Source organism: Hyperolius riggenbachi, chromosome 4, assembly GCF_040937935.1.
Source record: "Hyperolius riggenbachi isolate aHypRig1 chromosome 4, aHypRig1.pri, whole genome shotgun sequence".
NCBI classification, from domain to species: Eukaryota; Metazoa; Chordata; class Amphibia; order Anura; family Hyperoliidae; genus Hyperolius; species Hyperolius riggenbachi.
In genome coordinates, this window is record NC_090649.1 from 281,199,706 (window position 1) to 281,336,564 (window position 136,859).

The following is a 136,859-nucleotide window of genomic DNA, read 5'->3' on the forward strand; positions in this document are numbered from 1 at the left end:
GGGGGGGGAGGGATGCGGACCGCTAGAGGAATGCCTCCCGCAATGGAAAAATGTTGTCCACCCCTAGGCCTAGACAGACTTGTCAGTTGACATTTTCGGTGTAAAAGGTAATAATAATAATAATAATATGGCAGTATATTAGACTATGACAGGATTAGATGGTGAGTTCCCCTGAGGGCAGTCAGTGACATGACTATGTACCCTGTGAAGTGCTGCAGAAGATCTTAGTGCTGTTAAATACATTGGCAGACGTTTACAGATAGTGAAGGTGATCAGAGCATGAGAAAGAGAATGGATAGGTAAAGCAATGTAAAGGGGATTGGCAGAGAAAATGAGACAGGACTAGTGGGCATAGAGATGGTGAGAGAGATGGTGGGAAAGCTAGAATAGAGATAGAAGAGACAGGGTCGGCAGTGCAATAGTACAACTATTATGTCAGCCATACATAGTTAAGTTTCAAGTATATTTTAACCATTAACGTCCATTTGCAGACATAATCCTTCTGCCTTTACAGCCCAACATCACACACAGTACAGAGAAACAATGGCTGCAACCCCCAGTGCCTCCACTGCTCTCCCCAAACATTACTTTGTTCCCCATGAGGAAGGCTCAGCGAGCAGATATACAAGCCGGGCACACAGGGAAGATCTATACTGCAGAGCAGCAGCCTGTCAGTGCACTCACACATGCCTGACATTCCTGACGCTGCCTGCAGAGTCCATGCTGCATAAACTGAAAATAGAGGGCTGCAGCACGATTTAATACATGTGCACAGTGTCCATGCTAATAAATGTAGAAGTTAATTACCAGCCCAGGTTTCCCACTTCTCATCGTACTTCCTCCAGCCACAACATAGATACCTCCCTGCTGTCTTCCCAGTTCTTAAACATCCCAGGTGCATGTCGTCACTCAGCCCCTCCCCTTGAAGTCAGAGTGGAGAGGAGTGGAGGGGAAGGAGGGGAGGGGAGGTGGCCTCTCCTTTCTGTCATGCATGCAGGAGAGATTGGGGAAAGCACAGCGTCAGCAGAAGACAGCTGAATCCCTGACAACAGCTGATCTGCTGCCACTGTGCGACTGCCACCCCAGTTGAGTTCTCCAGCCGTTCTTTTTATCATGCAGAAGGCATCAGCCTCTGCAACCTGTGCTGTGGGAATCTGGTCTTGGCGCAGGGGCCCCTGCAGATGTTGGGGGCCCTGGAGCAATTGCCCCCTTTGCCTGTATGGCAGCGCCGACCCTGCACATACTCTTTTATAGCTCCCAATATATCCAGTCCACACACTCTTCTACAGCTCCCAATAAGCCAACAAACTTTTCTACAGTTCCCAATATGTGCACACACTCTTCTAAAGCTCCCAATATGTCCACACACTCGTCTACAGCTTCCAATATGTCCACACACTCCTCTGCAGCTCCCAATATGTCCACACACTCTTCTATAGCTCCCAATATATCCACACACTCTTCCACAGCTCCCAATATGTCCACACACTCTTCTTCAGCCCCCAATATGTCCACACACTCTTCTATAGCTCTCAATATGTCCACACTCGTCTACAGCCCCCAATAGCTCCACACACTCTTCTATAGCTCCCAATATGTCTAAACACTCTTCTAAAGCTCCCAATGTGTCCACACACTTTTCTACAACTCCCAATGTCCACACACTCGTCTACAGCCCCCAATATGTCCACACACTCTTCTATAGCTCCCAATATGTCCACACACTCTTCTATAGCTCCCAATATATCCACACACTCTTCTATAGCACCCAATATGTCCACACACTCTTCTATTGTTCCCAATATGTCCACACACTCTTCTACAGCTTCCAATATGTCCAAACATTAACCTGGTCAATTTAAGCATACAGCTTGCCTGCTATCCACATGGTAGGACCAAAGTCGGTAAGAAGAAGGAGACATTTGAGGCTGCTGCACTCATGCTAGATTCTCGGCAGAGGAGGACATTATCGGCTGCATCGGCTGAGTTTAATCTAGCGTGTGTACAAGGCTTCAGTCTCTACAGTGTAGCAGAAGTCATCAAAGGATTGTTATCTGATTTTCCCAATATATTAATTATTCCTAATAATATGAACCTGGCTTGCCTTATTTCCACCAAAGGGAGCATAACCTAAATCACACTTTTTCTGATAAACATGGGCAAAATATTTGTTCTTCTGAAGTGAAAATAAACTTATGATATAACTAGCTGATGGCCCGGCGTGGCCCGGGTATGTATTTGGCTGGTGTTGGCTGCGCCCAATTTTTCTAACCCTAACACACAATTACTCAATGACCAAGTTTGTGAGCATTGCGGTCTTTGGCATTAATAATTTGCATTGAAATGAAAAACATCTGATTGGCTATTTGTGGCTCCACCCCCTTTTCTGAATTTGAACCCCAGTCACCCAGTGACCAACTGTACCAGGTTTGAGGCTTGTGCCAATAACAGTGCAAGAATGGCAGAAATTAAATATTCCCCTTGAAAATCAAAAGGTGAATTTTGATAGGCTTTTGTAGACTCCACCCACTTTTCCAAATAGTAATCCCAGTCACCCAGTGACCAACTGTGCAAAGTTTGAGAACCCTACCATTAACAGTGTAAGAATGACTGCAGTTCTCATTTTCCCAGTGAAATTTGTATTTGTCTCCGCCCACTTTTTGGTTATGGGGATAAAAAGTATCCTATATGTTATTCCAGGTAATGTACTATGTGTGCGCCAAATTTCATTCAAATCCGTTCAGCCATTGTTGCATGATTGAGTAACAAACATCCAAGCATCCACATTTATAATATTAGTGAGACTAATTGTATGTGTAGTACAGTTAAAGGACCACTTTTGCGAATGAGGAAAAAAATAAAAATTGGCTTATGCATAAACTATTAAACATTCTTCTAAAATAGCGTGCAAAGTTTTTTTAAAAAAATGAATGGTTTCATCAAAGCAACATGTAATCCTCAGCGTATGTAAACACTGACAGATGACGGATTGGGAGGCTAATCCATTTGTTAGGGGTGTTTTTTTTTTACTTTCATTTCACAAACATAACTCATGCCTACCTAGTTTTCAATTCTACTACCTATACTGGGGCACCTATACTACCTATGCTGGGGCAGCTCTACCCCCTATACTGGGGCAGCTTTACTTCCAATACTGGGGCAGCTCTACTACCTATACTGGGGCAGCTCTACTACCTATACTTGGGCAGCTCTACTACCTCTACTGGGGCTACTATACTCCCTATACTGAGGCAGCTACACTACCTACACTGGGGCACCTATACTATCTACACTGGGGCAGCTCTACTACCCATACTGGGGCAGCTACACTACCTACACTGGGGCACCTATACTACCCATACTGGGGCATCTCTACTAACCATACTGGGGCAGCTATACTACCTATACTGGGGCAGCTCTACTACCTCTACTGTGGCAACTATACTCCCTATACTGGGGCAGCTACACTACCTACACTGGGGCACCTATACTACCTACACTGGGGCAGCTCTACTACCCATACTGGGGCATCTATACTACCCATACTGGGGCAGCTATACTAGACCATACTGGGGCATCTATACTACTTATACTGGGCAGCTATACTACCTAAACTGGGGCAGTTATACTACCCATACTTTGGCATCTATACTACCCACACTGGGGCAACTATACTACCTACACTGGGGCAGCTATACTACTGTCACGATCTGTTCCTGCTGGTGACATTTGTGGACTTCCTCTGTTCACCAGCAGATGTCCCCTCTCATTTCAAGAACATTGCAAAATCTTCATGAAGTTCCCTCTGTCCACCAGCAGAGGTCTCTGCATTCAGGAACTGTCTCTGCAGCCTTGTAGGATGTCACATGACCGTCCTGCACAGTATATAAGTCCAGCTCCAACAGAACACCTTTGCTAATTCATTAGTGATGATAGCCCTAGAGCCTGTGTTCTGGTCCTTTTCCTGTTACCTGATACCTAGTACCTGATTCCTGTTACCTGATTCCTGCTAACTGTAACCTGTCAGCCTGTTACCTGATTGTTTGACTCCCTGGTGTATGATATTGGCTTTGTCTGACTATTCTTCTGCTCACCGATTGTATTGCTTGATGTCCTGGTATCTGATCTCGGCTTGTTGACTAACCTATTGCCTGCTGCATATGTCCTGTGCTTGAATGTATATTATCCTGTGTGTATATATATATATATATATATATATATATATATATATATATATATATATATATATATATATTAGTTAGTTAGCTTAGTTAGACAGGGTCCGGGGTTCACTGTGTGCACACTGTATATACTGTATATTTGGTTTATGTATGTCTGATCGTAAGACATTGCCTGCAATCGTATTGCCAGTTTGCAATCATATTGCTACTTGTACAGTTCACTTGTATTTATGTTCATGCACCAATTGCAGCAACACTTGTGTATATATCCTGCCCTTGTAAATAAACCTTACATTATTTCACTTTACCTGTGGTTTGGTCTTCAGTATTTCCATAATAAGTGACAATCTGCATTTAGTGCAAAGCTATGTCCACTGTTCTTAACAACTACCCATACTGGGGCATCTGTACTACCTATACTGGGGCAGCTGTACTACCCATACTGGGGCATTTATACTACCTATACTGGGGCAGCTATACTACCTATACTGGGGCAACTACACTACCTACACTGAGGCAGCTATACTGGACCATCTATACCACCCATACTGGGGCAACTACATTGCCTATACTGGGACAGCTATACTACCTATACTGGGGCAGCTATACTACCTATACTGGGGCAGCTATACTACCTATACTGGGGCAGCTATACTACCTATACTGGGGCAGCTATACTACTTATACTGAGGCAGCTATACTACTTATACTGAGGCAGCTATACTGGGGCATCTATACCACCCATGCTGGGGCAACTATACTACTTATACTGGGGAACTATACTACCTATACTGGGGCAACTATATTACCTATACACGCCCACTTTCCAGTACATATACATGCCCCTTTTGACCATGGCCCAGTTTTGGCCATCCGCCCTTTTTGCGGCAGCGCGTGAAACGTGATGCAAGTTCGCACCTTCCCCTTGAAAGCATCCAGCACCTGCATAGCGCCCCCTAAAAAAAATCCTGGAGCCGCTCCTGATGGAAGGTGAGGCAGTCTACACTTGAATTTGCTTGGGGACTTCTGTCCCTTGATCTACTTATTTTTGCATATCACTTAGGCCTAATTCCCACTACGCGCTGCCGTGTGTATTTTGGTAGTAAGTATAGTGAGTATATTGTGCGACACACAAGAACAGTAGAAGTGCATAGACAGCACTTCTATCATTCTCTCCAATGCGCTGCGCACCACTGCATGCATTTTTGGGGAATTGCAGAGCTGACCCATTCACTGCAGTGACCCATTCACTACTGACCCATCAGCAGCGCAGTGCATAGCGACACACACATCATCTGTGCTAAATAATCTGAATGAGGCCCTAAACAGTCTATCAAAACAATTTAACACTTTAGAACATGCAGGGGTGCCGCCAGCATACAGGCGAGCCACTTGGGGCCTCACACAAAGGAGGGCCTCGCTCTGCTGCTGGCGGCTGAACGGCAGGAGGGTGTGAGCAGCGGCAGGGGAGCTGATAGAGCAAAGTTTCAACTCACCTGCCTCGATCCTGCACTCAGCCTCTATCTTCATCCTTTCCCGGTGTGCGGCTGTGAGAAAACGCGGAAAAGCCGCCGCGTGTGCTCAGAACAAGGCGGCTGATTCCGCATCCAACGCGGCGGTTTGCAAGCGTGGGCCTACATCTGATAGTATGGCTAGACGCGGAGAAACCGCCACATGCTTTGATAGCGGTGCGGCTGGTTCCGCGTCCAGCGCGGCGGGTGGTTCACAACACATGTCTGGTGTGGCTGGGACTGATAGTCCACACAGGTTCAGAAGGACGCGCGCGCGCTGAGAGGCAGAACTTTTATGACAGCCAGAAGGGAGTCAGCTGACCAAGCCGGTCAGCTGACGTTGCAACCAGTTCCCATTGGTCCAGCACTTAGGGGAGGCGCTGGATAGCGCTGTACTATATATACTGGGTGCTGGTCATTCACTGGTTGTCTGCCGTTGCGATCACTACGTGGAAGCACTGAGACCTTTTGTCAGAATCTGTGTTGTTATTCTGTTATACTTTAGACTAGTTCCAGGGTGTTGATGATCACGGACCTCACACCCAAGCCTAGGGACTTGTATTACCATTCTGTTATACTTCAGACTAGTTCCAGGGTGTTGATGATCAAGGACCTCACATCCAAGTCTAGGAATCTGTATTACCATTCTGTTATACTTCAGACTAGTTCCAGGGTGTTGATGATCAAGGACCTCACACCCAAGACTAGGGACTTGTGTTACCATTGTGTTATATATCAAACTAGTTCCAGGGTGTTGATGATCACGGAGCTCACACCCAAGACTAGGCATTGTTTATTATCTGTTATGACTTTCTGCTTTCCTGACCACTCTTCTGATCACTGATTCGGTACCTCGCTATATCTGATACTCTGTTGCCAAACCCTGCGTGCCTTAGGATTACCGAATCAGTCTCCTGTCTTTGTACTTTGTCTGTCCGTGTGTTGCCGACCTGGCTTGCCCGACCTCGAGAACTATCTTCTCAGTAAAGAGATAGTTCACAGATCAGTCAGTGACATCCTGCCTTTGGTGTCACTCACGCTCTGGTCCTTCCTACCCCTAGCCTGACTCCTCCCTGCGGGAGAGTCCAAGGTTACTGGAAGGTACTTGTTCTCCAGGACAGTATTGCCTACTGCCCTGATACCTGTTCCCCAGGTATTCTCCTCAAAGTATTAATGTTGCACCAAACACTCATATTACTCAGGTATCCAGAGGTTAGTGATATATCTGATTATCGGTGATACTGCAGATCATCAATAATCAGGTATATATCTGCATTGTTGGTGATACTGCAGATCACCAATAATCAGATTCTCTCTGTGTTACCTGTGTTACACCGATCGTTACAGCGGCGTCTTGTCGTTATGGTAACAGCGCCCCCTGTGATAACGTAACCGCATGTCATCACAGGGGGAGCTCTTACTGATGCGCCAGACACCAGGACAGGAAGAAGATAGAGGTTGCATGCAGGATCGAGGCAGGTGAGTTGAAAGTTCGCTCTGCCCGCTCTCCCCGCCCCTATTGCTGGAGACACCTACCTATCTAACCTATACTGGGGGCATCTACCTATCTAACCTATATTGAGGGGTACCTACCTATCTAACTTATACTGCGTGCACCTACCTATCTAATCTATACTGGGGGCATCTACCTATCTAACCTGTACTGAGGTGTACCTACCTATCTAACCTATACTGAGGGGTACCTACCTATCTAACCTATACTGCGTGCACCCACCTATCTAACTTATACTGGGGGCATCTACCTATCTAACCTATACTGTGGGCACTTGCCTATCTAGCCTATACTGCAGGCACCTACCTATCTAACCTATACTGTGGGCACTTTCCTATCTAGCCAATACTGCGGGCACCTACCTATCTAACCTATATTGGGGGAAGATACCTATCTAGCCTATACCGCTGGCACCTGCCTATCTAACCTATACTGCAGGCACCCACCTATCTAACCTATACTGGGGACACCTATACCTGTCTCCACATAGGGGGTCCCATTTTACGCCCTTGGTGCAATTTAACCTAGAAACTGCTACTATTTGGCCCCGCCAATTTTCACCTTTTGTGGTGCGGCTACCCATTTTTTTCGCCGTGGCGCACTTTCTTTCATGGATGGGGGCCTCAAGTTATGGACTGCTTGGGGCCACCAAAACCTTCACTGCACCCCTGAGAACATGCCAATGGCTGAATCTGGCTATTACTTTACCTGCCCATCCCTAGGTTCTACTAATTAGTACAATAAAAAAAAAATATTGGAAACTACATATCATTGAACTCAATACAATGTAAATTTACAGTACAATTTTATGGAGCATAAAATGAGCACAATTGACACTTAACACATTCCACATATTGAGGTTTAGTAAAGCAATTTTTTTACTTATAATACATCATGATTTTGACAAAAGGTGCATTTTAATAGAATTATGCAGCAGGTAATTGATGTAACTGTTTATGTATAGAGCATTTCCAATACAGAGGAGAGTGAAGATGTTGAGAACGTGCCTGCACGTCTGACCACTCTGAATGCAAACAACTCATTTAACAGGCATTATTAATAATAATAGTAGTAATATATTATAGTAACATAAAAAAACAATGTTTTTTCTTGATTTATTTGGGAAACAAATAGAGTTCTTTGTTTGCTTAATTTTGTTTGAATAGTTATTAATTATTTATATGACCTCATTAATTTCCATCTGGCACGCTTTAAAATTAAGCAAACAATATATAAATACAACTTACATGATACAAATAAAGGTAATACCAGTAATACACAGGTATACAGTATACCCAGCAGCAATTAGTTACAGATGAGACAGAAATAACAAGATATACTAAGTGAGATAGAATTCTGTTTACACTACTATACAGTCTAGGAGAAAAAAATAAACAAAAAAAAAGTAAAGGGAGTACGGAGACAGTGTATGAATTGGTAGGGTGTGCCTTACTGGATTACACAAGTTCATTACCCATATAAGGCATCCTGGGCAAGGTTGTTTGTTTTTTTTCTGAAGAGGTGGTTTTGGAGGTCTTGTTGAAGATTTTAAAGAGATGATAAATGGCAAATAGACTGAAGGTAGGAATTGTAGAGTAGGGTACAGGTTCTGGGGTACAAGTCATGAAGGCAGTGGCGTAGCTAAAGAGCTTTGGACCCCAGTGCAACTTTTACATTTGGCCCCCTAGGCACTCTACACATAACAATTGATATAGCGCACCAAAACCTGCCACCACAGTATTAGAGGTGCAAGAAGGGAATGGGGAATAATTTGTTAATGATTATTTCTATTCAAAGCATCTATAGAAGTGATTATTACCAGCACAGGAGTAATAAAAAGCTAGTACTGCAGTTAAGGAAGGTCGCCCTGGTGCATTTGCAACCTCTGCAACTCCCATTGCTACACCACTGCCTATAGGTAGGTTTGTTTGCTCGCTCAATAGTGGTTATATGGAATGGTATCTGAAAATGGGTGCAGTGATGTACGGTGGAGCCAGACCAGATATTGTAGTTTAGGTTCAGAAGCTGTATCTTTGGTGTGGTTTTCAGTAGGGTGTGGTATAAATCACTTTGCATATTACATTTTATCTCCATCTTTCCATTTCTTGCACATACAGATAAACGTATGATGAGTCAGACTATCATTCCTTGCCCTCGGAAATCCATTATTAAAAAAGAACCTGAAGCGAGCTGTAAAAAAAAAAGTTAGATACCTATGTAAAGGGAAGGCTCTGGATCCCATAGAGCCTTCCCAGTCTTCTCTCCATGTCCTCATTCCCCCGATGTCCTCCCAGTGAAATTATGTGACCAAGGTTCAGAAGTACTTATGTCCCCCAAGTACTTTCAAAGATGAGTGGATCCATACTGCACACAGGTGAGTCTGGACTTGCGCATGCACAGTACAGATGTGCCCATCTTTGGAAACAATCCGGGACGTGAGTGCTTCCAAAACCTTTCCGAGGAGTCCCAAAGGCACATCATTTGAACGGGGGACAGCAGAGGAACCAGGAGATGGAGAGAGGAGCGGGAAGGCTCTATAGGATCCCGAGGCTTCCCTCTAAATAAATGAGAATCTAACTTTTTTTTTTTTTTACAGCTCGCTTCAAGTTTGCTGTAAAGCTTCTAAAGGCTTTTACAAATACAAAATCACAGCTTTGGATATTCATTATAATTATCATTATTTAGTACATCTATCTGCTTGGAGATCTAAGAATGCAGGCCCTAACTAAGAACATTACATTTTGGTGGCTTATTTGTCTCCATTGGAACGTGCAAGACTCAGTTATTAAATGCTTTCTTTGCTTCTGTCTTCACAAAGGAAACAGCACTGTTGCAAATTACAGAAGCAGAAGAGTCTCAATCTTCTAACTGTAATATTAAATACTTAACACAGGAAGAAGTGAAGGCAAGACTAAATAAATTAAAAATAGACAAGGCACCTGGCCCGAATGGCATGCATCCTCGGGTCCTAAGGGAATTAAGTTCAGTTATAGCTAAACCCCTTTATCTTATATTTTTGACTCTCTTGCAACTGGCAGAGTCCCAGTGGATTGGCGTACAGCCCACGTTTTCCCATTATTTAAGAAGGGCAAAAAATCAGATCCAGGAAATTATAAACCTGTAAGCTTAACATCAGTTGTATGCAAACTATTTGAGGGGTTACTAAGAGATACTATACATGACTTCATAGTAGAAAATAATCTTATTTCTCAGCATCAACATGGGTTTACTAAAGACAGGTCCTGTTTGACTAACATGCTCAGCTTTTATGAGGTAGTGAATGCTAATATGGATATTGGGAATGCTGTAGATGTGATATACTTGGACTTTGCAAAGGCCTTCGACACTGTTCCCCACAGAAGTCTGGTGCAAAAGTTGAGGATGCAAGGACTGGGGAAGAGTTTGTGTGCATGGATAGGGAACTGGCTAATGGACAGAAAACAAAGAGTTGTGGTCAATGGATCGTACTCAAAATGGGAGACTGTATGCAGTGGGATCCCACAGGGGTCTGTACTGGGTCCAGTGCTCTTCAATTTATTTATTAATGACCTAGTAGATGCAGTAGTGAGCAATGTTGCTATTTTTGCAGATGATACAAAATTGTGCAGAATCATCAACTCTCAGGAAGATAGTGTCATATTGCAACAGGATCTGGATAGGATGGCTATATGGGCACATACATGGCAAATGAAATTCCATGTTGACAAATGTAAAGTCAAGCATTTTGGTCGTACCAATGGTCTAGCACCATACAAAATAAATGGGATACAGTTGGGGACATCAAACTTGGAGAAGGACTTAGGAGTACTCATCGACAACAAGTTAAATAATCGTACTCAATGCCAAGCCGCTGCAGCTAAAGCTAACAAAATTTTGGGATCCATTAAAAGGGAAATAAAAACTCGAGATGCTAGCATAATATTGGCCCTGTTTAACTCTCTAGTAAGGCCACATCTGGGATATGGAATTCAGTTCTGGGCACCACATTACAAAAAAAGATATTGTAGTTTTAGAGCAGGTGCAGAGACGAGCAACAAAATTGATACGTGGGATGGAAGGTCTCGCTTACCAAGAAAGGTTAGATAAACTGTGTTTATTTAGTCTAGAGAAAAGACGCCTTAGAGGAGATCTAATTAACATGTATAAATACATCAGAGGGCAATATAATAGCTTGGCGGATGAGCTTTTTGTCCCTAGGCCTTCTCAAAGGACTAGAGGACATGATCTGCGAATGGAGGAAAAACGTTTTAGCCATTTATTTAGGAAAGGGTTCTTTACAGTAAGAGTGATTAAGATGTGGAATGCATTGCCACAGGAAGTCGTTATGGCAAACTCTATACCTGCATTTAAAGGGGGCTTAGATGCTTTCCTTGCGTTAAAAGACATCCATGGCTACAATTACTAGATTATGCCTAATGATGTTAATCCAGGGATTTTATCTGATTGCCATCTGGAGTCGGGAAGGAATTTTTCCCTTTTAGGGGCTAATTGGACCATGCCTTGTAAGGGTTTTTTCGCCTTTCTCTGGATCAACAGGGATATGTGAGGGAGCAGGCTGGAGTTGTACTTTGTACTGGTTGAACTCGATGGACGTATGTCTTTTTTCAACCAAAATAACTATGTAACTATGTAACAGGACAGATATGTAAAATCATATTCTCACTTTAGTGACAGAAGCTGGTAGAAGGAGCTACGGAAATGATTATTTAACTCATAAGTCTTATTTGGGCTTCAATATACAGCCCTTCTAGAGTCTTCACCTTGGCTGCTTGTTGCTATTTAGGTGGGTGAAATATGTTACAATTTTTAAATACAGGCGGCACTTTCATATTACAAAGGTGAGGTGGTAGTATACAAAGTTATATCAAAACTATTCCTACACAAGACATAACTTTGTATAATGCACTTAAATCTACAACTATTGCTCTACTTTATTATTATACATCTACTGCAGTGCTTTATAGAGTATATAGTCTTGTCACTAATTTTTGTTCCAGTTTACTGTGAATCTATCTCGGTAAATCTGCCTCCACAAATTATACAGACTACCCCTCCCCCCCTCTAGGTTGCAGCCTATTCTGGGTAATGCAAGGCAGTGGCGTAGCAATAGTGGGTGGAGAGGTTGCGACCACATCGGGGTCCTTGGACCAGAGGGGCCCCAAGGGGCACTCCCTCAACTACAGTATTTGCTCTTTATTGTTCCTGTGATTATAATATTCACTTCTTTAGATGCTTTGAATAATAGTAATAATTAACACACTGTTTCCAATCCCCTTACTGCACCTCTAACACTGTGGTTGTCCTTGATTGGTTTTGGTGGGCTGTATCAATTGTTATGTATATAGTGCTTGGGGGGCCCCAATGTAAAACTCACACCGGGGCCCATAGCTTCTTAGCTATGCCACTGATGCAAGGTTCGTACCTGGCCTGGAGTATGATTTCATGGATAGGTTGTTTTCTTTAGGATACTTAAAATTGCAGGATTGGTTGAAACCAAACACTAGTTTTGACTATGCTCAGTTTTGTGAATGTGAATGTGTTTCTCCCTTGCCAAAACCTCTACTGGTGTTTAATCAGATTACTCACTTTTTATGGCTCTTGGTTCCTAGAAATACAGATGTGACGTACTACTCTGAGGACCTATGTGCTGCTAAGGGTCATCAAAAAGGCCTGATTTCTCAAATATACATATCATTAAGCACAAAATCATATGCTCTAGCTCTCTCTTATGGCTTATGATGAAATGGGAGCAGGCCCTATCTCGACCGATTTCAATGGCTGACCGGGATTCTATTTGGAAAATTGCCAAAGATTCCTCCATGCAGGGGCATCGCTAGCCCTATTTTGGGGGGGCACAGGCCCCCAATCTATCCTGGGGTGCCACGAATCTCCGCCCGGCCGCCCCCTCTAGCAGCGGCTCCCTCCAGCCGCCGCCGCGTCACTCAGACCTCAGGATCAGGCGGCGAGCCAGCAACCAATCGTGTGGGCGCTAGGACCCAGCGCCCGCACTGATATGCGGAAGTGACATCACTTCCGCATATCGAGCGGGTGCGTCCAGCGCCCGCTCTTACTGGTCGGGTCGCCGATGATCCTGAGGTCTGCTACGAGGTAAGGGGGGTGGGGGGAGCGGCGGCGGCGGCGGGGGGGCCTCCCTGGCACTCACTCACTCCCTAAAGGGCCTCCCTGGCACTCACTCACTCCCTAAAGGGGCTCCCTGGCACTCACTCGCTCCCTAAAGGGGCTCCCTGTCACTCACTCACTCCCTAAAGGGGCTCCCTGTCACTCACTCACTCCCTAAAGGGGCTCCCTGGCACTCGCTCACTGCCTGAATGGGCTCCCTGGCACTCGCTCACTGCCTGAAGGGGCTCCCTGGCACTCACTCACTGCCTGAAGGGGCTCCCTGGCACTCACTCACTGCCTGAAGGGGCTCCCTGGCACTCACTCACTGCCTGAAGGGGCTCCCTGGCACTCACTCACTGCCTGAAGGGGCTCCCTGGCACTCACTCACTGCCTGATGGGGCTCCCTGGCACTCTCTCACTACCTAAAGGGGCTCCCTGTCACTCACTATCGGGGTCCCTGTCACTCACTAGCTAACCTGGGGGTCCCTGTCACTCACTACCTAACTTGGGGGGCTACCATATTAAGGGGGCATTCTGCCTATTTATGTGAAATGCTGTCTAATTATGTGCCTCATGACTGCTGAATTTGTCTTGTTGGGAGCCTTATGATTTGTTGGGGGCCTCAAGATTGCTGAATTTGTCTTGTTGGGGGCCTCATGATTTGTTGGGGGCCTCATGATTGCTGAATTTGTCTTGTTGGGGGCCTCATGATTTGTTGGGGGCCTCATGATTGCTGAATTTGTCTTGTTGGGGGCCTCATGATTTGTTGGGGGCCTCATGATTGCTGAATTTGTCTTGTTGGGGGCCTCATGATTGCTAAATGTGAGACTATGGGAAAAGCTGAAGCCTTATCATATGAGACAATAGCATTAAACCTACTTTTTTAGCTTTTTAAAACAGAAAATAAAACTGGGAGGTTCTAAAAAAAATGAATACATTTTTCAGGAGTAGGATGGATGAAATTGTTTATCTTCACAGTTTATTTTCAACTTGGATTTTCCATAATGTTCATGTATGAGTTAAAACGTTTGTACAGTATTTAGTTTAAATTGCTGTTGCCACTTTGCGATAGATAAGTGACTTTTGGATTGTAAATTATCCAAATAAAGGACAGGGGCTCCATCCAATATTTCGATGGGCAGGCCCGTTATCTGTAGCTTACACCGCTGCTAAGTTCATGTACATTTGGCCCCACCCATGGCCATGCTCACTCACCGCAAGGCCACGCCCATTTTTTGCCGCGGCGCGCTGCGCGCGCCACATATACCTCCTCGCCTGGTGCCCACAGGTGCCCCTGATCTCCAAGGACCCTAGAAACGCCCCTGCCTCCATGCGTGTGCAAATAAAGAATAGAATCTACAAGATATTGAATTGTCAATGTTTTTCTACTTTGTCTATAATAAAAACAGTGTTGCAAAAAAAAAACAAACCCCGAGTGAAATCCTTTACAATCAATGTATTATTATAAATATTATGCCAGTATTTGGAGTAAAATGGAAAAATATACAGCCATTTTGTAGATAATACCCCTTAAATGATAGCATATATGAGTTATTACGCATACTTAAATTATTGCAATAAGGATAACATCCATATTCTTCTTTGCTGTCCAATATTCACAATATTTGCACTAATTTATTGTATGCACAGATCTGAAACAGTACACCCAGATAGGTCATGGACAACCACCAAGTTTTACTGTGATAGGCCAAAATACATTAAAAAGCCCTCTACAGAAAGTACTAAAACACACTTTCATTCTTTATAATTGTTATAAACATATACAGTACCAGTGCTTCACAAGGCTTTTGTAATTTAGTCATATTAACAATGAACATTCTATTTCAGTTTGCAACTACCTAAGAATTTTTGGAACTCACAGTAAGCTGAAATTGCACTTTTTTTTGCAACCATGACAACAGTTTTGATTGGACAGATACTCTCATCTGGCTAATTTGTAACTAATGCCAGTTCCATTTGGGAACACTAGAATGGATATGCTTTATGTGCACATAAAAACAAGATTTTCGTAACAAAAGAGGGAGGCATAGACCAGAGGACACCTAATGGCTGCAGAGGAAGCTCCGTAGAGATCCAATGATGAAAGAAATAAGGCCCGATCGGCACTGCTGTCTACTGATATGTTAGTCTGAATGGACACAGCCAGGGGGGCATGGAAAGGGGGGACGGGTAGTGAAGGAAGAAGTCTGGGCGCCTTCTTCCTGCTAGGCATGGGGAGGGGTGTTGTTCTTAATGCCGGAAGGAGGGCCCCCTAAAGGTTTTAAGGGGGGGGGGGGCTTGAGACAAAGTTAGTTACACCCCTGTTCAGGAGATATGACTAAAAGGTATTAGAGGCAGAGGATCAGCAAGACAGCCAGGCAATTTGCTTTGTTTAAAAAGAAAATAACTATGCCACCTCCATATACCGCTCACTTCATGTGTTCTTTTATATGTAATCTGGCTTGGGGCTCCTAACATCTGCAGCTCTGTAGATTGCAATAAATTTGTAATTTGTAGGAAGCTAAATGACCATAGTTTCCCTTTCAACAGATTCAATTTAAGTTCACGTAAGTGACCTGCCAATACTCTTTTAGCTGTGAGTTAACATACATGCAAAATGAGTGTGGCTTCTTCTCATTCACTTCTTTGTAAACTGCACACCCTTTGGCTTGGAGTATTCCTGTTATATCAAAGTGCTTATTTGGTCCTTCACATCTTCCATTGAAATTCACAAAAATGTCATATGACAGTCCAAGAATGTGTTGAAATGATTCTCGTGAGTACTTCATTTCTTAAACAGTTTGTACATGCATGTCTTCCTAAATTAGTACATTAGCTATGCAAATTACCGACTTAGGTAGTCAGAGCTCTGTCTGGTCAATTAACAAAAGCATTTCCATCAAGGTAAGCTGAAGATTCAGTATCAAAGTAATCCTCAAGCCTCCACTGTAATGTTTCAAAGGTGGGGCGATTCTCAGGATTAGCATTCCAACAATCCAGCATGATGGTGTAAAGGTCCTGAGGACAGTTAAAAGGTTTGGGAATTCTGTATCCTTGCTCTAATTTTTCCAGCGTTTGTCTTCCATTCCACCCTATGTAGAAACATTTAAGAAAAAAAAAAAAAAAAGGAAAGAAAAAGAAAGTAAGGTTAAAAATAATCCATGTCACTTCTAAATTTACATAAGAGAATGGTTTCCATCAGCGTTCTCCATGGGATTCTTTTAACTGCAGGATGACCTTGTGTGCTAGGTTAAAGTAAAGAGACCTTGATCAGCAATTAAAAAACATGAAATTGCTCAGCTGGTAAAATAGCAGGTAAACCATATTTGTAATTGCTCTCTGCATGCTGGGTTTCTTATTAAAGAATTTCAAATGACACTGAAATTTACGGCAATGCACTAGGATGGCTTGGATTTTAATAATAAATGGATCATTTCAGCTGAATGAAAATGTGGCCTCGTTATCGTTTGCTTCTTTTATTTTGCTTAAGTCGTATTATAAGGTACCAGCTAATTTCATTCAACTGAATGTTGTTTGGGTACAAGCAGTCAGCTGTATGGTGTTTGTGACTCACTCCATTACTTTTACTCACTTAAAGAGGCACTGAAGTGACATATAGAAGCATGCAGAAAATTATTCAGGATACCCACTTTTACATGAATTGTCCTGCATCAGAAGCAGAAACACTTCCTATAGCTATGTATTGCTGTATATTAGTATGCAACCCCACCCTCCCAGAAATACTTAGCCTAAATACTTTAGCTATGTAAATTCTCTTGCAGAGCATTCTGGGATATCAATTATATTTTTTTGTACTGGCATTGGAACAGGCAGTAACCAAACATTCTGCAGAGATGCACCCGATAGGACTGAAGATGTTGCCAACTGTTATAAATGTCAAAATGTAAATCAGGGTGAGGAAAGATTTTACAATGGGCAAATGCTGACTTAAGAATTTAATTATTTGACCCTCTTATGCTAGAATTTTTAAACGACTCAAGTATAAGTCTATCCAGCATAGTTAACAGCTGCACTTAGGGACCAGGAGGCGTTATGGTTTGCACTACATAACGTACTGAAGCCATTAACAGCTCTTGGCCCCCAAATGCATCCAATAACTTTTCCAGGCCCCGATATGCAGCCATCTAATCTGTCCCCGTCCAGGGACGTGTGTGGTCCCCCTATAGTGTACAGCAGTGGTGGTCAATTGGCCTGAAGTAAACTGCTGCATCACTAAAGAGTCACACATTACATTCCACAAATCAGCTGGAGGTTGATTGACAATTCCTAAATCTGATTAACCATGAACCTTTATGGGCAAGATAATGCAAATATCTAGCTATTATATCTATCTTCATGTCAAAAGGAAAATTACATAGCTGGTAAACATGTAGCTTACATCTGGTGACCATCATTCTGGGCAATTACATATTTCCCATCTAAAATGGATGTAAATAAGAGTTGAAGTTATAATACACTAGCTGATGACCCAGCGTTGCCTGGGTATGTATTTGGTTGTTGACCAAGCTTTGTAGTCCTTAGCATGAATTATTTGAATGTTCCCATTGAAATGAAAAACATCTGATTGGCTGTTTGTGGCTCCACCCCCTTTTTGGAATTTAAGCCCCCAGTCACCCAATGACCAACTGTACCAGGTTTGAGGCCTCTTAACAGTGCAAGAGTGGCAGCAATTTAAATATTCCCCCTGAAAATCAATTGGTGAATTTTGATTGGCTTTTGTCCACCCACTTTTCTGAATATTAATCCCAGTCACCAAGTGATCAACTGTGCAAAGTTTAAGAACTCTGCCATTAACAGTGTAAGAATGGCGAGTTTCCATTCTCCCAGTAAAATTTGTTTTTGGTCACACCCAATTCTTGAAACCTTGACACACAGTCACTCAATGACCAAGTTTGTGAGCTTCTGGGTTCTGAATGACTGTTTGTGGCTCTGCCCCCTTTAGTGAATTTGAACTCCAGTCACCCAATTACTGACTGTAGCAGGTTTGAGGCCTCTTCCATTAACAGTATAAGAATGGCAGCAGTTTAAATATTGCCCTTGAAAATAAATAGGTTAATTTTGATTGGTTGATGTAGGCTTCACCCACTTTCCTAAATATTAATTCCAGTGCCCCAGTGACCAACTGTGCCAAGTTTGAAAACCCTGCGACTAACAGTGGAAGAATGACTGCAGTGCATATTTTCCCATTGAAAATGAAAGGCTGAAATTTGATTGGCTGTTTTATGCTCCGCCCACTTGCCCTGAATTTTTAACCTCAGTTACGAAGCGACAAACTGTGCCAAATTTGGGGACTCTGGCTTTACTGCTGTGAGAATGGCAGCCTTTTTATTTTTGTTCCAATTACTTGAATGGGTGAAATGCCTGTTTGAGTTCCGCCCAGGTGTGCAGGGGGACGCGAGACTCCCAGAACATATCATCCCAGGCAGTAAGGGGTCTGGATACAAAGTTTTGTTGAAATCGGTCAAAGCATTTTTTTGAATGATCACGGCACATACATACATACATACACAAATCCGATTTTATATAGATACTGTAGATTTACATTTACTGTATATCACTTTCTTTTTGCAACACTGTTCAATGAAAGTGTAGCATAGCAGCAAGTCGCATGCCCCCCTGCAAAACTGTCATGTAACTCACTCCCCTGGATCCAAACCCCCTCTAATGCGATGCATACCCAAAGCTGTGGTAGAACAATTTTTGCCTCACAGAAGCCCATCCATAATTCCTCTCCGGCTGCTGAGCGAAGTTTACTAGCAGCAGAAACAGCATACTATGACAGCAGCCGGGGGGGGGGGGGGGGGGGTTAATACCACTGAAACAATGCTAAACATATGTTGCTCTTGTATTATATACTGGATTGCTCTCAGAGTATGATACTACTGGAAAATCTCACAAGTTTAAGAAAAGGGAACTGAAGATAGGGTTACTGCAGCTTTTGAACATAAAATGTTGTACAAATTCACATATGTATGGTCCTCCTCCCACAAACTCTTTATTTCCCCTCAATGCAATGTACAGTCCTGGCCTAAAGTTTTGAGACCGTCAAAAAAAAAAAAAGTTGGTGCTTAAGTTTTTATAACAGCAATTTGCATATACTCCAGAATGTTATGAAAAGTGTTCAGATGAATTGCATTGTCCTTCTTTAGCATGAAAATTAACTGAATCCCAAAAAACCTTTCCACTGCATTTCATTGCTGTCATTAAAGGACCTGCTGAGATCATTTCAGTAATCGTCTTGTTAACTCTTGTTGAGAATGTTGACGAGCACAAGGCTGGAGATCATTATGTCAGGCTGATTGGGTTAGAATGGCAGACTTTACATGTTAAAAGGAGGATGATGCTTGAAATCATTGATTTTCCATTGTTAACCATGGTGACCAGCAAAGAAACGCATGCAGCCATCATTGCGTTGCATAAAAATGGCTTCACAGGCAAGGATATTGTGGCTACTAAGATTGCACCTAAGTCAACAATTTATAGGATCATCAAGAACTTCAAGGAAAGAGGTTCAATTCTTGTTAAGAAGGCTTCAGGGCGTCCAAGAAAGTCCAACAAGCGCCAGGATCACCTCCTAAAGAGGATTCAGCTGCGGGATTGGAGTGCAACCAGTGCAGAGGTTGCTCAGGCAGCAGGCAGGTGTGAGCGCATCTGCACGCACAGTGAGGCGATGACTTTTGGAAGATGGCCTGGTGTCAAGAAGGGCAGCAAAGAAGCCACTTCTCTCCCAAAAAACATCAGGGACAGATTGATCTTCTGCAGAAAGTATGGTGAACAGACTGCTGAGGACTGGGGCAAAGTCATATTCTCTGATGAAGCCCCTTTCTGATTGTTTGGGACATCTGGAAAACGTCTTGTCAGGAGAAGAAAGGTGAGCACTACCATCAGTCCTGTGTCATGCCAACAGTAAAGCATCATGAGACTATTCGTGTGTGGGGTTGCCTATCATCCAAGGGAGTGGGCTCACTCACAATTTTGCCAAAAAACACAGCCATGAATAAAGAATGGTGGTACCAAAACACCCTCCAACAGCAACGTCTTCCAACAATCCAATAACAGTTTGGTGAAGAACAATGCATTTTCCAGCACGATGGAGCACCGTGTCATAAGGTAAAAGTGATAACTAAGTGGCTCGGGGACCAAAACATTGAAATGTTGGGTCCATGGCCTGTAAACTCCCCAGATCTTAATCCCATTATGAACTTGTGATCATTCCTCAAGAGGCGGGTGGACAAACAAAAAACAACTAATTCTGAGAAACTCAAAGAAGTGATTATGAAAGAATGGGTTGCTATCAGTCAGGATTTGGCCCAGAAGTTGATTAAGAGCCAGTGATGCTCATCTGAGCTAGGATATCCGAGGTACTCGGATATCCTAGCTCTTTTTTCACTATTCAAGCTCAAATAGCGAGCTCGAATAGTATTAGCTATCCGGGCTGTGCTATCCGAGCGCACTCGGATAGCAAGCAGCTATCCGGAGATATCCTAGCTATCCGAGCTATCCCCACCTTGCAGGGAAACACTTTCACGAGCATGAGGAGTTTGTGATGTTGAAGGAAGCTGGCAGTGGCAGACCCGCCACCACTGCGAAGCCGTCGGCAGCAGGAGTGCGTCAGCAACGCACTGCTCCTCCTCCCTCTGCAACTGAAGCCTGTTCTGGCAGCCAGTCCTCAGTGGCCTCCTCTGTTCCCTCCACTGCTTCCCGTGCCAGCAAAAGACCTCGCCAGACCCTGCTCAGCGACACCTTCCAGGGGGTGGTCAGGGTTCTGCCTCCCAGCAGCCATCGCGTGCGTCAGCTGAACGGCTTGCTGGCACGGGCCATGTGCTCCCAACTCCTGCCTTATTCCCTTGTGCAGGAGGGGAGCGACATGTGTGCACTCCTGATGTGTGCAGCCCCCGATTGGCCAATCCCCAGCCGACATTATTTTGCACGCACGGCCATCCCTGCACTTCACCGCTCTGTGATGGCCAATGTCGGAAGAGGGCTGGAGCATGCGGTTGGTCAACGGGTCCACGTCACCATGGACTCGTGGAGCAGCTGGTTTGGGACAGTCCGCTATCTGTCCTTCACCGTGCATTGAGTCAGCTTGGTGGAAGGGGGTGAGGAGGGGGGAGCAGCATCGGGCACTGTCAGAGCAGCAGCAGCACCAACAACGCAGTGGGTGGTGCCACCATGCAGGGTCAGCGGAACAGCAGCAGGTTCCTCTGATCCGCTTCCATCCTCCACCACACCAGCCCAAACCCCCCGCCTCAGCAGCAGCGTGAAGCCCCGCCACTGCCAAGCGCTGCTGGAATTGGTCAGCCTGGGGAAGACCAAACTGACGGTGAACCACGTTCTGGCCAAACTCCGAGAGCAGGAGAGGAATTGGCTGACCCCCAGAGGCCTCAGAGTCGGAGAGGTGGTGTCCGACAATGGGGCAAACCTGGTTGCTGCCATCAGCAGGGGAGACCTGACCCACATCCCCTGCCTGGCGCACGTCCTGAACCTGGTAGTCCAAAAGTTCCTGCGGACCTACCAGGGGATGGACCGATTCCTTGAGGTGGCAAGGAAGGTTGTGCGTCACTTCCGGCACTCGCCTGCAGCCGTGGCGAGCCTGGAAGGAGCTGCACCTGCCACAGCACCGACTCATGCTCGATGTTCCAACTCGCTGGAACTCCACCCTGGCGATGTTGGAGCGTCTGGTTGAACAGAGGCAGGCTGTCAGCCAGTACGTTGCACGAGCAACAGTTGCCTCCCTCACTGCAACTGGGCGTGCCGCCACCAACCTCCCATCCATCATCTCCACGGAGGACTGGGGGCACATGCAGCAGGTGTGCTCAGTCCTGGCACCCTTCTTGCAGGCCACCAACATGGTGAGCAGGGACCATGCAATGGTGTGCGAGTGGGTCCCCTTGGTGTGTGTGCTGGACAGGGCCCTGTATGCACTGGTGGAAGAGGGAGCGGCAGCCTTGAACCAGCAGAAGCTGCAGGCAGCTTCACAGGCCACCTCTGAGGAGGAGGGCTCGGAGTTGGTGGAGGTCCCTGACCTTGCTGCTGATGAGGGGGAGCAACAGAGCACAGCTGGACTGGTGTGGGGGTGGAGAGAGGATGAGGTGGAGGAGGCAGAGGAGGACAGCAATGTCGGCTCTGGGGCTGCCGATGATGTGCCAACAGACGTGGCCAGACTGTTCCCAATGGCAGCGCACATGCTGAAGTGCCTGCGGAAGGACCCAAGGGTGATCCAGATGAAGCAGAGGGAGGACATCTGGATCTGCATGATGCTGGACCCACGTCTGAAGGGGAAGCTCAGCCAGTTCCTGCCTGCAGGAGGAGACCGCGCGCAACAAATGAGGGTCCTTCAGTGGGCTTGACAGCGTGGCCCCTGTTGATTCCATGGAGTATTAGGTCAAGCACCTGCCGATCTGGAGCGAGCTTGCGCAGTACGCCCTGGAAGTGCTCTCCTGCCCCCCTTCCAGTGTACTGTCAGAGCGTTGCTTCAGTGCAGCCGGTGGAGTCGTCACTGAGAAGCGATCTCGTCTGTCTCACAAGTCTGTGGACAGACTGACGTTTCTCAAAATGAACCAGGCTTGGGTGGAAGGCGAATTCATGGCCCCTGTTGTCGGCGAGAGGGGTACATGAAGTGACGACTGGCACACACACATACACCTGTTGCTGCTGCTGTTATATTTCATCCTGCTGTCTGTGTCTCCACTGCCAGGGAACACATTACAAGGTGCTGCTGCCCAAGTGCCACCAGCTATTACGCTCAACAATAGCTGCATTAATTTGAAAAAAATAAATAAAAAAATTGTAATTATTTTAGAGGTGTCCGGGTTGAAAACTGTGCTGTCCCAATTGTGTATTGGACACAATGTGGGCTTCACGACCGCTGTCTGGAACCTCATACTGTGTATTTACGGCCCTGGAACCACCGCTAGGACCCAGGGCCTACTATGTCTCGCTGCCTGCCCTCCTGCCTGCTGCCAAATGCCAGTCTGCCACACACTTATCCTCCTCACGCTGCCTGCTGTTATATTTCCTCCTGCTGTCTGTGTCTCCTCCGCACTGGCAGGGAACACATTACAAGGTGCTGCTGCCCAAGCGCCACTAGCTATTACGCTCAACAATAGCTGCATTAATTTGAAAAAAAAAATTGTAATTATTTTAGAGGTGTCCGGGTTGAAAACTGTGCTGTCCCAATTGTGTATTGGACACAATGTGGGCTTCATGACCGCTGTCTGGAACCACATGCTGTGTATTTACGGCCCTGGAACCACCGCTAGGACCCAGGGCCTACTATGTCTCGCTGCCTGCCCTCCTGCCTGCTGCCAAATGCCAGTCTGCCACACACTTATCCTCCTCACGCTGCCTGCTGTTATATTTCCTCCTGCTGTCTGTGTCTCCTCTCCACTGCCAGGAAACACATTACAAGGTGCTGCTGCCCATGCGCCACCAGCTATTACGCTCAACAATAGCTGCAATCATTTAAAAAAAAAAAAATTGTAATTATTTTAGAGGTGTCCGGGTTGAAAACTGTGCTGTCCCAATTGTGTATTGGACACAATGTGGGCTTCACGACCGCTGTCTGGAACCTCATGATGTTCATTTATGGCCCTGGTACCACCGCTAGGTACCAGGGCCTATTATGTCAGTCACATCACACTGCCTGACACACATTACTCCTCCTCCTGTAGCTGCATTGAGCTTCTGCTGTCTGTGGGCTGCTACCACTGCCAGGGAGAACAGAAGAAGAACTATTTTCTACTGCCACCTGCCCACCCACTCTCCTACCGAGTACCGACCGACTATTACCACACACTACAAATAGCTGCAAGCCTGCAACTACTTCCTCCTCCTGCTGATGTCTGTGTTTTACCACCGCCAGGGTACACAGAAAAAGGCGCTGTGGCTTGCAATGTGCCACTACCTACCTATTTTGCCATCAGCACAAATATAACTATGGTGTTATTAAAATAAAATATTTCCACAAATGAAGTAAAAAAAAATATTACAAAAGAAAGGAAAACCAAGACACATAATATAATGATAGAGAAGAAGAGGAAGAAGAAGAAGAAGATGATGGAGAAGAAGAAGATATAGAAGAAGAAGATATAGAAGAAGATGAAGAAGATGAAGAAGATATAGAAGAAGAAGATATAGAAGAAGAAGATCTGGAAGATGAAGAAGATGAAGAAGATATAGAAGAAGAAGATATAGAAGAAGAAGATGAAGAAGAAGAAGAAGAAAAAGATATAGAAGAAGATGAAGAAGATATAGAAGAAGAAGAAGAAGATATAGAAGAAGAAGAAGATATAGAAGAAGAAGATATAGAAGAAGAAGAAGATATAGAAGAAGAAGAAGAAGAAGATATAGAAGAAGAAGAAGAAGAAGAAGAAGAAGAAGAAGAAGAAGAAGAAGAAGAAGAAGAAGAAGAAGAAGAAGAAGAAGAAGAAGAAGAAGAAGAAGATATAGATAAGAAAATATAGAAAAAGAAGATATAGATAAGAAAATATAGAAAAAGAAGATATAGAAGAAGAAGAAGATATAGAAGAAGAAGAAGATATAGAAGAAGAAGAAGATATAGAAGAAGAAGAAGATATAGAAGAAGAAGATATAGAAGAAGATGAAGAAGAAGATATAGAAGAAGAAGAAGAAGATATAGAAGAAGAAGATATAGAAGAAGAAGATGAAGACGACGTAAATGAAGACTTCCAACAACCATTTTGGACACACCTTCTCATGCAAACACTTTTCATGAAGTTAATTTACTTTTTTGAGACCTTTTTTATAACTACTACATCACCACATAATCACTTGATGTTTTTCTTCATAAAAAAGGTTTCATGCATCATTGACCTCCAATACAAGTTTTACAAGCTATTTAAGGCCAGCTCGAATATTTTACTCGAATACAGACTCGGATAGTGACGTCGGATATCCGAGGTCGAATCGGATATTCGATTACATCGGATATTGAACTTCGAGTGAATTCGGATAGTTTACTATCCGAATTCAAACAAACTCGAATAGGATAATGAGGTATCCGAGCAACACTGTTGAAAGCATGCTCAGTCGAATTGCAGAGGTCCTGAAAAAGAAGGGCCAACACTGCAAATACTGACTCTTTGCATAAATCGCATGTAATTGTCAATAAAAGCCTTTGAAACATATGAAGTGCTAATAATTATATTTCAGTACATCACATAAACTACTGAAACAAAGATCTAAAAGCAGTTTAGCAGCAAAATTTGTGAAAACTCATATTTTTGACAGTCTCAAAACTTTTGGCCAGGACTGTAGAGCAGGTGGGAAGGGGACAATGCATCTCTAAGTGCGCCCTTTACCCCTTGCTTTGAGTCAGAAATTTAGGTATGACTCGTATATAAGATGACCTCTGTACTTTTATATTGCGAATCAGAGCTGAGTATATACGGTAAATAACTAAAATAAAATCAAAAATATTTGCTTAGTATTACCCTTGAAAATTATGTACATGCTAAATTGGCACTGGAAATAGACATTAGTAGAATACTGGTAAAATTACAGATATTCTACTATTGAGCAGTGGTCAGTTTGATAGTAAAATGTAAGTAAATTTAACAGATATTTTACTATCACTAAACCTAATCCTATTCTCACACAAGCCCATCCTCTACCTAACCCTTCCCCCCAACTGATGCCTAACCCTAACTGATCCATCCGCCAATGCCTAATCCTAACGTAAACCCCTCTCTGATACCTAACCGACCCTTCCACCAATACCTTAGCCTAACCCAACCCCCCCACCGATGTCTCACCCTAATCTACTTTCCCTCTGATGCCTAACCGTCCCCACCCCCATGGCAAACCAGCCAATAACCACGCTGCCTTCACAGTTGTACATGATAAATATTTTGTGCCGCAAACGTTTGGATGCTCCATAGAGATCCATGTTAATATCAGTAATTAAGGGAATTTGGGCGTCAGCGCCACACAATAATGTAGTGGGCACTGGGGCCACCCGCTATGCAAACTGCAGGTACAAATAGCTGGCACATTGCACATCACATATCCAAGCAATCAATACTTTCCAGGCAAGTTTCTGAGTTTAAACATGCTAGCTATGCAGGCTACATCCATTCCCTGACTTTATTGATGAAAAGCATGGAAGCACTGCTAACTGTCATTAAAGGTGCAAGTCTTGGCAAATGCATTGCGTGCCGACTAGACATTTCACTTACATCTCTGTCAGCAAGAAATGCATTTACTTTCTTTAAAAAAAATAAAAGAAAGAAAGAAAGAAAGACAATAAACTAGTTATGCCATGTGCTATAGTTATAATTCTGAGGATTCAGATCACAGAAAGCTAAATCACATTCTCATACTAGAAATACTGGCAATACAGCATATGTGCATACCTTGATATGGCATCTTTCCATACGACACTATTTCAAAAAGAAGGATACCAAATGACCAGACATCAGATTTCACCGTGAATTTGTTTAGGCGGATGGCTTCTGGTGCTGTCCATTTCAGTGGAAGCCTTACATCACTTCTGGGCTCATAAATCTCATCCTTAAATAAAAATATCATAATAAATGAGCTGCTCAGGTTCTCTGTCAAGCAGACTATTCCGTCCTATGGAGAATGGGAGAACCAGCAAGATATATTCTCTTGCGATTGCGCCGTATTGCAGAGGTGCAAGTTCAGCCCACGCTTGCATAGTAATCCTTTAAGCTCAACACACACCATACAATCTTGGTTGTTCAATCTTGCCACTTTCATGAAGTATAAGAGCTTATCCAATCAATCATTCAAGGTATTTTCAATCTGTTTACCCTTATACTACATAGATTTGGTAAATCTGTACAACCAAGATTGCATGGTGTGTGTTGACCCTTAGATTTTAAGCCCACAAGGGCAGGGCACCTTTGCACTTCTGTGTCTTGGAATTTGTTATACATTTTATTCATCTTCTTACATTTATCACTATAATTACCATGTCTACCAATTCTGTATTTTGTACCAGAGTCTAAATTTGGTGTATACCATTGTCTGTATTATTATGTACCCCATGTAGTTTCCTTACTCTGTACAGTGCCATGTAATATATTGGCACTTGATAAATCAATAATAATTATAGATTGCAGTGTAAAGTACAATAGCAGGATGGTTGAATCCAGCTTGCCAGAGAGAAGGCCACTGACATCAATGTATAGATGATAGATTGTCCCTCAAAAGGATCATGAAAGATTATTTTTATATTTTCAGGAAATGCAAATCTATTATGCATGTAATTTTATCTAAAAAGAAGTTCTAATACGCCAAAAAGTCTTTGACATAATAAGGACATTACTTATCTACATAGATATTGGAAGAACTGGGCCAAATGATCAGATGTCACTAAGATTACAGCGATGTATGCTGTATTGTGTTACACAACTATCAGACTTATTTTTAGGAAACATGAACTTAGTTGTACCTCAAAGACCCGAGCAAGACCAAAATCTGCTACTTTGTAAACACTGTTTTCTCCAACAAGTACATTTCTGGCAGCTAAATCTCTGTGGATGAAGTTCTGGGTTTCCAGATATGCCATCCCTGAAGCCACTTGAGCAGCTATGTCAATCTGTTGAGGCACTTTAATCGCTGTACCATTATCACCTGACAAAAAAAACACAATTCTGTACATTAGTATCTATGATTATGATGGATATACTGTACAAATATTAAAGATATTAAATTGTGAGTTACATTGACATTAAATAGTGACTTACTTACTTTGTGAGATAAATCATTTGATCCTCTCTGTAAAGTATAGTGGAAATCATTCATCAGCACTATGTGAATGCATAATAACAACCACAAGGTTGGGTGTTTTCTATTTCAAATACTTTTATTGAATTTTCAAGAAAAAAAACAAGGAACAGCAATCACCCGAGGGCAACAATATATGAAAACAGGGTAGAGAGATCCCAGTCACAATTGAAACAGTACATTATGGATTTGAGTCACAATAACAGGCAATACCACCACTAAACACACAGCAGCATTACCCGTAATGAACTATTCTCACAAAAAAGAGACAAAGGGAGAGAAATAACTACTCCCATAATACTAAGGGGCCACCAGACCCAGAATGGCTGGTGGGCCTCCGGCGAGGACCTTAAATCCTTCCCACCCCTCCAAAATGAGAGAAAAAATAGCAGGAAAAAAGAACAAGAAAAGGAAGAAAAAAGAAAAGAGAAGAAAATAAAAGAAACAGAAAAGAGGAGATAAAGATGAAAAGGCAGATCCAAAAACAAGGTGACCCACCATCCCAGACCCAAAACAGCCGGCTCAGAATATTATACATTAGCATTAGCAGTAACACTGGTGGCCAGGTAATATTTTCAAGGCTTCCAAATTTTATCAAAGGTTGGGTGTTTTGAGCCTACTGTAATCTCAGTTAAAGCAAACCTGTGGAAAAACAAAAAGTAAAGTTAGATACTTACCTCAGTAGAGGGAATCCTCTGGATGATCCAAAGGCTTCTCCGATCCTCCTTCACCCCACCGCTACTCGCTGAAACCCTCTTATTCCTTCCAGCCATGATCTCATCCGTATATGCGGGCTGCTGCCATGCACAGATACACTGACAGCCTGTCCTTGCAGAAGCATTGAGCAGCTCAAAAAATGGAGGAAAAAGCCATGCATGAGCGGCTCAGTGCTACTGTGCAAGTGTGGGCCATCTGTGCAAGTAAAGCCCGCAACTGTGTAGTAGCACTGAGCTGCTGGTGCACAGAGGAACAAGCTGTGCGTGAGCCACTTTGTAGGCACTAGTGCATTGTGCAAAGTTATGTATTCTCATGGTTCCCCCCTCTACAGGATCTTCTCAAAAAATTAGCATATTGTGATAAAGTTCATTATTTTCTGTAATGTACTGATAAACATTAGACTTTCATATATTTTAGATACAAATACACACAACTGAAGTAGTTCAAGCCTTTTATTGTTTTAATATTGATGATTTTGCCATACAGCTCATGAAAACCCAACTTTCCTATCTCAAAAAATTTGCATATTTCATCCGACCAATAAAAGAAAAGTGTTTTTAAAACAAAAAAAAGTCAACCTTCAAATAATTATGTTCAGTTATGCACTCAATACTTGGTCGGGAATTCTTTTGCAGAAATGACTGTTTCAATGCGGCGTGGCATGGAGGCAATCAGCCTGTGGCACTGCTCAGGTGTTATGGAGGCCCAGGATGCTTCAATAGCGGCCTTAAGCTCATCCAGAGTGTTGGATCTTGCGTCTCTCAACTTTCTCTTCACAATATCCCACAGATTCTCTATGGGGTTCAGGTCAGGAGAGTTGGCAGGCCAATTGAGCACAGTAATACCATGGTCAGTAAACCATTTACCAGTGGTTTTGGCACTGTGGGCAGGTGCCAGGTCATGCTGAAAAATGAAATCTTCATCTCCATCAAGCTTTTATGCTAATATGCTAATTTTTTGAGAAGATCTTGTATATGAGCAGGGCCATGAGAACGCATTAACCACTTCCCGACCGCCTAACGCACAGAGGCGGCCGGGAAGTGGACGCCGCAAGGACCGCCGTATAGACAAATGGCGGCGGTCCTTGTAGGGGCATGGGCGGAGCGATCACGTCATCCGTGACGCGATCCTCCGCCTCCGCCTGGCGCCGCTCACCCGCCGCAACATCCCGCCGGCCATACGGAAGCGCCGGCGGGATGTTAACCCGACGATCGCCGCATACAAAGTGTATAATACACTTTGTAATGTTTACAAAGTGTATTATACAGGCTGCCTCCTGCCCTGGTGGTCCCAGTGTCCGAGGGACCACCAGGGCAGGCTGCAGCCACCCTAGTCTGCACCAAGCACACTGATTTCCCCCCCCCTGCCCCAGATCGCCCACAGCACCCATCAGACCCCCCCCTGCCCACCCCCCAGACCCCTGTTTGCACCCAATCACCCCTCTAATCACCCATCAATCACTCCCTGTCACTATCTGTCAACGCAATTTTTTTTATCCCCCCCCCTGCTCCCTCCTGATCACCCCCCCACCCCTCAGATTATCCCCAGACCCCCCCTCAGACCCCCCCCATGTACTGTATGCATCTATCCCCCCTGATCACCTGTCAATCACCTGTCAATCACCTGTCAATCACCCGTCAATCACCCGCCAATCACCCCCTGTCACTGCCACCCATCAATCAGCCCCTAACCTGCCCCTTGCGGGCAATCTGATCACCCCCCCACACCAATAGATCGCCCGCAGATCCGACATCAGATCACCTCCCAAATCCATTGTTTACATCTATTCTCTCCTCTAAACACCCACTAATTACCCATCAATCACCCCCTATCACCACCTGTCACTGTTACCTATCAGATCAGACCCTAATCTGCCCCTTGCGGGCACCCAATCACCCGCCCACACGCTCAGATTGCCCTCTGACCCCCCCCTCACCTGCCAATCACCTATCACCCATCAATCACCCCCTGTCACTGCCACCCATCAATCAGCCCCTAACCTGCCCCTTGCGTGCAATCTGATCACCCACCCACACCATTAGATCGCCCGCAAACCCGCCGTCAGATTACCTCCCAAATGTATTGTTTACATCTGTTATCTTCTCTAAACACCCACTAATTACCCATCAATCACCCATCAATCACCCCCTATCACCACCTGTCACTGTTACCTATCAGATCAGACCCTAATCTGCCCCTTGCGGGCACCCAATCACCCGCCCACACGCTCAGATTGCCCTCAGACCCCCCCCCCTTATCAATTCGCCAGTGCATTAATTACATCTGTCCTTCCCTGTAATAACCCACTGATCACCTGTCAATCACCTGCCAATCACCTATCACCCATCAATCACCCCCTGTCACTGCCACCCAACAATCAGCCCCTAACCTGCCCCTTGCGGGCAATCTGATCACCCACCCACACCAATAGATCGCCCGCAGATCCGACATCAGATCACCACCCAAGCGCAGTGTTTACATCTATTCTCTCCTCTAAACACCCACTAATTACCCATCAATCACCCATCAATCACCCCCTATCACCACCTGTCACTGTTACCCATCAGATCAGACCCTAATCTGCCCCTTGCGGGCACCCAATCACCCGCCTACACGCTCAGATTGCCCTCAGACCCCCCCCCTTATCAATTCGCCAGGGCATTATTTACATCTGTCCTTCCCTGTAATAACCCACTGATCACCTGTCAATCACCTGTCAATCACCCATCAATCACCCCCTGTCACTGCCACCCATCAATCACCCCCTGTCACTGCCACCCATCAATCAGCCCCTAACCTGCCCCTTGCGGGCAAACTGATCACCCACCCACACCAATAGATCGCCCGCAGATCCGACATCAGATCACCACCCAAGCGCAGTGTTTCCATCTATTCTCTCCTCTAAACACCCACTAATTACCCATCAATCACCCATCAATCACCCCCTATCACCACCTGTCACTGTTACCCATCAGATCAGACCCTAATCTGCCCCTTGCGGGCACCCAATCACCCGCCTACACGCTCAGATTGCCCTCAGACCCCCCCTTATCAATTCGCCAGTGCAATATTTACATCTGTTCTCCCCTGTAATAACCCACTGATTACCTGTCAATCACCTATCAATCACCCATCAATCACCCCGTCACTGCCACCCATCAATCACCCCCTGTCACTGCCACCCATCAATCACCCGCTGTCACTGCCACCCATCAATCAGCCCCTAACCTGCCCCTTGCGGGCAATCTGATCACCCACCCACACCAATAGATCGCCCGCAGATCCGACGTCCGATCACCTCCCAAGTGCAGTGTTTACATCTGTTCTCTACCCTAAACACCCACTAATTACCCATCAATCACCCCCTTTCACTGCTACCTATCAGATTAGACCCCTATCTGCCCCTAGGGCACTCAATCACCCGTCCACACCCTCAGAATGCCCTCAGACCCCAGCCCTGATCACCTCGCCAGTGCATTTCTTGCATCTATTCCCCCCTCTAATCACACCTTGAGACACCCATCAATCACCTCCTGTCACCCCCTAGCACACCTACCCATCAGATCAGGCCCTAATTTGCCCAGTGTGGGCTCCTGATCACTCGGCCGAACCCTCAGATCCCCCTCAGACCCCCTTCCGATCACCTCCCCAGTGCATTGATTGCATCTATTTCCCCCTCTAACCACCCCCTGAGACACCCATCAATCACCTCCTGTCACCCCCCTAGCACTCCTATCCATCAGATCAGGCCCAATACAACCTGTCATCTAAAAGGCCACCCTGCTTATGACCGGTTCCACAAAATTCGCCCCCTCATAGACCACCTGTCATCAAAATTTGCAGATGCTTATACCCCTGAACAGTTATTTTGAGACATTTGGTTTCCAGACTACTCACGGTTTTGGGCCCGTAAAATGCCAGGGCGGTATAGGAACCCCACAAGTGACCCCATTTTAGAAAAAAAGACACCCCAAGGTATTCTGTTAGGTGTATGACGAGTTCATAGAAGATTTTATTTTTTGTCAAAAGTTAGCGGAAATTGATTTTTATTGGTTTTTTTTCACAAAGTGTCATTTTTCACTAACTTGTGACAAAAAATAAAATCTTCTATGAACTCGCCATACACCTAACGGAATACCTTGGGGTGTCTTCTTTCTAAAATGGGGTCACTTGTGGGGTTCCTATACTGCCCTGGCATTTTATGGGCCCTAAACCGCGAGGAGTAGTCTAGAAAACAAATGCCTCAAAATGACCTGTGAATAGGACGTTGGGCCCCTTAGCGCACCTAGGCTGCAAAAAAGTGTCACACATGTGGTACCGCCGTACTCAGGAAAAGTAGTATAATGTGTTTTGGGGTGTATTTTTACATATACCCATGCTGGGTGGGAGACATTTCTATGTAAATGGACAATTGTGTGTAAAAAAATCAAACAATTGTCATTTACAGAGATATTTCTCCCACTTAGCATGGGTATGTGTAAAAATACACCCCAAAACGCATTATACTACTTCTCCTGAGTACGGCGGTACCACATGTGTGGCACTTTTTTACACCCTAAGTACGCTAAGGGGCCCAAAGTCCAATGAGTACCTTTAGGATTTCACAGGTCATTTTGCGACATTTGGTTTCAAGACTACTCCTCACGGTTTAGGGCCCCTAAAATGCCAGGGCAGTATAGGAACCCCACAAATGACCCCATTCTAGAAAGAAGACACCCAAAGGTATTCCGTACGGAGTATGGTGAGTTCATAGAAGATTTTATTTTTTGTCACAAGTTAGCGGAAAATGACACTTTGTGAAAAAAACAATTAAAATCAATTTCCGCTAACTTGTGACAAAAAAATAAAAACTTCTATGAACTCACCATACTCCTAACGGAATACCTTGGGGTGTCTTCTTTCTAAAATGGGGTCATTAGTGGGGTTCCTATACTGCCCTGGCATTTTAGGGGCCCTAAACCGTGAGGAGTAGTCTTGAAACAAAAATGACCTGTGAAATCCTAAAGGTACTCATTGGACTTTGGGCCCCTATGTGTATTTTTACACATACCCATGCTGGGTGGGAGAAATACCTCTGTAAATGACAATCTTTTGATTTTTTTACACACAACTGTCCATTTACAGAGGTATTTCTCTCACCCAGCATGGGTATGTGTAAAAATACACCCCAAAACACATTGTACTACTTCTCCCGAGTACGGCGATACCACATGTGTGGCACTTTTTTGCACCCTAACTGCGCTAAAGGGTCCAAAGTCCAATGAGTATCTTTAGGATTTCACAGGTCATTTTGAGAAATTTCGTTTCAAGACTACTCCTCACGGTTTAGGGCCCCTAAAATGCCAGGACAGTATAGGAACCCCACAAATGACCCCATTTTAGAAAGAAGACACCCCAAGGTATTCCGTTAGTAGTATAGCGAGTTCATAGAAGATTTTATTTTTTGTCACAAGTTAGCGGAAATTGATTTTAATTGTGTTTTTTCACAAAGTGTCATTTTCCGCTAACTTGTGACAAAAAATAAAATCTTCTATGAACTCACCATACTCCTAACGGAATACCTTGGGGTGTCTTCTTTCTAAAATGGGGTCATTTGTGGGGTTCCTATACTGCCCTGGCATTTTAGGGGCCCTAAACCGTGAGGAGTAGTCTTGAAACGAAATTTCTCAAAATGACCTGTGAAATCCTAAAGGTACTCATTGGACTTTGGGCCCTTTAGTGCAGTTAGGGTGCAAAAAAGTGCCACACATGTGGTATCGCCGTACTCAGGAGAAGTAGTATAATGTGTTTTGGGGTGTATTTTTACACATACCCATGCTGAGTGGGAGAAAGATCTCTGTAAATGGACAATTGTGTGTAAAAAAATTAAAAAATTGTCATTTACAGAGATATTTCTCCCACCCAGCATGGGTATGTGTAAAAATACCCCCCAAAACACATTATACTACTTCTCCTGAGTATGGCAATACCACATGTGTGGCACTTTTTTGCAGCCTAACTGCGCTAAGGGGTCCAAAGTTCAATGAGCACCTTTAGGCTTTACAGGGGTGCTTACAATTTAGCACCCCCCAAAATGTCAGGACAGTAAGCACACCCCACAAATGACCCATTTTGGAAAGTAGACTCTTCAAGGTATTCAGAGAGGGGCATGGTGAGTCCGTGGCAGATTTCATTTTTTTTTGTCGCAAGTTAGAAGAAATGGAAACTTTTTTTTTTTTCTTTTTTTTGGTCACAAAGTGTCATTTTCCGCTTACTTGTGACAAAAAATAATATCTTCTATGAACTCATTATGCCTCTCAGTGAATACTTTGGGATGTCTTCTTTCCAAAATGGGGTCATTTGGGGGGTATTTATACTATCCTGGAATTCTAGCCCCTCATGAAACATGACAGGTGGTCAGAAAAGTCAGAGATGCTTGAAAATGGGAAAATTCACTTTTTGCACCATAGTTTGTAAACGCTATAACTTTTACCCAAACCAATAAATATACACTGAATGGTTTTTTTTTTATCCAAAACATGTTTGTCCACATTTTTCACGCTGCATGTATACAGAAATTTTACTTTATTTGAAAAATGTCAGCACAGAAAGTTAAAAAAATCATTTTTTTGCCAAAATTCATGTCTTTTTTGATGAATATAATAAAAAGTAAAAATCGCAGGAGCAATCAAATAGCACCAAAAGAAAGCTTTATTAGTGACAAGAAAAGGAGCCAAAATTCATTTAGGTGGTAGGTTGTATGAGCGAGCAATAAACCGTGAAAGCTGCAGTGGTCTGAATGGAAAAAAAGTGGCCGGTCCTTAAAGAGACACTAAAGCGAAAAAAAAATGATGATATTATGATTTGTATGTGTAGTACAGCTAAGAAAAAAAACATTAAGATCAGATACATCAGTCTAATTGTTTCCAGTGCAGGAAGAGTTGAGAAACTCCAGTTGTTATCTCTATGCAAAAAAGCTATAAAGCTCTCCGACCAACTTGGTAGTGGAGAGGGCTGTTATCTGACTTTTATTATCTGAACTGTAATTGAACTGTTTACTTTTCCTCTAGCAGAGAAGAGTTTATTACTTCACAGACTCCTCTGAAAGACTCATTTTGAATGCTGAGTGTTGTGTAATCTGGACATATTATAGAGTGATGCAATGTTAGAAAAAACACTATATACCTGAAAATAAAAATATGAGAATATTTTCTTTGCTGCTAATCTTCTAGTAATTATTCATAGTACACAACCAATTCATTATATCATATATTTTTTTTCGCTTCAGTGTCTCTTTAAGGGGTAGAAAGCCCTAGGTCCTCAAGTGGTTAAAAAAGCACTTGTTGAATATGTTCAGTGTTTCCCAGCACTGCATTGGCGGTGTTGAGAAAGATCTTCAATACACAAGTAATCTTTTATTTAATTTGAAATAATTAATTTATTCCTAATAAAAATATTTTAGAATTAAAGGACAACTGTAACAAGAGGTATGCGAAGGCTGCCATATTTATTTCCTTTTATGCAATACCAGTTGCCTGGCTAACCTATTGATCCTCTGCCACTAATGCTAGGTACACACCATCCAACTTTCGGGCAGATTTACCTGCCAGATCGATTATTTTCAAAATGTCCAATTTGAATTTCGATAGATTTTTCGATTTTCTGTTTCATGGGCTGAGTGGCTTGAAAAAGAGCTATAGCAGCTCGAAACAGCGGGCTGTCGCAGCTAAAAAGCCTATTTTTTGACAATGTTGTCATTTTGATGATGAACAAATAAAGAGCTAATCTTTTTATTTTTGCTACTTTTGTGTGGTGCCAGCCTTTTTTCACAATGATAAAAATGATTGGAAACTTTGAGAAAATTTTAGAGTGTGTATATTAATAAACTGACAATCTAACACACATCATACAATCTTTAGAAAAATTGAAAAAAAACTTCTAGCATTCCAGATCGACAAAAATCGAAAAAACGGGAAATCCGATCTGATTTTTCAGTGTAATGAAAAAAAAAATGTCGATTTTTTTATATTATATTAATCGAATTTCTGTAAAATCAGATCATTTTATTGTATCGTGTGTGGCCACCTTAACATTGTGTTCAGTCTCTTAGGCAGGCTGCGGTCAGGTGAATGGGTCAGAGACATATCATATCATCAGCTGTCAGGTACAGATTGCAATTGAATGTTCTGTTTAGCAAAGCCTGACAGAAGGGTAACTGAATTATGTACGTTCAGTGGTCCTTTTGGAGATTCTCAGAATAAAATAACAGGAGGGAATGATTCATAAATCTCAGAGTACTAAAGAAAGGAATTATTTAGAAATGTCAGCTGTAATTCTTTCTGTTCTACATTTAAAGCTGATTATGGGGAAGAAAAAGAGAAGGTTCATAAACCAGGCCTGGATATAATTAACAATTATGTGCCCACATTTTAACATTGTCTGACAAAGTTTTGTAAGATGCTTTAATAGTTTTAAGGAGTGTGGTCAAGCATATCATATGTAGAAACTATTGGGATAAAAAAAAATTATTTACAATATAATGTGAATTGAGCTGGCTACTAAGAAACATAATTCTGACCCATAATGAATAATTACTGAAAGCAACTGGCATTATTTTTAAGAGAATGAATATGGCAACTTTCATATTCCTCTCATTTCAGGTTCCCTTTAAATCTTTGCCATGTTTAAGGATGCTTCTAACTGACATGGTGTAACTCTACTGGCTTCATGTGCTCCTGCATGCATATGCATATCATCCATTCCCCACCAGCTTTTATTAGATGGCTGAGTAGTATATACCAACCAGGAGCCAGATTCATTGGCTTCTGACCCTGTGATCACAGTGAGCCAATCAAAGGGTGAAAAATCCTTAAGGGGCAGAGTAGTTTGGTACTAAACAAAATAGATGGGGAAGTTATGGTTAGACATAAGAAAAGCATGGTGAGAGTTAGGTATAAGGAAGAAAAAGAACAATGGATGGGATTCATCTTATGTTAGGCAGAAAGGGGAGATCAGGATAAAGCACACAGCAGGTGGGTTAACAACAGCTGAAGGAAGATGAGGTGACTCAATTAATTTGAATTGTACATGCCCACGGTTGCTGATACTGGATTTATCAGTGATCCCAGTACCAATTGAAACATTTCAACATTTTAAAGGATGTAGGAAGGTCAGAGTGGTTAGGATTAGGGAGCCTACAGTCAGGGTCAGAGGGTCTCTTAGGTGGATTAGGCTATGTTGTTTTTGGATAATATCAGGGGAGGATAGTTTCAGTGATAGGTCACTAGATCTGTTAAACTTAGGCAACATTTAAAAGGTTGTAGGTTGAGGGTAGGCAAAGAGAGGAGGGTAAGATAACCTTCAACATCAAGCAAGGAGGAGGTTAATGCAATTGGGGGAAATTGGCACGTAAGTTTGGCTAAAGCTTGCAAAGTGGTAATAAAGTGGTTAGTGACAGGCACACGGAATGGGAAAGGTGTGGGTTAGCCTTTATTGAGTAAGCTTGGGAGTCACTAAGCACTCCTAAAACTGTGTATTAGAGGAACTCTGTACTGCCCAACACCGACCTAAATCAGAAATATTCCCAGAGGCTCCTAAAACCAGATATCAGTAGCAATCTTGGCTCCCATAGCCTAAGCTCAAAGGATGTGCGGCACAGTTTATCATATGTGTATGCCTCACTGCATGTTCAAGCACTCTTCATGATGACCGATGGTTTTGAAAGCAAAACTGTCTGCACTTATGTCCTGCTTCTTTCCATATATAATTGTATTGTCCAAGTGAATGCTGGTGAGGGAAATAAAGCCATCACTGCCTATATGAAATACAGCAGCTTGTAGGAAAACAATTGCTTCAGTGATTTAAATATATGGTGTCAGTGATTTAAATATATGGTGTATACTTACTTTGTAAATATGAAAGCAGACTTCCATGTTTCATAAGCTCTGTAATGATATACATTGGCTCCTCTAAACTGCACACTGCATACAGCTGGATGAGCCTTGGATGTCTAAGTCTCTTCATAAGCTGTGCTTCTCTGAAGAAGTCCTCCGGATTCATTGATCCTGAGATACAAACAGCAAAAATAAATCAACACAGTAGACGTTATTAAGGGCTGCTCCTATCTACACAGCAACCATGCGGGAATAGCTAAAATAGCTTTCTGTTTTCTGTGATCTAAAAGAAGAGTACTACAAATCTTCCAAGCCATCAAAGAACTTCAGTTCAGCTGCAGAGAAATGTATAGTTGGAGAGTGCCGGATGGGCTATAAGAACAGGAATCTTTTATGTTTCTCCAGCCTTTGAAAAAATAAGGCTAATAATTTGATAACAACATGAGAAGGAAATCCACGATTCACACTTAACTCTTTACAGGGAAAGTCCACTTTGGTTGAGAAATAAAGCCATTTTTTCTAGATGAGCTCTAAAGGCTCATACCCACCTCGCGATTCTTCACGCAATTCTTCCGATGACCGGTGATTTTTTTGAGCAACGTTTTCACGACCTCGCGAGGTGTGTACGACTGCTCAATTAGGTGATGCGCAGCGATAACGACCATCACCGCAGATTGGATTTATAACATCCTGACAACTACCGGGCAAAGTGGCGCAATCATGTGAATGATGTCTTGTGTTCCCGCCAGCAGGAATATGGATCGGGGAGCCTCATTCGTCTGGAGGCATCACTGTGAGTCTCCCTGATCTCTCGTCAGGTGAGTATTTAGCTTAACACATTGCAAGGCTCTCGGCAAATTACCCTATTGTACATAAACAAAGGGAAGCTACTTATGGGACTACTTACAAAGACTTGAAGCATTGAGATTTCGAAAGAGAGTAACAGGGGCCCTGATTCAATTAACTTTATTCCTGAGTTTTCTCATAGGGGTTGTTTTTTACATCTTATCAAAAAATATCATCACGTAAAAACGTACTCGAAAATGTTAATCTGAATATACATAAAGCTCTCCTGCTTTCATAATGATTGCCATTAAAGCTTTTAAGATTAATGGGGTCATATTCAATTCTCTTTTTCACCTGAGTTTTCTCCCAGGAGAAAATTTTTCATCTTTAATTTTAAATAACTTTCCAGTACTTTTCAACTAAAAAAGTACCAAAAAGTTAGTGAAAAAGTACTATTAAAATTATTTTGAGCATATTCTTGCCTTCTGGGGGCTTAAAATGGATTTTATTGACAAGTTTAAAATTATCACCTAGGAGAAAACTCAGGTGAAAAAGGGAATTGCATATGGGCCATGTTGTCTAGTGTTCTAGGTTCACTATTTAGATTAGTTTGATTAAACATTGTTTGCAGTCAGCTGCTTTTCTACTGTATCTACTGATCACCTTACAAGCATTACTTTTGCTAGACTCTATATTTATTTTATTTTTTTTATAGCTTTGTATACTGCCAGTACTATGTGATGATCTCTGTTTATGCTTCAGTCCATAGTGGATGTTCTAGGCCACTCCTTTGTGGCTGTGTTGACTGTTTTTGAAATTTGTTTAATCAAGTTTGATAAATTTTAACTTTGAGTTTCACAGACAACATCACACACACACACACACACACACACACACACACACACACACACACACACACACACACACACACACACACACACACACACACACACACTTTATTTAATTTGTATTATTACTTTTCTTTATTAACTGCTTCCGGACCGAAGCAGTACAAATCTATGTCCTGTAGGTGGTGCTGCGGCTCTGACAGGATGTAGATTTTTCTGCTTTGGAAACCACATATACCCGCCACTACAATGATTGTGTTGTTTTCTCCCACCGCAGATCACTCACCCTGCCTTCTATATGATGGCAGAGCTGTGTGAGCAGGTAAGGATCCAATTTCATTGGCTCCTGACTGCATGACCACTGTAAGCCAATCCCATTGGCTTACATTGACAGACAGGATTGGGAACCAATGACAGCGGCTCCTGACCGGCACACACTGCTCTGCCATCATAGCGATGGCAGAGGGAGGAGCCTGTGGCAGTGAGAGAGCAGTGGGAGCGGCAGGTATATAATGCGGCAATTTGTTTGTATCGTTATTTGTATCATTATTACATACCAGCTTTCAAAGTTTTGATGGCTACTGATATGGTGTTATTCCAGAGACCTTCCCAGACTTCACCAAACTGGCCTTGTCCCAGCTTCTTCAAGAACTTCAGAGAGTTCCGTTCAATTTCCCAGTGATCTGCCAGTTGATAGCATAGATCTGGAGGCAGTGGTATTTCTGTCTGGTGTAAAGAAAAATATATACCATAAATACTTGTAACACACATTTGACATCATCTGACGTTAAAACCTGCAAGGTAAAACTTGCTGTGGTAAAGTGATAAAGGGAGGCTGCCATATTTATTTCATCTTAAACAATACCAGTTGCCTGGCAGCCCTGCTGATCTTTTTGGCTGAATAAAGGCAGAAACAAGCATGTAGCTAATATTATCAGATTTGACAATAATGTCAGAATCAACTGATCTGCATATGCTTGTTCAGTGAATATGGCTAAAGGCAATAGAGGCAGAGGATCAGCAGGACTGCCAGGCAACTAGTATTGCTTATAAGGAAATAAATATGGCAGACTCCATATACCACTCATTTCAGTTGTCCTTTAAATATCTCTTTCTCATTTTGTGCTTCAAAACTAAGAACAATCTCAAATTCTCATCCTTTTTATTCACAATATTATTAAAAATATAACCATTTAAAAAGTAACATTTAACAAATTGCATGGAGTGTGCTGTAAGCTAAGCTGCTTTATTTAACTTAAGTTCTACTTTATTCAAGGGCGTGTATATATATATATAAATAGATTTAAAAGAAAGCACTCTTATCCAAAAAAACAATTTAGCCTCTAGAATCCTCCTCTAGAATCACTTTCTTACATTCATTATACAGGATTTCTTACAAACCTCTCTAGTCCTTTGGACTTCCCTTCCGAAACACATCTGTCACTCTCCAACTCTTCAAAACTCTAACCAAACCCTTCAAACTTCTGTAAGACATTCCTCTTTGGTCTCTGGAAAAGCTCTGCTTCTTGCTGAATATAATTTAAAAACTCATCACCAAGGAAGATTATGGTGCTAGGTTGATCATTAATGATACATAATAATAGCCTATACTGTAAGTTTCTACACTCCATAGCTTGATAAGTGTGTTTAGTTTTATTAAGAAAAGTAATAGCATTTCCTATTTTGTTGCAAAAATTGTTATCTATAGTCTAGGTTCTCAACACGTACCCCATGGGGTACTTTTGATGCGTCCAGGGGGAACTCAGGCTTGATATAGTTAATTAAATATAGCAAATGTATTCAATTAACTTTTTCTCCAAGGTAAAATTTTCACAACTCATCAATAAAATGCCTTTTAACCTTCCTGGCGGTAACCCCGAACGTAGGAGGTTTTCTCAGGCCCTACTGGGCCGATTTGCTTAATTTTTTTTTGCTGAACGCAGCTAGCACTTTGCTAGCTGCGTCAGCACACCGATCGCCGCCACCCCGCGCTCGATCGCCTCTATCCGTCGCGCCGCACGCCCGCCCCCCCAGACCCCGTGCGCTGCCTGGCCAATCAGTGCCAGGCAGCGCTGAGGGGTGGATCAGGACTCCCAATGACGTCACGACATCGCTGACGTCGGTGACGTCATCCTGCCCCGTCGCCATGGCGACGGGGGAAGCCCTCCAGGAAATCCCGTTCTTTGAACGGGATTTCCTGATCGGAGATCGCCGAAGGCGATCGAAGCGGGCGGGGGGATGCCGCTGAGCAGCGGCTATCATGTAGCGAGCCTTGGGCTCACTACATGATTTTTAAAAAAAACTGCTGCGCTGCCTCTTTTGACGGAAATCATAGACCGCCAGGAGGGTTAAGCCACCAGCAAGCAAGAAAATACTCAGAATAATGTTAGCAGTACTTTTTCACATACTTCTTGGTACTTTTAAAATTTCAGCGTGTGGAAAAGTTATTTTAAACAGAAGATGAAAAAGTAACTCCTGGGAGAAAACTTAGGAGAAAAAGTAAATTAAATAAATTAATATGCAGTTAACTTTTCCTCCCGAGTTTTCTCCTATGTGACATTTTTAAACTTGCCAATAAAATGCCCTTTAAACCACCAGCAAGGAAGATAATGCTCAAAATAGAAAATGATAGAAAATACTCAAATAGAAAATGATAAATCATAAAAATCGTCAACTCCAAATTAGTATTTTAACTAATTCAAATCAATAGTTAATGTTTGGAAATTGTTTAGAAACAATTACCATAAACTATGACTATATCTATCTCAAGAAGTACTTGAGATAATGAGTGAGTACAAGGTTTCAAAAGGGGTACATGCCAACAAAATGTTGAGAAACACTGATCTACATCTTTTTAATGAAAATGATCAACCTAAACATAAGGAGATCTGCATTAATACATCATTCCACAAGGTGGCACCCAAGCCTACTTTGTACAGTGTATATTCTGACAATGAAGCCAAACAAGGAAATATGTGTGTATTTCAAAAGGTCAGTATCATACTTCTGAAGGAAAACCCCTCAGTAAATATTGCAGCAATAACTGGAGTTCAGAGATGCTGTGCCAAATAGCATGTGACTAATGTTTTGCATATGTAGAAATGACCCATTCTGAACCAAGTTATTCACACAGCTGAATCATTACAAGCTCTATGACTGAAAATACCTTTTTGCATGGACTTGTGAGCTTGCCGCACAGACCATCAGCTGATGTCTTGTAATGTTGTACTAGTTCCACTAGATCTTTGAATTTTGACCTTGGGGATATAAAAAATCCTCCATTATCAAGTCTTCTAATTCTGTAGTGTTTTACGGCAACGCCATCATACACTGAAAGAGATGAAACCATGTTTAGGTGCTTATTAACAGAAACACAAAATCAATTTTAAGTAAAGGAAGAAATATACAAGTTATATTTTTAGCATGGACAGACTAAGGTGAAATAACGCTCAGGGTAAGATAGCAGCCTTGGTTCTTCCTGCTTGACAGGCAATCTTTATGGTAAGGTAAGGTGAAGGCTGGGGTTAGAAGAAATGTTAGACAGACCCCTAGACTCTCACCAAGGCATAGGCACATACCCAAGTTGCCTTGTGGATGATCTGGCTTAGTTTTCTGGCTGCCTCTATAGATAGACAGATTGGCATGTTCAATCTACAGATGCCCATCAATGGCACAATCTTGATTTTACCGCTTCTATATAATATGAAGTACTACTGAAAGTATACATTCAAAGTACATTCACTTAATTTACCTTTTTACTACATAGATAGGTAAAGATTGTACAATAAAGATGTCTCATTGATGGGCACCTCTAAACACCATCATCAAAATAAATATTTGATATATTTACATATAAATATGTAAATATTTTAAATGATAATTAGCAATACCCTGGATTGTTTACAGGGAGTGTCATCAGTTAGCAGAGATCTATTTTGGTAGACTTTGAAGACCTAACAAGTCCACACTTCCTACCATATAAAAAGGAAAAGAACCGAGAGCCCAATATAGTGTTGTAAGTCCAGGCAATTTGGTATAGTGAGAAGGAGTAAATTATATACTCACAAACCAGGGTTACCTCCAGGCAACCACTGTATAGGAAGGTGAGGAGATTAACCTGTCCTCACTCAGGATTAAGAAGTCGCTCTCTGTAGACGTGAAGAAAAAGGGGTATCCCCCTCCACCAAGGGTGGATGTACAATGTAACGTGAAAAGAACAGAGGCGCCAAAAGGATAAAAACACGATTTAAAATATTTAAAATTGCTTAGGAGGCAGTGGTGGACTTACCTCCCTCAAGCTGCTTGAGGGAGGTAAGTCCACCACTGCCTCCTAAGCAATTTTAAATATTTTAAATCGTGTTTTTATCCTTTTGGCGCCTCTGTTCTTTTCACGTTACACTTCCTACCATGGAACTATCTTATATACACCATCTACAAAGTACGGTAACTCCCTCAACAAAAAGGAGCTGAAGATGAACATCCCCAACACAATCCAGAATATTACCGGTGAAACGTGTTGCAACCTTGCCACAAACATGCTGTGACAGGATGGAGGTCACTTTCAGTTCTTGCTGTAACTTATCATATGTTGAATTAACATTTTCGGTCCAATTATGAATTTTTAGGCTGATACGAAGTTTACCTATGCTAATCACTCCACTGCCTTCCAGTTACTTTGAGAATTCAATTTAAGGCTAGTCAATATTTTATATCATTATCCGGCCGATTCGATCATTTGATTGAATCTGCTAGATAACTCAAACGATTCCCGAACTGTCAATATTTGTCTAAAATCTACCAATTCTGTCGATCATGATGGATGGGAGATTTTGCTCAACTGGCAGAGCTAGTGGCATTTATTCAACTGTCCCTGTGCTTCCTCCTGTGTCTCCTCTCCACCGTTTAGGCTGCGGATAGATCCCTCTTTGATCAGATAATTATCTGAGAGGGATCAATTTGTGGCCCATATCGACCAGGTATGGCCATCTTAAACTTCTGACTCTCGAAAATCTATCCTATCTCCTTCTTACAGTTTGCCTAGGTTCCACATGGCATCCTAACCACAAACTGTGTTTGTCACATTAAATTCTCTTATCTTCCACCTTGCACACTTTTTGATATAAGTATGTAATCTGACCTAGTCACTCACATTTATCTATATCTGCTTCCTTCTACAATTGCCTGTAAAGCCTGGTACACACCATACAATTTTCTGTCAGATCAACAGGTCGAATCAATCATTTCCAAGAGATCCAAGCAGATTTCCAATGACTACTGTACAAAATCGATCAGAAAAACGATCAAAAATCAGCTCAGACCTGTTAAAAATGATCGACCCATCATTCTGACAAGAAATTACATAGTGTGTACCAGGCATTAAGGTCAATTTAATTACAGTTTATTTGTCACTTTACCAAGTGTTTCTACCACACTTTTCTTATAGACTGTATGCTTATAATGGCAGAGCTTTCCCTCTCTTGTTTTTTGTCTTTGGTTTACACGCTATACTAAGAAAACATGTACAGTATTTGTATGATTGCATTGATTAGTACTCTGTAATAATGCACCTGTATGTATTTTATTACCCCTTCTTGTGTACATTGTACACTATGCAGTACCATAGAAGATTGTTGTATATACAAGAGAAAGAAAATGATTGACCAGAACATTAAAACCACTCTTGTAGACAAAAAAAAAGGCGCTGTGGAAGTTTATTATTGGCAATCGAGGGAAATGTGAGCACCCGCAGGGAGAGGCATAGCTATGGGTGGGCAAGGGGGGACATATGTCCCCGGGTGCAGCACTGTGAGGGTGCTCAGCACAGCCTTTGCAACCCCACGTGCGTGAGAGGCGGCTTGCTGGCTGCCCAAAGTCCTTCCCTCTGCAGAGGAGTGCAGCAACATGAACAGCAACAGAAAAAGTGGCACACATCTGGCTATCTAAATGGGGGGAGGGCACATCTGGCTATCTAAAGGGGTGCACACCTGGCTATCTATAGGGGGCATATCTGGCTACGTAAGGGGGGGGCATATTTGGCTATCTAATATCTGGCCAACTGAACGGGGGCAGGGTGACACATATGGCTATCTAAACAACATTTGACTCCACCCATGACAACGACCACATTTCGATGTGTGGTCACACCAATTTGTACGGGGGGGGGGCGCAAAAACTGTCTTTGTCCTCGGGTACTGAAAACTCTAGCTACGCCTCTACCCGCAGGCACATGGGATTAACATGGGCGTCAAACTTCTATGGCGCTTTGATGACCAAATTTCCTGTCACCGTGATAGCCTGTGTGTGTAGCAAGAAGTGGGCAGCATCTCGGCTCCAGAGTCCTAACCAGACATTTCACAAGTGATTTATTTGACATTAGCTAATCAAGGAGCTTATGGAAAGATACAAACCAGAAATCTCAGATGTTGGAAAACATTTGGCCAGGCTTAAGATTTTAATTTATTACACAGTGGCAGGAAGAGGTTAATCTGTAAAATATTGTCAGCAAACCTACTAGGAAGTAAAAAAAAAAAAAAAAAAAAGAGACAACCAGGATAGTAGCTTTATAAGATCAGCTTCCTTATCTCTTTTGACCTTTATACTCTAAGTAAACCTACAGCAATAAAGAGTTTTCATACACGTCTATAGTCAATTATGAGAGAGCTAATATTGATTTGTCGTGCATTAAAAAAGCTGTGAGATTATTGTGTACACTACCGGCCTTTATTTTTTTTACTAAATAGCCCCATAGGCACACACTCAGACAGGGTTCACACTCGCCAAATTAGTGTGCATTTATAAACAATGCAGAAATGCTCTAGAATGTACTAATTGACAGCACATCTGAATCAAGGTGCAAGCCTAGAGCTACCAGTGTTCTGAGAGGTGGCTGTCACAGGTTCACGAACTTATGCTTACAATCCTGGACCCACACTGATGCCACCAACCTAAAAGCTGGATGGGTGGGCTAGTTGGGCAGAGAATAGGGTGGAGAGATGACAACCAAGTTTGGCAAGGAATGGGGGGAGCCAGCACACTTGTGGTGTGGTTTGGAGGGGAATCTGAGTTTACATCAAGTTTTTATGGGTTCAGCTGAGGTCAGGGCACCAGAACTTCTGTGCCTACAGGCTCACGGGATGTAAATCCTGCCCTATACAAAGAGGACTGATAAAAGCAGGTGCACACAGCTATTAAAGTATAATTTTGTATTCTTTTTTTGATCAAAATATTTTAAATTATTACTAAACAGATTTCTGGCAATCTTCTAATGTTCAGATACAATTAATTCAGAATTTAAAGCAGATCTGAGATGAAAAACTAACTATAACAAGTAACTTGTCTATATATCTTTATAAAGTCTAGATCGTTTACACAGAAAATCTAGCTGCAAACAGCTTCAACAGTATATGATTATTTCTTCCTGTGATACAATGAGGGCAGCCATGTTCTGTTTGTGATCATTACACACAGGCAAGCTGATCAGCATCTCCAGCCCGTGAAAACTTTACTCTCCTCTCCTGTGCTTCTGAAATCTCTAGCTAGTAACACCTCCTCCTCCTGCCCAGACTGAGCTCCCATAAGCCCTTGCTACATGGATCTGAGAGTGACAAGGCACTGGAGAAGCTGTGGGCGAGGCTTGTTTAGTTTATAGGGAATGAGAGTATTAAAACAAAAATAAAGTATTGGGCTTGAGGAATGCCCTATAAACTATATGAAAGGAACACAATTATGCAATGAGTAAACGTTTATCTTGGATCCACTTTAAGGGCTGAAAATTCCCTTTGAACTGTAAACAACTGGAGAAGAACTGTAATTTCAAAAAGAAAATGTATAGAATAAATGAATCTGTAAATGTTTAATAGGTTTTACCTGCATAATAAAATGGATATTTTTATTTCCCATATTTTTACCAGTCATCAGCAGGCTTTCGTTATTGGCTTTGCCAGTTTGCAATTTACTGCTGTTAATTAGCAAGGTAAACTGGAAACTTAGCATGGTTTAAAAACAGATTGGTTTCATTATATTCCAAATAGTTTATCCCCAAACATGACATTTTTTTATTCCTTGAAAAAGAAAAACAGAAGTGATAATTTCATTTGATGTTTTAGCTTTTGCAAAGGAAATTACTTGTGAAGTAAATGAAATGTAGCTTATTAGCTGGAACATCTAAATTTACCGTCACATTTATCTCAGAATTGCAGAGAGGCTTACAAATCACAATGATTTTTGTACAATTCCATAACAAGCTTGATCTGCATTTACAGCTGTCCTATGGCTCAGAAACTTTATTCAAGTCAGGAGATAAGTGATTTGTGGTCTATATCTTGCTTTTTTTTGCCCCCGATTAGACTTTCTTTGAGTGGTACGTTTTATCAGAATTATTTTATTCTAACTGCATTTTAACGGGAATAAAAAGAAACACATGGAAAAAATACATTATTTCTCAGTTTTCAGCCATTATAGTTTTAAAGTGGAGCTGTCAGCCATACTATCTCAGAAAAAAACGCATACAGGGGTTGGACAAAATAATGGAAACACCTTGAAAATCAACAAAATATATTTTATAATGGTGTAGGTCCACCTTTTGCGGCAATTACAGCCTCAATTCTCTGAGGTATTGAGTCATACAAATTATGAATTGTTTCCAAAGGAATTATAGCCCATTCTTCAGTTAAAACACCCTCCAGTTCTTTTAGAGATGATGGCGGGCGGAAATCGACTTCTTACTTGAATCTCTAATAACAACTATAAATGCTCAATAATGTTGAGGTCTGGGGATTGTGGTGGCCAGATGAGATGCTCAACTTCATTAGAATGTTCCTCGTGCCATTCTTTAACAATTCTAGCTGTATGGATTGGGGCATTATCATCTTGAAAGATGGCATTCACCTCCGGAAAAAGTTCTTGAACCATAGGATGAACTTGGTCGCCCAAAATTCCTAAATAGTCTTGGCTGTTAGATCTCCCATAAAGGGAAATCATTGGCGCTGCAAATTTCCAAGAAATAGCATCCCAGATCATCACAGAACCCCCGCCATGTTCTACCGTTGGGAGAAGGCAGTCTGGATGAAATGCTTCTTTCGGCTGTCTCCAAACGTACAATTGGCCAGAGGTCGGAAATAAGGTAAACGATGATTCGTCAGAGAAAATCACATTTTTCCACTGCTCGAGGGACCAAGTCTAGTGGTTTTTACACCACTTTAAATGCTTTGAAACATTTGTCTTTGAGAGCAGAGGTTTTCTAATTGCAGTTCTTCCATTGAATCCAGACTTGTGCAGCTCCCGATAAACAGTTTTTGTGGAAACTGGGTTCTGTGGGTGTTTATTCAGCTCTGCAGTGATTTTAGGAGCCGTAGTCTTGCGAGCTTTTCTAACAATTTGACTCAGAGTCCGACGGTCTCTCTTAGACAACTTTGACTTTCGGCCACAACCGTGCTTTGCTGAGGATGTTTTTCCTTCTCTTTCAAAGGCAGTCATTACTTTTGAGACAGTACCTCTTGAAATGCCAAGCATTCGGACAGTTTATGTTACAGTAGTGCCTGCCATACGAGCACTAACAATTTGGCCTCTGAAAGTCTGAGAGATCTGCCATTTTTATAAATTATAACCAACTTTTGTTTAAATATCTGTAAAAAACAATCATTTTAATTAAACATATCAAATAACAAAAATAATAAACAAAAAAATTAACATATGTCAAGTTTTGTCTAGTTTTGTCAAGTCAACCTTAAAACATGTTCAAAGATTATGATGCCAAAATGTTAGGTGTATCCATTGTTTTGTCCAACCCCTGTATATAAGTAGATAAATACAGAGTGGGCCATTTATATGGATACACCTAATATGGCCATTTAAATGGATACACCATTTTATGTGAATGGTGAAGTTAACACACAAAACCACCGCTATTGGTCTGACACTAACCCACATTGGAGAGATCCCTCCAAGACTGTTGGAACAAAAATATTGATGGTATGGTGTGGTATACGGGGTGTATCCATAGATAAGGTGTGTCCATATAAATGGCCCACCCTGTACTTGCTCTACTTACATTACATATGTATTACACTGTCCACATTTTGATTTTAGTGATTCTTCTATAGTAAAAAAGAGAAACAATCTTAATGCCAGTCCTAACATCATTTCACCCGTTACTCTGTCATGTATCATTGCACGCCCCACTCCCAATCTTCAGACACTCCCACCCAGGTCTGCAGTACAAAATGCATTGATAAATATTGGCCAATCAGAGATAAACAGAGGTGTGGGAGGGGAAAACAGGAGGGAAAGAGGCTTCAGCCAATCAGGCTGCATTAGTTAAGTCTGAGGGGAAAGTAAAGAAGAAAAAATGAAAACCTAGCATGCCCTGCAACTTCCTTTGTGAGGCAGATGCACCAAATAAGAGCCAGGGAAACTGGGATGCAGACATCAAACCAACAAACGTTGATTCCGGTGATACCTCTAATGACTAACTGTACATGGTTTATTGCAAGCTTTTGAAACGTTAAGTTTCTTCTTCAGGCATTATAGAGAACTGGATCAGAACCGTACAATCAGAACCATACTTTTTTGATTGTACGGTTCTGATCCAGTTCTGTATAATGCCAGAAGAAGAAACTTAACCATGTACAGTTAGTCATTAAAGGTATCACCGGAATGTTGGTTTGATGTCTGCATTTTTGCTCCTCAACTAACACCGGACCACACTTCACTCGCTTCACCAGGGAAACTGGGGAATTATGTTTTAAAGAGAAGAAAAATAAGATTAATTTTTAACTTTTGAATTGCCTGGTTAGCATCCTAATTACTTGTTTACCAGATAAAAATAAATAATTAATTTTCGATTTTATGTCCGACAGTTACTCATTAAAATTAAAATGTGCTAATGTGGATAAAACCCACACATTTTATTTGGCCATTTGTCCCGATTATTACAATATTTAAAATATGTCCCTAGTACAATGTATGGCAACAATATTTTATTTGGAAATAAAGGTGTATTTTTTCAGTTTTGCATCTGTCACTAATTACAAACCCTTATTTGCAAAAATAACAGTAATATATCCTCATGACATACATATGAAAAAAGTTGAGTCCCTAAGGCAACTATTTATGCATTTTCTTCAATGTCACTTTTTTATGCAAGTGTTTTATTTTGATAACTATAGGAGGGGAGGCAATCAGTTAATTAATGAGGGATTGTATGTTTTGTATTTAATATTTTTATTTAATATTATGTATGTAGGTGTAATTTTACTATTTGGCCACTAGATGCCCACTCCCTTATTCCTGTGTACTGTGAATGTACACAGGAAGTGTAGCATGTATGTTTTAACTTTCATTTTCTCAATGACCACTGGCATCTCATTGATAGGTACTTTTATCAGTGAATGGGAATAGTGTTCCCTGTCACTGATCAGTGTAGTAACGGGCAGCGATGAGAACGTGCACATAGGGTGATCACAGTGAGAGACTTATATCTCTGCCCCTGGCACTTGAAATGCTGCAAGGTGTAGATATACCTCCTCGGAGGGGTGGGACAACTATTGTATTTTTTGGACCATAAGATGCACTTTTCCTCCCCCAAAAGTCTGAGGGGGGGGGGGGGGGGAGTCAATGCGTCTTATGGTGTGAATACTTCATTGTGGACCTGACGCCACTGAGGTAAGGAGGAAAAGCAATCTGTGGATGAGTGGATGAGGAGACTTTTTTGTAGTGGTCCCTAGGCTGTGTCCTTCCTATGATGATCACTTTCCCCCATCCAATGTACCCTCCCCCCCATCACCACTGATCTTTATACTGTGTCTTTATATAGTGAATCGAACAGCTTCCCTGGTAAGTGTGGTTAGGACTCTGGAGGCTAATGTACACAAGGGCTTGATAGCACATGAAAAACCCTTGCTCCTTAGAAATCTTCTGTGTCCACCAGGAGTAAGCACTGTACTTTAGGAGGAGAAAACAATTTCACCTCCTTTGAAGGACAGCTGCTGACAGCTGTAGGATTTAGATGATTTTGAGGGGAACCAACTCATGGAGTTACTCTGTGCTCATTTCTGCAGCTGGGGGTGGGGCTAGTATACTGTAGCTCCAGTGATGGGAAGTCATGCTGTTTTTTGTTTTATTGTTATTTATTTTTTGCTTAAAGCAGTCCTGAACTCAAAACTTCCTCCCTGCTCTAAAACATACGCAGCAGCATAATAACTTTTTAAGAAAAACATTTCTTTGTTACAGCTGATACAAATCCTGAAATCATTTTGCACTGTTTCTACTTCCTGCTTTTATGGAAGCAGACATATTGGTAACATCCTGTGCTTTCAAATGAGCTTACCTGCCTTATCTGCCATGACTGTCAGGTTACACAGTGGAGAGGTCAATTTACAACTTGTAATTGTAACGATCGGTGTAACACAGAGAGGATCTGATTATCGGTGATCTGCAGTATCACCGAGAATACAGATATATACCCGATTATTGATGATCTGCAGTATCACCGATAATCAGATATATCTCTAACCTCTGGACACCTGAGTAATATGAGTGTTTGGTGCAACAGTAAAATTTTGAGGAGAGCACCCGCATAGAGGGTGCAAGGCAGTAAGAGATACTGCCCAAAGAACAGGCTCCCTCCAATGGCCTGAGGTTCCCCAAGAGGAGGAGTCAGGCTGAGAGTGGGAAGGACCAGATTGTGAGTGACACCAATGGTGGAGTGTCACTGACAGATCTGTGAACTATCTCTAAACAGAGGAGATAGTTCTCGAGGTCGGACAAGCCAGGTCGGCAACAGACAGACAGATCAGGTACAGAGACAAGAGACTGATTCGGAATCCTAAGGCAAGCAAGGTTTAGCAACGGAGAATCAGATATAGCGAAGTACAAAATCAGAGATCAGAAGAGTGGTCAGTAGAGCAGAAGGTCATAACAAATAATCAAACAATGCCTAGTCTTAGGTGTGGGCTCCTTGATCATCAACACCCCGGAACTAGTCTGAATATGACAAGATGGTAACGCTAATTCCTAGTCTTGGGTGTGAGTTCCGTAGTCATCAACACCCTGGAGCTAGTCTGAAGGATAACACAGATAATATACAGTATTCCTAGTCTGAGGTGTGAGGTCCGTGATTATCAACACCCTGGAACTGGTCTAGAGCCTAACACAGATGAAATACAGTATTCCTAATCTGGGGTGTGAGGTCCGTGATCATCAACACCCTGGAACTGGTCTAGAGCATAACACAGATGAAATACAGTATTCCTAATCTGGGGTATAAGGTCCGTGATCATCAACACCCTGGAACTGGTCTAGAGAATAACACAGATTCTGACAAAAAGGTCTGAGTGCTTCCACGTAGTGATCGCAACGACAGACACCAGAGAAATGACCAGCACCCAGTATATATACTATAGCGCTCTCCAGCGCCTCCCCTAAGTGCTGGACCAATGAGAACTGATAGAATTGTCAGCTGACCGGCTTGGTCAGCTGACTCCCTTCTGGCTGTCATAAAAGCTCTGCCTATCAGTGCGCGCGCGCGCGTCCTTCTGAACCTGTGTGGACTATCAGTCCCAGCCACACCAGACATGTGTTGTAACCCATCCGCTGTGCTGGACGCGGAACCAGCCGCACAGCTATCAGAGCATGCAGCGGTTTCTCCGCGTTCAGCCATACCGACAGATGTAGGCCTATGTGTGCAAACCGCCGCGTCGGACGCGGAATCCGCCGCCTTGTTCTCAGGACATGCGGCGGTTTCTCCGCGTTCAGTCATGCTAGCAGATGCAGGTCCACGCGCGCAACCTGCCGCGTTGGACGCGGAATCAGCCGCCTTGCTCTGAGCACCCGCGGTGGCTTTTCCGCGTTTTCTCACAGTAATTAGACACATACAAGGGGTAATTAGACAGGCTTTTAAACTCTCTAAATACATACAGTGTGCATTTCTCTATGTTTTCATTCCAGTGAAAGAGTTCAGGTACACTTTAATAAATGAACAGCTCTGTTGTATGTAATCAGTGAACACCTGCAGGTCTAAGCAAATCCTTAAACTACACACTACACATTTTTAGATGAAAATGATTTTGGAATTGCTTTGAATAACGTGCATTTCAACAGCATACATACCAGAAAGAGAGTAATCTCCCTTTTGGCTCTCACTTTCTCTGATCAGAAAAGATCCAGCCTGGTTCCCTGGTAGGTAGAGTTGCCTTTCAGCCTCAGACCTTTTTGTATTTGAGAAGAACCACCTGCAAAAAAACATCACAGAGAGTCAGAGAACAACTTCACATCCTGAACAGAGAAAACATTACAACATGCTCCCCATTTACTAAACTTGTATACAATTTAATACAGACACGTCCAAATTCACTTTCAATTCACTTTTTCTGCAAGGTTTTTCCAAGTAGATCATTTTTCATCTCTGTTTAAAATAACTTTCAGCAATCTGCAACTTAAAAAGTACCAAAGACTAAGTGAAAAAGTACCTTAAAAATTATTATTATTTTTTTTTTGCTTGTTGGTGGCTTGAAAGGTGTTTAATAGATAAGGTGTGAAGATGGGACTGACTTACAAAGCTTTTCTGTTGATTTATCTCACCCTACTAATTAACTCACAATTTATTTCTCCTTAAATGACATAACTCCTGACTAATCTTTCCTTATCTAACTTAAAGGAGTAATCCAAGCTCCTAAAAAAAAAAAAAAGATCCATTTACCTGGGGTTTCCACCAGCCCGTGGCAGCCGTCCTGTGCCCTTGCCACTGCTTTGCCCTACTACGCAGGTGCAGAAGTTCTGCTCCTGCACAGTACTGTCCTGATGAGGTCGGAGAGACCACGTGACCCGCGCCGTGGAGCGCAGAAGAGGTCGACCCGGAACCCGACTGGGCGAGGTCGGCTGCACCAACGGAGAAGTAGGGGAGCCACTGTAGCTGCGGCAAGGGCACAGGACAGCTGCCACGGGCTGGAGTAAGCCCCAGGTAAGTGGATCTTTTTTTAGGTGCTTGGTTGTATCCTTTAAAGAGGAACCATAACCAAGGATTGAACTTCATTCCAATCAGTAGCTGATACCCCCTTTCCCATGAGAAATCTATTCCTTTTCTCAAACTAATCATCAGGAGGCTATATGGCTGATATTGTGGTGAAACCCCTCCCACTGCGTGAGGTCAGGACCATGGTTCTGACATCACTCTGTGTGAGCCTTGTTGCATTGTGGGAAATAACAGCTGTTTCCAACTGCCAGAAAAAAAGCAGCCAGCAGCTACTTCCACTAACATCACCTGCCAGCAGTAAATATGTTGCCATGCGATAAATGTCAGAATGTAAATCAGGGAGAGGAAAGATTTTATAATCGGTAAACACTGACTTAACCATTTATACATAATTATTGTAAAAATTAAGCACTTTTATTCATTACGTTATTTTCACTGGAGTTGCTCTTCAATTCATGAATTATCTCTCCTTATTTCTTTATCTCATGCATTAGCTATCCTTATAGCTAGAACTTGTTCACATGGGCGTCCTGTTGCTGTTCAGTCACACACTTTGACGGCTTTCAGTGGCGATCAGTGGTTTTTACTCTCGCGGGGGGACACCTGTCTCCTCAAATGTCATGAAAAACTGGGATCAAAACATGACACGTGCCCAGATGATGGTACCGGCGCTGCTCATTCACTTGAATGGGCAGTGCAATCGGCAGTAAATGACATGCAACCGTCCATGTGAACCAACCCTGAAGATGAAAAATAAGTAAGCTTTTTAAATCAACTTCCTTATCACCTAGGAGAAAACATGAAATGAGTAAGCTTCGAATGGGCACCTTTATACGTACTAGAAGATGATTAATCACTCCTGCAGTACAACGTCATCTGATGGCATGAAGGAAATAGTCATTTATTTTCATAGGTATTTCACATTCTCCAGAAAAGTCTTTTGCTAGCTTAACTGTTTTTGCTAGCTTAACTATTTGTTGGCTGGTATATGCAGAAACCCGTACATATAGGTGTCTAGGTAGTTCCTTCATCTCAGATCTGAACAAGTCAGCCTGTAAAGATGGTTTTATTTTTCAAACAATGCAACCAATCAAGAAATTTGATTTGAATTTAAAATATCTAAAAAAAAAAGTATGATGTGTAGCCACTTCAAGAGTGATGAAATATCATCTAAACACAAAAACTTTGACTAGTTTGTGTAGATGCAGCTACCTTTTGCTTCCTTTGGATATAGTATCTAGTTTGTCTAGTTGCAGCTACCTTTTGCTCCCTTTGGATATAGTATCTAGTTTAGTCTAGTTGCAGCTACCTTTTGCTCCCTTTGGATATAGTATCTAGTTTGTCTAGTTGCAGTTATCTTTTACTCCCTTTGGATATACAGTGACATGGATAAATAAGAATCTTCATAGAAATGTAATAGAGACAGTCTCCATTAATGCTGTCTAGTGATGACGCATGCCCGCATTGCATAACAATGACATTCATCATCACACGGAATGCCTTGCAGCGAAGGCAACACAAATATTTATTATATGCAGCAGAAACTTCTTTATAGTTAACATCATTTCCACAACATAATCAGCATACTAATTATGTATGTCTACAATGGAATACCAGTAAAGTTGTAATTCAGCTATTAGCAGCTCTCACACTCCTAAAAGCAAACAGAAATTTACTGTAGTCATAAAAAGAAAATTGCCTTACGTATCAGTATTTAGCAGTGTACAGTATATAGCTGTCATATTACCACTTCTCCTCTTTAAATGTACACCCCTTCTGGCAGTGAAGTCATCGTCACTTCTTTCACATGGGGTCTAATTTACTAAAGTTGATTGAAGAGAACCTGAAGTAAGAGGGTTCATGGAGGTGTATTTGACCAGTTGGTAAAAAAGGCTTTAACAGCAGGGGCGTAACTAGAAATCACTGGGCCCCCCTGTGAATCTTTGGATGGGGCCCCCTTCCTCCCTCTCGCACACATGGTGTACAGAAAACACATACGGAAAAGCAAGAGACGAGTGCTCCCAGCCTCAGCTTATTACACTCACTATGTCCATCTCTGATGGAGCAGAACTGGCTCTGCAGACTTCTCCGGCATCACTACAGTACAGAGCACTTGGGGAGGGCTAGAGAAGTTGGGGGGTGGGCGCTGTAAACAAGACCCTACTACACACTGAATAGGGACTGTCTACAAATCTTTGTCTGCAAAACTTTGTATGATTCCTTATCAGTGGCTAAGCAGAGGCAGTCATTAGAACAATTGTGCAGAAAGTAGAAAGCTTTTTCTCTCTGCACTCTTAGTTGTCAGTGTCTCAGGAAAGGGAAAAAAACTTCTCCCCTGATGGGGCCTCCTGCTGCTTCTGGGTCCTCCTGTGGCTGCTATGGGTCTATTGTTACGCCCCGGTTTAACAGGATTCAGAGCCTTCCCTCTCCATAGGTATCAGATTTTTTTTATTTTTTTTGCCTAAGTATCATTTTAAACCATACATGTTGCACTCTAGCCCACAGGCCAAATCTGGTCTGCAGAGCTATCAAGATTGGCCTGCAAGTGGTTTCCCCACTTACAATTATGTTTGGCCCTCTCTAGACCACCAGGGAAGCTATATTGGAGGTGAAGACCTAGATCACCAGGTAAGCCATATGGTGGAGGAGGAAAGCAATATACACCAGGGAACTGCATAGGGGATTGAGAGGGTCACTAGACACAAGGGAACTGTAAAAGGGAGAGAGGGGGTCATTAAACCCCGGGGAACTGTATAGGGGAGAGGGGGGGCACTAGACACCAGGGAACTTGTATAAAGGAGGGAGGGGTGCACTAGACACCATGGAACTGTATAGGGGTAGGATATAGGGGCATAAGACACTTTGTAAGGAAGGGAAGTGGCCACAAGACATTGAAGTTGGCCCATGACTTGGTGCCCATGTTAAATTTCAGCCCGCTTTGTATTTGCGTTTGACACCCCTTAATTTAAAAAATACTAGTTGCCTAACAGTTCCGCTGATCTCTTTGGCTGCAGTTGTTCAGGGTCTATGGCAGCAGTAGTTTAGAGCCTATGGTTAAAAGTATTAGGGGCAGAGGATCAGCAGGCCAGCTAGGGTTCAAGAGGGCATTTTAGAAAAAGCAATGTCTTGACTTTATGTTACAAACATTCTAGTAATGCAGCAAATACATAGATGCTGAAAGCATTAAGATAATGGTAAATCTGTGAGGAAAGTTTTAAAAACTCTAAGGCTCAGACACACTATAAGCGCTTTTCTGAACTCTTTTTAGCCATCAGTGCTTTCTGAGAGCTTTTTAAAAAATGCTCCCATTGACTTACATTAAATCGCGGTAAAATCGCTATCGCAGTAAAATCGCATGATTTTACCATGATTTTTATGTAAGTCAATGGGAGAGTTTTTTTTAAAAAAGCTCCCAGATAGCGCTGATAGCTAAAAAGGGCTCAGAAAAGCGCTTATAGTGAGTCTGAGCCCTAAGCAAGTAAGGATGTTAAAAAGTATGTAAAGTGTATCTGCAATGCCTGTGTTTTCTCTTGCAGGCCAAGGATATGGTAGGTATTTTATAGTTTGTTTTCCCAGATGGTAGTATCATCTGGCTTAATATATGTCCAGATGAGGATTACTGCCCTATTTACCTTGTGCAGAAGGCCTGAAGAAGGGTCTCTGACCTGAAACAAATCAATGTTGTTGCCTTTTCTACTAAAAATTATTGATATGCACCAAACCACATGATGGGTTTTGTCTGTGGCCATTTCTATCCATTGAAGACTGTGTATATACATTTTTCTGCACTTGTTTGGAACATTAAAAGAAAAAGTTCATTGGTATTTTTTGGTTTCCTGTCTTTTCCTTGCATATATCTCTGATTATGCAATATTGGTTATAGTGGTAAATTTGGTTCACCAACAGGGATTATAAATTATTTTTAGATCTCCCAAACACAATATTATTGTGGGCTAGCTGTTGATATGCGGTGCAGTTACTGTCCAGTAAAGAAACATTGCATGTCACTTCTAGCAGGCAGGCTATATGCAGGCACCTAGCAAAAAAATATATGCAGGCACCTAGCAAAAAAAAAAAAAAACAGGAGTGGCTGGCTGGCAAGCAGCTAAGTGTGCTGCTGTTTTATATATATATATATATATTTGAAAGACTCCTTAGGGCTGGAACCCACTACAAAACGCCATGTGCGGTTTGTAAGCGATTTCATGAGCATTTTCAGTAGCGATTTTAAAAAGTGTAATCAATTTGCCAGCGGTTGTGTAGCGTTTACCGATTAGCGTTTTAAATTCTGATTGGCCTTTCAATTAATTTAAATTTTGTTACAGTGTGCAGTAATGTAAAAACACTAGCAAAATCACTCTGTGAAGGTTTTGACAAGCGATTATGCCAGCGTTTATATACTTTACATTGCAGAAACGCGAATCGCTAAACGCTAAAAATGCTGCATGTCCTGCGTTTGCGTTTTTGGTAATCGCAATTGCTCCAGTGGAATTTGGCCCATCCATTAACATTAGCTGAGCGTTTAGGGAAATTGCTAGCGGTTTGAATCGCTCCCTAAACGCTCACAAAATCGCTCTAGTGGGTTCCAGCCCTCAGAGCTGTTTCTCACTAAAAATCCCCAAAGGCAATCGCTAACTAATTTTGTAAGGTTTTTTATGCAAGCGAGTTTGCTTTGTACAGCATTTCTTTACTTTTAACAAACACACAGTAAAAATGCTATATATAGCGCTTTTGCAATTTTTACAAAAAATTATTCTAGTGCAAAAACTAGCATAGGATTACATAGTCAAATCCCTTTTTGAATCGCTGCTAAGAAACCAGTTTCAGTTTGAAACATTACATAAAGGGTTTGATTCATCAAGCTGCAGTGCTAAATCAGTGCAGCTTAATGAGAGGAGGGCAAGCTCAACGCACGTTATGATGTGGTAGTGCATAGTGCATCGTAGCGTGTGCTGGTAATTTATGCGCGCTCCTTGTAACTAATGGCCGCTTCACTCATTCCGCCCTGAGCACATTCGGGTCTAGTGGCTTTATAGGACGTGATCCCCCACATGTTCATTGGCCCAGTTGGCTGCCTATCAAGTGACAGGCAGCCTATTGGGCCAATCAAAGTGCCGGGATCATGTCCTAGAAAGCCACTGGACCCGATTTAGCACTGCAGCTTGATGAATTAAGCCCAAAGTTTTTAGGTGCTGAACTGACATTGTGTGCTTCCTAAAAAACACACCTCTAATCTACACATGCCCTTATTCATTTCATCAGCCCTTTCCTCAAATTTACTGGTATTTTCCAAGCATTCTATAAAACAAATTCTCATTGTATTCAAATGCTCAGTGAATTTTCTCTACTATAATAAAAGATCTTCAGGTCAGAGACTATATTCTTAATGGGGCTGCTCAGGAAGGATACTGAGATAATTATTGCTGCATACTACGCACCCAAATCCAAACAGATACCACTCCTGTCTCACGTTTTCAATGTTGTGCACACTCATGCTGAAGGCATAATAATTATGTGGTGATGCCAATCACTGTCTCATCCCATGAATAGACAAGTAATGTTTGAAAACAACCCTTTCCGCCCAGCAGGAATTAAGACTTGTTAAACACGTACACACTATCAGATTGCTGCAGAAAACTTCATCCATACAAATAGGAGAATATCATCTATTCCAACACTCATGGTGCTTGATTCACTAAGACAAATAGCATGCCTTATGAGAGGTAGCATGCCTTATCAAAGGTAACATGCAGGGCCGGCCCGTCACTTTTTGCCGCCTGAGGCAAATGTGGCAGAGCTGCTGGGGGGGGGGGGGGGGGGCGGCCGCCGAGCCGGAGGGGTAGCGGGCAGGTCGGGGGTATTGTGCCTAGCGGTGGGGAGGGGGGTCGGACCCCCCCCTCCCTCGCCTGGGTCCCCCGATCTGCGCTCCCCTCCAGCCTGTAATTAGTAAGCTGCTGTCAGATCGTAAGAGGCACGGGCGGGGAGGACTCACCTTTTCCGCGCTCCATTGACGTCTTTTCCTGCATCGCCGTCCACTTACAATACAGTGGGCGGCGATGCAGGAAGTGACGTCAGTGGAGCGCTCGCTAGGCACAATACCCCCGACCTGCCCGCTACCCCTCCGGCTCGGCGGCCGGCCCCCCCGGGCGGGTGCCGCCCTTTGAAGTTTGCCGCCTGAGGCAAATGTTTCACCCCGCCTCATGAGCAGGCTGGCCCTGTTAACATGCCTTATCAGAGTAGCATAGCGAGTGCTACGAACCTATGCCTGCTAATTGGCAATGACGAGAGCTCCACTCATCCTGCCCTGAGCCCCTGCGGGTTCGTACCGCTCACTATTCTACTCTGATAAGGCAGGTTAACTTTGATAAGATGTGTTATCTCTGATAAGGCATGCTATTTGTCTTAGTGAATCAAGCCCTTGGCATCCATACCAGAATAGATTACTGTTTGCCACCACTAGACATTGTCCATAGTATTCAACATGCACAGATATTGCCAGAACCTTCGTCTGACCCTGTTATGGTCTTCATTGTCGTACATTATTTTACAGTAGAAGCTGATGGAATTTAGGTGGACTATAAATACATCTTTATCAGCTGTCCGGACAATCTGTACACCAGTTGTTAGACACAGTGCTGCATGCGCGCATTACAACTGCTTGTCTAATGACAGAGGAGAGCGCATGTGTGCGCATGTGCGCGTAGGGAGGACACAAGTGTGTGTGTGCGGTGGGTTGGCACGGCAGAGTCTTTAAAGATTCAAGAGATTACTGGTTGTAGAGGAAGTGGAGGAAAAAAAACATTTAAGTAGTAATCTTTTCTTGCATTTTTACAGAAGGTGTAATTTATTTATTTATTTTTGAATCTTATCTATAAAATACCCTTTAAGCACCTGGCAAGGGAAAAGTACTAAACAGTAGGTAAAAACAGTAACATCATACTAAATGTGGCCATACACTGGTCGATTCTCTCTGTCAATATCAGCCTATTCGATCATTTGATTGATTCTGCTAGCAACTGATGCCTCAGCATGCTGGCCCGATCATCTGAATGATCGATTTTCAGCTCATACTTGATGGAAAATATTGATGGGCGGCGGATCGGGAACGAGGGCAGATCAATGGCCCATAAAGTTGTACTGCATTAAACAGTGCAACACTGCAGTTAGATACGTACATTTGAATAGATTTCATGCTGAAATCTAATGTGCAGTATTTGGAAGGATTCGATCAGATAGATCACCCTCTGATCAGATTATTCCCACCGCTCTGTCTAAATGTCTAAAGACTTCAAACATACTTTGTAGTAGGAAATTACACAAAGGAAGTCTTGAGTACTTTAAAGTGGACCAGAACTCAGAACTTCCTCTCTGCTCTAAAAGATAAGCAACAGTATAATAACCTTTAAAGAAACAGATTTTCTTGTTACAGCTTACAGAACTCCTGCAATAAATGTGCAGTTTGTCTACTTCCTGCTTTCATGGAAGCAGACAAAGAGTTAACATTCTGTGTTTTCACATAGCTGTGTCTACCAAGGACTGCCACATTTCTGTGCTGACACAGCTGATAGATCAAATTTCACTTGAAGAAGAGGGGGAATTAGACAGGCTCTGAAAACACACAGGGTGTATTTCTCTCGGTTTTCCTTGTGTCCTGTGCAAGAGTTCAAGTCCACTTTCATTTCAAGAAAAATGAACAAGCCAGGCCCAGATAGTTTCAAGGCAATTTATTGTAAACCATGCCAGGAGCACCTGACCCCACCCCTCACTAAATCACTCAGCAGTGTTATAGAACATTTCTTTACAAAGGAATCCATGACAGAAGGCATCAGCATGATACCAATGCCCAGTACTGATCTCACTGCACAATCCAATTACAGTCCTATTCAACTTTTCAATTGATTTAAAAATTGTAGCAAAAATTCTGGCAATTAAATTTACTCTAAAGAATGTTAGCGATGCAATTATAAGAACTGTTTGTTCACAGATGATGTCTTCTTTCAGTAACTATAAAAAAAAAATCAAAGTGCATTCCAGTCACAGGAGAGTAGATGTTGCTAAAACTACTTTAGCAAGTTATGCATTCACATTGAAGTTAAAGGCGCAATACAGCGAAAAAATAAAATAAATAAAAATAAAATAATCAAACTGTATATAGTAAAAAATAATCAAACTCTATAATAATGAAGCATTTAGAACTTTACTGGTATATAAAAAGGTTAAAAATAAGCCAATGAAAAGGTTTAATTCTATAAAGTAGGGCGATGGTAAATCCTCTGAGGTCATCCAAACTCCGCTGGTAAAACAGCCAAGGGAGAGGTGTTTGTAGGTAGAAGGGGACATCCTTTAGGTCAGCAGAAGAATATAACTGCGTAATATGTTGGAACTTTATAAACACAATAAATAATACTAGTTTAATCCCTCTAGCAACATCCTTGGCTCCCATGGGAGCAATAGTGAAACTGACAGCTCTTGTTGACAGCCACACTGTGGCTGGTATCTGTGAGTCTGCCCGTAGCTGTGCCTGGAAGTATCTATACATACTGCGCTGCTATAGGGGCAGCATAGCTTTCAACAAGAGGTGTCAGTTTTAAATTCCTTGCTGTCAGGGGCGCCTCTAGCCTTCTTGTCACTCCAGGCAAGAAATCCTGTGGTGCCCCCCCACCCCCATAAAAAATAAAACAAAAATCATATACATTATAGAACACTTCACACATGATATAAGCCATCAGAGAGGGATAACTATGAAATGGGGCCCTAGGCAAGATAACACTTTGCCCTCCACTGATGGTCACCTGGCTTATTTAGTTAGATTTGGTGGGGGCTAGCAACCACCAGGCCCCTAAACTCTCTCTAGATCCTAGGCAGCTGCCTAAGTTTGCCTTGTGGATGATCAGCATTGTATGCCATACAGCACATGCTGCCAGTATGCACCTCAAATAAATACAACACCCACACTACAAGTTCCAATGTCAGTCACATTGCAAGATTGGATTATCAAGCAAGACATTCTTACTTTCAAAATAATTTTTCACAAACATTATGAGATATGCAAATATGTTACCACCTGTTAGGGTAGGACTAGAGTGGGTATATCATGACATTGAAGGGCTGATATGGTAAGGTGGTTTAAGGCCCAGTGCACACCGAGCGGTTTTAGCAGCGATCCGCCAACCGCATTTGTCTGTGAAAACGCTTGGCTAATGTATTTCCATGGGATGGTGCACACCAGCTGTTTGAGGTTTTTAGCAAACCGCAAACGTGCCTCCTGCTGCACATTTGCGGTTTGCAGAAGCGATTCTGCCTCAATGTAAAGTATAGGAAAAATGCAAACCGCTCTGAAAAACGCTAGATCAGAGCAGTTTTCCAGGCGTATTTGTTACAGAAGCTGTTCAGTAACAGCTTTTACTGTAACAATATTTGTAATCTGCTTCACAAAAACGCTCGGCATGTTTAGAAAATGTCTCTAAACATGCCTAGAATCGCTCTAAAATCTGCTCCAAAACCGCTAGCGTTTTGAGGATCTGCTAGCGGTTTTGGTGTGCACTGGGCCTAATAGTTTGATTCATAATCCATTCTGGAGATAAGCACAGTGTGTTTGTAGTGTAAGTGATACAAGAGAAGAGAAGTAGAATGGAGGGAGGAACGGTAGTAGAGGGTCAGAATTGATGACATGGATGAGCAGATATCTATGAGTAGAATAGAGGCTCAGTGGGTACCACTACTGCATTTTAGTGCTGAGTCCTAGGCTTGAACATTGGCCAGGGCAAAATGTGCATGGAGTTTCTGTCTTCAGACACTTCAGACATTTCCTGCATCCTAAAAAACATACTAATAAGTCAACTGGTTTACCCCAAAACAATCCTATATTGAAAATATTAGACTATAACTATGGTAGGGATTAGACTGTGAGCTCCTCTGAGGACAGTCAGTGACATGACTATGTACTCTGTAAAGTGCTTCAGGAGATGTCAGTGCTATATAAATAAACAATAATAATATGGTAGGACATTATACTATGACTATGGTAGGGTTAGATTGTGAGCTCCTCTGAGGACAGTCAGTGACATGACTTTGTACTCTGTAAAGTGCTTCAGGAGATGTCAGTGCTATATAAATAAATAATAATAATATGGTAGGACATTAGACTATGACTATGGTAGGGTTAGATTGTGAGCTCCTCTGAGGACAGTCAGTGACATCACTGTGTACTCTCTACAGTGCTGCAGAAGATGTCAGTGCTATATAAATACATAATAATAATATGGTAGGACATTAGACTATGACTATGGTAGGATTAGATTGTGAGCTCCTCTGGGGACAGTCAGTGACATGACTAGGTACTCTGTAAAGTGCTGCAGAAGATGTCAGTGCTATATAAATACATAATAATAATATGGTAGGACATTAGACTATGACTATGGTAGGATTAGATTGTGAGCTCCTCTGAGGACAGTCAGTGACATGACTATGTACTCTGTAAAGTACTGCAGAAGATGTCAGTGCTATATAAAGTACTGCAGAAGATGTCAGTGCTATGTAAATACATGATAATAATATGGTCGGACATTACAGTTTGACTATGGTAGGGATGAAATTGTAAGCTCCAGTGAGCAGTCAGTGACATGACTATGTACTCTGTAAAGTGCTGAAGATGTCAGTGCTACATAAATACACAATAATAGTTCCAAATGCTACTGGCTCCCCTGAAGAGTGCTCAGACTAGTGTACATAGTTGTGCACATTGTTCCCCAAGTAGCAGTTGTTTGGTCAGGGAGACAGTGGGAGAGGGAGCATGAGCAGAGGGTGAGGGCAAGCAAAGTTAAGCTCCACACTCACCACAGTGACTGCAACAACACAGGAAGATGGATCCAGCGAGGTGTCCCTCATGACAAGCGTCCAGCGATTCATCTTCCTGCCAGCGGGTATGTGAGATGTCACGTGACATTACAGGACGGGCGCGAACGAGAAGTCAAGCGACCTCAGTACTTTACTTGATCCTCAGTGACGGTCACTTTTCACCACACAACGCTAAGCGATGCCACGACATCGTGTAAATGACTACTTGTCGCTCAAAAAAAAAAATTGATGAACATCAGGAAAATCGTTGGAAAAATCGTGAGGTGGTACATAGCATTAGAGAGAGGGCAAACAGACAGCATTAATGGAAATACATTATTATGCCATCTTCAATTATAAGTAGTGATGGATGTAATTACACACATTGCTTACATGTCCATTATCATTGTTTGAGCTTTAGATGCTGCCCTCCTATTCACTCACGCACAATAAAAGACAAAACCTGCAACCCCCACTGTGTCCATTACACACTTCAAACACTGTCCTGTTGAATTCAGGGAGAAGTGCAGGCTGTGTAGGGGAGAGGATCAGATGATCCTACCGCTCCATAGCTAGTCATGGTGATTGTCCTGACATCTAGACATGCAGACATTCTAGCAGAGCACACAGCTGTCTGCAGAGTTTACTGTTTGTTTGTTTGTTTGTCTCACTCCCTCTGCAGACTCAGTAACATTTGGGGGTAGGGCGCTGTCGCTGTCTCCTCTGTGGAGGGGCAGAGAACAGCTATAAGCCAGACACCTTCTTCTTAGGGAGTATCTATAATTCTGAACTCTGAATGATTCTTTAGTGACTTAGCAGAAGGCTATTTGTGAAAAGAGCAGAGTAACCAAGCAGCTCAGGGTGACCCAAGCTACTAGGAATGTATAGGGGGATAAAAGGAACCAAATGCCCTCCTACTAAAAAAGCAAAGCTTGGTGTAATTTGCCTTCTTAAAACAGAAGGAAATCTTTTTCTCTCCAGTCCCTTACAACGGTCTTTCAGGACAGGAATTTTTATTTCCCCTTGGACTGACAGTAATTTATTGCGCCTTCCCCATCAAAGCCGCTCCAAGCCGCTGCCTGGGTGGTCAGTAGGTAAAGGCGTCCCTGCTTGCTGTAGCCGGTTACCACGGCTTTTAACACGGGCAACTATGGCGGCGCCCAAACTTCCACGGAGCCTCTGGGACTTCAGGCACAACAGTCTTGCTGTCCTCTGTAGTTCTGAGGCAAATCACATGCTCATCTGGCAATCCAAAAATATAAAAAAAATATTGAAGAGGAGAGATGAAGGAACAGCAGCTATCTGATTAGTCATTTTCAGAATCACACTATAAAAAGATTACTCATTCACAAACATCTGATTGGTGGCTATCAATGCTATAATTAGAAGCATGTCGAAAGAATGTAGTAAGAGTTCTCTTTGCTGGGTTGGCATTTATTTTGGTTGCAGGGAAGGCAGATTTACTTTACCGATAACCTTTAACAGCCATTATAGTAACTAAGCAAATAGCTGCACAGTCTCTTGCCTTTAATACAGGCAGGGACGTTGCTAGGATCCTAAGAGATCCGGGGCATTTTTGGGCACTCCCACTAAAAAAATGTATGTGGCCATGCACCAGAATGTGGGTGTGGTCATGGGTGGAGCCAAATTTACATGAACTTAAAGGACAACTGAAATGAAAAGAATATGGAGGCTTTCATATTTGTTTTTTTTTAAACAATACCAGTTGCCTGGGGGACATCAGGGGCACCTCAGAATAGATCCAGGGCACGTGCTACTAATCTCTGGGGATAGCAACCCCTCTGAATACAGGATCTCTAAAAGAGCATTTCTCCCAACTTTTTGAAACAAGTAAGAGGGACATTTCTTTAGCGCATACTGAATTGGACAAAAAAAGTTTGCCCCAACCACATATCTAGTCATGCTGGCACCAGGCCTTCAGTCTTGCCTGCACCACACATCCAGTCATGCACATATCATACCTCCAGGCTGGCAATCCATAAAGATTTCATGAAAAAAAAATCTTAACCTAACAAATCCCGGTCCTTTTGTTAACCACAAAACAACCTTTATATTTAAAGATGAACAAGGCAATAATAATATTTAGAGCAATTGTCCACATTTTTAGGAGTTTACAGGGATGTAACAATAGCCTCATGGCTTTGGGTCCATTGGACAATTTGACCCGCGACTTAGACTATGTTGTAGATTTTGGCCCTTCACATGATTGAGTTTGACACCCTGACAGATTAAAAAGAGTTGGGCAAATGTATGGCTTTTAGGGGTACAAACCGTACAAATGCATAAAAAAATCCAATATAGCTGTTTTCCTCTATACAGTTTGCAAATGGGAGATCAGGGGGTGTTAAGGGGAAAATAGGGTGGGGATGAATATCTCAGGATCAAACAGCAATATGCATCATCACTATGTTTTAATATTGCTGCCAAAGCTCTCTCTTTTGTGAAAAATGTCAGTGGCGTGGTTGAAATTAAAGGGAACCAGAGACGTTGGGGGGAAGCTATTATACATACCTGGGGCTTCCTCCAGCCCCATACGCACGGATCCCTCCCACGCCGCCGTCCCCTGCTGCCTGGATCCGCCGGTGCCGGGTCCTGTCATTGCCGCGAGTCGGCCAGTCGGCCGGCAGACGTGGCCAATTGTCCGCATCACACGGGGCTCCCTCCATATACGTATGGATGAAGCTGCCAACTCCGCCGGAAGTGACGGGACCCGGTACCTCCGATACAGGAAGCGGAGGACGGCGGCATGGGAGCGATCCAGGCTTATGTGGCTGGAAGAAGCCCCAGGTATGTATAAAAGCTTGTTCTATTTTTTATTGACCGTTCCTCTCTGGATTTCCTTTAAAGTGATGAGATAAACAATTGTATCCATCCTCCTACTCCTAAAATCAGTTTTAGTTATCCCACAGTTTTATGTTATGTTTAAAAACTTAAAAAAAGCAGATTTATTGTTTTGTCTCAGCTGAATTTAACTGTCTCTGTGTCGCAGAGTGCTTAAAGGAGTCATCAGGGAAAATAATGTAAAAGGAGTGCTACTTACCGGGGGCTTCCTCCAGCCCCAAGCTCCCAGCATGTCCCTCGCTGCAGCTCTCCCCGCAGCCGTTCGCCACAGCTCCGTCCCGGTCCCCGGCGATGACGTCAGAGTGACCTCTTGGTTGCTCGGTACTGCGCCTGCGCGAGGGGCCCTGTCAATCACCGCCACGTGGGCCGGAGCGGACTGCGCAGGCGCAGTAGTTCTGCGCCTGCGCAGTCCGCTCCAGCCCACGTGGCGGTGATTGACAGCGCCTAGAGGTCGCTCTGACATCATTGCCGGGGACCGGCACGGAGCTGCGGCAAACGGCCGCGGGCAGAGCTGTGGCGAGGGACATGCTGGGAGCTTGGGGCTGGAGGAAGCCCCCGGTAAGTAGCACTCATTTTACATTATTTTCCTTGATGACACCTTTAAATATATGAACTATTGACCTTTTTTATCTATCCTCTCCTGGCAGAGAACTGGGCTTCCCTGAGCAAATTAATATGGCTGTCCCCACTGGACTATGCACTGTACATACACCTGTCTTTCTCATCATGTCACATGTCACTTAAAGAGGAACTCCAGTGAAAATAATGTAATAGAAAAGTGCTTAATTTTTACAATAATTATGTATAAATGATTTAGTCAGTGTTTGCCCATTGTAAAAAATTTTAAATCCCTGATTTACATTCTGACATTTATTACATGGTGACATTTTTACTTTTGGCAGGTGATGTAGCAGCTGCATGCTTTTTTGGCAGTTGGAAACAGCTGTAAACAGCTATTTCCCACAATGCAGCAAGGTTCACAGACAGGAAACTGCCAGGAGTACGTACTCACTACTCACTACTGTGAGTTTATTGTGGGAGGGGTTTCACCACAATATCAGTCATACAGTGCCCCCTGATGGTATGTTTGTGAAAAGGAATAGATTTCTCATGTAAAAGGGGGTATCAGCTACTGATTGGGATAAAATTCAATTCTTGGTCTGAGTTTCTCCTTAAAGGGAACCAGAGATGAACGATTCACACAAAATAAACATATCAGTTGATAGCTTGTAAAGAATAAATGCTCTACCCGATAATTTTGCCACTCTGGTGTGCCTTTTTGAGTGCTTTTTATGCATTATTGCTCCAGGAAATATCCAATATGGCCGCCGGCTCATATTCCTTCTGCTTCCAGGTTATAAGGTGTTCTGGATGTGCTGTCTAGGCTATATGAGACTATAGACAAGCAGGGCTGCTGTAGGCTTTCATCTGTGTTTTTCAACTTCATATTCTGGCATGCTGTGTGGCTGCCTGTAGGAAGTGTCTCTCCTAGTAATGAAACTGCATACAGTAGATAATAATGATGACTGGCTGCACAGACAGAGCACACAGATCACACAGCCACACTTGTCTGTTAGACAGAGATTTTTCCTGCAGCAGCAGCCCCATCTCATGTCATAACAGCTCTCAGTATGTAAAGCATGAAATTTGAGCCAGGAGGGGGAAGGCTTGGGCTTGAAAACACTCCACAGAAGAGTGACTCAGCTATAATGATTCCAGGTCAAACCTCGACTGAATAGTCGGTGGATTCTTATCACAGTTGATAACAGATAGATTAGACTGAGAACAATAAAACTAAAAGCAGGGTAGGTGTTTACTGTCATGTTCCCACTGATAAATGTAATAAAATACATGAGGGTGCTTCGTCTCTGGTTCTCTTTAAGGGCTTGATTCAGAAAGCGGTGCTAACCTAGTTAGCACGCCTAAAGACTTTGGGCGTGTTTGAAAATCAACTTGCGCGCAAAACTTTGCACACGCACAGTGCGTTGCGCGCGAAATGGCGCACCGCAGTGCGACGATAGCGGCGCCCCCAATGCGCCTATAAGGTCACATGGGGTGCGACCTTAACGTTGCACTATGCAAAGTTTTGCGCGCAGTACATTGCGCGCGAGTTGATTTTATTACGACCTGAGTTTAGGCGTGATAGAGGGCTTTTCACAAGCCTGCTAACAGTTACCACCACTTTCTGAATCAAGCCCTAAGGCTTCAGGCTGTCCTTCAGGCTGGTTTCACACTGTAAACCAGCGTTAGCGATGCGTTGCTTCCACCGCACCGCATCGCTTTGCCAGAAACAGGCCTTCAGGGAACACTGTAGCTAATCTAGTCAGACTTCAGTCAGAAGCATCTGATCTACGTGCTTGTTCAGGGTTTATGGCTAATGCTATGTACACACCATACAATTTTCTGACAGGTTTACTGTCAGATTAAAGGACACCCGAGGTGAAAATAAACTAATGAAATAAAGGATTGTATCTATCTTCCTTCTTCTAAAATTGACTTTTTAAGATATTCCACAGTTTTATTTTATGTTTAAATCTACTGTTTAAGTTTTAACATTTTTATTGTTTTTGCTCAATGACACATTCGCTGAAGAATGCCAGAGCTAAAATCTATGAACTATTGAACCTTTTTATCTCTTTACTGCTCTCAGAAGCCATTTTCTGCTAGGAAAGTGTTTTATAGTTGTAATTTCTTATCAGTAAGGCACCGTTTACACTTAATCAGTTGCTCTCAGTTATAACTGAAAGAAGTCTGATTTTCAAAGTAATGCCCATGTTTTCATATGGCACCTTTCACATTTACCGCGTTTTAACTTAAATCTTTTTCACAATGCGCTGCTATGAAAAAAATGCGTACTAACGCGTACTAATGCACACCAACTGATTAAGTGTAAATGGGCCCTGAGGGTCACACTGTAGTCACTTCCTGTTCAGCGAGGGTCACACTGTAGCCGCTTACATACCTGATATTTAACTCTTTCAAGCAGAGAAAGAAAAAAAGGAACACAGCATAGTTATTTGTGTGCTAGGTACAGTACATACCCATGTCTATCTCATCATGTCACCTCGGGTATCCTTTAACTATTTCCAACAGGTGCGATCTGATTTCCGATTGATTTTCCATTCACTTCCATGGAAAATGAATTGATGGACCGGAAATCAGATCAGACATGTTGGAAATAGTTGATCTGACAGTAAATCTGTCAGAAAATTGTATCGTGTGAACCTAGCATAACAGTATTAGAAGCAGAGAATAAGCAGGACAGCCATGCAACTGGTATTGTTTAAAAGGAAATAAATATGGCACCATATACCTCTCAGTTCAAGTGCCCTTTAATGTCTACTGTCTCTCTTTATCAGCTTATCTGTACTAAAGGAATGCACAGCATAATTTTGAGTTCTGGTATGCAGAATGGAAGCCGTTTTTAGAAGCAGACAAGCAGGTTTTAGAAGAGCAATCATGTAGTTATTTATTTATACTTAAAACACAATGCGCTGTCTGTGTATCACAAGCAAAGCTTTGTGTGTAATTTTGCTGTAAATTGCATACTATTTGCACAGCTGATCTCTTTGATCATTAAAAAAAGCTAAAAAATAACTACCCTGAACTCCCTAAGCTGTGTCCATAGTTTATCAATTCAGGTACACAAAAAAGAAAAAACAAAAGTTATTTATTATTACATAGTACTGAATATAATCATAAGATATGTTGCAATTTCTGCAATATACTCATCAGTAATGACAGAAGTACAGTATTTATCACTCAGTAATAAATACTATCGGCTTAAGGCAAATGAGCTTTGACCTGCATTGGATTACTCAAATGTAACTTGAAGCAATCCACAGTCAGTCCTGCATGTGACACAACATCATCGTTTTACATTCAGCTGTGCCCATTGATGATTTGGAAGTTAAGCATACGTGGGTGTTAATATAGTACAATCTCACAACACACCATCTATACACTGGACAGCTTGCTGTGGTGATATGCTGGCAAAAGGCAGAGCCGTATCCTATATTAGGATCTGCCTGTGTCCCTGCGTCCTCTTGTGTCCCTGTGTTTAGGCCAGTGCGCATGCACAGCGCGTAGGCGGACGTTAGACAGCAGAGGAGGACGGGTTCAGGGGGCGGACGTGTGCGCACGCATTGTGGCAAGTGTGCGCGTCTTGGTCATTGTGTTGTGCAGGAGTATATGTGTAGTGGCGGCATACACGTGGCGGCCGTACGCATGCACGCTGACCATGCGGGCCATGTTACGGTGGCGTTGGCGGAGGCGACGGTGGGAGGGGGTTGTGAGGCATAGCAGCCAAGACCTAGCGTCTGTTATTGTAACGGGACTAAGGTCTAGTAATTTCATAATATCGCTAAAGCTGCTGTGTATTAAGAAATGGGCACCACAGTGAATTAATGCTACGTCTCTAGTCATATGACCAACTGATATCACCAAAACATGTGGACTAAAACTTTATCACCAGTCCTCTTTCAGTGACAACTGCAATCATTTGACTGGTGTTTCTCCTTAATCCTGAATGCTCTGAGCGTTACATAAACAAAAACATTCAAAAACTCAGCACTTACAAAGCAACTAAGGTTATTAAAGTGGACCTGAACTCTTGCACAGGACAGAAGGAAAGCATAGAGAAATACACCCTGTATGTATTTAGAGAGTTTAGCCTGTCTAATTCTCCCTCATTTGTGACTAATCACCAGTTGTAATTTGATCCCTCAACTGTGTCAGCTGACGGCCATGGCAGAGACCTAATAGGTAAACGCAGTATTTTAAAAATATGTCTGCTTCCATCAATCAGGAAGAAGATAAACTTCAGATTTATTGAAGAATTTGTATCAGCTGTAACAAAGAAATGTTTTTCAATAAAGATGCTGTTGCTTATCTTTTAGAGCAGAGAGGACGTTCTGACTTCAGGTCCGCTTTAACAGGAACCTGAACCGAGAGGTATATGGAGGCTGCCACATTTACTTCCTTTTAAACAATGCCAGTTGCCTAGCAGTCTTGCTGATCTCTTTGTCTGCAGTAGTGTCTGAATCACACATCTGAAACAAGCATGCAGCTAATCTTGTCAGATTTTTGTCAGAAACACCTAATCTGCATGCAGAGGATCAGTACAGTCAGGCAACTGGTATTGTTTAAAAGAGAAAACATATGACAGCCTCCATATCCCTCTTACCTCAGGTTCCCTTTAATTGTAAAAAGCCATATTCAACAAAGTTTTTTTTTTTTTTTTATCAAATTTTTGTTGAGGACCAACTATAGAAGCAGTTCACAGACACTGCTAGAAATCAGATCATACAGAAATCTTCACAAACGAGAATATTTTTTCTCTGTACATTCTGGTGTATTTTAATAGCACTAAAGGTGAAGAAAAACCGGAGTCACAGGAATGTCATGTGACTGTTACTGGAAATTACGTGTATGTGACCTAGATCATGTTAAAGCAGACATGAACTGTACATAAGCCACTCCAATAGAAAGGCTGTGTCTTTCGGGCCCCGTTCACACTGCACGCATTTCCAGACGCGTTTTGAAAACGCGTGCAGGTGTCCGACGCGCATGGCATCAGACATTGCATAGAGTGCAATGCCTGATGTTCACACTGCATGCGTTCAGGACCTGTGCGGTCCGAGAACGCATGCTGCACGCATTTTTTGCCAAAACGCATGGCTGTCCCATTCACTTTTCAGTGATGGGATCAGCCACGCAACGCATACAAACGCGGATGGCGTGCGTTCGTACGCGTTGCGGTCCGCGTGCATGCCCATCCGCGTTTGTAATGTGAACGGGGCCTTATACTTACCACACTCTAGTCAGCCAGGAATCAATGTACCTGTGAGCCTTGATGAGTCCTGTTTTTCTGATGAGATTCCATGTAACATAAGTATTGCTATGTGCACTAAAATGTCATACTTCTTCCTCTGCAACAATGCAGAGGTTAGAGGGTGATCACATGAAGATACAGATTCTGGATGCAATCACTGAAAGCCTTCAAACCATTTTCTTATAAAGGTTCCAAGGGGCTAATTAACAACTTGGTCTCTGAAAGAGTTGCCAGGGACCATTAAGAAAGGCTGCCCATTTAGTAAACGCACATATGCAGCGTTGTGTTGGTTCCTAGAAGCAGGTGCCAACCTATAGCACATACTGGTGTGATAACAGCCACATTAAAGCTGGCCACTAACGGTCCAATTTCTAGCGAAAAATCGTTTGAGCGATGAGAAATTCTGATTGGAAGTGAAATATTGTAATACATCGTTCACTACACCATCAACGAACCAATCTTTGCTTCCTATCTATCACAACCAACAAGAAATTCCAAATTTTAGTTAGACGAAAATTCATTCGGACGACATTTTTTTCACTCGTTCATAATCGATTGTGTCCACCAATGGAGATTATTTACAACCAATCCGATCAGAACTTCTGATCGCTCGAACGATTTTTCGCTAGAAATTGGACCGTTAGTGGCCACCATTAGATTGACTGCATCCCTTTTCATTACCATTAGGCTGCAATCACAACCTAATAGTGCCATCACAGTGATCTGAGCTGCTGGGGGAAGCAATATCTTTTTGCATTCCTATCTAAGGCCTGGTGCACACCAAAAACCACTAGCAGATCCGCAAAATGCTAGCAGATTTTGAAACGCTTTTTCTTATTTTTCTGTGGCGTTTCAGCTAGCATTTTGCGGTTTTGTGAAGCATTTTGGTGTAGTAGATTTCTGATATTGTTACAGTAAAGCTGTTACTCAACAACTTCTGTAACAAAAACGCCGGCAAAACTGCTCTGAACTGCCGTTTTTCAGAGCGGTTTGCGGTTTTCCTATACTTTACATTGGAGGCAGAAACACCTCCGCAATTCAAAATCTGCAGCAGCCCGGGAGTATGCGTTTCTGCAAAACGCCTCCCGCTCTGGTGTGCACCACCCCATTGAAATACATTACCCTAGCGCTTCCACATCCGCAATCGGATCTGAAAACGCTGCCGAACCGCTCTGGTGTGCACTAGACCTCAGAGAGTAATGCACAGATTGTAATGCACTAACCAGAGTGTTCAAGATAGGAGGTACAGGTAACTGCGGGGTTTTCACAGACCTGGAAATGATCCATTAGCAAGCCTTTACTAACACGTGGCCTCTGTGCAATGTACTATACCTACTATATGCTCTTTTTCAACATTTGCAACTGTTATCATCAAGAAAGCCCAACAATGTACCACCTGAAATAGTCTGGCCTATCACAGAAAGCAATGGTGCAATTTTTCACTGCAGTCATTGACTCCACCGTCACATCACCGATAACTGTATGGTTTGGCTCATTTTTGGCTCATTCTTCATACGGGAGAAGGCAAGACTGCAGCGCATCATCCAATCAGCAGAAAGAATCATTAGCTTGCAGCTTACCTTCCCTGCAGGACCTGTCCAATAGCAGGTGCAGAAAGAGAGTGACCGAGATTGCCTCTGCCACTCTCATCCTGCCCACTCCATCTTCTAACATCTGCCTTCTGGAGTGAGATACCAGCCAGTTGTAACAAAAACTTCCAGTTGTAGGACCAGTTTCTTCCCTCAGGCGGTAGCCCTCCTCAACACAGAAGTACACTAATTTTGTCATTGCTAAGACTTGAAAACTTTTTTGCTCAAAACTGAAACTGGAAAATGAATGCTTTAACCAGTTTCCTCATTATTTGAACACCTATACTGTCCTTGATTTGTAGTTATCTATCTATTTGTATTATCTGTGATTTGTTTCATATTGTTTGTGTCTGTTAAGCAACTGCCAAGTCAAATTCCTTGTAAATGCAAACTTGAAGGTAGTGTAAACTGAAAAATGTGGTTTTGGGCGCATAATATAGCAGTAGCAGAATATCTGTAAATTTACTGATATTCTACTACTTAATTGATATCGTTAAATATCTGCCAATATTTCAGTATTTACACCCCGTAATGGGCAACTAATAACGCCCTCCCCACACCTTGGAGCCTAACCTTAAAGAGACTCTGTAACATCAAAAATATCCCCTGGGGGTGCTTACCTCGGGTGGGGGAAGCCTCGAGATCCTAATGAGGCTTCCCACGCCATCCTCTGTCCTACGGGGGTCCCGCTGCAGCCCCTCGAACAGCCGCCTACAGACCCGACTGTCAATTCAATATTTACCTTTGCAGGCTCCAGCGGGGGCGCTGTGGCTGCTGTCGCCTCCGAAGCAGACGGAAATACCCGATCTCTGTCGGGTCCGCTCTACTGCGCAGGCACCAGAGACTTGCACCTGCGCAGTAGAGCAGACCCGACGGCAATCGGGTATTTCCGCCTACTTCGGAGGCGACAGCCGTCAGAGCGCCTGCGCAGGAGCCAGGAAGGTAAATATTGGCGTCACCGCTGTACGGAGGGCTGCAGAGAGACCCCTGAGGGACGGAGGACGGCGTGGGAAGCCTCATTAGGATCCTGAGGCTTCCCCCACCCGAGGTGAGTACCCCCCAGGGAACGTTTTGACGTTACAGATTCTCTTTAAACTTGGATGACAATTATAGGTGCCCATTTTTTGGGGGCTTTTTTTTTAGCTGCTTTGCATGGGAACAGCTCTACACAATTTAGACTTTTAGCCAAGAAATCAAGATTGATCATTCCTTCTGATGAAAATCTGAAGATTGTAGCTTCAAACTGGGTACATGCATATTGCAAATGTCACCCAGCAGGGATTGGAACTTGATCCCTCGGGCAACAGTTTGGTGAAAGTTTTGTACAGGTGTGTCTCTATCCTGCAAGATAGCATTGCGTACTGTTGCTACGGATTAGGGCCGACAGAACAGCAGACAATAAAGTGCGTGGGGACGGAGAGAACAATGCCCTTGGCTGAGTCGGTTGGCGCCGCAGCACACATGCCAGATTTGCAACCAAGGCTGCCACAAACTGTTGTGCATGAAGATGCAGCTAGTGGCTTGATAGTGTAGTAGTGTTTGAATCCTGGCTAGTGTCAGTACCTATTCAGTAAGGTAAAGCTTAAAGAGAACCTGAACTGAAAATAAAAAGTCAAAATAACCATACACAGGTCATACTTACCTCCTTTGTAGTCTACTCCTCAATCACTTTCTCCTTTCCTGCATCCCATTTGTCCACTGTGATTAATGGAATTCTCCGTCCTCCATTTTAAAAATGGACATTACCCCCTAACAGCTTCCTAGTCAGCACACTGTTAAACTGTAATATCACCTACTTGAGCCATAGGGAAAAATGGACATTACCTTGCACATTCAGTTGTAACTGGCAGCTGCTGATATATAACTGACAGCAACTGGTATATTTCAGTTCTGACAAAATATTGTCAGAACTGGAAGGGATGACTGTAAAAAGAAAATGGTGAGCTTCTGAGAGGAACTGACGGTGAGGTTAGTATGTAATATTTTATTTGCAACTACTTTATGTGTTTATTTTAAATAATTTTACTCGCTTCAGGTTCCCTTTAAGCAAGACTCCCTAACACTGAAGGGTGGCCTCTTGAGTGCATCCCAGTGGCTGCAGCTCTTGAACGCTTTGAGTCTGACTGGAGAAAAGCACTATACAAATGCTTGGGTTTTTATTATTTATTATTAAGTCTCCTGACAACCCTGCAGCATGCTGCTAGCCAGGGCCAGTTCTAGACTTTTTGCTGCCTAAAGAAAACATTGTGAGGATGCCCCCACTCCATTCTGCCTCCACACATTTGCAATATAGTAATTACCCCATATATTACACACAGCAATCACCCCACTTATAAATTGCAACAACTGCCCCCACATATTATCATTGGTGTCAGTGGGCATCATGGATACAGGAAAAACCCCAACATGCTGTATATCATCCTCCCAACCAAAGTGCGGTCACTGCACCTGGCCATCATTGGTGTTCAGTGGGCAAGTGTGCCTGCTGACTCATCATTCCTGCTCAGTTTGTTAGGGGGATGGGGAGAGTGACTCAAAGTTACAGAATGCCAGCACAAGTGACAGTTTCAACAAGGCGAGCTCCATGCAGATCCCTGTTTTCAAACTAAAGGATATCCCAGGATGTTTATATATACACTGGGGCTTAGTCGCCAAAGCATATAACAGAATCAATAAACACGTGAAAGCAAAAAGTTTAAAAACATTGAGTGCAATTGTTGTTCTTCAAACTGACTGAGCCATTAAGCCCTGCAACTCCTCCACATGTATCTGACTACTAATTAGCACTGATCTACAGTATATCCCTCCTGCCCAGTACGTGTTTTTAAGATTTTATTTTATTTTTGGATACTTCCATAAATCAAAAGAACAATTTGTGTTTATATTTATGAAGGTGTCCATACAGTTGTTGATATTTTCTGTCTATTCTGGGTAGATTGAATCACTTGGATCTCCAGACATGTAACACAAATTGCTCTTACCCTCTCCACTGTGCCCATAACCAGATTCCATAAGGTCACTAGCCTGTGTGTGAATTTAAGGAATGTCTTCTAAGGGCTGGCTGAATAGGGGCAGCCTTCAAGTTTTTTCAACCTGTAATTGCTTTGCAGGTAACTTTGTACATGAAGTCATTAGAACCTCGCTACAGAGTGTTTTTTTTTTACGAACCCTTGGGAGCATGGACAGTGTACAAATTCCAAAGTTTGAATAATTCTGTATCTGTGTGGTAAGCACATGCAGTCATTTTATGGGATACTTATCAATTTTTTCGCCTTTATCAAGTGTTTCTTTCAAATATTACTTCAGGTGGTGTCATGGTAGATCTGCCTCTGCTGCTAGCAAATAGTTCTTTCTTAGTCAGCCTACCTACAGGTGCTATTGCTGGGTCTAGTAACTATTTGAATTCCTACCTCTTCTTTCTCTGAAAGGTTATGTGATTTTTGCATTGTCACTGATTGTCTTCTATATCGCTGCTCCACTTTCATGGTGGTATCTCACACCATGCTGTGTGCTGTACATGTCAGATCGCATTCTGCTTGTATGTCCACATTGCTGCATAATTTCCCTTGTGAGGTTTCACAATTATATACATTTTATTGGACGTTGTAGGTGTGGAGAGTGTAGTTATTTGCATTCTGCACTTTCCACTCTGCCTTCATGAACTATCCCTGCCTTATGTGCCATATACACATTACACATTCCATATACAGCTTTTGTTGCACACTGCACTTTGTTTACACGGTATAATTATAGGTATCCAGATACACATATATAGATATAGATCTAGGTAATGGTATGCAAGCCTCGGCTTGTGTATATCCTCTTTGACAGGGAACACTGGCAGACATTTATCTTCAAAGGATGATTTTATGTGCGTGAGTTTTAAATGCTGGTCTATATTGTAATTTAACACAAGTAAAATCCATCGTCTTATCATAAATTGTTTCTACCACTGGTGACGCTTCAGTTTTCCATATTCAGATTCTTATACTTTTCGCGCTCGTACTTCAGAACAAGTCTGCATACGGAATTGCATTCGCAAGTGCTTTGATGTTACTGAGTAAAAGTATGCATGATGGATTAACACCTTCCTCCACAAAATAATCTCTAAAAGAGTAGAAATAGCACAGGATTTTCTTAACACCCGCATTACCATTTATTCATGTTAAGATGGAATGATATGCCAAATATGCAGTATGTTAGTAGAAAATTGTGGGGGGATTACAAATTCTCAAAGCAACCACGTTGATTAGTAGAATTACTAGTATTACCTTTGGAACTGAAGTGACCTATCCATACAGGCTTAAGACTTCCCCTGTCCCTACTGCCTCTACCTTGTAGTTACCTAAATGCTCAACAACTCCCTCCTTTGACGGTAAGTCCTCCCTGTTCATATAGGCATATTATAAATACTAAATAATAATAATAATAATAATATTATGTGTACTAAAATCAATGGATTCTGAAAAATATTGGCAGGCATCTTTGGTTTTTCCTGATTGACATGCCACATAATCCCATCTGACTATCTCAGCCACCAGCTGAATCCATAAGGGGCAGAAACATACTGTACTGCAGTGGGAAGTACATTTGGCTTAAAAAATTCTGTCTACCAATTTGCTTACCCGTGTTTCCCCAAAAATAAGACACTGTCTTATATTAATTTTTGCTCCAAAAGATGTGCTATGGCTTATTTTCAGAGGATGTCTTATTTTGGGGGGAAACACTGGTAGTTTTCCTATACAAAATGTATATACTGCATGCCCTGCTGAAACACAAGCAGCATACACAGAGCTTGTGGTTTGCAGATATTGGCTCTCACTTACAAGAAATTGATTCTGCTGATCGTGTGGGTTATAGAATCATATTTCTTGCAGACAGAGAATTCTGTCAGGCTCCCCAGAGCTATGATAGGATAAGCTGTGTGTCCTGGGAAAAGGTGAAGAGGTGAAGTGCTGCTGCTGCTTATCACGGCAGATTAGGAGGGATGGCTCAAACAAAAACACAAATTGCCTGACACATATACAGGACTGTACAACTCGCATTATACTGCTGCTCTCCTGTATCCAGGCTTTGTATTGAGCATGACTTCCTGGTGTCATGTGGGCTGCTGCTAGGGCTTACATTCGGGGGATGTCTTATATTTCAAGCATGCTAGGAATTCCTGCTAGAGCTTATTCTCAGGGGATGTCTTACTTTAGGGGAAACACGGTATATACAGTGTTTATAATAACTTCTCAACCTACTTTGCATGAACTAATGTTTAGTTTAGTTGTGAGACATTACTGCATAGCAAACCTTTTGTTACCCCAGGTGCTGGCTGACTTTTGAAAGAAGGCAAGAGTTGGAATGCTTAGGGCCCATCCATCATAAAATGATTACGATGAAATGGTGTCCTAGGCATGATAGCAGTTTTTGCCCACCACTGATGATCACCTGGCTAGTTAGTTAGTAAGGTTTGGTGGGTGCTATTATCTGCCAGTCCCCTATACTCTCTCCAGGCCCTAGGCAACTGCCTAGGTTTGCCTTGTGGATAATCTGGCTCTGGCATCAACACTTGTGCGTTGGCTAGCAATGCAGGTAGCTGCATGTTTTACAGAATTGCATGCCACCTGCATTGCTGGCCACTGCAATGTAATACCAGTCAATTACATTGAATGGGATTGCACTGCTCAGCACACACTTCCATTTTTTTTTTATTTTTTTTTTATTTAAGTATATATATAGCGCCAACATATTACACAGTGCTGTACAGAGTATATTGTCTCGTCACTAACTGTCCCTCAGAGGGGCTCTCAATTTAGTCCCTACCATAGTCATATGTCTATGTATCTACCGTGTAGTGCATGTATCATAGTCTATTTAGGGGGAAGCCAATTGACTTATCTGTATGTTTTGGGGTTGTGGGAGGAAACCCGGAGTGCCCAGAGGAAACCCACTTAGGCACGGGGAGAACATACAAACTCCTTGCAGATGTTGACCTGGCTGGGATTCGAACCAAAGACCCAGCGCTGCAAGGTGAGAGCGCTAACCTCTACACCACCGTATCATAAGAAGGAAGCCTTCACTGACTTAAATGCAAGCGGTAGTGCGTTGCAAATTGCATTAGCCTTGTGTTGCTGAAATAGGCAACATGTGGATAGTCTCTTATGCAGCAGGAAGATATTTCTTACTAAACTGAGCACAAGTGGCAAACAGCAGCCTAGCAATCATTTCTCTCATCTAATACAGTTATCTTGCACACATCAAGTGTATTGACAGGAAAATATGCACTTCCTTATTGAAAGTATTATACTGTAAAGGAGAAATGGGAAATTCCCTTTGTTTCACTTTCCTTACAACTTAATGAGCAGAAATCATATATTGTGAAACATGAAAATCATTGATAGTTGATGGTCATGTCTAGGAAAAAACATGGAAAAGCATGTGATCAGTTTGGTCAGGTGATGTACCGTAAGTCCCTGATTTGCTAGTCATAATCATGTGCTAAAGCAGGCAGGGCCGGTTCTAGACTATTTGCTGCCTGAGGAAAACTTGTGGGGATGTGCACCCCACTTCGATTTGGAATGATCGCACAGCACCCGACAATTTACTCTGCTTCATTAATGTTCTCACATGACATACTGCAGCTCAACACAACCACACACTGGCTGGCTGTGAGTCTGTGACAAATAAACTGCTCATCCTCAGCCACTCCATTCCTCCTCAGGAAGGTATATGCTGCTCCTAAAATCTCTGCGCCTGATGCAAATGTTTTACCTTGCTTCATGAGAGAACCAGCCCTAAAAGCAGGATGTGTACACAGAAAAGGCACCAGAGGTGAGACGTATGGAAGCTGTCATATTCATTTCCTTTTAAACAATACCAGTTGCCCAGCAGTCATGCTGATCTTTCTGAGTCTGAATCAAATACCTGAAACAAGCATGCAACTATTCTTGTCAGATTTTTGTCAGACACATCAGATCTGCATGCTTGTTCAGGGTCTATAGCTAAAAGTATTAGAGGCAATGGATCAACAGTACAGCCAGGCAATATGTATTGTTTAAAAGAAAATAAATATGGCAGACTCCATATGTCTCTCACATCGGGTTTCTTTTAACGTCTAATAAAAAAGAATACAACCATTTTTTTTTACACATCCACAAGTGGTGTGAACCAGCTAAAATAAGCCTGTGTGCAAGAGAACATCACAGAACATAACATTACAGGAACCATCAGTTCATAGTTTGGATCTATTGGGCTTGATTCACTAAGACAAATAGGGCTTGATTCACAAAGCGGTGCTAACTGTTTAGCACGGGTGTGCTAAACAGTTAGCACGTGAAGTGCCGTTTGCGGACTTTTGCGCGGGCAAAGTGCCGTGATTCTCGCGATCGCGGACTTTTGCGTGCGCAATTTGCCGTGATTCGCGGCAAATTGCGCGAGCAAAAGTCCACGATCGCGAGAATCACGGCACTTTGCCCGCGCAAAAGTCCGCAAATGGCACTTCACGTGCCAACTGTTTAGCACACCCGTGCTAAACAGTTAGCACCGCTTTGTGAATCAAGCCCATAGAATACCTTATCAAAGTTAGCACGCCTTATCAAAGTTAGCTCGCCTTATCAGAGTAGCATAGCGAGCGCTACGAACCCGCAGGGGCTCAGGGCAGGACGAGTGGAGCTCTCGTCATTGCCAATTAGCAGGCATAGGTTCGCTATGCTACTCTGATAAGGCGTGTTAACTTTGATTAGGCGTGTTAACTTTGATAAGGCGTGCTATTTGTCTTAGTGAATCAAGTCCATTGTGTGTGAACCCTTATTTCTGTCTGTATTTGTGTTAAAGTGTATACATGTTAATACTCTGTCTCCTCCCTGACATGTTTCTATTTATAGATTGTGGTGACATCTCTCAACATGCTAGCTTAAGTTTGATATGTAATTCCATTGCTGCTTAAAGAGAACCAGAGAGGAAGAACATAACATATTTATACATACCTGGGGCTTCCTCCAGCCCCATCAGCCTGAATCACTCCCACGCCACCTTTCTCCTCTGCCTCTGTCCGCCGGTACCGGGTCCTGCCATTTCGGTCAGTCGACGCGAGCGCAGTGCGCTCCCTCCGAAATGTGCAGGCGCATGCATAAGGCAGGCTCCGGCGAGATGGGGGGAGCCCCTGTGAATGCGTCCAACTGGCCGCGTCTGGCGGAAGTGATGGGACCCGGTAGCGGCGATAGAGGAAGCGGAGGACAGCGGCGTGGGAGCGATCCATGCTAATGGGGCTGGAGGAAGCCCCAGGTATGTATAAAATCTTCTTTCATTTTTCAAGTGCCTTCCTTTCTGGTTCCCTTTAAGAAACAAAATAGTCCTCACTAGATCAGCCTTAGGTCTTGTTCACATTGCGTTCGGCTCGTGTGTTCATCCGCGGTGGCCTTATTTTGAGGCGTTTTTTCTTTCCGATTCCCGGCGCTTGGGTGTGCGATTTTTTGGGGGGGTTTAGCGGTTTCCAACGCATTTTTCCAGAGCCTTTTGGTAATTCACTCCATGACGGAAGTCAGGAAGTGAACTTTTTGATCCGGAAAAGAATAAATACAATGTATTTATTCTTAAAAACGCGAATGCAATCGCTCCACAAAGCGGTTTTCTGAGCGTTTTGTGTTTTTCCTATACCTTCCACTATAGCAAAAATGCCCTAAAATGGCTCAAGCAACACTTTTGAAAACTGACAGCGCACGGAACGCTTTAGTCTGAACTACACCATAGCACAACATGGTGTAACCGCTTTCTGTGCGTTTTAGAAAAACCGCCTGTGCTTAAATTTTTCAAAACACGCCTCTAATGTGAACAAAGCCTTACACAGTGTTAAATTAGGCAACCATTATCTAATTTCCAAAGGTACGTACAGTGGCGTAGCAATAGGGGGTGCAGAGGTAGCGACCGCATCGGGGCCCTTGGGCCAGAGGGGCCCCGGGGGCCCTCCCTTAGGCACAATATTAGCTCTCTATTGGTCCTATGCTGGTAATAAACACTTTTGTAGATATTTTGAATAGTAGTTATCATTAACAAACTGTCCCCCATCCCTTTCTTGCACCTCTGACACTGTGGTTGTCCTTAACAGGTTTTGGTGCGCTGTATCAATTGTTATGTAGAGCGTGCTTGGGGGGCCCCATGTAAAACTTTCACCGGGGCCCATAGCTCCTTAGCTACGCCACTGGGTACGTACATACGTCCAACAAAGTGCATGACCAGCACCATGACATGACCGACACCACAACTAACCGTTTACACATGATGATGGCCCGAACCTCTGATTTTCTGTTCATGAACCTCCCGCGAAAGTTCGGTTTGCGCGAACTTTCGTGAACCGCAATCGACTTCAATAGGGAGGCGAACTTTGAAAACTAGAAAAATTTATGCTGGTCACAAAAGTGATGGAAAAGATGTTTCAAGGGGTTTAACACCTGGAGGGGGGCATGGTGGAGTGGGATACACGCCAAAAGTCCTCGGGAAAAATCCAGATTCGTAAGGCACTTGTCCCTACATGAGTGTTGGCCTTTCCATGGCTCAATTTTTGGAGGTAGAGAGAACAGATGCCATTGCTCCGATCTCAGGCAGACAAAAATTTCCAAACCGCTGAGCCCCCCTGGCGTGATGGCACTATGGTGGCATCAGCAGCTGACGTTGAAGGGCATGTTGGCTGGCTGTACATAGGTGGCGATACATGGCGCCAGACACTGCCACCAGCTGTTTCTGACGAAAAGCTCCCCCTGCTTCTTTCAGGAACTCGTCTCCTCCTACTCCTCTCTGACTCCCCCTCTGAACTGTCCCCTTGGTCATCTTGTCTAATAGGAACCCATGTGGGATCCATATCATCATAATCATCCTGCCCAGTTTCGCTTGCCTCAGACAACCCTTAAAACTGTACCAACAGCAGGTACTTCATCATCCTCCTCCTCACACATTACGTCCATAGTGTCGCCGCCTAACTCAGACATATCAGGTGGTGTAACTTGCATAGCGCCTTCATCTGGTTGTAACAATAATGGCTGTGAATCAGTAATTTCCCCACCAATTAACTCCTGCGAAGTGTCAAATGCAACAGATGTGGTGCTTGTAGTAGCACTGGTGGCTGCGGAAGATGAGGAGTTCTGTGTTAAATAGTCAACCACGTCCTGACAATCTTGGGAGTTGATGGGACGTGTCTTCTTCTGAGCACTGTACTTTGGGCCAGGGCCGCACGAAATCACATCAACACGACCTCGCATAGACCTGCTGGGTGGCCTTCCTCTGGGTCTGTCTCTATCTCTGCCTGTTTTGTCTGTTGTGTCCATATCGGGGGGGATGAAGTGAAAGGTATGCACTGACTTGACTAATACAATGTGCAGTCACACAGGTGCAGTTAACAGGTATGCACGGATTGGTATATCACACTGCGTGCCCTCACGTTGGTAGGTGGGTGCACTGAACACAACAGGTAGGTATATGCAGTGATGAGGTGGGTGCACTGAACACAACAGGTTGGTATATGCAGTGATGGGTATTACAATGTGCACCTGTCACACACAGACAAGTAGCGGACAGGCACAGTGACACTGCATGCGCTCAACTCACGTAGGTAGGTGGGTGGGTGCACTGTGAACAACAGGTAGGTAGGTATATACAGTGATGGGTATTACAATGTGCACCTGTCACACACAGACAGGTAGGCAGCAGAAAGGCACAGTGATACTGTGTGCGCTCAACTCATGTAGGTAGGTGGGTGGGTGCACTGTGAACAGGTAGGTATATGCAGTGATGGGTATTACAAAGTACACCTGTCACACACAGACAGGTAACGGACAGGCACAGTGACACTGTGTGCGCTCAACTCACGTAGGTAGGTGGGTCGGTGCACTGTGAACAACAGGTAGGTAGGTATATGCAGCGATGGGTATTACAATGTGCACCTGTCACACACAGACAGGTAGCGGACAGGCACAGTGACACTGCGTGCCCTCAACTCACGTAGGTAGGTGGGTGGGTGCACTGTGAACAACAGGTAGGTAGGTATATGCAGTAATGGATATTACAATGTGCACCTGTCACACACACAGGTAGTCACTGAATGTGCTGGGCCGGGCAGTGGCACACACACAGTATGAATTATCAAGGCTGTCTATGTAACACAAGCGTCAGTGGGACACACAGAAAAAAAAATAGATCACAAGAACAAGATTAGTTCTCAAAAGAGCTGCTGTGGGGTGCTATTTTCGCAATAAGAATCAGCAAGGAGCAAGCTAACAAGCCTACAAGAGCCCTTTCCCCATGAGAGTCTGCAGCAGCAGCAGCTGTCCCTTCTCTATTTACTGCAGGCACACAAGTGAGTAAAATGGCCGGCGGTGCCTGCCTTTTATAAGGGGAGGAGTGGCTCCAGGAGGGAGTGTAGCCTGATTGGCTACAATGTGCCTGCTGACTGTGATGTAAAGGGTCAAAGTTGAACCTAATGGTGCATTATTGAGGCGAACCGAACTTCCGGAAAAGTTTGTGGTTCTCCGCGAATGCGAACCACCGGAAGTTTGCCGGCGAGCCGTTCGGGCCATCTCTATTTACACGACTGAGCAACCAACTTAGTTACATACTGCGCATGCAAGCAAAACGACAGACTCATGAAATCAATGTTCATATGACATTGTACACACATCAGCCAAACAGTCGTGTGAGTTGACCCGCCAGATGGATCGAGCAAAGCGTCTGTTATCAGTCGTCTAGTCGTTTGCATTAGCTCTGATTAAAAAAAGAGGACTCTAACAAGATACTATTGAAAAAGGAAGCCACCACAATTGATGCTTGTTAATTTTGCCAACCGAACATTGATCAGCAAAGGCAATTCTATGGGAAACTGAGTAGGAAGGAGCAGGGGAAGTGTGTGTGGAGATGACATGAAAGCTAGGCTCCATAGCAATCAGTGGCGCAGCTAAAGAGCTGTGGGCCTGATGCAAGTTTTACATTGGGGCCCCCCAAGCACTCTATACATAACAATTGATACGGCGCACCAAAATCTGCCAATGGCAACTACAGTGTCTGAGGGGCAAGAAGGGAATGGGCAGCACTTTGTTAATGATTACCACTATTCAAAGTATCTATAGAAGTGATTATTATGAGCACAGGACCAATAGAGAGCTAATAGTGAAGTTGAGTGAGGGCCCCTCTGGCCCAAGGGCCCCGATGTGGTCGCAACCTCTGCACCCCCTATTGCTACGCCCCTGATAGCAATGTACTACAGCCAGCAGTACAAAGCTTGAGGCCGTGGCCATGGATGGGTATGTTAGATCCAGAGCAATAGCAAAGTTTCTCAATGTTGCAATCCAAATTTATGCAACACCAGGGGGTGAACCTGCCACCACCCCTATTCACTAAAGGTGTTGCTTCAATACAATAAAAGAAAGGCTTGGTCTTGACCTGGATTTAGGCCAATTTGCCAGTTTATTGCAAGTGCCACATTACCTTTTCCTGTATATTAGATCCAGCGCAAGTTCTAGCTACAATGGGGCCCCCAGGCAAATCTAACCTGGGGGCCCTTTTCACAGCCACCCCCCCCCCCCCCCAACAAGGTGAGCCCTCCTTCCCTAAGGCGGCCTTAGGGGCCCTTCTTTGGTGCCAAATTGCACATCCCATGGCCCCTGTGCTGACTTTCTTGCCTCCCAACCAGGTCTCCCACCAACTTAACTGTTGCTCCCCGGGACCCCTGCAGAGTCTTTGGCAGAGTAGCCTCTCACCTGTCCCGGTGGATGCACTCCTGTATCTTCTCTGTGACCTGTGGTATTTTATTACATGATAACATGTGCCAAGTAACAGAGGAGAGACGTCCCTACAAGGATGAAGACAGGAGTACATGAAGCCACATACTGACAGAGGAGCGGGCGAGCTGGAACAGGTGGGACGCTACTCTGCTGATGGCACTGTATGGGCCCAATGACAGTTACATTGGGGGAGACCTGGGAGGACCTGGCACCTGGCTCAAGGCCCTGGGGCAATTGCCCTGGTGGACCCTATGGTAGCTCTGGCCCTGATTATATCAGACCTCTAGTGGATAGTGATGTCCAGTGGGACAATGGGACTATGTGATATATGTGGTATATGATCAATATCAAATAGCTATCAATTGTTTAATGTAACACATCTACAATCAGAGCCGGGACAAGGTCCTTCAGCACCCAAGGCTGAGACAGCAAAATGCGTCCCCCATCCCTGCCTCCCCAGCCGTCACACACTGATTGCTATTAGACTAAGAGGCGCCCCAGGGCCCCCAACATCCCCAACACCTTAATCTCTAGTTATCTGGCTTGCAGTCACTGCTATGTATGTCCTTTTCTTATTTCTTTGTGCTTCAAACACAATTTGGAATGACAGCTGAATGAATTGTGCGCCCCCTCCTACACTGCGCCCTGAGGCTGGAGCCTCTTCAGCCTCTGCCTCGGCCCGGCCCTGTCTACAATAGTATATGTATAGCAAGCTTCGGGACTTTAGTAAGCTTTATTGAAGAGTTTATCTTTTTTACCCTTGTGGCTTATGGTTAGCTATTGTGGTTACAAAAAATATGAGGAAATAAACATTGAAAAAAATATTTAGCGGCCCTAGCATTCCTTTAGATATTCCGTACAACTGTAGAATAATTAAAACAAAAAAGAAAACTTTACTTCCTTGTAGACATCTGGTGAAGAATCAGTAAACTAATGACAGGGACCAAGAGGCAACAAGTCTGAAAAAGTATATTAAGTCATTGTAGTGTTAGCATGTATTTTATTGCAGTTTATAAATAAATAGTAGACCCAAGCCCATTTTAAAACGGGCTCTAGGTCTATCTTTTAGATAGACTATCTTTTAGATAGACCTTTTTTCTTGCACCCGCTGCACACACGCGTGCGCAACTGCCGATCGTGCGCAAGCACGCACCTGTCCCCACGCACCTGTCCGCACGTGCACACGCCGGCCTGGCTCACTGGCCCCGTCCTGTCTCAACGGCTGTCTGGGTCCGTGCTGCACACATGCGCAGTAGCAAAAAGCACAGACCCAGCTACACAGAGACTGGTGTACGCATGGACACAGGGGTTTTATTATAGAAGGTAGCACACTTATTAATGGATAAGGATGACATGCAAAATGGCTTGTGTGGTAATACTATATTCCTATGAGATCACTGTTTTGATTGCAGCAGAATTGCAATTTAAACTTTCTTAAAGAGGAACTGTCATGAAAATAACCTAATGAATAAAGTTTCTTATTGATTACAATATTAATGTATAGATTATTAAGTCATTTTTCGTTCATTGTAAAATCTTTCCTCCCCTTGATTTACAATCTGAATTGGATCACTGGTGGTGACATTTTTAGTTCTGCCAGGTGTTCTGTATGGAATGTTGGTTTACTGAGAGTTCAATGCACAGAGGGAGATACTGCTTGCTTGGCAGTTGGAAAAAGACTTTACCGTATTTTTTGGCATATGAGACATAATTTTTCTCCCCAAATAATGGGGACAAAAAGTGCTTGAGTCTTATATGCCGAATACAAGTGATACAAATGCCTGCTGATATGAACCGTCGACCTGCCGTTATGTCGGGGACACCCTGTATTGTCCCCCGTTTGTCTTCCACTGCCCCCTTCCCATGTCCTCCTCTGCCCCTGAGTATAAGTATGAGAAGTGGCAGTGCGGCTCATCTAATCCAGCAGCTCCAGTTTATGCATGAGCAGTCTTCCCTTAAGTCCGCTGATCTGGTTGGGAGTGTCCAGGCTCCTGATTGGTTCCCTGGTGTGAGTGATTTGATATATAAGCATGTGCGTCCATTTGGATCAGTTAGAAGCTTGATAAAGAGAGACTACTACCCCTCAAAACAGTGGTCTGTCACTGTGGATACTTCTAAATGCTTTTATACCTGATATTTTTTTAATAAAGAGCTTATAATTACTTCTGAGTGGTGCTCACCTGTGTTGCATGGACTTATGATCAGCTCTAGGAAGCACCTGAGCTGGGTCTTCGTGCACTGAGCTATAATAACATTGCTATTGGGTGCTCCTACTACTTGGTGTTTGTTTGGAAGTAAACAGAAACAACATCTGTTCTCCCAAAACGCTCCGGGGCAGAAGGCTGCATAACTAAATAGCCTAGGCTAAACATCATCAATACCAGTATACAGTGACATAGGAAATGTTTCTGAACTTCCGGGGTTCTCGATCGCAGAGAACCGCGAACTTTTCCGGAAGTTCAGTTCGCCCCCATAGTGCATCATGAGGGTCAACTTTGCCTCTCTACATCACAGTCAGCAGGCACATTGTAGCCAATCAGGCTACACTCCCTCCTGAAACCCCACCCCCCCTTATAAAAGGCAGGCAGTGTCAGGCTTTTCACTCATGTGCCTGCAGTAATTAGTGAAGGGATAGCTGCTGCAGACTCTCATAGGGAAATCTTAGTTAGGCTTTTGTAGGCTTGTTAGATTGCTCCTTGCTGATTCTTATTGCTAAAAGAGCACCCCACAACAGCTCTTTTGAGAGCTAATCTTGTTCTTGTGATCTATTTTTTTTTCTGTGTTTCCCACTGACACTTGTGTTGCATAGACAGCCTTGCTAATTCCTACTGTGTGTGCCACTGCCAGGCCCAGCACATTTAGTGACTACAACCTGTGTGTGTGACAGGTGCACATTGTAATACCCACTGCATATACCTACCTGTTGTTCACTGTGCACCCACCCACCTACGTGAGCACATGCAGTGTCACTGTGCCTGTCCGTTACCTTTCTGTGTGTGAAAGGTGCACATTGTTATACCCACTGCATATACCTACCTGTTGTTCACTGTGCACCCACCTACCTACGTGAGCGCACACAGTGTCACTGTGCCTGTCCGGTACCTGTCTGTATGTGACAGACGCACATTGTAATACCCATCACTGCATATACCTACTACTACTGAACAGGTACTGAACAGCAAGCAGAACAAGTATTAAAAAAAATAGATGAAAGCTTTAACAATGGTAGAGAAAGAACCATCGAAAGGTGATAAGGCAGTCAGACATTACTTGATATCACTGAGGAAGAGCAATCTCACCATGGTGCACACCAGTCCAGCACGGCCATCACAACACAAAAAGCTGTTTGGAGTGCGTTACACAGTAAGTTTGGTGTGTCAGTGTGAAGCAGTACTCTAATTATACTCCCCGATTGATGTATACACAGGCAAGATGTTTTAAAGCACTTTAGGTCTGCAATTTAGCATTCAATGTGATTTTTGCCCTTAAAACGCTGCTTTGCGTCAAATCCAGATTTTTCCCTGGGACTTTTGGTGTTTATCTCACTCCGCCATGCCCCCCTCCAGGTGTTAGACCCCTTGAAACATCTTTTCCATCACTTTTGTGCCAGCATAAGTGTTTCCAGTTTTCAAAGTTCGCCTCCCCATTGAAGTCTATTGCAGTTCGCGAAAGTTCGCGTGAACCAAACTTTTGTGGAAGTTCGCGAACTGAAAATCGGAGGTTCGGGCCATCTCTAATCATTACAATGAAGTAAATGTGAACAGAATCAATAGGGACTAGCCATTATGCCTTCTAAAGAGAGGAAGTCTTTTGTATAATGAAAGCCAGTTTTGAAAGACTCTTTGTATTTGTATACTCTCAGACTTGGTGTGTGCTTTGAATGGAGATATCCACTTACCCAGCCCAGTGTATACATTTGAATTTTCACCAAATAAAGCACTACAAAAGGGGGGAGGGGGGTTGCCACAGACACTTCCCATTGATCATAACAGAGCACTCTTAGTAATTAGGTCCACAAGCAATTGGTGCCTCATATTGTGAAGAAAATGTAAATAGTTCACACCTGTCCATGAACATTTAAGTTCATAAGAACATTGAGTAGATTGGCTTCTCAGAGTGACATTGACATATGTACACACAACAGTTAACTGTGTTTTATAACAGTTTCAAAAGATTCCTTTGTTTTTAGGACAGTTTGTTGTGTTTTATAGTTTCAACACTTTACAGCACAGTGCATATACAGTATAGCTATAATAACTGTAATAAAACAAAGGACTGTCTAGATTTCACACAAACTGTATATTTATCTAACAAGGGCCCCTAATCAATTACATTTTTCTCCTGTTTTCTCCTAGGTGATATCGTCACACCTTGTCAATAAAATGCCTTTCAAGACAACAGCAATCAAGAAAATACTCAGAGCAGGATCATCCACCAGGCAACTTAGGCAGGTGCCTGGGGTCTAGTGGGTGTCAAGGGGCCCACCTGCCACCTTCTCTGACCTCTCTCCACTTCAGCTTACCAAAAAGACCACAAGGGGGCCCCCAAACTGCTACTTTGCCTAGGCCCAATTTCATCTTAACCACTTTGCATCCAGACCTTGTTTCCCCCTAATGGAACAGAGCAGTTTTGACATTTTAGCTATGCTCCTATTTAATCAGCAATATCTTTATCCCTACTTATGACACCTAAATTAAATATATATTGTTTTTTTTTTTCATGACAAACTAGTCTTTCATTGTATGGTATTTTCCCCTCAAACTACTTTGTTTTATATGCATTTTAATGGAAAAAAAGAGGAAAGCAATAGAAAAAAAAACCACGTTATTTCTCAGTTTTACCAATTCCAGTTTAAAAATAAAAAGTGCTACTATAGATAAAAAACACACATTTTGTTTGGCTATTTCTGCCGTTTATCACAAAACATAGATTATGTTATGTTCCTGTCACAATTTATGGTGAGGATATTTGATTCTGAAATAGTGCTACAGTGTGTATTTTTCACTATGAATTAGGAAAATAAAATCATTTTTAATGGTAAAAACAGTGCTATTGGCTCAGAAAACATATATTCCCTTTCATCAATTGGTGCTGCATCAGATAGTGCCGGAAGTTTTGCACAGGAGCAAGCCCAATGGTGCACAGCTGTGCTTCAGCTACAAGATGTATATCTACGTCCTCGTGGCTTAGATAAAATCACAGAGGACGTAGATGCACTATAAGAGCTCGTTAACACTGGAGGCGCTTTTGGAGTTTTTTAAGCGCCGGCGATTTTTGCAAATCGCCCTGAAAGCGCTTGTGCAATGATTCTCTATGGGAAAGTTCACATCTGAACGTTTTGTTTCCGATCCGCTCAGAGAAACGCTGCATGGACCATTTTAGAGGCGATTTTCCTCAATGGAACTTACTTACTTACTTAATCCTGTGTCTCCCACTGGAGCAAAGGGCCTCAACAAATGTGTGCCACCGGTTTCTGTCCTGGGCGATTTTTTCTATCTCAGTCCATGTTGCCCCTGCCTTCTTTATTTCTTCCTCTACACTTCTTCTCCAGGTTATCTTTGGTCTTCCTCTTTTTCTGCTGCCTTGAGGATTCCATTTTAAGGCTTCTTTCTCAATTGACTTGTCCTTGCGAAGAGTATGGCCAATCCATCTCCACTTTCTGCGTTTGATCTGCACGTCCACTTGTTGTTCTTGGGTTCTTTCCACAACTCTTTATTTGAAATTACATTTGGCCACCTGATATTTAGTATTCTTCGAAGGCAGCGGTTTATAAAGGTTTGGAGGCTTTTTGTTATCTCTGCTGTCACCTTCCATGTCTCACATCCATACAGGAGGACTGTCTTCACATTGCTTTGGAATATTCTCAGTTTGGTTTTCGTGGAAATATCATGGGATCTCCAAATTTGGTACAGTTGTACGAAGGCTGCATTTGCCTTTTTGATTCGACTTTTGACATCCGCACTGGCACCACCATTCATTGTCATCAGGCTGCCCAGATACTGAAACTAAGTCACAGTATCTATAGGTTTTCCATACACCTGGAACTTTCGTTTAGGATCAACGTTGCTATTTAATCTCATCTCTTTAGTTTTCTTGCAGTTAATCATTAGACCTACCCTCTTGCTCTCCTCTAGTAGATGGGCTAACTTTATTTCCATATGCTGGAAACTTTGTGAGAGTAAGCATAGATCGTCTGCAAAGTCGAGATCCTCTATATGTTGTGTCAACCCCCATTGTAGTCCAGTCTTTTCTCCAAGACATGTCTTCCTCATGACCACAGATCCATTACTATCAGGAATATAGTGGGGGAGAGGGCGCACCCCTGTTTGACTCCTGTGTTGACTTCTATTGGATCGCTTAGCATGCCTTTGTGAACAACTTGGCATGTATAGTCCTCATAAAATTGTTTTATAAGAATTATGAGGTTTCTTGGTATTCCATATTTCTCTAAGGATTTCCACATAGACATTCTTTCCAAGGAGTCAAATGCCCTGAGAAAATCTATGAAGACCAAATACAGTGGGACTCCTAGTTCCAGACATTGCTCTATTATAATGCGCAGTGTGTTTATTTGGTCTATGCAAGATCTGTTTTTGTGGAAACCAGCTTGTTCTCTCCTGAGTTTTTGATCCACATGGTCTTTCACTCGATCTAGTAAAATTCTTGTGAATACTTTGCTGGGAATAGATAGTAATGTGATCCCCCGCCAATTATCACACACCATTGTATCACCCTTTTTTGGCAGCTTCACAAGGACACCCTTTTTCCAGTCAGCGGGAATTTGATGTTCCTCCCAGATTTTCTCAAACAGTGGCTGTAAAAGTGCAGCTGAAATTTCAACATCTTCTTTTAACATTTCTGCTGTAATGTTATCAAGCCTGGGAGCTTTTCCGCTTTTCAGCTTCTCAATGGCCTTGATGATTTCTTCTTTCCTTGGTGCTTCGGTGTTTATGTTTGGGTCGTGTTCCTTGCATTCTGGGTGTTCTTGTTCAAATTGTTGGCCGCTTTCTCTACAATCCTTATTCAAAACTTCCTGGAAGTGTTTCTTCAATCTTTGAAGCTGTTCTCTCTCATTTGTAAGGATTGCTCCATCTTTATCCTTGACATGACTTCCTGTTCTGTCTTTCCTCTTTGAGAGAACTTTAGTTATATTGTACAGTGTTCTAAGGTCTCCTATTTTTGCTGCCTTTTCAGCTTTTTGGGCCTGCTCATCTACCCAGAGCCGTCGGTCTCTTCTGGCACTTTTTTTGATTTCTCGATCTTGTTCGTTGTATTTCCCTTGGAGGATTGCCTTTTGGCCTCTTGTTTTGCAGGAATTTAGCTTTAGCTTTGTTTCTTTTCTTGCTTTAATTTTCTGCCACGTATCATTTGACATCCAGTCCTTCCTTCCCTGCTCCCTAAAGCCTAGTACTTCTTCACAGGTCTCTGTGTACACTTCCTTTACTTTGGTCCATCTAGTCTCGGCAGTGTCGTTCTCAGCCACCTATGGCTATATGGTCTATCTGATTTGCTGTAGTGTTGTCGGGTGAGACCCAGGTTACCTTGTGGCATCCTTTGTGTGGAAAGATGGTACCACCTATCACAAGATCTTTTTCAGCACAAAAATTTACAAATCTTCCTCCATTTTCATTCTGGTCTCCTACACCATGAGATCCCATAATGTGTTCCATTCCTTCATTGTCGGAACCTATTTTTGCATTTAGGTCACCCATCATAATGACAAGGTCTTTCTTCTTTTGTTTGTCAAAGGTTTCTTGTAGTTTGGTATAAAACTGGTCTTTCTCTTCAGTAGTTGAGGTTTCTGTTGGGGCATAACATTGAACTACTGTTATATTTCTAATATTTGTTTTGAAGCGAGCAGTTAAGATTCTCGCTGAGATGGGTTCCCATTCGATCAAGCTCCTTTTTGCTCTCTTCCTTAGAAGTATTCCAACACCTTCTAAGTGGTCTTTGCCTTCCTCGTTGCCAGAATAAAGAAAGATGGGTCCTTCTTGGGTCTGGAGTTCTCCATGGTTTTTCCAACGCACCTCGCTCAAGCCTAAGATGTCAAGCTTGTAATTTATCATCTCAGAGCACACTTGCTTTAATTTCCCGGTTTGTCTTAACGTCCTTATATTCCAAAAACCAACTTTCGTGACCGTTTTCAAGCCAAAAATCGTCTTCAGTTCATCAGTCCAGTTTCTTTTCTTTGTTGAGGTTTCTGTAATCATTTATTTTCGGGTATGCGGGTGATTGGCCCACAGTCCCCTAGCCCAATGGAGGGGTTGCCTCCTTTTGGCCTCTGGGCATGCCTTATTTTCTGTCAGGGTTTTATCCCTTAGCCTTTGAGGAATTCCTCTCCGCAAGGCAGCGGTTTCTCTTATTGACCCCAGAGAAAAGGGTGCCTTTTACACCGTCAGTGCCGTTCCAAGGGACTCCCTCTCCGCCACATCTGCTGATCAAGGACTTTTTACCAGAGCCCCATTAGCCGTCGCTTTCAGGATTCCTCCAGGGCCTTCAAAGCAATTTTGTGAGCGTTTTTGCATTTTTCCTATATCCTCAATGGAAGGTATAGGAAAAATGCAAAAACGCTCACAAAATTGCTTTGTGCAGCGATTGCATTCACATTTTTAAGAATAAATATATTGTATTTATTATTTTCCGGATCAAAGAGTTCACTTCCTGACTAACGTTAGGAAGTGAAAAAACTCAAAACGCAAACGCAAAAGCGTTTACAAAAACGCTTACCAAAACCACACAACTCACAGAAATCGCCGGGGAGGGGAAAAAAACAGAAGTAATTTCTGAAATTGGAAAAGCACCGCTAGTGGTCCCCGGGCCTCTCTTTTTTCTTCTCCCTAGGAACTTCATGGCTCCTTCTGGTCTTAATATAAAAACTGGTAATCCAGAGGAGAGGAAATAAGACACAACAGAAAATATAAAGCATTATACACACATGCAATTTTGATTTGCTAATGATAGGCTAATGTTACCACCCCCATCTAGTCTGAGGACCAACAGATTTTGAATATTAAATATATAAAGTCAGCGCAGGTCTATAGTAATACAGCTTTCGTCATTTTCTGGTATACAGGATCTTCAAACAAAAGGGTAAAGAAGCAAGGCTTACCAGATTCCAACAACCCACATTATAAGGTTGTAAACGACATCTAAGTGTAAACCGTCTTTATTACATAACAAGTAAAACAATTTAAAAACAAGGATATCAATTACTTGTTATGTAATAAAGACGGTTTACACTTAGATGTGCCGTACATCTCTTTCATGTCACTATCCTACTGGACTCCCCTTTGGTGAGTCTCTGCGATCTCAGGATATCTACTATATTCCGGAGGAATCTGTAGTGTGCAACATCGCTGGTGAAACGACACCATTTGAAAGTTCTGCGGACCATCTATCAAACTCGTTTACAACCTTATAATGTGGGTTGTTGGAATCTGGTAAGCCTTGCTTCTTTACCCTTTTGTTTTAAGATCCTGTATACCAGAAAATGACGAAAGCTGTATTACTATAGACCTGCGCTGACTTTATATATTCATTGCTTGTGTGGACTTTTGGACATTGTCCTTCTCGGCTGCGGTCGCCTTCTGCCTTAGCGCTGACACTTGTTGTTTAGATTTTGAATATTATCAACAAATGGTGCAGGTAAGTTCTCATACTGCATAAAAGTGGTAATATTGGGCTATCATTGCCCAATCAAAATTGGATGTATGTCTGTCAAAATGTGGAACTTGGGACTGCCTAAACCCAGGTGGGGTGATAAGCTGTGTAAGGGCTGGGGCGCACCAAGCGGGTTTTCAGGCGTTTTTTCAGCCGCTTGCGGCTGCGGATATGCTTGGTTAATGTATTTCAATGGGGTGGGTCACACCAGAGCGGGAGGCGTTTTGCTGAAACGCATATTCCCGGGCTGAGGCATTTTTTGGATTGCGGAGGCGTTTCTGCCTCCAATGTAAAGTATAGGAAAAACGCAAACCGCTATGAAAAACGGCAGTTTATGTCACCTAACCCACAGCTCAGCCTTTAGTACCATAATTCAATTAAGTGAAAAGGTAACTAGTAGTGATTGGTTGTTAACAGTTCTGTTCACTTTGTCCTTTGCACTATGTAAGCCTGGGGCTTTAGCACTGCAGAATTCAGTTACTGGCAATAAAAATATAAAATTGCTTAATATGGCTGGACTTCCTCATAGCACAACTATATTACAAAAGCATAAAAGCAGAATGGAATGAAGAAAGACAGAAAATCTCAGTAACTAGGAATACATATATAGTAGCAGAATATGCTGTACGTCACAAATGAAATGAATGCACAATGCAGAGGAGGTAAAGATGCTAATAAATGAGTACATCTAAACCCAGAAACCTTGTGAACGAGCGGCTTTGGACTGGTGGTCAGGAGCAAACGTACTTGCCCATGCGCAGCTCAGTTGCACTCTTACACGGCTAAGAGTATGACCACAAAAACCTATCTGGCAAGCTTTTGTTGGATATGTTTAGAAGGTCCCTGCGCTGCAACAGTGGGGTCAATGAGGATCATCCAGAAGCTTCCCTCTATCTAGATAAGTATCTTTTTTTTCCATTGTACCTCTAGTTCACTTTAAAGCACACCTGAACTGAAAATAAATTTACATAAACTCATGAGATGCTTGTATGTGTAACAGCAATACTATAATACTGTCCCAGCAGTCTCTGAATCCCATTTTCAATTAAAGGGGTTACATTTGATTTCTGAAGTTCGCGTAGAAGCCATTTCAGTGTGACGAGAAATCTGGTTCACTCAGTTCCCAGCAAGAAAAAAAAATGAACATTTAAATGACTCTGCTCTCTTTTGCTATCGTCAGTGTTTGCACACCCAGGCTACAGGTCGATTCTAAGCAGGCTTAGTATCGTATTTACCTATGTTTATCTTATATAAATGTTGTGTGTCTTGTGACTTATCGTGTCAGTTCAGGCAGTGACATCTTAAGGGGGTGGCACCAAGAGCAACCCCCCCTCAGCTGGTGGGGGGTGACAGCCAGCCATCCTGCACCCAGGGGTTACCACTGCCCAGAACCCTCCTGGTCACCTGAACCACCCACCGAGCCACCCTAACTTCTCTACCTCGCCACCCTGTCCCCTATTTGTCTTTCTGAAAGCCTGGATCCCCTCCACTGCCCGGCAGCTGATACTGCTCACACCGCATATCAGTAGTGACAGGCAAGCAGGCAGTGAGGCAGTGCCTAGTTAACTGTTATGCAGCAAGTAAACATGTCACTTCCTGTATAATAGTGCCATTACTGGGCACTGCCTTGCTGTCTGCTCGCCTGTCACTTCTGATGTGCAGTGTGAAGTATCAGCGCCGGGCAGTGGAGGGGGATCCCGCTCTCAGGAGGAGGGGACCAGGTGGCAGAAGAGGTAAAGCGGGGGAGGGGGGGGCTACCTATTCCTGGCTACACCTATTACTGGCTATCTATACTGGCTTCACCTATTCCTGGCTATCTATATTGGCTGCACCTATTCCTGGCTATCTATACTGGCTGCACCTATTCCTGGCTACCTATGCTGACTGCACCTATTCCTAGCTACACCTATTCCAGGCTACCTATACTGGACGCACTTATTCCTGGCTATCTATATTGGCTGCACCTATTCCTGGCTATCTATACTGGCTGCACCTATTCCTGGCTACCTATGCTGACTGCACCTATTCCTAGCTACACCTATTCCAGGCTACCTATACTGGACGCACTTATTCCTGGCTATCTATACTGGCTGCACCTATTCCTGGATATCTATTCTGGCTGCACCTATTCCTGGCTATCTATACTGGCTGCACCTATTCCTGGCTACCTATACTAGTTACACCAATTCCTGGCTATCCATATGGCTGCACTTTTTTCTGGCTGCACCTATTCCTGGTTATCTATACTGGCTGCATCTATCCCTGGCTATCTATACTGGCTGTGCCAGTTCCTGGCTATCTATACTGGCTGCACCTATTCCAGACTACCTATACTGGAGGCTACTATTCCAGGCTACCTATACTAGGGGCAACTATTCCAGACTACCTATACTGCAGGCAATTATTCCAGGCAAGCTATACTGGGGGCAACTATTCCAGGTTATCTATACTGGGGGCAACTATTCCAGGTTACCTATACTGGGGGCAACTATTCCAGGTTACCTATACTGGGGGCAACTATTCCAGGCTACCTATACTGGAGGCCACTATACCAGGAAACCTATACTGGGGGCAAAAATACCAGGCTCCCTATACTGGAGGCAACTATTCCAGGCTACCTATACTGGGGTCAACGGGTGCATATTAATTTGGCACCGCTCAGTCCGGCGCGGTGAGAGCCGAATGGCGGCTCTCACCGCTGCTGCTAAACTCTGAGGCGGCGTTAAATACTATTCCCCCTTGTTGTCGCTACTCGGAGGGAGATGGAATTACTGCTACGTGCCCCGCACAGCATAGCATTGCTGCTATGGGGCGCCCAGCCGAAATCAGCTTATCTGGGGGTCAACTATTATAGACTACCTATACTGGGGGCAAGTATTCCAGGCTACCTATACTGGGGGCAACTATTCCAGGCTACCTATACTGGGGGCAACTATTCCAGGCTACTTATACTGGGGGCAACTAGTCCAGGCTACCTATACTGCAGGCAACTATTCCAGGCTACCTATACTGATTTTAGAAAAATATAACATATTTTTTAGCATACTTCCCCTTAAAAATTAAACAGTGTCCAAAGAAGCCCCATTTGTCCTGAAAAAAACACCAAAAAGCTTATTTTTGGGGGGATAGACTAAGGGTTGGTGCACACTACAAGAGCTTTTCTAAGCACTGTATGATTTTAAAAGCTCTTGCTAATGTCATGTGCACACTGGAGAAATGTGATTTTGTCAAAATTCCCCATAACATTGCATTAGCAAGAGCTTTTAAAATCTGTAGTGTTTAAAAAGCTCTTGTAGTGTGCCCCAGCCCTCAAACTGACCAAGATATTCACATGCATTGGAGAGCTGTAAATATAGGTCTGGTAAGGAAGGGGATTTGGTATGTTGGTACTGAAGCAGTTATAAAACTATGTAGTCACTGCTGGATCGTCTGGACAGAAGCAGTGCATAGTCTAATTGTGCTATGGTTACAGCTAGCATTTATTCTGCTCTGCTGCTTTTTTCCAGCTCATCCTTGTAGATATTTAACTTTTATTGCTGCTCTTCTTTGACCTGTTTTCCACTACAGTTTTTTTTTCTTGTAGATTTCTTTTCTTGCTCACGCATTTCTTTTCCACATCCTGTGCTACTTTTCACTTGTTCTTTCTTTTCTACTTTTACTACAATGTTTTATCCTAATCTTTTCTTTTACTTCAAAACTATACCTCCTGCTTTAATTGGTGCTTCATAGAGATGGTCAAGAGTGGCTAATAATTGAGGCTTGCATGCCAATTTAATGCAAACTGTATGCAACTTGGAACTGGTCCAACCAAGTGCACTTCCTGATGATTTTAATTGGGCCTTTTTCAAGCTGCATACAATTTGTATTGAATTACCATGTAAGCCAGAATTTTTAGCTTCAGTTGGCTAGTGCACCCTTGAATGTGTTTTCCCCATGCAGATGTAAACAGACAGCAGGGAAGCACTGCACACATTTTCTCTAGCAATTACATTAGCTTATGTGATAAACGTGCATGTTTTCACACATATAGACACACATGGTGTGCAGAAAACTCATACAGAAAAACCAACAGACAAGTGTGCTCCCAGCCTCAGCTTATTACACTCACTCTGTTATTATCTCTGATGGAACGGAACTGGCTCTGCTGACTTCTCCAGCATCACTACAGTACAGAGCACTTGGGGAGGGGGTGGAAAGGTTGGGGGCTAGGCACTGTATACAAGAGCCTGCTGCACACTGAATAGGGACTGTCTACAAAACGTTGTATGATTCGTTATCAGTGGCTAAGCAGGTGCAGTCATTAGAACAATTGTACAGATAGCAGAAAGCTTTTTCTCTCAGTGCCCAGACTCCTCAAGCATCACTACAGTACACAGCACTTGGAGAGGGATAGAGAGGCTGGGGGTAGAGCAGCACTGTACACAAGACCCTTCTGAACACTGAATAGGGACTGTCCTCAAATCTTTGTCTGCAAAACTTTTATCAAATACGTAAGCGTAAATACGTTTAGAAAGGAAATACTTACCTAAGGAGAGGGAAGCATCTGGAGCCTTCAGAGCTTCCCACCCTGTCCTTTGTCCCCCTTCCACTCAACCCTCCTCAATATCAGGGCCCGCTTCTCTTCTGGCACAAGCGTGGCCATGCTGCACCCACAAGAGCACGGCCGCACCTGCACAGTATTTTAGCTAATACCTGCGCACAAGCGGCTCCAGCTTACTGTGCAGGTACGGCTGTGTTTCCTTCGGAAGAGGAGTGCAGCCCCAATTTAATTACCGACAATCCCTTATCAATAATCTTCAGGGGGTCAGCTCTTGGCAACCGGAGAACAGGATGGGAAGGCAGGTTTTAGGCAGGTCAGCTGCACATCAACTATAGATAACCATGCTGTGAAACTCATTTATTCTTAATGACAACTGTCCATGACACAGGGAGCGAGGGGACAATCTTGAAAATCTGGTATTCATGTTAAACTTTCTTTATTGTACCCAAAGGTAAATTCAAAGTTTTGGGCGTAATGCCACTTGCACTGATAGTGTTCCATAAGGCAATCCATCGGGGAGCATAGCGGATAGCACTTTTTCTTTACAGCACTAGATTCCCAGGTTCAAATTCTGGCTGGGACAGTATCTGCATGGAGTTTGTATGTTCTCCCTATGTTTACATGGGTTCTGCCTGGGCACTTTAAGATTAATTAACAACCCTCAAATTGCCCCCTAGAAGACCATTAAACTATGACTATGATATACTCTGTAGAGTGCTGTGGAAAATGTCAGCGCAATATTAAAAGGACCCTGAACAGTGAAAAAAAAATCTGGACTTAACTGGGCTTCCTCCAGCGGCCCACAAGGTCCCTCAGCGTCCTCTAGGTACCCTCTGAGGTCCCGCTGGCAGCCCCGTTAGCATGGCGACTTTGGGCGAAGTCATGCGCAAGAGCTCCATCTCACGCGTGCCGCCGTAAGCCTTCTGCGCATGTGTAGTTCACTCTTTTGAGAACCGTGCATGTGCAGGAGGCTTTCTGCCTTGCGAAACACCAATACGTGGGAATGAGCAAAAAAGGGTCCACTCTATTCCCATGGAGACAACGCAGTTCCACATACGAAACTAATGCTATGACAGAAATGTGGGAAAACAATATTTTTGAATTACATGTAAGTTCTATGCTTTTGCAAACAAATGTCACTTTTAAAGTGATTATGTATCCTAAAAATCAACATAACATGGCAAAAGAAAAATGTCTAACTTACGGTTTAGAATTAAGGCTACCAATAGGAACCACATAATTAAATGGGATATAACCCTCCGGTTTTCCTCGAGGAGTCAACGCCCTAGCTCTCCACCAACTTTCATGAGTGAAGTCCAGAATCAGCAAATGATCCCCAGCACTAAAGCTTAACTCTTCATTTGTGCCAGCATGGTAGTCATATAAAGCCAAATAGACATCTTTCGAGAGTTCTGGTCTTGGGTGAGGTATAATGGGGTCGGTGCCTCCAGGTGGTGTGACAGGACCAAGATCTATATTGTCCAAATCAGTTTTACAACAGTGTGGCAGGCAACAGCAGCAATATTTCCTACAACAGTTCCCCATACTCAGCAGGTTGAAGAGCCTGGTCCCACTATGTTCCTTACGTCAGGTATCTGGTCTAGTTCTTCCTAATACCACAAGTAAAACATTGTATAAAAGGAAAACATTGCTTTCATTGAGTTTCAAAAATACCCTAGGACTTGTAAGCAAGAGATAAAGTGCAAAAACAATCCTAGCACCGGAGCTTCTAGGAAATAAAAATTGAAATCACAAGGCAGAAAAGGTACTTCACAGAAGTAGATCTAGCACTTAAAGAGATACCAAAGTCCTCTTGAATGAGCACTCACTGACTGAAGAGCTTGCCTTATTGAGCATGGTTTCTAGGAAAATCTGATTCCTAGTGAGGTTATGTGTGGCTTTTCCCATGGCTTGCCCCACCCTCCCACCATATAAATTAATAGTTAATCTCCTGTAGATTCACTGGAGAGAAGGAATTGAGCAACATCTACTGGCAGCCACACATCTATAGATCTGTGTGACATACATGGAAATAAGTGAGCTGCGTTCTTACCAAAGCAACACCATGCGAGTTCAACCAAACTTGCTTGTAGAGGGGGCTAAGCAGATTAGTGTTGGGGGTGGGTCACAATTTGTATATGCAGAGACAGCATTGGTGGGCTGGGTAGAAGGTGCCGGAAAGTAGAAGGATTGAACTTCCCTTTCTATTTGTGAGGTAGCCATTAGTTACTTTTAGCAGCCAGGGAGAACATGCAGCAAAAGTGAACATCTGTTCACCCTTGTTGTGAGCTAGCTAGTGTAGTTACAGGCTGAGGAAAGCAGGTGAGGTGAAGACTGGCTGTAGGGACTCCTAGCAGCAGTTTTTCAATTCAAGTAATCTGTTCCTGTTGTCCCAGCTAGGTGGGTGATACTGCCAGAGAGTGCTGAACTGCTGGGAAGGGAACTAGGGACATCATTAGGAGGAGGGGTTTGGGGTGGCGTGGAGGCAGCAGTTTGCAGTGCTGGCCCTCCCAATGTTTTCTTTGCAGGGTGATTCCATGGATGCTGGACTGAGAGTATTAATCTATCCTCCACAACCCAGTCTCATCCAGAATAATATGGCACATGAAGCGGCTTCAGATGATGCTTCAACAGGATCCATGGCTCCAGATATCAGAACCGATACGCCTGCACATCTTGCATTGTTATACACATCCACAATGGGCTCACATTTAGATGGCTAGGTTGCGAAGTGAGCCATGAGGGTATTTTTTGCAGGGGTCAGATGGTTGATGTAGAGATTTTTTGAGTTGCCGGCATTTATCATGGCAAAGGACATGGAGGCGGGTGTGCAGGTTTTGGAAGCACAGGAACACAGAGGGCTCACAACCTTTTTCAGTAGGGTCAGTGACTGGGGGCAGTGTGGTCTGTCAGTCACTAGAGGGATTAGTGAACAGCCCCTGGAGACAGGTACTACAGAGTGTTCCGAATTATTATGCAAATTATATTTTTCTCTGTATGTTTTTTCAAAAATAAAAAAACAGAACAAAAACATATTATAGGTTATTAAGAACTGAAAAGGATTATTTGTTAAATTTGCAGCATTAGAATTTACTGAAATTTAAAAGCTCTTTCTATCAAAAACATCTTAACAGGTCAAGTTCCATTTTAACGTATGACCCCTAATTTGATAGCAGCTTCCAAATTCTTGCATCAATTGAACTTGTGAGTTTTGGAGAGTTTCAGCTTGAATTTCTAGGCAGAATGTCTGAATAGCCTCCCAGAGCTGCTATTTGGATGAAAACCGCCTTCCACCTTCATTATCATAGATCTTTTGCTTGAGGATGCTCCAAAGGTTTTCAATAGGATTGAGGTCAGGGGAGGATGGGATCCATATCATGAGTGTTTCTGCTTTTATGCTGATAGCAGCCATGATGCAGAGGTATTCCTTGTAGCATGAGATTGCATTGTCATGCATGAAGATGTATGAAGATGATTTTTGTTATGGAAAGCATGGTTCTTCTTTTTGTACCATGGAAGAAAGTGGTAACTTTCAGGGACCTACAATATGTCTCTGCCACCACTTTTCTGACATCGCAGCGTTGTTGGGATATGGTGGCCATCTATCAACTATTCACCACTCCATCCGCTTGGACCATCCAGGGCTGCATGGCACTACTCAGTTAACAAGAATATTAGTCTTCATTCAGTTCTTGGCCCACTGGACAATCCTTTCTTTCCCATGGTGTGCTTAATGATGTGGACATCTTTCTTTAGTAGTTTTTCCTTTAATTGGGCTCATCTGGCAAACTAATTATCACAGGTGTCCGAGATTGATTTCAGTGCTCAAAAGAGCCCCGAGACACAATACCATCCATGAGCTTAATTGAAAAAACAAATATTTAATGTTTGTGACACTTAAATACAATTTGCATAATCATTTGAAACAAGGTATAAGGATTTGGTAGCTGCCCAGCACTTGAATCTAGTTACAATTATCAATTTGTTACTGGTATTATTGAATGAAAAAAATTGAATGACATCTTTTTGTTATTTTCGTTAACAGTATGTGTGACACTGTTGTGTAACAGTGATGCTGCTTACTACTTGTAGCTCATGTAGGTCATGTATGAAACAAAAAGTGTAACAATAGTGCCAGAATAATACAGTGCCTATAGCAGGTAGCCTAGGTTCACAATATTTTATGCTATGGCCATCATTTAGCTATATCCTTTATCTGTTATGATTATTTCCAATTTTTGCCACAACGATTTGTGCATCACTTGGGGCTCACTTCCTTTTTTTTCTTTAAAGGAGCTTTGTCACAAAAATCTTAAAATGTAAAATATATGTAAACATATACAATTAAGAAGTACGTTTCTTCCAGAGTAAAATGAGCCATAAATTACTTTTCTCCCATGTTGCTGTCACTTACAGTAGGTAGTAGAAATCGGACATTATCGACAGGTTTTGGACTAGCCCATCTAATGGAGGGTTCACAGGGATTTCTTTATTTTCAAAATGCACTTAGTGAATGGCAGTTGCTCCCTCCAACTGTCAAAAAAGTGTACTGTGAGCAGGGAGGCTGGCCAGCATCTTTGTATAAATCTTTTTCAGGGAGTGTCTTTATAAAGGAAAAAGGTCATGCTGAGAATCCCCTATGGAGAGATGGACTAGTCCAAAATATGTCGGTAATGTCAGATTTCTACTAACTGTAAATGCCAGCAACATAGAAGAGAAGTAATTTATGGCTCATTTTACTCAGGAAGAAACATACGGTACTTCTTTGTATGCATTTTAAATTTTAAGATTTTCATGACAGTTCCTCTTTAAGGCCATTATTTGGCTCCACCCATTATCTGTTATGATCATTCCCACTTTTTGCCACAATGCTTTGTGCATCACTTGGGCCTCACTTCCTTTTTTTCTGCACAGGGGTTCTTGAAATGCCTATTATGCTCTTATATAACCCGTATGAAAGGCTTAAGCATTAGGCCCCAACAGCAGATCATTTTTTCAAAAAAAATATTCCAGGTTTTCCAGATCACTTAGGAAATTTATGAGATCAACCCCTTGGTGTTCTGAGCTAAGCTCCTTTGGAAAAAAATAGAAATTGCTGCACCAACAGATAATTCAGCAAGAAATCCATCAGAGCTGAATGACTCAGCAAAGGCTTATAGCACACAGTAGGTAACACATTTTAAGATGTTTAACTTGGAGATATAATCTAGTAGCCACATAGATGATCCAAATAAACAGTAAAATGTCGATTTACAGCAAGTACAAGTTTACTGAAGTATTTAACTAAAAATAGTGATAGTGCAGTATTTTTTTATATAACTACAGCCTAACTGTAGGATTAATATTATCTTGGTTAAGTCTGTCAGGTTTTTCTTATCATCTGGAAGAAAGTTCCTAAGTAGGTATGAGCTTACAAATGTGGATCTCAGTCAAGACTGTGAAGGAGCAAGTATCGGAATGATGGAATGAAGCATGGAGCGCTGTGTCCAGAGGTGACCTCAAGGATGAGTTGACCCTCTCTGCCATGGTCTGCGTGTACAAATGCTCTTTTTCTGTTCTGACTCTGGCAAAACAGAGATTCACATTTGTAAGCTCATCCCTATTGATGTCCTAGCAAGCAGCAGGGCAAATCTATTCAACAAGGACAGAACCGGTGTAGGGATCCGCTCAGCTGGCTGCACAGGCAGACAGCTGTTTGACCATTCCTTATGTCCGAGGGATGCAGGTCTCTGGAAAGGAGACCTGGCTTCATCTTGCAACTTTCAGAGTTGCTTTGCTGAGGGATTTGCATACATGCAAATTGCCCAGCTTTCCCCTTTGAGGGCTGGCAGTATAAGAAGCTATGTTTCCCAGAGTCCTTTGCTGGTCATTCCTTCAGGGTTTGTTGAAACACTCCTAGAGTGTCAGCCATGCTATATCTTGTCAAAGTTATCTTAGAGTAATTCCTGGGACTGCACTAGGCAGTTTCCCTAGTGCAGTTAGATTGTATATTTGTTTTTGTCTGTCTGTTGCGATTGTCCTGTCCCAGCAGTGGTCGACAGGAAATCGTTCGGTTTGTCTGGGTGCTAACCGGAGCAGCGGTTGCTACCGGTAGTCCCTCGTGATCTGTCTTGCTTGGATCGCACTAGCCTCTAGCGGTAGTGGCAGTGGATCCTTCTGTTCTGTCTTGCCTGGATCGCACTAGCCTTGCGCTAGTGCTGTGGATCCTTCTGTTCTGTCTTCCTGGATCGCACTAGCCTCTAGCGGTAGTGCTGTGGATCCTTCTGTTCTGTCTTGTCTGGATCGCACTAGCCTCTAGCGGTAGTGGCAGTGGATCCTTCTGTTCTGTCTTGCCTGGATCACACTAGCCTTGTGCTAGCGCTGTGGATCCTTCTGTTCTGTCTTGTCTGGATCGCACTAGCCTTGCGCTAGTGCTGTGGATCCTTCTGTTCTGTCTTCCTGGATCGCACTAGCCTCTAGCGGTAGTGCTGTGGATCCTTCTGTTCTGTCTTGTCTGGATCGCACTAGCCTCTAGCGGTAGTGGCAGTGGATCCTTCTGTTCTGTCTTGCCTGGATCGCACTAGCCTTGTGCTAGCGCTGTGGATCCTTCTGTTCTGTCTTGTCTGGATCGCACTAGCCTTGCGCTAGCGCTGTGGATCCTTCTGATCTGTTTTCTTGTTCCTGAGCTTAGATCGCATTCGCTCTGACGGAAAGAGCAGTGGATCTTTCCTCTCGTATTCCTGTTTTTCGTTTGTCTGTCTTGTCTGATACGAATGCTTGCTGTAGGCTCGGTGAGGTAACCGCTAAGCAAGTGTTCGCGTTCTGTTTCGTGTTTGTCTGTCGATGGTTAGTTAGGCGTGCTTGTCTCTGTTGTGCTTAACACGCGGAGACCGCGCTGTAAACGCATTCGCTGTTGCGAACGAGTGCGGTGTTCGCGCTTAGTTAGCGTTTGTTATTTTCGTTACTTCTCATTGTCGTGTGCTGTGCCTTTGCTACTCTCGTGCCCTGTCTTGCTTCAGCCTTGTGTCACCTCTGGCAGTCGCCGCTCTCGTGATTGCGTTCCTACTTTTGTTTCTGCTGATGTGTGTTCACCGTCGCAGGGTCGCGACTAGATTGGTGAACACACATTCATCCTGTACCTGTGCTCTTTCTCTTTAAGGGCTGTTCAGCCCCGCATTGTCTTGATCTGTACAATCCCCATCTGGCATCTGTGGCCATGCAGCGGTTGTACTCGTCTGCACTCCACAGCGCCATCTGCCGGTGGGAATTGCCCTCTACTGGTGCTTGCACCAAAGCTGGGTTCCCCTCTTCATACGCTTGTGGAGGGTTTTCGTTGTGTCAGTGCGCATCTTGTGCGCTGACCACGAAAACGATTCCGCAATCGTTACAACCGGCAGGAAGACATGCAAAATGGGATTTGATGATGATCATGATGATGATGCTTTTTGCTTCATTTCCCAGCAATACAAGAAATGAGGGGAATACATATGGCAGTGACAATCTGGATGAAGCTATAAACCTTTAATTATACCTAGAAGTATAAAAAATGCATTGGGTAGAGTAGGGCTTTAATGTAACAGAATGCATATCACAGACGCAAGCCTGTGCCTACTATTTTATTTTTTATACCTAACTTAGCAGGAAATTAGGGAGTATGATAAGCCAGTCTTAATTCTCCAAATATAAAAATACTGTATAATGCATTTTTTCTGTGGGTCTTCAGATCCATGTTTTTGTGTGGGGAAAAAATGAGCTGTAATAATGGAGGTGAATCTATTTCATTTAGAAATAAAGACGTATTTTTTTTCCATTTTGTGTTTCTTTATACTATATCAATAATTAGAAGCTCTTATTTTCAAAAATAACAGTAATATATCCTCATGACATACAGATTAAAACAGTCTAGTGTATCTCTTTAGAATATATTACTGTTATTTTTGCAAAATAAGGGCTTTTAATTATTGATATAGTATAAAGAAACACAACATGGGAAAAAATTCACCTTGATTTCTAAATAAAATCGTGCAACCATACATTGTACTAGGGACACCATTTAAATGTTGTAATAACAAAGACTGTATAGTCTTTACAGTACCACTTTTTTATTTTTAAACTATAATGGCTGAAAACTGAGAAATAAGGATTATTCTTTCGTATTCTCTTTAAAATGCATAGGCAATAAAATAATTATTAGCAAAAAGTAGCACCCAAAGAAAGTCTAGTTTGTCCCGCCAAAAAAAATAAATGTATAGATCATTTGCTGTTGTTTTTAAGGAAAAATAAGCTGTGGTAGGGGAGTGTTTTGTTTTTTTAAGCCTAGGCTGTTTATTAGGGCGCGATTCCACTAGAGCGGCGCGCGTCTGCGAGACGCGAGCCGGGTCTTCCGGGTCTGCGGGGAAAGCACACGAATACCATCAGCCGTGCCATGCACGGCTATGGGATCTGCAGCCTCCCGCGCCGATTCGGATGGAAAAGCCGGCCAAATCGCTAGCGGTAGCGATTCAGCCGGCGTTACCATTGCACCCTATGGCAGAGTTTCCCCGCACTATTCGCATGCGGGGAAACTCTGCGGATTCGCGGCGGTTTCCGCTCAAGCCCTTGAGCTGTTTATTAAGCAGAACATTTTCTCCAAGCGCACTATGGGAGACAAGGTGTTGTTTCTATTCAGTTTGAAACACACAACAAACGTTTCACAGTTATGCACTGTCAACAGTAAAATTATTGCAACCTGTGATATATTTCAGACTGTAAAGCAGGGTGAGGAAAGATGTTACAGTGGGCTAACACTGACTAAATAATCTCTAAAGTAATATTGTAAAAAAATAGGTAATTTTATTTATTATGTTGTATTCAATAAAGTTTCTTTTTAGGGTGTGTAAACACTGCATCAGTTGAGTAGCATAATAGTTTTGCATGTTAACACAGTGCCCATACAATTCTATGGGCCTGTTCACACCCCTGCATTGTAACAGATCACGTTTTGCGAACTCACTGCATGCAGGCTTAGAATGAACATGTATGGTATAATGCATGCAGTGTCCGTTGCAGTTCACACACATTATAACGTGTATATTATGCAGCTTGCACAGTGTGAATCCAGCCTAAAGACTGTTCTTTTTCTGAGCAATCACTAGTCGGCTCTGCCTGTTCAGTAAGCCAGCACTAATTCAGTAGGAGACCTTTGGCAAGTCTCCCTTACACTGCTACTGCCAATAGAGCGCGCCCTAGTGGCTGCTGCTCTGCTCTGGCGCTTTGAGTCCGCAAGGAGAAAAGCGCAATATAAATGTTATTTGTCTTGTCTTGTCTTGTCTTAAAAAGGACCTATCAAACATGAAGATGACTAGTGTAAATATTCTATCCTGCCAACCACATGATGCAGTGGGCAAGGAAGTACTGTACACACAATGCTTCATACATTGGTATGCAACACAAATTGCAATTCATTGTGATTACTCAGCTGTATGTGTTCCTTCCACAAGTCCTTCATACAAAACATGCCGGTACTGGAAATTCCAGTTTGCTCAGGCCAATGCTATTTCATTAGAGAAGTGGTTATTTAATTGTACAGCTGCCTGATTTCTCGATTTGTAAAACAGAATAAGGCTACGTTCACCGTGGTGGGGTGTAACGGGCACGTTGGAATGTGGCTTTTCGAACCTCAATGCACCACCTATAGTGACGTTCACACTGTGGCCGGAGCAGTCTAACGGTGTTTGGCATCCCAACGTACTGCAGGCAGTGGATCCCTGCACACACGCGTTAACAGTGACAATGAAGCATACATTTAGGCTGCTTTCACAGTGGGACGTTACAGGTGCACGTAAGTGCAGCCTGTAACGCTCCCCCAACGCACAGCAATGTAACACAAGTGGGCTGTTCACAGTGCCCACGTTGCGTTACATGCAGGGGAGCCTCTAGGCATAGGCAGTACAGGCCATTGCCTGGAGTGCCATTGGTCCTGGGGGGCGGCCATGTTGCTGGAGTAAGCCCCGCCCCCAAATGAAACTCCACCCTGGAATAAGCCCTGCCCCATGAGTGTTCTATTACTTGCTTCTGCTGCATGTACTTAGTGTAAGTTGGAGGCAGCTGCCACCTCTGTGCCTTGTGCAGCCTTCTTTCCCCCTTTGTGCCTCCTTCTGTTACTTTTGTGCCTTCTTTTGTCTCCTTGTGCCTCCTTCAGTCCCTTGTGCCATGTCTGACCCCGGTTTGTCCTTCTGTCTCCGTATGCCTCCTTCAGTCCCCCTGTGCCACCTCTGCCTCATTCTTTGCCCCTTTGTGCCTCCTTCTGTCCCCCTGTGACTCCTTATGTCCCCTTTGTCTTTATTTGTCCCCCTGTGCTACCTCTGCCCCCTGTTCCTCCTTCAGTCCCACTCTGCCTCCTTCTGTCCACCTGTGCCTCCTTCGGTCTCCCTTTGTGCCCCCTTCTGTCTCCCTTTGTGCCTCCTTCTGTCTCCCTTTGTGCCTCCTTCTGTCTCCATGTGCCTCTTCAGTCCCCATGTGCAACTAATTTTCATGAAGGAGTCCGCACACAAACCGTAGAAGCAATAAACGTGAAGTATTTATTCTCCCATCACATACATGTGCAGACACGGTCTGACCTGCTTAGGTCGACGCACGTTTCGGGGCCACGCAGGGTCCCCTTTGTCAAGACAGGTAGCAGATAAGACATACACCTTGTCAAACCAGTATACAACTATAGCTATACCCCCTAATCCTTTTGGAACAACCCCTGGGCGGTTCCATCAATCACAAAGCTGTTACAATTCAAAATAGCTGTTGCAATTCAAACATGTCTATTTGCAATTTAATTGCATTGCCTGAATGTCAATAGGTCTACCAACCTGTCAATCAACCTTATGACACTCCGATGGGTGGTTCCATCAATCACAAAACTGTTACAATTCAAATAGCTGTTACAATTCAAAAATGTGTATTTGCAATTCAATTGCATTGCCTAAATGTCAATAGGTCTATCAGCCTGTCAATCAATCCTATGACATTCCGATGCACTGCATGTCCCAGTATGGTGTTCACATGAAACAGCATATCTAACCAACCTATCCTTACTCTGGAAGGTGTGACCACCTCCCTGGTAATCATGTATGTGACTAAGTGTAGCCGAATGCGTCTCGCGCGTTCGCTTGGCCCGCCCCTGTTGCCATAGCAATCTCTAAGGGGATGCGACCGTTACGTCGCATTGTGGGTTATGCCCCATGTACACAATTGACGTGCGATGCGTCACAATGTACGCATGACGCCATATGATGTGTCGCAACGTACGCATCGCGCTGCCCCGCAATATGGGCCATACCGCAGGTACAAAATTAACATGTAATGCGCCACAACGTGCACTTGACGTCGTATGATGCGTCGCAACGTACGCATCGCGTCACGCATCTCCAGGGTAACCAGCAAGGATGGTCAGATGCGCATATGTAAACCCATAATGCGCAACATTCTCTTTCAGGCTATCATGGGACAGGCTGGGGGAGGTCCCCTGCACCTTCCTCTGTCACATTTTCTTTCTTACATGGTGAAACGCTGCAACAATAAGTGTAATTTCTGGTGAAATGCTGCCGCATTACAATAATTTTCTGGTGTAACATTGCCGCATTACGGTTATCTCCTGGTAAAATGCTGCCGCATTACGTTTATTTTCATGGGGAGGGGCGCCATGGGGGTGGGGGGAAGGGCGCCACAGGTTTTTTTGCCTGGAGTGACAAAATGGCTAGAGGTGCCCCTGGTTACATGTAACGCTGCACGTTGTAGTGAAAGTGCAGCATGCTGTGCGTTCTATACGGCTTTAGCTGCGTTAGACTGTTTGCACATGCTCAGTGGGGGGCGGAGAGGAAGCGGGGAGATGCCGCTACAGTAGCCGCGCACATGGCTACTTAATATGCACTGCACTGGCGGCCGCTGATTGGCCGGCGGGACCACGTGATGCGGAGTGTCTCGCTCCGCATCACGTGGTCCCGCCGGCCAATCAGCGCCACTCTGGGAGACCTTATGCGGATAGAGCCGCCTAACGCGGCTCACTCTAACGTCCTTTCCCGCACCACCATGCTTTGCGTTAGGGGCACGTTATACGACCATAACGTCCCCTAAAACGCAACGTCTTAGTGTGTAAGTAGCCTTAATGACTGTATACTTTACTATATGCAATGCAACACACACATAACATGCGACACGACTTTACAGATCCGTTTCATTTCTGCTCCTACTGGGGACGCAATGCCCACTGTGACCATAAACTTAAACTTACAGCTCCAATTCTTGGCATACTCTGTTTTTGTGTTCTGATCATGTTAGAAGGTTTTAGTAAGAATGAATGCTTTTAATTGGTCCCTCTTGAGCTGCATATACACTCTCAGACTACTGAAGATATGAGTGCTAAATAAATTATAATTATTTTAATCTACTCATTTTTACTAGGAAGCTATGGGCATTTGGTTTCTCTCCATGAAATGACATGCAAGTGTCTCATTAAGAAGAATTGTTGTCTTTGTTTCCGTTCTTTTCATTTCGTGCTGCATATATATTTAACTTGACAATGGGCCTGATTCACAAAGCGGTGATAACTCAGTTATCACGCCTAAAAGACTTTAGGCGTGATAAGCTTTGCACCATTGAGTTAGCACGTTTTGTGCTCTTTATCGCGCGCAAAGTTCAGCGCGCAAAGTTTTGCGCGCGCCATCGCGCAACTCCGCGCGCAGCGCCCATAGGGTTTAATGGGCGCATCGCGCGCACTACACCGTGCGCCGCGCGATTGCGCGCGAGTTTCATTTTATCACGCCTAAACTGAGTTTAGGCGTGATAAAGGGCTTTTCACAGGCGTGCAAACACTTTGCACCGCTTTGTGAATCAGGCCCAATGTATTTATAACTGCAACTTCTTTACCCACAAAACAGAGTGAAGAGAGCATGGAACAATAAGAACCAGTTTACACTAGTGCAGAGCAGTACACACCACTGTGCATCAGTCACACTCACACCACCAACTGGGCTTTTCCTGTAGCTGAATGTAACTGTTCACACTGAATGGGCAGTACTGCAGGGCAGCAGAAAAATAAAGTTCAGCCAGTGACATTTTGACACATTGGATGCACGGCCCAATTCATGTATGCTAAATGGGGGCATACCACCCATCATCATGGTCAGAGATGGAGCCAAGTAGTGTGTACCTAGGGATTTGGGCTACAGCCTTGCAAGGTGTCCTGTTGCTATTGAGGGAGGTGGACAGACAATGGTACGTTGATGGCAGAGCGGCTTCCAGCGGTAGGAGTAAGTCAGAAATGTATGTAATCAGCCAAGATGATCCGTCCTCCTCAACAGAGAACCCTCTGGTGTGTGTATGGGGCTTTTGTGTAAGAATTTCTGTCCACTTTGTTTTACTGTATGCATCAACCTAAGGTCTAATGTACTTGCGACCTTGCCACAAGTTTAACTGACACTTTAAAGGACACCTGAAGTAAGAGGGATTTTGAGGCTGCCATAAGTATTTCCTTTAAAAAAATACCAGTTGCCAGGCTGTCCTGCTGATCATCTGCCTCTAAAAACATTTAGCCATAGGCCCTGAAAAAGCATATGCAGGCCGGGGAAGAGTGGTGCAACTGCGCATGTGCAGAAAGTCGATAATCCTTACGGGGCTGGCAGCAGGATCCAGGAAGAAGACGTAATTACATTGTAAAGCTTTAGACCAGTGGCTTTCCTTGGATTTCCTTTAAAGGGATACTAAGCAGGTTAAAAAAAAAAATCACAATTTGTACTTACCTGGGTCTTCCTCCAGCCAACCGTAGGCCGCGAGGTCCCCCGGCATCCTCCTGGCTCCTCTCCCGATCCTGCTAGTGGCTCTGTTAATTTGCGACTTTGGCCTGAAGTTGCCAGTGCAAGTCCCCGCCACTCATTTTTTGCACCATCACGCCGGCTGCTGCACGTCATCACGCCTGCTAGCACGGGTCATCACACCAGCCGGCATAAGAGTCTTGCGTATGCCAGATTCAGAGTTAGAGAACTGCGCATGTGCAGTACTCTCACACCGGCCAGCATGATGATGCGTGCTGGCAGGCATTATGACGTGTAGTGGCCAAAACGTGCGCAACGGGGACTCGTACTGGCAACTTTAGGCCAAAGTCGCCAATTAACGAAGCCACCATTGGGACCGGGAAAGGAGCCAGGAGGGCGCCGGGGGACCTGATTTTTTTTTAACCTTCTCAGTATCACTTTAAGTGGCTGGATAGTGTGCTGGTTAATAGCAACCACTCTGAAATAGGCAACCAGAGTTTGAATTCTGGCTGAAGCCAGTACCTATTCAATAAGGAGTCTTTGGGCGACACTCCCTAACACTGCAGAAAGCCAACTGCATCTGCCCTTACTGGCTGCATCTCTCAAGCGCTTTGACTCCAAAAGTAGAAAAGCACTACAAAAATGTTAGCATTATTAAACCCAAAAGCAATTACAGAAAAAGTACAGCATGCACTGCATTTGCATTTGGGGTAAAATTGAATTGCATTAGTGTAAAAGGGGCACTACAATTTACATTAATTTGACAGTATCCTTGCGAACATGTGATCCAAAAATCGTATAGAAACAGATCCTGTGGAAAAGCGAACACAGTGTATCCAGCGCAGGAGATTTGGCCGTCAGAAGTCGGAGCTTAAGTTACTTTTAAAACACTGTAATTCGGCCGCCAGCAATAGCTGGAAGCCGAATTACATCATTCCCCACTATGCACCATCCACGGGGATCTTATTATTAAGTTTGAGTTCATGACATTTAAAATTTAACTTAAAGCAGGCCATACACACATCGACTTTCCCGTCTTACATTGAGCAGATTCAGTCACTGTGATCGCATCAGCTGGGTATCGATACCACAAAAAATGTGCAGTCGATCGACTTCCAATCAATTTTGGTTTAAAATTTGGTTTAAAATTGATAGGAACCATTGATCAGACCGAATGAGAGATTTAAGTCGATCTTCTGGGGCGGGGTAGGAGTGTCGCTCGATAGGCTGCCCATATCACTCCATTGCATCAAACGATGCAATGCTGCAGTTCACTTAATTTTTACCGTAATAGGTTCCGTACTGAAATCTATCCACTGCATGGATGGAATGTTAGTCTCTCTGAATTGATGTAGATCAGAAAGGAATCAATTGTTTAGGTCCATTGGGCAAATTCGATATGTGTATGGCTACCTTAGCACAATTATCCATTTGTTAGTTCTTTGAGAAACTCTGTTTACTTCCATTTGTTGCTAATATGACTGGAAATTGCAATTTTCTATACTATACACGGTAATAAGAGAAAACACTTTTAGAAGTGTGGGGAAGAAGTTATACCATTTCCTGTTTAAAGGCAGCCTGTGTTGCCAATTAATAAATTCATTCATTTTCAATGGCATCAGTTCATGAGACAAGAAGCGAGGAGGAGACAAGCTTGCAAATCTGGTAGTTGCGTTAAACTTTCTTTACTCCATCCAAAGGTAAATTCAAAGTTTTGTGCATAGCTTCTCTTTCACTGATAGTGTTTCATAAGACGATTTATTGGGGAGCATAGCAGCTACTGCTAGCATTTTTGCTTTGCAGCACTAGGTTACCAAGTTCAAATCCTGGCTAGGACAGTATCTGCATGGAGTTTGTATGTTCTCTCTATGTTTACATGCGTTCTACATGGGCACTTTGGTTTCCTCCCACACCCAAGAAACACACTATACCAGTGACTAATCTAGGCACTCTAGCTGTGGTGGAACTTCAAGTCCCATTAAGCATAACTCGGGGAGGCAGAGGCATTATGGGATTTGTAGTTTTGTCACAGCTGGAGTGCCAAGGTTAGCCATCACTGCACTATACATTTAATTGATTAATTCATTACTCTCAAATTGTCCCTTGAGGACCACTAAAATATGACTGATATGCTCATTGGATTTGGAGCCCCAATGGAAGGATAGCTAATGGCATGAATAGATCAATGTACTCTGTAAAGTGCTGTGGAAAATGCCAGTACTATACATATGTATAATAATGGCAATACAAGACACAGAACATTTATAGTGCACTTTTCTCCTGGTGGACTCTAAGTGACAGATCTGCAGCCACTAGGGCGCGCTCTATAGGCAGTAGCAGTGTTAGGGAATCTTCTCCAAGGTCTTACTGAATAGGTGCTGGCTTACTGAACAGGAAGAGCCAAGATTCAAACGCAGGCCACCTGTGTCAGAGGCAGAGCCCTAAACGAGTACACTATCCAGCCACTGCAGATAATAATAATACTGTCTGCCATGTAAAACACTAGTACCCACTACCCAGAAATGAGCCTATAAAGGGCCCACTTTATTCCCATGAAGACAACACGATTCCACATGAGAAACCAACGCTATGACAGAAATGAGGGCAAACAGTGTTTTTGAATTACACATAAGTTCTATACTTTTGCAAACAAATGTCACTTGTGACTATGTACTCTAAAAATCAACATAACACTGCAAAAGTAAAATGTACAACTTACGGTTTTGAATTAAGGCTGGAGATATGAGCCACATAATTAAATGGGATATAACCCTCCGGTTTTCCACGAGGAGTCAAGGCCCTAGCTCTCCACCAGCTTTCATGAGTGAAGTCCAGAACCTGCAAATGATCCCCAGCACTAAAGCTTAACTCTTCATGCGTGCCAGCCTGGTAGTCATATAAAGCCACATAGACATCTTTCGGGCCATTCGGGCTTGGTGGAGGTTTAATGGTTCTCTTGTCTCCGGGTGCTGTGCCAGTACGGGGCTGGGTATTCTTAATAATGTCTTCATCTTCATTATGAGAAGTAGCCTTCACTTCTAACTTACAACAGCAACAATGTGACGGGCAACAGCTGCAATATTTCTTACAACAGTTCCCCATACTCAAGCAGGTTGAATAGTCCGGCTCCTATATTCCTTAGTTCAGGTAGCTGGACTAGCTCTTCCTTAACACAAGAAAAAAAGTGTATAATAGGATAACATTGCTTTCATTGGTTTTCAAGAATACCCTAGGACTTGTAAACAAGAGATGAAGTGGAAAAACAATCCCAGCACAGGAGCTTCTAGGAAATAAAAATTGAATTCACAAGGCAGAAAATGTACTTCACAGAAGCAGATCTAGCACATGAAGAGATACCAAAATCCTCTTGAATGAACACTGTCTTTAAAATTCCCACTGACTGAGGAGCCTGCCTTATTGAGCATGGTTTCCAGGTAAATCTGAACACTGGAATATCTGTTCATTTCACTTCCTGGTGAGGTTATGTGTTGCTTTCTCCTTGGGCTGCTCCGCCCTCCTAGCAAATAAGTCAATAGCTAAGCTCCTGTAGATTCACCAGAGAAAAGGTAGTGAGCAACACCTCCTGCCAGCCTCACATCTATGTACCTGTGTGAGTGAGCTACCCGGAAAGGATTTTGCTGCAAGCACCTCTCCTCTAGAAACAACCTAGAAAACAATAACACGGAGAACAAAGCAAACTAGAATTAGCTTTCACTGTAGGTGAAATCAGTGGTTGACCTGTCACACACAGAACTGAGAGTGAGACAACTCAAGCAATAAAAAAAATTCATCCAAGTGTTAGGACGTCATTGAATTATACTACAACTATAAACTGACACTAAACTGTGCAGAAGACTATAATCCAAAAGCACGCCTTTATCCACAAGCCAGAAAATACATCGCTGTTTGATCTTTAATTGTGGCAGAGTTTCAGCAGCATTTACAACAGATCTTGAGTGAACGCTATAGAGCGCTGATAGTATAGTGTGCAGTGTTGCAGTGCAACCATACAGTGAGGCATACAATGAAAGTATGCCTCACTGCCACTGTAAATGCACATGTAGCCCTTTAAACTGTCTGCATGATGTGCGTTACCACAATGTAATGTGTTGCACCGCAATCAATGGGACAGCCCCATAGGAATATCACTGTATCGCCTCGTCACGTTGTAATGCAAAGATTTTGTTCATTGCGACTCGGTGTAACCTACATTAAGACAGGTCCAGCAACTGTGGTGTTGTCCTGTCAGTGATCATATTTGTTGTCATGGAACATCTGGAATGACAGCTGCAAGTCTGGTGTCAGGTTTGTATGATTAGGACTGCAGTTATGAAAATCTACATTGAGTTAAGAATAGAGACTCTGAATGATGTAGATTTCAATAGAAGTGGTCTCAAAGCAGTTAAAGTTGTTATTTTCGCCCAGTGCAGAACCTCAAAATATTTATTTCTCTTTGTAATGCTATAATTTTGGTCATACTCCATAAATGTACACAGGGGGTATAACGTTTGGATACTGTTGGATTTTAACTACTTCTGCACCCCTGCTACACATATCTACGCCCCTGTATACTTCACGTGCGGTTTAGGGTCGTAGATATGCGTATTGTTTACTTACCGCCGCCGTTCATGATTGTCGTGTCACTGACATGAACGGGGTATGGAAAACAGCTGTTTCCAAACCTGATTACTGTGCCTGTGATGAATAAAAAAACAGTGTCAGCGAGACGTCGGCTTTTATTCACAAAACTAAAGTAACCAGTTACATTCACTAGTTCCTGTCTACTATCGGGAACTAAGTGTGGAGCCATCTTGTGGCCAAAAAGTAAAAAATACACCCAAATACACTATTATGCACTATTAAATTGAAAAATTAAATACATTTTTATTATTTTTTAACCATCCTCACCACCCCATAGTTACCAAAATAAAACACTTGGGAAAAAAATCACATCATTTAAAAAATACATGTATGTGTTACCAGTGTTCTGTGGTAGAAGTGCAGACTAGTGCCACAATGCAGCCAGCAGCATCTGTTTTAAACAGAGGAGACACAGACAGGAGGCTCAGTTGATGTCCAACTTTAATATCTATTTTTATCATCATAATGCAATGATATACAGACTAGAAAACAGACAAACCAATAGGCTGTCATAGTAAAGATTAGTATATTCTATCTAGACATACATATTCTGCCTATAGTTATAAACACTAACCTCTTTTAAACAGAGGAGAGACACAGATATATGTCTCAGTTGATGTCCAACTTTAATATGAGCCTCAGGCCCTGGATCTCCTCAGAACATTGCATTCATAGCAGAGCTCCCTCTTGTGGCAGCCTTAATATTGTGCTGTTTGGAGGTCTGAGTTTAACCCTGTCACATATGTCATGAGGGTATATTACTGTTATTTTTGTAAAAAAAATGCTTTTAACCTCTTGAGGACCACAGGCTTACACCCCACCCCCACCCCCAGTGACCATGCCATTTTTTACAATTCAGCACTCTGCAGCTTCAACAGTTTGCTGCACGGCCATACAACTTAGCAGCCAAATTAATGTTGCATCCTTTTCTTGCCACCAACAGAGCTTTCTGGCGTTAGGCGGTCGCAGAGTAGTTAATTATTGCTTTAGTATAAAAAAAGCACTAATGGAAAAAATACAACTTTATTTCCAAATAAGATATTAACGTCATAATTGTACTGGGGACATAATTTATATGTTGTAATAACCAGTTAAAATGGGTAAATAAAATGTGTGGGTTTTATCTACAATAACGCATTTTATTTTAAAACTATAATGGCTGAAAGTTGAGAAGTGACTTACAAAAAAACATATTTTACATTTATTTCAGTTTGCTTAGCTTGATGTATGTATTTGTAGGTACACAATTTATACAGTTCTATAGTACTAACATAACGTATCATTCGATGCTACACATACTATATTTGTTGCTACACCTAAAACAAAACAGAAGGAAAAAAATTAGCAACAGCACTCATGGGTGTGATAGAGAGTGGCCAGTGTTAATTACAAAATACCACAAGAAAAAAGGGGTTGTTACTGCAACTAGATTTAGTAAAACACATTTTTACATTTTCTCAAACACATAAAAATGCTATTACTCAAACAATGTCTGCATACAAAATAAATAAAAAAAAATACCCCACATATTGCATCAAACCACATAGATCTCTTTATGCAACAGACTACAGCTGCTGACATGTAGACAGTATGAATAGGGGCATAATTGGTACTCCTAGATTATGGGTGTCCAAACTTTTTAGGCTAAGGGCCATATCACCGTTCGTGACAGTGCTAGGGGCCGAACTAGTAAAATTAAACAATATTTTTTACTGATTGGCTTCCTCCAGCTCCATGACCTCTGTTGCCTCCCTCCCCATCATCCTGGGTGCCTCCTTTCACCTGCTATCTGTCCCAGTAATCCACCTTCAGTCGCATCAGTTGGGCTCTTCTGCGCATGCACGGTCAGGCTGCGCCCCCCAACGGCACCAAAAGCGCTCTGCATAGTATTTCAGGTAGCACTGCATAGGGGCAGAACTCTTGGTGGCATGAACGTGGCATGTGCATAAAAGCCCAACTGATGCGACTAAAGGTGGATTACCAGGGATCATAGCAGGCGAACTGAGGCACCCGGGAGGACAGCGAATGAGGCAACGGTGGTCATAGGGCTGGAGGAAGCCTCAGGTACTCTTTAAATTTAAGATATCACATTGAGTACGGCCAGAAATGATTTAGATATCAAATGAGATAAGAGAAATGAGATGAGAAAGTCAGCATATTGTAAAACTTGCATGCATATGAACACTAATGTGTCAGGCCTAATACCCCCACCTACTGTAACAGTGGTTGTTTGAGTGGCAACCCACATTTGTGAGTACCTTTCTTTTGTTATTTTTGAGACACACTGGTGCTAACATACTACACTATCCAGGGCTCTTGATTCTCTCTCCACTTATCTGTAAGAGTATGTGGTGGTGACAACCAAGCTGTTAGTACAGTACTTTTAATAAGCTACATTCACATTAAAGTCACACGTACCCTTTACGTTTGCATTCTCAATAAAATTCAGTTAGAACGAAAATCAAACTCACAATAATTGACTGAATTGAGATATAATATGTACTAGACTATACTGCAGTGTGCTTGTGTGACAAATTTTGAAATAGTAAACTACTTGGCCAGGGCCGTTGAATTTTACTTTAAATGAATTATAAATAGACAAAAAGCTTTCAATACAAAAAGTGTGGATGTGGGATTTAGAATCACAAAGTAAGAGATATGCAACAGGTGGCCTTACTAAAGTAAAACTTTCAGCCTGACAGATTTCCTGTCTGTAGATCAGGAAAACAAGACACTAAAATCAGGACAAATAGAAGCTCTAGGCTAGTAAATCTATTTCAGGGTGAGGATTTGGATAATTGCAAATGAATACTGGTGACTGGTTCTATGTGGTACCACGCTATGTTGTCAATGTGCATAACTCATTTGCTCAAGAATCACACAAGAAGCCCAGCACTGGACAGGTGGCCACATTGCTTGGCCGGATGTTTAGGTAGATGAGTTGAGGGGTTGATCCAGGTGGGAGGGAAAAGCGATGATTTTTTGATTAACATTGTAATACTTAACATATAATAACTTTACACATTTTGTATGGGTTATATTCCTACGATGTTTACAGCAATGAGAACACATATAAAACAAGATCAGCTTTTGCTGAACACAGGAGTTTATGCATAGAAGAAACCGGTTGCCATCTTGTGGTAAATAGTAAAATATGCATTTGCTGTAGCCAAATAAATTCAATGGTTCACTGTCAACTCTGTAAGTCACACAGATCTTGACTGAATAACACACAAGTGTGTGCGCACGTGCACACACACACACCCCAGTGATGCTCACTGAGAACTCGTGATCACGGATTAGCCATGGACCACGAGCGTTATTCCAGTATTCGGCTTCGAAATCTGAAGCCGTAGCTTGTTTTGAACCATGGGACATGGTCCACGACAGGCCGTGATTTTGAATATCCGGATGCATTCCCGCACACAGCGATCGTGAACACGGCGGGGAATGCCGTGGTTAGGTCGTGAATAGCGGAAATGGGCGGAAATGACTTCCCTGGGGCAATCAGAGGTCCCCAGCCAGGCCCTAGCAACCAATCGTAGGAGGGGAGTGTCACAGACGGTTGTGGGGCCGCAGGCGCGTCCTGTAACCGCCCGTGAACAAAAGCGATCGCACTCGATTTTCTGCATCGATTGCGCTTCAAATCGATACAATCTAAGTTGAGTGTGTAGGGGCAGCTGAAGTCCTTTTCTCAGCAGAGAGATAGCACCAGCCCAACTGCTGGATGGCTCTTTTGATATGCTAATGAGCCTGGGCCCAGAGAGTCCCTGGCTTCAAGCTGTGCTGATGGCCCATCCATCAGGTAAAGACCATGACAGAAGCAATCTAGTTGGGAGAAAAGCCAGACCCTCCGGCTCCCTCCCAGCAGGGGAGCTGACACCTAGCTAGCTGCCCCAAACTTCAAAGAGCCTTTGCCTGGGAATGACCTGCTATCAATCCCAGGGGTATCTCATATTCCATAAACTGCTATGTGTATCATATTTTCTGTGTTGCCAGGCTGGCAGATCCTCCAAACTAACAGAGCATGCTTGGCCCTACCTGGCGCTGGTTCTGAAGAAACTTCAGACCATTCTGAGGGAAAGACTGCCAGTTAGGCAGTTCGAAAGTGCCCTGCTGATACCACAAGGGTCCTACCCCTCATGTTTGGTATCAGGCTGCTGGGTACATCGAGGCAGACCTGAAAATATTAGTAAATCTGCCCTGACCTGTACGGTTCTGTGAGATAGAGCCCATATATGGTTAAGGTATAATTTCTGGTTCCCAGGACAAGGGGAGGACTCATCTCATGTTCTAAGAGGGTGTGTGGGCCCGCCCTCACTCCCTCCTACTGAATCAGGGGCATAAGAATGGCAGAGGACCCAAACTCAGTGTCCTCCACCCTGAAACATCTTGAACTCATCTGTGCCAGCTTGAGGATATGCTGGCATCCACCTGGTCTGAACTCTGGACTTTGATTGAAACCAAGAACTTTACAAGTTTTCCCACTAAAGGACATCTTTCCAGGAACTAAGTATTTTTCTCCCTTCTTTTATTTTTTATACTGGCTATTACTGTTTTAATAATTGTTGATTTTAATAATTGTCTGTATATATTAATTATTTATATTGCTGTGAATAAAAGACTTCCTCCAAGTCATTCACTGTTCCGCTACCCTGCTTATCAGCACACACAGAACTGATCCCGGGTCTCTGAAGATACGCTACTGTTTGTTTGTTGTTGGCTAGACAGAATACCGTGTGTTTAACAGTTTTATTCGCAGGACTAGTCAGTCAGTAAATCGGGTCCACTGGCCCATACCAGTGGTGGTGGCAGATACCGTGGAATCGTGTGTACGTTGTAATTACCCGTGTCTCACAGGCTCCCTTCTGGGTTGTCTGCGGCTAATTCTTAACGGTTCCTGCGCATTGACTGCGACCAGAGTTCGCACGATCTGTGCGCTGGCACCGTTTAGAAGGCTAAGTGCGGTCAGCCACTAGGGCTCCTGTGACAGTGTTAGGCAGCGGTTGGGATCTGTGTTGTGCTGAAAGTATCTACGATAGCGCTAGCGCTATCGAGAAACGAACTAATTCGTTGGTGTAGCTGGAAGGCAATATATTTTTTATATATACAGAGAGACTGTGTAGCCAGTACCCCTCCCCAAAAGTTTTATTTTATTTGGCGTGGAAATGTCCGGGAACTACAAGAAAATGTGCCTGGCGGACCTGCAAAATCTTTGCCAAGAGAGAGGCATTGATGTCGGCCGCAAGAAACAAGGGGACCTGGTAACGGAATTGTTTCAATGGGATACCCAGCAACTGCGGGAGCCGGGAGTGTCCGCTGAAGTGGATACCAGCCCATCTGACAATCGAGGGGAACCAGAGACTGAGACTCCTGACCGTACAGAGGTTGTGCATCCTGAGGGCCCTGCATCAACAGTTATGCAGGAGAATGTCAGTGTGGACCCCAATCCCAGAGTTTCTGAAGGTACTCGCCTGGAACCGGCCAGTACTGGACTGTCCATTTGTACTGATCCGATAATGCAGCAGGCATTACGACAGCTGATGGAGACGGACCTGGAAAAGTACATGCAGTACATGCGTGAGGAGCGCCAATCTGCGGAACGCAAAGCTGCTGCTGCTGCTGCAGAACGCCACGCGGAGAGGGATGCCGCTGAGCGAGAACGGGAGCGCCAACGACAGCATGAGCTAAACATGGCAAAAGTGCAACAGGCCAGCCGGAGTTCACCGCCCAGCCTCCCTGCTGAAGGAGCTGCAGCACCCGTAAGTGCAAAATTTAAATTTGCTAACATTGAGAAAGACACAGACATTGACTTGTTTTTGCGGTCTTTTGAAAAAGCATGCCGTCAGTATCGTCTGTCCCAAGACCAGTGGGCCAGACATCTGACACTTTTGCTGCACTACAAAGCGCTTGATGCCTTCGCAGAATTGCCTGCGGAGAAGGATAATGATTATGCTGCTATAAAAGACGCTATCATTACTAAGTACCAGCTGACGCCAGAAGCCTATCGGAAAAAGTTCAGGGCCTGGCAGAAAAAGTCTTCTGATTCGTACCGAGATGTGGTCAGCAGCTTGCTCACCACACTCCGCCAGTGGACTCTAGGCCTCACCAAAGGGTCTTATGGCGTCCTGGAGGACTTGATAGTCCTCGAACAATTTCTGAACATTTGCCCTGCTGATGTACGACAGTTTGTGTTAGAACGCAGGCCGGCTTCAGCCACTGTCGCTGCAGACCTTGCTGAGACTTTTGCAACTACCCGGGTGGCTGATACCCGCAGAACTGTCCCATCCAGCTGGAGAGGAGGTCAGCCCAATACCTCGGCAGACTCTCCTGCCCCTGTGAGCCGTCAGCCACAGAGGCCACCCAGCACAGCTTCTGCACCCAGGCCTGCAGCGCCTGGAGAGGTCACCTGTCACTACTGCCGCCAGCCCGGACACATGAAATTCGACTGCCCGGAGCGGAGACAGACACCACCAGCACCTGGATCATCTGCATCACCTGCACCTCACCCACAGCAGAGGCAACCCGCCAGCGAACCACAGCCTGGATCATCAGATTTTGTCCTGTTTGCCCGCGGAAAGGAAATCCGCGACCGAACCGACCAGCAGCAACTTGTTAGAGTGAACGGCAAAGTTGTCACCAGATTCCGAGACACCGGAGCTGACATCACGTTAGTTCACTCACACCTTGTGCCAAAGGAGAGCATCAGCTCCAGCCGATATCTTGCCCTTACTGGAGTAGAGGGCACCCTTTTTCACATAGCCCACGCAAGAGTGAAGCTGGATTGGGGAGTAGGAGGAATCCAAGAAAGGGTTGTTGGGGTTATGAAGGATCTCCCAGTCCCTGTGTTGCTGGGGACTGATTTGGGCAAGCTTGTGTCCTACTATGAACCTGCCACGACCGCCTTGTCGCTCACGGAAGGAGACGGACTCTCCACCCACCACCAGGTACTTTATACACTTGGGGGAGCACCAGGGGGAGGTGGGTTGAATGTGCCCAGTTCAAGGGTACCAGGTTCAATAGTGCCTGCTTCAAAGGCACCTGAGTTTGAGGTACAGACTGTCTGTTGTGATGATGCCGTAACTGTACCTGAGTTTCCTGTACAACCTGTCTGTAATGAAAAAAATGTCTATACCTGTCAATGTCATTACTGCATGCAATGATGATTTGAGTAATGCCCGTCTGTGCCATTCTGACAGTGTACCTGTGCTAGCCATACCGCGCAGCTGCACTGCTCAGAACCCGAGCTCAGAACAGGTGGAGGGGGTTCCGGCCTCCTCCCCCTCCTCTGACCGCAGGGATGAGACCTTTCAGCCGCTGGCCTCGTGTGACATGAGCCAGTTGGCTGAAACTGACAGCGCCGTATTCTCAGCCGCACTACAAAGTGACCCAAGCCTGGAGGTGCTCAGGCAGCAAGCCGGTGAGCCCCTCGCAGACGGGGCCGCTTTCAAGGTGTACTGGAAAGGTGGGAGACTGTACAGTGAGTCTGTACAGCCCCCTACAAGTAGATCCCATGCGAATACCAAATGGCTTGTGGTCCCGAGTGCGTTCAGGGGACATGTGCTGAAATCCGCACATGGTAATCCTCTGACAGGGCACTCAGGGGTCCGCAAGACACTTGCCGGTATTCGGAACCAGTTTTATTGGACCCGGATGAATAGGGATGTAGCAAACTACTGCAGAGCATGTGCCATCTGTCAGGAGCTGGGAAGGTCCAGGGATTCCCGCGGGGTTCCCTTAGGTCCACAGCCACTTAGCAGGGGAACCCTGCGTGGGCTGGCTGTTGACCTAACCAACCCACTGCCCGTTGTCAGCAGTCCCGGCAGACACCACGTCTGACTGCAGTGGCGCAAACGCCCTGTCCAGAACGGTCCACGTCGGGTCAACCCTGAGGGTAGCAGACCGCGACCGGTCCAGGGGAACCGAGCCACAGGCTCCAATAGGTTTTCCCGCCGCACCGGCAACCCGAGACCCGTCAGCCAGGTTGGCCGACACGCAGTGGGCAGCCGACCCCAGAACGCCAACGGGGAACTAGATCAGATCTCGCAGGTTAGCGGCAACGACACACATCTTGCTGATGCATGTCTATCTGCCTTCTCCCCAGGGGGGGCTGTCACGGACGGTTGCGTGGCCGCAGGCGCGTCCTGTAACTGCCCGTGAAGAAAAGCGATCGCTCTTGATTCTCTGCATCGATTGCGCTTCAAATCGATACAATCTGGGTTGAGTGTGTAGGGGCAGCTGAAGTCCTTTTCTCAGCAGAGAGATAGCACCAGCCCAACTGCTGGATGGCTCTTTTGATATGCTAATGAGCCTGGGCCCAGAGAGTCCCTGGCTTCAAGCTGTGCTGATGGCCCATCCATCAGGTATAGACCATGACAGAAGCAATCTAGTTGGGAGAAAAGCCAGACCCTCCGGCTCCCTCCCAGCAGGGGAGCTGACACCCATATATGGTTAAGGTATAATTTCTGGTTCCCAGGACAAGGGGAGGACTCATCTCATGTTCTAAGAGGGTGTGTGGGCCCGCCCTCACTCCCTCCTACTGAATCAGGGGCATAAGAATGGCAGAGGACCCAAACTCAGTGTCCTCCACCCTGAAACATCTTGAACTCATCTGTGCCAGCTTGAGGATATGCTGGCATCCACCTGGTCTGAACTCTGGACTTTGATTGAAACCAAGAACTTTACAAGTTTTCCCACTAAAGGACATCTTTCCAGGAACTAAGTATTTTTCTCCCTTCTTTTATTTTTTATACTGGCTATTACTGTTTTAATAATTGTTGATTTTAATAATTGTCTGTATATATTAATTATTTATATTGCTGTGAATAAAAGACTTCCTCCAAGTCATTCACTGTTCCGCTACCCTGCTTATCAGCACACACAGAACTGATCCCGGGTCTCTGAAGATACGCTACTGTTTGTTTGTTGTTGGCTAGACAGAATACCGTGTGTTTAACCGTTTTATTCGCAGGACTAGTCAGTCAGTAAATCGGGTCCACTGGCCCATACCAGTGGTGGTGGCAGATACCGTGGAATCGTGTGTACGTTGTAATTACCCGTGTCTCACAGGCTCCCTTCTGGGTTGTCTGCGGCTAATTCTTAACGGTTCCTGCGCATTGACTGCGACCAGAGTTCGCACGATCTGTGCGCTGGCACCGTTTAGAAGGCTAAGTGCGGTCAGCCACTAGGGCTCCTGTGACAGGGAGGCTATGCCCTCCCCTCCTGTATATAAAGTGGTGGCCATGATGAAAAGCTCCATCCTTGCGCTTTTCAGTGTGAAAAACGTAGCATTTTTACTCCTAACATTGCTCTGATACTGTACTTGTCAGTTGTATTTAGTTAGCTAGCCTGTTAGTGATTTATTATTCAGTTAGCTGTAGTCAGTATAGTCATAGTGAGAGTGTACTGATTACTGTGCTTAGTGCAGACAGGCAGGTTCAGACTGATTATACTGCTGTATTACTGTACTTGTTATCTAGCTGAGCCAGCCAGCCAACCAGGGGCCCGCTTGGGGTCATTTTGGGAGGCTGGAGGGGTCGAAGCATGAGGGGAAAGCCATGCTGCACTTCCGCGTGGATGCCCCCCCCCCCTCACCTCGGGCTCTCCCCTCTGCTCTCCCCTCCAGCGTTAGTTTGTGTGTGCAGCGGCGGGCAGCGGCAGATACATACCTTCTGTGCGCTTCAGCATGGACATTCCTCTCTCTAGCCTCTGACGCGACTTCCTGTATATACAGGAAGTCGCGTCAGACACCAGAGGCAGAAACGCGCATGCTGGGGTCATGCTGCGACCCCTCCAGCCCCCCAAAACGGCCCCAAGCGGGTCCCTCGGGGGCAGGGACTGCAGGCCCTATTGTTACGCCAGTGCAGCCAACCAGTGATCAATTTCAGTTACTGTCACTGGTCAGTCACTAGTCAGTGAGTGATATTGTACTGTTCTATTAGTGCAGTGCAGGCAGACTGCTGTCCATAACTTTTTGTGTTCTATATTATTTTACTGTATCACTTGTATTCAGCTCACAGCCAGTGGTCAACGCCAGTTACTTGCAGTCACTGCCACTGGTCAGTCACTAATTTTACTCAGTGACATTGTACCTTACTGTTAGTGCAGGCAGACCGTTGTCCACTCATTTTTGTGTTCTATATTTTACTGTATCTGACACTTGTATTCAGCTCATAGCCAGTGATCAACATCAGTTACGTGTAGTCCCTGCCACTGGTCAGTCACTAAGTTTACTCAGTGACATTGTACCATACTATTAGTGCAGCAGGCAGACCTCTGTCCACTCATTTTTGTGTTCTATATTATTTTACTGTTTCACTTGAATTCAGATCATAGCCAGTGATCAACCTCAGTTACTTGCAGTCACTGCCACTGGTCAGTCACTAAGTTTACTCAGTGACATTATACCGTACTGTTAGTGCAGGCAGACCTCTGTCCACTCATTTTTGTGTTCTATATTTTACTGTATCTGACACTTGTATTCAGCTCATAGCCAGTGATCAACGTCAGTTACTTGCAGTCACTGCCACTGGTCAGTCACTACGTTTACTCAGTGACATTGTACTGTGCTAGTAGCGTGCAGTCAGTTACTTTGCTGTGCGCATAGTGCAGTCAAACCACGGCGCTGTCCAGTGATTTTCGAGTTCTATTACTGTATTCAGTATTTGTGAATTGCACTGTCTGCGCATTTGTTTGTTTTGTTCCTTTCTGAAAAATCAATAAAAGCCCCCTGTTATATTCTGTCTGTCCTCAGGCCCACACAGGTATTGACTGTAAAAATCAGCACACTTTATACTCCTTGAAATATTTGTCATCCAATATGTCTGGCAGGAGTCGTGGGGGTGGCAGGAGAGGGAGTGCCATTGCCTCTGCCACTTCTGGGACTGCTCCATGGCCAGGGAGAGGGCAGGGTGTACGGGGTCGGGTTGCAGCAAAGCCTGGGCTGAGTCAGCCGACACCGGTGTCACAGTTTTTCAAACCTTCGGGTCCTTATCCCTCCAGGGCCACCTGAAGAACTCCCACTGCAATCAGTATGCTGAGTTCAAGAAGATGCAAGCACTGCAAGCAGGGGGTGCTAAGAGCAGAAGGCCCACCACCACAGCAACATCATCCCTCCCTCATGATCGTAAAGCCCACGCCACAGCACGCAAGTGGACTACACCCTCCAGTGCGGCCTCGGCAGGTAACACAGAAATTGAGGCTGGTGAGGTCAGCCAGTCCTCCTCCTTGGCCTCCTCTATTTCCCCTGCAAAGCAACATCGGTGTCAGACCCTGCTGAGTGACACCTTTCAGGGTCTGACCAAGACTCTGCCTCCGAATCACAGGCACATCAGAAAAGTAAATGGGTTGCTGGCCTGGGCTATGGCATCACAGCTCCTTCCCTACTCCCTGGTGCAGCAGGGGAGCGATATCCGCACGCTGCTCCAGTTTGGCATCCCCGAGTGAGAAATCCCTAGCCGCCACTATTTTTTGAGGATTGCCATCCCAGCACTCCACAAGTTCATGGTGGCAAATGTGGCCCGATCGCTGGACTACACCGTGGGTGAGCGGGTCCACATAACAATTGACTCATGGAGCAGCCGATTTGGGGCAGGCCGCTGCCTCTCCTTTACGGCGCACTGGGTGACATTGGTAGAAGGGGGGAGGACAACAGCACAGCAGCAGCAGGCCACTTGGTGGTGCCACCACGCGGGATCAGGGGGGATGCAGCAGGCTCCTCTGATCCCATTCCCTCCACACCCCACAGCAAGCAAGCCCGCCTCAGCAGCAGCAGCAGCAGCGCCAAGCCTCGCCACTGCCATGCGCTTCTGAAATTGTTCAGCCTGGGGAAGGACTGTGTATTTGGGTCTCTCGAAAGCTGATGTGTGGTTTCACACTGCATATTGGCGTATCCAGTGGGTCGCGTCTGCAGCACCGCATTGCCAAAAACAGACCTTCAGGGAATACCGCGTTAGTACATGGTATTCCCTGTCTAGCATTCGGCCAAGTAATCTTTGCATCGCCATCCGGCCGACGCATATTGCCGCAGGAGCCGCGCAGTAGGGTAGGTATGCACTAGCTTTAAGTCACGCACTTCCGGCGTAGTGGGGACAGATTGGGACTTTCGCTAGGCAATTTGCCGCAACGCATTGTGCCAGTGTGAATGTGCCTTGAGAGACCTTTGTGTGCCTTCTCTGTGTCTCGCTTTCCCTACTCTAATAGCGTACCTGCTCATGGTACTTCTCGAAACACTCCCCTATGCATAGGGCAGGCTGGTCAGGACAGTAGGGACAATAAAAAGGGGTGTCACGCCTCATTCCAGCTCTGCTGCAGACACGACAATGTTTTCTTAGGGAACAGTGAGATGGGGTACCTGGAAAGACATACGGGTAGTGTCTTTCATGTAGCCGGCTAACTACATTTTGGGGTTGGGCCACGGCTCCTTCTGGATCAGTGGTGCTTTCACAAATGGTCGTGATCACGGGTACGCGTGATTCACGGCCATTTTTCCACATCACGAAGGCCGTGATCCGCATGGATCACGACATAGCGTCAAATCTGATCATGGCATGCGTACAAAAATACGGGTCACGACCCGTAATCACGGCCGTGATGCGGCCGTGATGCGGATTTTTCCCAATACATGTCACTGGGCCAATCAGAGGCCCCTGACGCAGGCTAGAGCAACCAATCACAGGAGGGGAGGTTATGCCCTCCCCTCCTGTATATAACCAGCGGCCATTATCACAAACTCCGTCCTTGCAAGAGCAGGGCCAGCCCGCTCATGATGAGGCGGGGTGAAACTTTTGCCTCAGGCGGCAAACTTCTAGGGGCGGCATCTGCCCGCCCGTGGGTGCGGGGGGGGGGGGGGGTGGCGGCCGCCGAGCTGGAGGGGTAGCGGGCAGGACGGGGGTATTGGGCCTAGTGGTGGGGAGGGGGGTCGGACCCCCCCCCCTCCCTCGCTTGGGTCCCCTGATCTGCACTCCCCTCCAGCTTGAAATAGTGAGTAAGCTGCCGACAGTAAGAGGCACGGGCGGGGATCACTCACCTCTTCCTCGTTCCAGCGTGCACTCCACTGACGTCACTTCCTGCAACGCCGCCCACTGTATTGTAAGTGGCCGGCGTAGCAGGAAGTGACGTTAGTGGAGCACACGTTGGAACGAGGAAGAGGTGAGTGATCCCCCGCCTCAGGCGGCAAAAAGTCTAAGGCCGGCCCTGTGCAAGAGACTGTGATCTGAGAGAGTATCTCCAGGCCATTTCTGTCACAAGCAAGGGCATTTTGGTGTAAAAACCCAGCGTTTTTGCTCATTACAGTGAACTCCTATTGCTGATATTACTTCTATTTAGTTAGCTAGTGATCACACTGTCAGTTAGTGAGTGTAGTTCAGAGTGTACTGTGCTGCTAGTGTCTGCTGTTGTGCTACTGTGCAGGCAGGCACTGCACACAGGTTTCTGTACTGTACTGTATTAGCTAGCCAGTGATACTGTCAGTTAGTGAGTGTAGTTCAGAGTGTACTGTGCTGCTAGTGTTTGCTGTTGTGCTACTGTGCAGGCAGGCACTGCACACAGGTTTCTGTGCTGATGTATATTATATACTACTGTACTGTATTAGCTAGCCAGTGAATACTGACTGTCAGTCAGTGTAGTTCAGAGTGTACTGTCTGTGCTGCTAGTGTCTGCTGTTGTGCTACTGTGCAGGCCGGCACTGCACACAGGTTTCTGTGCTGCTGTATATATAGTACTGTACTGTATTAACTAGCCAGTAGCCACTACCAGTGATTACTGACTGACTGTCAGTTAGTTATTATAATAACAAAGAATGTCTGGAAGGGCACAAGGACGACCCAAGAAGAGAGGGAGTGGCAGTTCCACCGCTTCTGGGACTGTTTCACGGGTAGGAAGAGTGCGCTCTGCTGTAGGGGCACAAGGGGATGGAGCCAGGCGTCAAACAACATCATCATCACAGCGTATGCCATTGCCAATGAGAATGGCATCCATTTTCAGCAACCGTGGTGCCAATGTGGAGAGGCACTCAGAGGCAGTGATGGAGTTGATGACGGCGGTTGATGATGACGTACCTGAAGAGCCCATTAGTTCACAGACCTCAGTGATTGCCAGCACTCCCAGCAGCAGCTCCAGCAGCAGCCAACGCCCAGGGCCGGCCCGCCCATGAGGTGGGGTGAAACGTTTGCCTCAGGCGGCACTTCTGGGGGGGGCGGCACCCGCCCGTCCGTGGGTGTGGAGGGCCGCCCGAGCTAAAGGGGACAGCGGGCAGGAAGGGGGTATTGGGCCTAGCGGCGGGGAGGGGGGTCGGACCCCCCTCCCTCGCCTGGGCCCCCCGTCCTCCGCTCCCCTCCAGCTTGTTACGTCGCTGGCTGGCTGCAGCTATAAGAGGCAACGGGCGGGGATCACTCACCTCTTCCTCGTTCCAGCGTGCGCTCCACTGACGTCACTTCCTGCGGCGTAGCAGGAAGTGACGTCAGTGGAGCGCAGGCTGGAACGAGGAAGAGGTGAGTGATCCCCGCCCGTTGCCTCTTATAGCTGCAGCCAGCCAGCGACGTAACAAGCTGGAGGGAAGCGGAGGACGGGGGACCCAGGCGAGGGAGGGGGGGTCCGTCCCCCCTCCCCGCCGCTAGCCCCAATACCCCCTTCCTGCCCGCTATTCCCTCCAGCTCGGGCAGCCCCCCCACACCCACGGTTTGGGGGGGGCGGCGGCGATTTCTTTAAAGTTTGCCTCAGGCGGCAAATGGTCTAGGGCCGGGCCTGCCAACGCCCCCCGCTTTCTGCTGTATCCACCCCAGCAGTCATTGATAATCCATCTGAGGACGACACCATTCCGCCGTTGAGTCCGGCGAGTGAAAATGTCTTGATGGGTGTGTTAGGCGATGATGCCATGATGGTTCCTGTTGTGCACGATGATGCACTACAACAAGCAGAAGATTCTTATGAGGAGGCGGAGGGGAATGGGATTATGTGTGTGGAGGAAGAGGTGTTTGGGTCAGGAGGACAAGATGATTTGTCTACTGATGAGGAGGAACATTCACCTTATGTGCCTGATGACGAGTTCTCTGAAGGCAGAGGCAGCTCAGAGGAGG

General features: G+C 43.9%; 1 protein-coding gene across 1 annotated transcript; it reads right to left on the reverse strand.

Moving 5' to 3' along the window:
- Positions 1-13,699: 13,699 nt before the first annotated feature.
- Positions 13,700-120,656, reverse strand: FRK (fyn related Src family tyrosine kinase). The gene is made up of 8 exons (XM_068231328.1): positions 119,864-120,656; positions 54,451-54,572; positions 43,511-43,674; positions 40,902-41,070; positions 38,723-38,881; positions 27,787-27,968; positions 26,723-26,879; positions 13,700-16,417 (listed from the first exon to the last, which is right to left on the reverse strand). Exons 1-8 carry the CDS (start codon positions 120,244-120,246, stop codon positions 16,203-16,205), a joined length of 1,551 nt encoding a protein of 516 aa, XP_068087429.1. The 5' UTR covers positions 120,247-120,656; the 3' UTR covers positions 13,700-16,202.
- Between the last annotated feature and the right edge of the window lie 16,203 nt (positions 120,657-136,859).

Bases quoted from the DNA above. Each gene is read 5' to 3' on its own strand.
- FRK (XM_068231328.1), bottom strand. From the start codon at position 120,246: ATGGGGAACTGTTGTAAGAAATATTGCAGCTGTTGCCCGTCACATTGT. The intron at 41,071-43,510 runs GTATTTTCAGTC...TCTTTACACCAG, and splicing joins TCACAAGTCCATGCAAAAAG to ACAGAAATACCACTGCCTCC. The intron at 27,969-38,722 runs GTAAGTATACAC...TTTTTTTGTCAG, and splicing joins TCTGCTTTCATATTTACAAA to GTGATAATGGTACAGCGATT.